Source organism: Quercus lobata, chromosome 4 (assembly GCF_001633185.2).
Source record: "Quercus lobata isolate SW786 chromosome 4, ValleyOak3.0 Primary Assembly, whole genome shotgun sequence".
NCBI classification, from domain to species: domain Eukaryota; kingdom Viridiplantae; phylum Streptophyta; class Magnoliopsida; order Fagales; family Fagaceae; genus Quercus; species Quercus lobata.
In genome coordinates, this window is record NC_044907.1 from 34,957,354 (window position 1) to 35,101,532 (window position 144,179).

Here is a 144,179-nt window from a genome sequence, read left to right on the forward strand (position 1 = left end):
TCCCCAAGATGGGTTCTTGGCAACACCCATAACTTTCCTCAATACTAGGTCCCCTGGTGCTAGTGGTCTCAGCTTCACATTGGCATCATATCCCTACTTGAGTTTCTGGTGGTAATAGGCCGACTTGATCAGTGCCTTTTCTCTTCGTTCATCGATCAGATCTAGGCTCTTCCCTAGTAGTTCGTCATTACTGCTTGGAGTGAAGGAGTTTGTCCTCAGCGTTGGGAAGTTTGCTTCTAGAGGGATAACAGCCTCGGCCACATAGGTCATGGCAAAAGGTGTCTCTCCCGTTAACCATCGTGGTGTAGTCCGGTAAATCCATAAGACGTGCGGCAACTCTTCTACCCATCTTCCCTTAGCGTTATCCAGTCTCTTCTTAAACCCATTGACTATGACCTTGTTAACAGCCTCGGCCTGCCTATTTCCTTGAGGATAAGCTGAAGTTGAGTACCTGTTAGTGATCCCCAGCTCGCAGCAGTATCTTCTGAAGGTCTTGCCGTCAAATTGGAGTCCATTATCTGAAATGAGGGTACGAGGGACCCCGAATCTTGTAACAATGTTTCTCCAGATGAATTTCTTAGCATCCACATTTCTAATGTTTGCCGATGGCTCAGTTTCTACCCATTTGGTGAAGTAATCTGTGCCGACCAACAGATATCTTTTATTTCCTGCTGCCTTGGAGAAATGGCCTACAATATCTAAACCCCACTAGGCGAATGGCCATGGACTGGACAAAGGGTTGAGGACCCCTCCCGCTGATGAATATTTGGGGCAAACCTTTGGCACTGGTCACATTTCTTAGCATATTCTAGGGCTTCCTTCTGCATCCCCGGCCACCAATATCCCTGGGTAATGGCTTGGTGCGACAGAGATCTTCCTCCTGTGTGACTCCCACAAATCCCTTCGTGCAGCTCTTCAAGTAGTGATTTTGATGTTTCAGGGTGAACACACAGTAAATATGGCCCAGAATATGAGCGCTTATACAATTTGTGGTCCTCAGACAACTAGAAATGAGAGGCGTTTCTTCGTATTTTTTCAGCCTCTGACTTCTCCTCAGGCAGGACATCATCTTTGAGGAACCTTACTATAGGGTCCATCCAGCTAGGACCCACTCTAACCTCATGGATATGGACCATGCCTTTTGCAACCTCATTTGCTCTATCTAGATGCTCGACAAGAATAATTCGAGGCAGACCCCCTGCCGAGGAGGTAGCAAGCGTGGCCAATGAATCTGCATGAGTGTTTCCACTTCTAAAGACATGTGACAGGCTGAAAAGATCGAAGTCTAATTGCAAGCGTTTGACCTGGCTTAAGTATTCTTGCATCCTCGCGTCTTTGGCTTCTAACTCTCCCTTTACCTGGCCCACTACTAGTCTCGAGTCCAAGAACATCTCCACTGCTTTTCCTCCCATTTTCTGCACCATGGCCATTCCTTGTAACAAGGCCTCATACTCGGCTTCGTTATTCATGGCCGAGAACCCAAGTCTCAGGGATTTCTCTATGATAGTCTTCTTAGGAAATATTAGGACTAGTCCCACTCCGAACCCCCTTTGATTTGCTGCGCCATCAACGTACACCTTCCAACATGGGGGTCCTGGCGTAGAGATTACCCCAACCGATTTTCCATCCATGTTGCGCTTCTTTGCTACTATTTCTACTAGTGGTTCAGCAAATTCGGCTACCAAGTCAACTAGGACCTAGCCCTTTATGGAGGTCCGAGGCATGTACTTGATGTCAAAAGCTCCCGGGATTATGCTCCATATGGCAATCCTTCCAGTGTAATTAGCGGTCCAAAGTACAGACTTCAAGGGTAGTTGGATTAGAACAACCACTGTGTGGGCTTGGAAATAATGGGGAAGCTTTTGCGTAGCATGGACCACAGCCAGTATGGCTTTCTCCAAGGGTAAGTATCTGACCTCAGCTTCATGCAACGACTTGCTCACGTAATAGACTGGCTTTTGAAGGCCATTGTCATCCCGTATTAGCACTAAGCTCACATCATGAAGGGCCACAGCAATATATGCATACAGGACTTCATCGGCCTCAGAACTGGACATGATAAGTGGCCGTGATAGGTATTCCTTGAGTTGCTGGAAGGCCACAATACAGTTCTCGGACCACTCAAATCCTTTCCACTTGTTGATCAAGAGATAGAACGATATGCATTTATCTGCCGACCTGGAAATGAATCGATTCAGGGCTGCGATCATTCCAGTAAGCTTTTGGACCTCCTTGGCATTTTACGGTGGTTTTAAATCATTAATAGCCTTGATCTGGTCAGGGTTAACCTCAATTCCCCTATGAGCAACCATGTAGCTTAAAAACTTGCCTTATCCCACGCCAAATGAGCATTTGGAAGTGTTTAGGCGCAGCTTGTGCTTCCTTAAGACATCAAAGGTGCTGCCGAGGTCTCCTAAATGCTCGGACACCACTTTATTCTTCACCACCATATCATCAACATAGATTTCAATGCTTTTGCCCAACTGCAGCTCAAACATTCTTGTCATCATCCTTTGATAAGTGGACCCTACGTTCTTCAGACCAAACGACAGTACCTTGTAGTGGTAGTTCCCAGTAGGTGTCACGAAGGCCGTCTTCTCCTGATCCTCCAAGGCTAGTGGTATTTGATGATAGCCTTGAAAGGCATCTAAGAAGCTTATCTGAGGATGGCCTCCTACTGCATCCACCAACTGGTCTATCCGAGGCATGATGAACGGGTTTTTTGGGCATGCTTTATTTAGGTCCGTGAAGTCTACACAAACCCACCATTTTCCACTTTTCTTCTTAACCACCACGGTGTTGGCCAACCATTCGGGATAGAAAACCTCTTTGATAGCCCCTGCACGCTTTAGCTTTGCCACTTCGTCCTTAATCGCATCGGCATGCTCTCTTGATGGGCGACAGGGCAGCTGCTTCTTGGGAGTGATGGACGGGTTGACATTGAGGTGGTGACAGATGAAGGCTGGATCAATCTCAGGAGCATCGCAGGCATCCCATGCAAATACATCAATATTTCTTTTGAGAAACTCAATCAACTCCTCCTTCTCCTTAAGGGGCAGCTGAGCCCCTACCCGAAAGAACTTCTCCGGGTCACCACCAAAAACCACCTCCTCTAGATCTTCGCATTTCGCCTCCCGACAGCTGTATCAAAATGAGTCACTAGGGCCAAGGACTCCGCATCGATCCGATGTGAGATGGCAGCCACCACACACTGCCTTGCTGTGGATTGGCAACCACGGATTTCGAGAACCTGGTCCCCTGACGGGAATTTCACCTTCTGATGCAATGAGGAAGTAACAACCCCTAAGGTATGGAGCCAGGGTCTACCGACGATGGCTGTATAGGGAGAGTAGGTGTCCACCACTATAAAGTTCACCTCCACTATCTCTGGGCCGATCTGGATAGGTAGCCTGATCATGCCCTTTGGAATAACAGGCTTCCCGTCGAAGCTCATCAAAGGAGAGCTATAGGGCATCAAATCTTCCGGTTTTAACCTCAACCCCTTGTAGAGGTCGAGGTACATAACCCGGCCGCACTGCCACCATCCACCATCACTCTTTTCACGTCATAGTCCCCAATTCTGAAAGTGATCAACAGTGCATCGTCATGGGGCTGGGTGGTTCCAATCTTGTCTTCTTCTGAAAAACTCAAGATTGGGTGAAAATTCATTTTGGCCCTCTTCAGCTTTGGCTAGGACTTCTTGGCAGGCAGCTGAGCCACAGACAACACTCGTGAAGGGTGCATGCCTGTTCTCCCTGGCACAGTCAAGATTACATTGATCGTCCCTACGGGTAGCCTTAGGGTAGTATCTCTCTGGGGTTCCTGATGAGTCTGGCCTTGATGACCCCCGGAATGATGCAGAAGGTGCTTCAGCTTTCCTTCTCGGACTAGTTGGTCCAGATAGTTCCAGAGGTTCCTGTAGTTCTCCGTGGTGTGTCCGTGGTCCTAATGGTATTGGCAATAAAAGTTCTAATTGAGCCTCGTGGACTCTCTGGCCATCTTATTTGGCCACTTAAAGTATGCCTCGTTCTTGATTTTCTCCAACACTCGATGTACCGATTTTCAGAATACAGCATTGACAGTCTGCGTGTTGGTTGCTCTGGATTGCCCTATGAAATCTCTCCTCAGGCGGCTGCTATTATATCGATCCGACTTGAAATCCCTCCTCTCCTGAGGGATAACCTTCTCTTTTCCCTTACCTTGCAACTGGTCTTCCTCTACTCATTTATACTTATCGATCTGATCCATCAGTTGGTGCACACTAGTAGCAGGCTTGCTAGTCAGAAACTTCTTCAAGCCATGCTCGACTGGGAGACTATTTTTAAAGGTGCTGATGGTGACATCGTCAAAATTGTCGTCCATTTCATTATACATCTCTCAATATCTGTCCGAGTAGACCTTTACGGTCTCTTCATCATGCATGGATAACGACAATAATGCACTCAAGGGCCGAGGAGCTCTGCTGTTTGTAACGAAACGGGAGCCAAAGGCTTGGGTTAACTGCCTATACGAATCTATGGAATTCATCTTTAAGCCATTAAACCACCTCATCGCCACTAGTCCCAAGCTAGATGGGAAAACCTTGCACATCAGCGCCTCATTTTTAGAATTGACAACCATCCTTTAGTTAAACTGGCTTACATGCTCCACGAGGTCTGTTTTGCTGTTATAAAAGGTGAAGGTTGGCTGCTGGAATCGTTGAGGAAGTATAGCCCCTTCTATGTGGCATGTGAAAGATGATTTGGAGAGTTGATCCAGTGCCCTGCTCATGGCATCGTTTCCCATGCTCCTAGGAGGTGGGCTCTTACGTTTACGCCTCCGGTAGTGCTCTTCTTCGTAAGAGACGGTCTTGCTTGGAGGGGTTCTCGATCTCTACCTGTAGTCATCATCGCTTTCATCATCAGAGGGCATGTTAGGGCTAAAATGAGATCACCTTCGCTGTGCATTGCGCAGCTTTCTCTTCAAGTCGTCTATCTTTTGCTGTATAGTCTGCTTATCATTCTGTCTCTAGGATACGTGACTCTTAACTTCTTCTGGTTGTATGGCCCGGTTGTTATTTTGTCTCTAGAGCACATGACTACCCACACGAGAGTGGCTTCCACTGGTTTGAGTGGTATGCATACTTCCCTCTCGAAACCTTCCATTCTCTTCATTTCGATCACGCTCAGGGTTGGGAAAGTTACCTTATTGTTGGGATCTAGGCAGTTCAGATTGATGGGAGCCTGCTTGATGAGGGCCTAATCCTACCATGCTTGATTGTTGCCCTTACTAACACACAAGTTCTTCCCCACAGACGGCGCCAATTGTAGGGACTGGGTTTGAGCACTGCTACCGTTAGATGAGTGGACTCAAGCCCAACTAGCCCAATACAATAAATTTATAGAGAATAAGTTTAAAAACTAGGCCTTAGTGAGGGTTACAACAACTAGACATGGTTATGAATGGGTTGAATAACAAGGACGTAGGCTAAAGTATGAAATTCTGTCCTCGGGTATTTCTTCTGAGGGACTTGTTGTTCTTCTTATTCTTTCAGTGCTTAGTTACAAAGGTTTCCAAGGTCGTGCAAATTGCTGCCATATTCTCCTTCTCATTTTTTATCCCCCATTCTTGGAGGATTTCTCACATTATATATCCCCTTACAATCGATCTTGGCCCTCCATCTGTTGATCACGCAGGTCACTACTCGAGTGCTTGTCCCATCAGCCACCTTCCCAAACCTTCTATGAGTTCCAACAACCAAGACCGCACTGTTCAGGGGTCATTTCCTCATTGATGCAGCTAAGACATTAGTTGTGGGTATTTAATGCGAAGGTGACAGTTTCTCCTTGAACTGTTCCTACACCATGCTCCCATGGCTATCCTATGGTACTTGTCCTTTTTCTTAGGACACTCTGGGAGGCTTTCGTCGATGGCGTGCTGTTCTTTCCTTCTAGGATCTGGGTTGGCCGAGAACAGGATCATCCTCGGCGATGTTTCTGGGCCATTTGGGCTTTCTTAATTCGTCCTCGGCCATTTCTTCCTCCTCGGCATAGGCCTTAGGCTTAGTACAAAGTGGGTCGGGGTTGTCAAAATTCTTTGACCCCACAATTAGTTATAGTTTTACTATATATAGAAAAATAATAAGTTAATCAAGTAGTTCATGAACAATCTTGAATTTACAGCAAGTAAATGAACTAAACTTGGACGTGTAATTTTGTTTGATGATGAGTAGCTCAACTTGTGTTCGAAATAAAATTAAATGAACAAGTCTGAACTTTTAATATTTGGCTTGGCTCATTTATAGCCCTATATCTTATAGTAGTTTTGTAAATAACATGATTTTGTTCAAATGTTTTTTCTGGTTAAAGACATTTGGTATAAAAGAGGTATATGTGGGATGACAATTTAAACCAACACATGTGACTATCTGCCTCACCCATCTTTAATGGACGGGTTTTACCTACCCCACATAACAAATAAGACAGGAATGAAGGTTAAAATTTTCCCTCGCACCTGCCCCATTTATATTTAAATAATTAAAAAAATATAGGTTTTTTATAAGACATATATAAGTATTTTTAGCATTCTAACTTTAAATTTATGATTTTTTTATATTGTATTATTAAATTTATAATTTTATGTTTTAATATTTACTTTAATGTTGTTCATATTTTTTTTTAATTGTTGTATTAATTTCTACATTTGAATTGTTTTTGTATTTATTATTACTTAATTTGTTATATTGTCATGCTTTTTTTTTTATATACAATATAGAATTTTTATTCTAATTTAATCTAAATGTATATGTATGTGAAACTCCCTCTTAGAGACTTAAATTCCAGCCCTTGCCCTCCACATTTCACAAGCTCTTATACTTGTGAAGTGACCACCACACCAAAGGTGTGCGATAGTATATTGTTATGCTTTGAGAATGTTTTATTATTTTAGAATTATTTTTTAATGTTTTATGAGTTTTAATTTAATATACTCAAAGTAAGCTTTTAATAAATTATATATATATATATATATATATATATATATATATTGAGTGTGGCAAGATGGGTGCCCACATATGCCTGTTAGAATGGGGCAGGAAAAAAAAAAAAAAAAAAAAAAAAGTCCCAAAGCAGGAGTGGGGCGGGGGCGAGGAATAGGATACCCGTTCGTTGCCATTCCGTACCACACTATCACTATCTCGGAAGAAAAATGGTGGAAATTATGTGAGGTGCAAGTGGCGGGTGAAAGTGACGAAATTGCCATAAATTTGGCTTTTCTAATAAAAAGAATCGGACATCTCAAGTGGGTTTCATGCCACATAAAAGGAAAAAGACAGAAGAAATTCAATTGTTATTTCGTTTCCAACGAGTCCCTGCTTTTCTACACGATCACTGCCTCTCCTGGCGATTTCTGCTTTTCTACACAATCAAAGTCACTACTTTCCTATATTAAAATTTTCTCAAAAAAAAAAAAAAAAAAAGTCACTACTTAAGAACTTTCTAGTTCACAAGTAAATTTCTAAGATTGAGAGCTACTTGACTCTTTTACTGGGCAAGGCAGAGGTAGGGTTCAAAGAAGAAGCGAAAAAGAGAGAAATATAGAATTTTTATTTTCAATTTGAAGTTTTTGGTTAAGACTTAAGAGAGGGGGGAAAAAAGTAAAAGGAAAAAAAAATTCGTGTGTGGTGTTAAATTCTTAATACATCATTGTCTAAATTAATTTGCTCTTAATAAATTGGAGGAAGGACCGGTTATTAGAAAAAGAAAAGATGTTGGAGTGAAAATGTCAAAATTACTTATTTATACTATTTTCTCTCTATTTTTTCATACCAATTAAGTTCCATTAATGAGAGAATGAAAGTTGATGGGCTCTCTTAAATCTAGGTTCATCCTTCTTTTCTTCACAACAAAAATTGGAAAACAATAACCAGCTCATGTGTGATTGATATTAGACTTATTATTCGTCAACTAGCTAAAATGATATAAATTATGGTTTACCATCTGTAACCTACCAAAATCTGAGTTAACTGCAAACTCAAGTCAAGTCACCAAAAATGTATTAAAAAAAAAAAAAGTATGGTCTTTTAATCCTCACCTTTCAATAAAAAAATTATAAAAAAAAAAAAGGTGTGGTATTTTTTTAAAAGTCGAAAGAAATAGAGGGTAATGGGCCAGAGCAAGTTGGAGAATGACGAGGAATATATAAATAAATATTCGATAGGTGGAATGTAGACATTGACTTGTAGTCTTGTGATGCTTTTTAGTCCTTTCCTACTAAGTTTCTGTCCTTAGACATGGATTAACATTGGCTTTGAGTCTCATCATTGTTATAACTAGCAGAGTGTTGCACAACTAGTCCTGTGGCTGATCTTTTCCTAAAGCAGATCTAACAAAGCAATAGATCGAGAGGATGGGCAAAACTCAATTGTAACGCAAATCATTTCTTCTTTCCTTATTTGTTTGTCTTTGTTTTCCTTCGCCCTTTCCCTCTTCCTTTCAACTTTGTTTCTTGACCAAGAAATTCGATGCATCATCATTTGTTAGCTAATTGTTCCTATGATTCATGTCATGATGGCAGGTATAGCAGTGGTTTAGAGTTGGCAAATTTCGTGGTGACCCTTGATATCTTTCATGATGCATGGACTGCAATTTGGAGTCTATACACAGAAATCAGTCAGAATGAAGGACCATCTTCCTTCGTGAGATTCAAAGTTTATGAGCTACCAAACTATACCATTATAGCGTTTTTCACCTGGCCCTCTAGTAGCAAAGACTCTGTTCAGGGTGGGGGAGGAGGAAATTTAGTTTCGTCTTCAACTTTTAAGGGGTCTTTTCCTTTCTTTGATTTCCTGTGCCCCAGACCCAAAGTCCCAGATAATCAAAAAAACAAACCCAAAGATGACCCAAGTTTCTCCATTAACGAAACTGCATTTCAGCTTTTTAAATCCATTATTGGTGTGCTCCCGAAATTTGAGGTACCTCTCTATACTCTGAAAAAAAATATATAAATATGTTGTTGTGCTATTGGCTTGCAGGAAGAATATATATATATATATATTAGTCTATGTTGTTGCGGTTATAAAATCTCTAATAGGTGCCTAGTGCAGTGCTGTGGCTGCTACATAACTGGTGCAGTGCTGTGGCTGCTGCATAACTGGTGCAGTGTTATAGCTGCTTCAGTTTGCTAGTTGGGAACTTTTCTCAAGCACTTGGCATGCATTTTTTTTAACCCAAAATAAAAACCATCCATTCGAAGAGCACGCCTCCTCATTACAAACAATTAAGGTAGTAATCATGAAAAACTACAAAATTACAAGACTGTCCATTCAAAATTACTGTAAATAATCCCTTTTATCTTAATAGGTGAAAAGTTCAGAAATTTATGTAAATAATCCTTCAAATCAAAGTTTCTACTCTCACTCAATTGAGTTGTAGTCATTCCTGCAGAAAATGACATCTTCACATATACTTTAGCCCAGTTAATCTGATTTGGAAGGCTAGAAAAAGAAAAATAAACAAAAAAAGAGGGAGAACTTGGGCAGGCACTGTTAACGTGAGAAGGAAAAAAAAAACGTTAGTGAAAACGTTAACAAATCAGTTCTAAAATCTGATTTGGAAGGCAAGAAAAAAGAAAAATAAACAAAAAAAAGAGGGAGAAATTGGGCGGCCACTGTTAACATGAGAAGGAAAAAAAAAAAAAAAAAAAACTTTAGTGAAAACGTTAACGTTGTTAACGTGAGACGAAGCAGCCACGTTAGTCTTGGGTGGGCTCTTTTAATTTTGGCTTAAAATTTAATGAGGTGGCATTGAGATTTTAATCTCTACCGTTAATTTATTAGTAAGTGACGTGGTAGCTTCTGTTTAAAAGAGAAGGAGATATCCAATTAAATTTTCACTGGATGTAAGCCAAACCTATAAATTGATACAAGCTACTTTTTTTTCATTCATTTATTTTAGAAACAGAGTTGTTGGTAGTTGGTAGTACTCATTTGTCAAGTACTATTATTGTTATTATTATTTATTTTTTATCTGCAAATATTATTGTTATTAATTAATAATTATTATCAACATTTAAATTTTAAAAAATATCCTTGATATGATGTTGGATAAGTGATAATCGGTATGACAATTGTGAATGTTTGAGATATCAACCACTATTTGGGTAAATTATACTAAGCTATCCCGAGGTTTAGGATAATGTCAAAAATATCCAAAACTTCTTAAAAATAACCAATTTGGTCCTTGAAGACAAACGGCATGTAACACCATTTGTTCCAGACCCAAAGGTTTTTTTTTTTTTTTTAATATCTTTTCTCCATTCTTTCTTCTTATCCTCACAGTCAACACCACACCTCCACACAATTGACCTTCTCACTACCTCTTGTTTCTTTTCTTTTTCCTTTATTTCTCACTTGATTCTCTCTCTCTCTCTCTCTCTTTCTATTTTCTTTTCCTTTTCCGGGCCAAATCTTACCCTCTTCTTTCTCCCATCTCTTCTTCTCTCCTGTCTCTATTTCGTTGATGGAAATCCTTCGGCGGTGGTTGGTGGGTCAGCAAATTTCAATGGGATAACTGGATTTGGGTTTTTTTTTTTTTTTTTTTTTTTTGGGGGTGGGGGGGGAGAGAAACTAGATTTGGGTTTAATAGCAATATTGTGATGGAATTTTGAACCTTGGCTAGTGTGATTGGGTTAAGGTCATTCAGGTTTTCATGGGTTTCTTTGTAAAAGAGATGAAGATTTCTTGACAACCAAACACTGAGTAAAGGAGTCTAAAGAGTAGATGAGACTATATGGGTTGTCCTTTTGATATTTTGGCTACTAATTAGGAATGAAGAAGATTTATGAGTTGTTCTTTTGATTTTCTTGGCTGCTAAACACAGAAGGGGGAAGATCCATGTGACTCTTTCTTTGGATTTTCTTGGTTACTAAACACAAAATTATTAATTATTAATAATTTTATTTTAAGAAAAATTTTAAGAAAATTGTTGGTGTGGTGTTGATGAAACATGAAATGGTGTGGTGTTAATGTCCCACTTGCTTGTTGTCATTGTAGTCTTCCTTTAGAAATTCCAGGTAGCTTTGCATTGGGAGAGAATGCACAAACGGCTTTACACGCTATTAGGGCTGTCCAACCCACCTGCCTGTGCTCAACCTGCTGCAACTCGATTCGACTGTTTTGGCAGTCAGAAGTGGTTCCTGAGCTCCAAAACTCGATGCTGGAGGGTCAATTTTGAGTCCCATCCTTCAAAACTAGTGAAACTCGACTTGCCTGAAGACATTAGATACCTGCGATTCTTAAGCTTTCCGACCATTTTTCATCTTGATTTGGTAGATTTCGGCGACCAAAACAATCAGATCCGGCATAGATACACCAGATTCGGCGATTCTTGGCATGATTTGGGGGGAAAATCATCTGATTTGACGAAATCTCTACCAGATTCGGCTAGATCTCTTCGAATCTTAGACGAATTGGGCGAGATCTAGCCGATTTTTGCCTTTTTTCAATGGTTTTTGGTGGGTTTCAGCTTCACCCGAAACCGATGCCCACCTGACGGGATATCGACTCGTGAAACCTGACCCTCATACAGTCGGTTGTGGGTTGGGCACTTGCCTACCCAATCTCTTATGGGTCGGTTGCTGGTTGGGTACAAACCTGACTTGCCTGACCTGTGGACAACCCTACATGCCGTTAATGTTTAAAGGATCAAATTGGATATTTTAAAGAAGTTTTGGATGTTTTTGGCATTTTCTCAAACCTCCAGTAGGTTATTTTATTTTATCCCTTTTTTCTTTTCTTTTTTTTCTTTTTTTTTTTTGGTGAGGATTGATGTTTCATTATTAATTATTTATTTAATACTCCAATTTTTTTCATAGATTTTTGTATTTTTCCAATATATTGATCCGTAACCCAATATATTAAGTAGGGGGGTGGGGACCCAATTTTGTATTTTGATATGTTAAGTTAAGTGGCCATGTGGACACTATAAAACCATTTTTTATTAATTATAGTTAACAAAAATCAAAGAGAAGGGTTAATTTGGACAATTTTTATACTTTCGGTTAAAAATCAAAACAATACAAAATTGACAGCTCAACTTGCTAACGAAAACCAACCAATAAGGTCTTTTTGCAACTGAATTTGTAAGGTTGAATTTATTTAACCATGTGTTGCTTTATTTCGTGCCAAATTTACTTGTATTTCAGCAATTAGATACTCTGTATTTAAGTGGGAATCATGTAAGGGTTGTGTGTGAGAAAGTGTGAAGAATTCAAGTGTGTGTGCACTCAAGAGCATTCTTGCGACTGGAACTCACGAGTGACTTGTGACTAATGACTCACCAAAATGCCACACGTGTGAAGCATGAAGGAAACTAAAGGGTCATGACAGCTGGAGCATTACAGGACAAAAATGGTCAATCTGGCCAGTTAGTTATTACGCGACTAGAACTCGCGACTTGTCCTAGTCGCGAGTGAGTCACCAGAACCCCCTGTTTTGCAGAAAAATGACTTTTCGCATTCCTCACTGAAAGCTCGAAATGTGTAAAAACACAAGAGCTTGTTTAGACCCCCAATTTAAATTACGGCTTGATTAATTTTACACTAACTTAATACTAAGTGCGAAATAGTGTAAATGCAAGCAAACAAACAAGAGAGCTACTCTACTTCATAATTAAAGCAACACAGCAGTAAAATGAAATAAATAAGAGTAGGGAAGAGAGATGCAAACACAGATAATACCAAGACGTGTTATCGAAGAGGAAATCGAAGAACTCGGCGAAAAACCTCTCCGCCGCCTTCCAAGCGGAAATCAATCCACTAGACAATCAGTTGGGATACATGGGTAAGCAAGAGACCCTCCAAGTCCAAGCCTAATCTACCTTCTGTACCTAAGCCCTCCAAGCTCCTACTCCAGCAAGACTTCTCAGAACCGTGTCTTGTCTAGCTCTCCAAATCCCGCAACAATCTCCATGTTGCATCTGCCATCCTTGGCTTCTTCCAATGTTTCACAACAACACCAAAACCTCACTGGACACTCTCAAAAGGTGTGGTAAGTGTTTGAACTTTTGACCTCTCAATGGTATAGAAATGGAGAGGTAGGAGATGAGGAAATTCCATAAACAAATGTGTAGAGAATTATTGGTATAACAATTTCTAACTCTCAAGTGTTTTGGCTAGGGTTTTCTCTTAGAAGCTCTCTTTCACATTTGTGGGTAATATGGGTATATATAGTGAGGGTACAAAAAGTGTGTATCAGGCAGTACAAACTGACAGAACAGAATGTCTCACGGGTGTCTCGCTGGAAGGCCTTACCCGCGAGATACTAGCGAGACACAGCTGTCTCCATTTGTACAGACTCTTCGCATTCCAATCATGTGCAAGGCATATGCTTCACTTCACAGGAAGCTTAGTCGTGAGACACCTGCGAGAAGTCTTCTGGCTTCACTTGCTTGAGTCTTCACACTCTCTCTCTCTCTAACACACAACCCTTACAATCACATCCCACAATAAATACAGGGTACACAAGATTGAAAATAATTACAATCAAATTTGGCACGGAATAAAAGTCAACAAAATACAAATTTGTAAATTACAACTTTACAATCTCTCCCTTTGGCTATTCCGTGACAAAACCCCTAACAACAGACTCTAGACTTAAACGTGAGTTTGGGAATAATGACAAAACTTACTCACACCTAATCTAGAAACTATGAAGCACTTGCAGTTTATACCTGTAACCTGAAACACTCGCACATAAACAAAACTTTCATTAAGCTTATGACAAGTTGAACACAATGTATGAACAAGAGCAAGCAAAATGCAATCAAGTATGTAAACAATAGATATCATGCAAACAAACACTTGATCAAACAAGGGTAGTCATTAAAGAATGACTCCAATGAACATATAACAAGTAAATGTTCATCCGGACATGTAAAAGGAAGCAATCACTTATGATTACTTGCATGTCCACTCATACAACCAATGCAAAATACACGAAGTATATGCATCTAGGAACAATCCTACTAGGGCACAAGTGTGAAGTACTTAAAACATTTTAGTAACATCTAAAAGTACAAAGAGAATGCTACACAAGCATGAGATAGACACAAACATACTGAATATAAACTAAAAAACATTTAAGAGCAAATTGTACTGAAGTCTTAAACAAAAACAGTAAAAACAGCAGTTATAGATGCAAAAAAAAAAAAAAAAAAAAAAAAAAAAAAAACCCAAATAAACCGATAACCAATAAACCAATGTTTCTAAGTCTAAACCTATGCTCCCCCTAACACTGTGCAAGCTCCCCCTCAAAATTTTTCTCCCCCCTTTTTGACCGGAATGGCCAAAGGGCTAGAACTAGTCGGACTCGGAGTCTGAACCATGGTTGACGGATAAGTCATCGATCTGAGATGATAAGGCTGTGATTTGACCCTGGACATAAGCAAACTGGTCCGCTATGTGCCGCATATGGGAATCTAACATAGTGTACATCTGCTCTACTCTGTTAAGAAGACGGTCGAGTCTGTTTGGTCCTCGTGCTGGTGCGGAGGATGATAGCTGAGCTGATGGCTCTGTGGCAAAAGTGAATCTATCAATCTCCTCCTCCGTATCTTCACCCTCGTTCGCAACACGAACCTGTGGTATCGTATGCACACCTGTCTTGGAACCTTTGATGTGGGTTGTGCTCCTGGTGACTTTGTGTGCACCAATGGGATAGTCCCTCGGAACCACAGTAAGGCCACTTGGGAATTTGAGCTTTGTCTTCGCAATTAATCCCATAATCAGTGAGGGAAATGGCATTACAGTTCTTGAATTCTACTTCTCAATACTCTTCTTCAACACATGGAAGATATGTCCATAAATATCTATCTCTTTGTGGGTAAAGAGATCATACAAAAATCTTGTCCTTGGAGCAGATAATGGCCTTACTATTCGCATTAGCTAATGCAACAGCTGCCTTGTCCCATTCGGACTTGGCAGTAGTGGGTTTAACATACCCATTCTCTACGGAATCCCACACAGACTCATCTATAGCACACAACCCTTACAATCACATCCCACAATAAATACAGGGTACATAAAATTGAAAATAATTACAATCAAATTTAGCACGGAATAAAAGCCAACAGAATACAAATTTGTAAATCACAACTTTACACTCACATACCCTATTATAAATACCGTTATACCCACGAAATGTAAAGAGCTTCTAGAGAGAATTTTGAGAGAGAAACCCTAGACAAAAACAAGATTGACTCATTCACAATCTTATTCCTTTGATTCTCAAACTCCACTACTCTTACCCTCTCCATTGACATACCCTTGAGAGGTTCGTTAGCCAAATCATTATCTCATCATACTCATATCAGTGAGGAGGTTATTTGGTGCTCAGGAAGTAATTTAGAGAGAAATAATTCATTTAATTGATGCAATGGGCTTATTGCGAGATCCGGAAAGTTAGAGAAAACACAGTTAGGCTTAACCTTGTTAGAACCAGAAGCTTGGAGGACTTAGGTGCATTGGATAAGTTAGGCTTGGAGGGTCAATTGCTATTCATGTATCCCAACTTTATTCTCTAGTGGATCATTTTACTGTTTGGAGGATGACAGAGAGGTTTTTCATCAAGTTTTTTGGTTTCCTCTCTGTCGTCCTTACTTTTGCCTTTTAATTGTTGCTATGTTGTGATTAATTTTAGTTTTGATTAGTTTGTTTATTTGGGTATTGCTTGTACTTATCATTCCGCACATTTATTGTTTGAGTATAAGTTTGTATTGATAATTTTGAAATTGAGGGTCTAAACATTCACTAGTATTTTATACCCCACGTGAACTTTCAGAATTGATTTTATTGGTATTTCTTGATGCAATTTTAAGATATATATTGATATCATTTTTCATTATCCATTCCAAGATATTATGAAATATCATGATATAATATTTAAAACTATTTCCCTCATTGTCAAGGATCTTATAGTTGAATTGACACATTCTCATGCACAAAGTGCTTGGGAGTTTAGGGAGAGTAGGATTCGAGCTATGAGAGTATAGGGGGGAAAGAATTCAAACTACGAGATTAGTAATATATTGTAATTATCTCTTAAAAAAAAAAACTATTTTCCTACTTAAATTTTATCTGTTCACTATCTTATAATTTATGGTATGTTCCAACATACTGATTTTTATTTTTTATTTATTTTTATAGGACAGCATACTGATTTTTGTCCTTTTGTTTTGTACTATATGTCTTTAAATTAAAAAAGGATAATTTTAGGAACTTATGCCTTTTATCAATCCTCCTAAATTAATGATTTCTTTTTTAAAAGTTTGATTTTTAAAAGTCAACAAGATAGAGTATAATCATTTACATATCTATTCTAGAGAGAATTCCAATGTCATAAGCTTTCTACTTTTAGGATTCTCAATTTCAAGATTGTTTTATTTTTATAATTGTGTTTTTTTTGTTATTAAATTATGATATTTGTGCTTAATTAGGTTAGTTGAAATTGTAAGTTTTGTTCATTTTGATTGATTTGGTCTGTAGTCTTACTTTGATTTGTTCATTGTCTAATGGTTTTCTTCTCTCTCTCTCTCTCTCTCTCTCTCTCTCTCTCTCTCTCTCTCTTCCATCACTATAAAAAACATGGGCTATAGTTGCATTTTTTTTTAGCCACATTTACAAAAACACGGCTATAGCTAACCTATAGCCACGTTTTTAAGAAACACGGCAATAGACTTAACCTATAGCTGTGTTTTTAAAACACGGTTATAGGTTAAGTCTATAGCCACGTTTATAAGTAGTTTTAGGTTAAGTCTATAGGTGTGTTTTTAAAAACACAGTTATAGGTTAAAAACGCGGCTATAGATTAAGTTTGTAGCTGCATTCATAAATGTGGCTATAGGTCTAGCCATTTTTTTTTTTAAAGGAGGACCTATAGTTGCATTCATAAACGTGGATATAGGTCCAGCCAAATAATTTTAATATTTTTTTTTTTAATTTAACGGAGGACCTATAGCTGCGTTTAAAGAACACGGTTATAGCTAACCTATAGTTGCATGTCAATGGTGTCATCTTAACTCAGTATATTCATGGCTTTTGACATTGTAAATCAATTCACCTCTCCATTCTTGCTGACGGTGTCAACCGTTAAGAATGATTAATTATTATTGAATAGTATATTCTTTGACTTTACATACTCATGACTTTTGACATTATAATTTAATTTGTATTTACATTTATTCTATTTGCAAGATGCTTGTTATCTCTTTTTATATTGCATTATGCTGTCTTTAATCTAATAGATTCTATAGTAAATCAAGTTGACATTGTAAACCAAATTAGGGGTTTTTGTTTTTGTGAGAATCATATCCAAATTATAGTTTAGTTGGAGCATTTGTTAGATTAGGTCAAATGGAACAAATCAAATGAGGTAAAAGACATATGTCTCCAAGCTTATTTTCACATGTTAGTCAGATTTTAAGTTTTTGTGCAATATGGTTCAAAGAAGTAAAATCTTTACTACAATTTTCTACCATTCCAAGCAGCTCCCTACTTGCTATTGTAAGATTAATTTCAAAAGTTGCATTTCTTATTAGTATGAAGATTTTAATATTAATTTATGCAAACTTAATTTGGTAGTAATATTAGGTTTACATAATGTATCATTGAGCTGAAGTTTTATATTTCAAATACATTAGGAAGTTATGTTTATTAGTTTTGACATAATTGTATGTCTATATTTCCTTTGAATCACACGGAGTTGGTGACTAACATTCATAGTTATCATGGCATGCATAATAACATTTAACAACGTGTACAATATGTTATGTAATTTTTATTGAACTTTGAGAATGTGACAAGGCTAGTTATTAACACTGTAAGATTTATATCATAATGCAGATTGACAATTCCAAACAATTAATTATCACTGGAAACTCTTTGGGAGGATCTGTTGCCACTCTGTTCACCTTATCACTGTTAGAAAAATTCAATTTTTCAAAAAACAAAGGCCCACTTTGCATCACTTTTGGTTCACCCCTTATTGGTGATGAGAATCTGCAAGAAGCTATATCTAAATATGCAGCATGGAACTCTCGCGTTTTGCATGTAGTTTCCGACCAGGATGTAGTTCCCAGAGTCTTAATTAACGGTTACCAGCCTTTTGGCACATTTCTCTTCTGTTCAAAGCTGGGTTGTTCTTGTTTTGAGGACCCTCAAACCATTTTGGAGTTGTTAACAACAACCAATTTAGGAACTCCTGAAAATGAAGATCCTAATAAAGTTTTTGAGTCCTATGGAACATTTGTGAAGGATCTCAACTGTAAGGTAATTTGCAAGGATACTACAGATCATGAATCCTTAATTGATTGGAATACAACACCATTACGGGCAGGCATTATTACACAACTAGCAGCAATCGGACTGGTGCAATCACAGGTAACTCAACTACAACTCTTTTTGGATCGTATATAATTAAAATGCTTATTTGAGCTATGTCATCGTATGGTATAGATAATGTTACACCTAGGCAATACACTAAATAGAATAATGTAATGAATGAAATACTTATGGGTTAAGTATTAATAACTAACAAAAGCCTTTATTGTTTCTTACGTGGATAAACATTACTACAATTTGAAGTCTTTGTCTTTGTCCTTGTGATATTTCAAAACTCCCCTTCTAACCCAACTCATTTTTACAAGTTATTGCAGCAACAAGAGAACATTGTCATTACAAAGATAGAAAAAGGGGCAAAAAAGATGGCATTTTTAAACCAGCAAGCTTTTGATCCCACCAGGGGGTTGAATGACATTAAAGTGTATATGGCCTATCTAGAACAGTATAAGAAGGTGTCTAAAGATGAAAGAGTTGGATACTATGATAGATACAAGAATAAACTTGATACAAGTGATATTAAGGTGGAAGAGCATATGAGACGCCTCACATGTTACTGGGAAGAAATTGTTGATCAAGCAGAGAAAAGGCCTCAGACAGTAGGTGCCTCCCTTCGTACCCGTTCACTCTTCGGGGGAACAAATTACCGAAGGATGATTGAACCACTAGACATAGCTGATTACTATAAGGCAGGCAAACAAGACTACATAAATCAAGGAAGGTCAAAACATTACATAATATTGGAGCAATTGCTGAAAGAAACGGAGAAACCTTCAAGTGGTCCAAATGAATTGAAGAAACAGAATGTGGCGTCAAGTCTAACAGAGGATTCTTGCTTTTGGGCACATGTGGAGGAGGCTCACATTTCATGCCAATTGTTGAGTAGTGGAGAATCAAATGATATGGAGAAAGAAACAGACAAGTTGATTGAGTTTGAAAACTATGTATACGGTTTGATGAAAAATTATGCAGTTTCTTCTGAGATTTTCTTACCTAGGAGCAGCTTCATGACATGGTGGAGAGAGTATAGAAAGATTAAGGGAACTTTTTATCGTTCACATCTCACTGGCTTAATGAATAATGAAGAGAATTACGACAAATATGCTAAGGGCCGCTTGGTGATTCCCTGAAGGTTTATCTGATTTTGATCACATATTTCAATATTTATTTGTGCACTTCCCTTCAAACATTTATGATATTTTGAAGCCATTCCCCAATAGATTGTAAATTAAAGAAAATCATCTTTTCAACTTTTTTATTATTTTTATAAAATTTTCATGTCTTGCTTTTTCCATTTTTGGGTTGGATACTTGGATGCATGTAAGCACATTTTGGATGGGCATAATTCTCCTCAACAGGACCATTCATGTTTTGCAAAACCCTAGAGTCTTAATTTCACCACCACAATCCTTCTGCAACTGAAATGGATTCACAAATTTTGGTAAATTTGGGGTCTAAACCAGTTTAATTAGGTAATATCTGTGGAATATATTGTATAATTTATTTTTTGAAAAGCTCAATATTATATATTAGGATTAGCCATATTAGCAAACAATTTTGCTCAATAAGAATATTTTATTTTAATGTATTAAACTGTTAATTAAAAAAAAAAAAAAAAAAAAAAAAAAAAAAAAAAAAAAACTCTTTCATCTTGCTCCTTACAAAACCAGCAAGGAGGGTTTTTTTTTTTTTTTTTTTTTTTTTTTTTTAACTAAAAAAAAAAAAGGTGTCACATTGTTTTGCATATGTGGAATTATACTTGTAAGGACATGATTTGGAACGACCCAAAACGATACTGGGTTCGCACGTAAATAGGCCCAAATAATATAATTTGTAGAGCGTGGGTATTAAGAACTAGGTTAACTTTTGTGGAATGAAAAGATTCACCCTCACGTATATCGAAGGCTCAGAGCTGGCCTAACGATCGGCTCTCTTCTGGTAATTGATATAGTTCTTGTACTTTTCACGTTCTTCCCCTTAGTCTATGCTTCTTTCTTTCTCTTCTGTTCCGATCCCCCTTTTTGCATGTTCTTCTTTCAGTTTATATACCATCTTCTGTGTTCCATCCTCACCACACACGTGTAGGTTGGGTTCTGGGGATTTCTTTCTGTCCCATCTAGCACCTCCTAGAACTTCTTACAGCTGCCTCCTTACTGTTCAGGTATCACCTCCACATTAATGCGGCCAGAGAGTTGGTTGAGAGGTAATTAATGCGGAGGCAGCTGTAGTTATAGATATTTGTTTGCCTTCTCTTTCTTAGCCTTGGTGTGTTATCCCATCTTCAGTGGTGACATAATTCCGAGGTCCGGTTGTAACAAGACCGCATCTTGATCGTCTTCGGACGCATACTGCCGAGGAGTATAGTGTCCTCGGACGAATACGGAACTCTACTTTCGTGATATTGACTACCACCCCCCCTGGTAATTGCCTTATGACCTGACTTGGCCTCCTCGGACGATATGCATCCTCGGATGGGCCATAGGCCCAACAATCCTGACCTTAATGGACCTGCTGATCGACTGGCCCCCCACAATACTGAATTTAATGAAATTCCTAGGTTCACTCTAAAGATTAAGCTAAATATGTTAATATAGTTAATAATATTTATACTTTTTAAGTTAGTTGTTTCCAATTTCTATAAATTAAAAACTATTTAATATAATGTGTTATTTTATGTAGTTGTATACATGCACATATTTATGTTTATGTTTATGTTTATTATGTGTATATAAACGCACCTGTCTATGTACTTGTTTATGTTTGTATCATAAAATCCAAATTTTAGAGCCAAACCCGCACTCCATTGTTGATTGGAAGTGGATATCATTGTAAATATACAGTACAAAGTGCAAAATGGTCGTTTTTATAGTTAATTTGTTGTGAATACATTTGTGAAAAAAAATATTCATATTATTTTGAACTCAAATCCAGTACTAGAAAACTTATGTGAATCCAATTCAAAGAAAGTGGAAAGAAAAAGATATATCTCATCTATTATTTGGCTATCATTTCATTCATTGTCAACCAAATATAATAAAACCCAAAAAAGTTTTTGCAGTCCTTACGAAGTGGGGTTTCCATGTAAGAATTGTTAAGACTATTATTCATATGAAGAAGATTTAGGTAAACATTTACCTTTCTTATCAATACATCTCTAACAGTTGTACATGTAAACTTAGTGGGAAAAAAATAGTAAATAAAACAATAGTATTAAATAATATAACAATACGTATCGTTTAAAAGAAAAGGAAAAAGAAGAATAAGAAACCAGTTATTTAATTGCATGAAAATAGTACAAAGCTGCTGTAATTCGATTGCAATTTAACTATTGTTGTTGATATAATAGTAAATGAGGAGTTTTCCCACATTTACAGTAAACTCTAGCATACTACAAATCAAATATAATAATATTTGAAAATTTTTATTGTAGCCTTTTTAAAAAGTAACCACGTGGAAGTGATGAATGCATATTATATATAAACTAGTCACAAACCCGTGCTATGTACGGGAACCTACCTATTTGTGTAGCAGACTAAAATAATTTTTATAAAATCCTAACTTGATTATGAAACCATACCATCACATAAATTACCTCAGTCTTTTATGTTCAAATTTGATAAAGAATCCATTGCTTGAACGTGCAATGGTTATAAAATCCTAACTTGATTATGAAACCATACCATCACATAAATTACTCCAGTCTTTTATGTTTAAATTTGATAAAGAAGCTGGCTTGCAAAAAATTCAAATATTGCAAAAAAAAAATAAAAAATTCAAATATAAAAACTTTCAAAATGTCAAAAAATATTAAAGAATCAAAAGATTCACTGTCTAAAAATTATTGAAACAAAACAAGATATATATGTGACTACACAATAAAGAAATATAAGAGAAAGATATGTTATCTTCAAAAGAATGATCCATGGTTATAACTGTTGAAATCTGCCAAATTGTTTCAGATATTACAAAAATAGTCAAAACCTACAAATTATAGAAACAACATTAAAAAAAAAAAAAAAAGTGACTATAGTGTTACCTTTAAAAGAAATAATTCATCACTATAGTCGTGGAAATCTATCAAATAGTTTCAATATTGCAAAATAATATCTCAAAAATTCATATGTTAAAACTTCTGAAATGCCAAAAATAAAAAAATAATACATGGCTATAATTGTTGAAATTTTCCCAACAATTTCAAATATTACAAAAAAAAAAAAAAATGAACCCAAAAATGCTTATGTTAAAACTTCCCAAAAGCAAAAAGAGTTAAGAATTAAAAGATTTAGAACTTACAAATTATAGAAACAAAACAAAAAAATATGTGACTATATTGCTATAAATTCAACCAAAAATTGAAGTTTGATAGATCTAAAAGCACCCACAATTAACATTGGATAGCACATGATCAAAAAACTTAATTTTGTAAACAATCTTAAAACCAATGCAATAAAAATTGGAATTGCATATAGTCTTATTAGCCATAAAAACTTATGAACTACAAAGATTCGTCATATGATAGATCTAAAAACACACACACAACTAATATTGGATAGCACATGATCAAAATCTTAAATTTGTAAGCAAATCCTAAACCCAAAGCAATAAAAATCGGAACTGCATATGGTCTTATTAACACCTACAAACTAAAAAGATTTGTTTTTTTTCTTAATTTGTTTCCTGATCTTACATGAAGTTAGCTCCAAAGAAGTTCATTGTGTTGGGATCGTGAGCCATGATTGGTTCATCAATTGTTGCTTTTGGATCTCATTACTTGTGGGATGGCGCATCTGCTTTTTTTTGGGAGAGAAATAAAACTGCTTCATTAGTAGTTTAAATCCAATTCTGCCATTGGATTTACAACAAAGAAAACAATTAAATAAATGTTCTAAGGCATCCTATAAAGGAAGAGACAATCTTATATTGATGTAGACTGTAATAAGATTCACAAGTAACAGAGATAACAATGATTTATAAAATGATCTCACAAAGAGCTTTTGAACCTTCAACAAAGCAATATCTGATAGAGGGCTTTATAATATCAGGTAGATGAGAAATACTTGTTTAGATTGAAGGGCAGGGAATAAAATTCTTCACTCCTTGTGTCACCCTTGAAGGATCGGAACTTGTCCCACCAATATGCCACGCAACCAGCAACAAAAGGTTCAAATGAAAAAAGGACATTTACGATTTTTTTGAACCATCTTGCTCCTGTATGCCACGCATCTGCTTTTGATCAAACATCATCTTTCTCCACAAATAGTTTTTGGTTTATACGTTTGTATTTTGGGTTTTAGGTCTTTTGTACATGCAATTCTTAAATAGGAGGGAGTAGAGGCGGTGGGAAAGTTATTGTATTTGGCTAGAAGTCTAACTTGGGTTAGAGTCTTTTTTTCATTAATTAATTATAATATTTATTTAAATAATGTTGATGTGAAAAATAATATTTATTTAAATAATGTTGACGTGGAAAATTGTGAGAGTTTCAAAAATTTTGGTTTTATATATATATATAGATAAATAAATCAAAGGTTTTTCAATTAAGATCAAAGGTTTCTCAATCAAAGTAACCACAATTGACTGTTTTTACTAATAAAGTTAGTATTAAAAAAATGGGTAAATAAGTAGCAATATTTTTAACCAAAGATTAGAAAAAATACCAAAAAATAATACTTTTGGAATGACCTTTCTAATCTTATTTAATTTGTTTTTCAAGAATTTCTTAATATAAACAACTTAATAAATTCTTAACGTATATATTTATTGCTTTAGTTATTTTCAATTTCTATAAATTATTGGTTTTTAAATTTAATGTGATATTTTGTGTATTTGTGTGTATGCTTGTGTGTGCGTTTATGTTTATATAATTATCTACTTGCTTGTTTATTATTGTATCACAAAATTTACCATTTAGAGTCAAATCCTTGGACAAAATGGGCTTCTGCCCTTTTTGGGAAAATTAATTAGCCTTTTGCCATTCTTCCCAAACTAAATAGGAAAATACCCCTCTTTTGAAAATCGAGTTTTTCAAAATCAATTTAAGCCCTATAGTGACGTTTTCAATGACTTATAGTGACGTTTATTAGGAACTATAGTGGCATTTTGTAACTTGATATCCATGAAATCGAGTTATAGGCAATAAAAATTGCCTATAACTCGATTTCATGGATATCAAGTTACAAAACGTCACTACAGGTTCTTAAAACGTCACTATAAGTCCTTAAAAACGTCACTATAGGGCTCCAGAATTTTTTTTTTTTTTTTTTTAACTCGATTTTGAGAAACTCGATTTTCAAAAGAGGGGCATTCCCCTATTTAGTTTGGGAAGAAAGGCAAAAGGCTAATTAATTTGCCCAAAAAGGGCAGAAACCCATTTTGTCCTCAAATCCTTACTTTGTCACTAATTAGAAATTGATATCACTGTTAATAGAAGCAACGGAGTGCAAAATGTTGGTTTCGATGATTGATCTCCTGCGAATGCATATGAGGGGAAAAAGATTTTCATATTATTTTGGATCCATAACTCCAGTACTGGATAACCTTAGGAATTTGATCCAAGTAAAATGAAAGGACAGATTTTCGACATTCATAATTTGGCCATCCTTCGATTCAATACGAACCAATTATTATATCCAAAAAAAAGTTTGTTTTAGCCCTTGAGGAGAAGTAACCATGTGAGAGTCTTCAATACTAATATCATATGAAGAAGTCAAATTTTTTTGGGTGAAATATTTTCCTTCTACCTTTATACACCACTTTATACTTGTAAAAAAAGAATAGATAAGAAGCAGTGCTCCACAAAAAAATACAAGCAATACCTATTTGTATTTTTTATTAAAAATAAATAAATAAAATTGATCCAGGAGGGCAAGTAATGATGGAAATGTTATCGATATCAATAAAAAATAAATAAAACATAGATAAATAAACATCCCAGTATAAGCAATTTGCAAAAGCTCCACATTATAGATAAATAAACAAAAGAAAAAAATCTTAATAGAATGGTTGGAAGGTATATGATGAATTTTATAATAAATTTAAAATCTTCTCCATATTTGCAAAGTTAGATTCGGATTATCAATTATACACTTTTTTTTTTTCATCTTCTTTCAAAAGACACTTGGCAAGAGAACGACACAGCAACCATAGCTCCAATATAGGCAAACTTTTTGGAAATTTGCTCCAAGGAAAATGGAGAGGTTGATTTTTCATCCTTCCATTCACTACCAATCAAATATAATAATATTTGTAAAAGTTCATTGCAATCCCTATGAGAAGTAACGTTGTGGGAATGATCAATTCTTTATATATAAATATATATATATTTATATATATATTCTTTTTCTTCTTCTTCTTCTTCTAAAACATTGACCTTTCACATTGATACACTACTAAATATTAACATTTTATAGAGTAATGTGCAATAAATGTGTAAAGCAAATAACACAGGATATTGGTGATGAACTAGTGGAAAACCAATGGACGCATCCAGAGAAAAACCAATAAAACGGTTCCCAAACTTCAAGAAGGAATTCATTATACAAAATTGAAGTTTACTGTTGTGGAGAAAAACACCTTAAAGAGGTTCCTTGAGTGGTTAATATAACATAAAGAAACACCGCTTAACCTAAAAGGCTTAAACCTCACGAGTGTGAGCTCAATTAAGTTATATTAACCGGTCACTTTTCTCATTAATATCTAATGTGAGACTTCATTACTTAACCAATCACACTACTCACATGTAAATATTTTAATGTTTACAATCTAAATCTTACTCATCTTCCTAAACTTTACCTAGTAGAGAAAACTTAATAATGTGAACTCACGTTTAGCTTCAAGCTACTTGGACTCTTCTATCTTCAAAATCTTCCACGAACCACATATGTGACTCTAAAGACCACCTTGAAGACTTGTTCTCTATAGCAAGAAAGAATAGGTTTTGTGGCTTTAGCCTTGATCACAAAACAGTAATATTGTCTTGAGATTGATCTTTGTACTTAAGGGGGATGGTCAAATTAGGGGTTTATCTTCTTCTTCTTCTTAGATGCAAGACAATATTCTATAAACCCTATTTTTTTTAGTCGACTATTATGTGTCCTTATATACTTTTGCATTGTTGCAATTAAAATAATGCAAACTCAAGTGTAGATTTTTCACAAGTAATAATATCTCAGCAAGTCTGAGGTCGATCCACAGGGAATGATTGGCACTATAAAAACCTCTATTATTAAGTAGTAAATAAAAATAATTGTTTTTTCACCCAAAAATGGAGCAATATAATATTGAAACTACAATTGAAAATAGCAAAATAAATCTAAGAGAAATTAATGGAGAGAAAAGCACTAGGGATTCAAGGATCCATCTAATATTTTATCATACGAACTTGGATTATTTTTAACTCAATTAGGGTAGAGAGCCAACTTGCCTCATTGGAAGATAAAACAATAAAGTACCCAAACAATGTTTAAAGTTGATTGAATATGAATGATTGAGCAAAGAATTCAATTAAAATGTTACAGGGGAGATTAAGCATTTAATATATTCCCAAATCATAATGAATCAAGGAGTTCAAGTATTCAATATATATAAAAATAATATTAAACCTTAAGAACTTGTTAACATGCAATGATTCAAAAAACTAAATAAAATTCAAAATTCAATTATCAATCCATAGAAAACACATAGATAATCCCAAGATCACATGTTAAAAATACTAGGTTTCACCTCTAACCCTAACTAGAAATTTAGCCACACATAGTTATGCAAAAGAAATCCATGAAAACAATGTTTAACATCTAAATAAAAAAATAAAATAAAAAAAAGATGAAAAATGTTCTATGGTTTTTCCTTCCTCTATAACCTCAGCCTCCTCCAAAAGAAAAGGAGAAATCTCTCAAAGTTAGGATAGGAATCCCTTGATTTTCATAATTTTATCCACTATCAACTTCTAGCCCACTTTTTACCTCCAAAACGATATTTTTGAATTTGTTTTAAACTACAAAGTTGTAGATCTTTGAGCCTTCCTTCTATGGCTACAAAAATCAGGTCCATTAGAAATCTGTGCAAGAAGTTATGGCAGAAATACTAAAACTGAGCAAGATGTTTCCATATCAGGATTTTTCCAATTTTGGCTTGAACAAAATTATTTATTCCAATTTTTATTCCCACACATTTTTTACTTATTTAATGCTCCAAAAACCATACTCCAATTGATTATGACCCTTGTATTCTCTTGGCTGCATGTCTATATGATTAGCTGAATGGTTTTAATCTTTCATAAGAGAAACGAGTATTTTTGAAAAATACACGCAATGAGTATTTTTGAAAAATATTTCAAACTCACATATTTACATGTAATTACACATGAAATTGATGTGATATTACCTACTGAAATTGAAATAATAGAGTAATTTTAAGCAATTAACATGCATATAGAGCACAAGTTCCAAAAGAATAGATAACTTCATTAAACAAGTTAGAATTTAGGTTTCTCATATCTTAATTGAGTGAGTCACTAACAAGAGGTGTCGAAAGGCTTGCTTTGATTGACCGAGACTCAATCGAAGATTAATGATAACACCTTATCCAGGGGTAGAGCTAGGATTTTTTGTTTGGGGGGGCCAAATTTTGATACTAATAGTAGTCACGAGTCAAGATAAATCATCACATACATGCACATATATACATATATAAACAATTATATTTTGATACTAAAGTTCGTCATACTTTATAAAATATATTGATGAGGTTGAAATCATTAGTCAGAATGATCGTCCAAGTGGAAAGTCGTCCTCAGCCAACAAGACCCTACAACAGTAATTGAAGAATGGAAGGAATGTAGGTCACCGGTGTGGTGCCGGCCACAGAACCTCCAATGGTAAAGTTAGAACGACTATAAGAGAGAAAGATTTAGTAATATGAGATATTATTGGCTAGAGTTTGTGTGTACCTTTTCAGGGGTTTTGGGATGCTGGTATATATATGATTGCGTCTCACTTCTAGCCGTTGGAGGTGTCTTTAATGGTGGTTTCAAGGGGGCATTTGTAACACCCTTGTGAGGTGTTAATGACAAGATTCTTTTCTCCAACGGTACGGAAACTCATAATTGCCATGTAACACTTCTCTACTAATTGTGAGAGGATGATCTTATCTCTATCTAGGCACTAAGATGACGGAGATTGGCGTTACCCTCGTCCAATCTCTCCTTTTGTGGACGAGGGTATTACTGGGCCTATCAGCTACCCCCTCCCCCCCCTCCCCAAAAAATTTCGAGGTCGTCCATTATAGGGACAGTCGTGGGAATGTGAGGAGCCCTCTTTACCCTCTATTTTTTATTTTTGCTATGGTGCTTGGGGTTCCACCCCTCCGTATTAATTGCTTGGTGGCGGTGTGGCATGCGTCGTTGCCATATGTCACGTTCTAGACTAGCTAGGGGTTCTCAGTTCCGATGAGACCCTTCAATTTCTCGTGTTTTTCGAGGCAACCCTCTTTAACCCTTTGTTTTCCCCTAATCATTTTCTTCACTTTCATTTTTGTGCTGCGTTTTTTGATTTCCTCAGTGCTTTCCTTTGACCTCTTAGTGCTTTCCTTCTACATTGAGTCCTCCGATTTCCCAGTTTTCCTCCTTCTTAGGTACGCCCCTTTCTACTCCTTTTTTCCATATATATTTTTCTTTCTTTGTTTTGTGCTTCTTTTTCCTTTTCGAGTTTCACCACTTGCTTTCCCTCCCCCTAATGGTTGATTATTCTGATATTAGGCATACCTCCCCTTTTGTTGCCTTCTTTTTCACTCACTTAGGTGTGTTTTTAGGCTGTTCTAGTGACCATTACCTGCGGGTTGGGGATTTTGTTTTAAGTGATAGTGGTCTAGGTCGAGTGTTGGGTAGCTTGTGCCCTTTGTTGCGCCAGTCCTTAGATTGGTTTGGGTGTGTACAAGAATCTTTAAGGAAAGGGAATATGGATTCTGGGGTTAGGTCAGGTGCTAGCCAGTCATCTAGTGCTGGTACAGTTGGGGTCAAGACGGACACTGCTACTTCTATACCTTCATCTTCTTACCCTTCTATCTTTGATATGTCTCGACCTTTCTACACTCTCAAGGAAGAGTGCTCTCTGAAAAGAGATAATTTTAGGAGGTTAAGGGATAGGTTTTAGTTTCCAAACGAGACCAGGGTCCGTCTTCGTAGGAAAGGCGAGAAGTCTTGTTCTTTCGCCCACAACGAAGTTTGTTTCTATGAGGCCGCGTTCCTATGTGGCCTCAGGTTTCCTGTTCATCCATTTATAATGGATCTCCTTCATTATCTGAACATAGCTTCGGGACAGCTTATGCCAAATTCATGGAGAATAGTCATAAGCTGTATGGTGATTTGGACAATCATAGCTGATTGGGATATAATCACCTTGAATGAGTTTGTCTACTTGTATCGTTTGAAAGAATCTAAAGAGTTTGGGTATTATGAGCTTGTGCCTTGGGATAGGAGGTCTCGACTCATCGTCAATCTACCTTCGTCCTTCCGCTATTAGAAATCTAGATATTTTTTTCGTGTCGAGTGATGGTTTGGAGACCATTTCAGATGACTTTTGGGCGAAAGTCCCTAAGCTGTTGCGTCGGAGGGAGACTTCTCGGCTTGGTGCATTCATCTTGCATTTTTTCTTTCTTCCTCCTTTTTTTTTTATGATCGTCCATTCTGACCTTGTGTGTTTTCCTATGTTGCAGTTAAAGAGCGTTTAGAGTTTAAAGGTTAGTTTGTGGAGCGCGTTTAGAAGGCTATAGAGTACACGGGCTCAATAGACGATTTTGATGAGCTGGTTGACCCATGGACATTAGCTCATCATTGTTTAGAACCGAAGCCCTCTCCTTTTGTCCTTTGTGCGATTCGTGGGGAAGAGAAAAGTAAGTCATTCTGGGATGAAAGTGGATCGTCTTTTTTTTCATGTCTTCTTCTTCTTCTTAACATGTCTGTTGTTTTCTTTTCTTGCAAAGATGATGACAAAATTCAACTAAGAATTGTATGCCTGGATGAAGGCAAAAAAGAACGAGCCCCTCTCCAGTATTGACCAAAGGAGGCTAATGGTCATTGAAAAGGACAAGGAGAAAGAGTTAGTGGAAAAAGGTTTGTCCACCTCTACCATAGATGAACGTCGCCCTGCTTCTCCTAGTGTTTCCATAGAGGAGGTTGTCCCTTCTACGAAGAAATGAAAGACAGGGGATAAAGGGAAGGAGAAAATAGGATCCAGCATCTGGGCTGATGCTTGGGAGGCCATGGCTCGGGCTAATGAGGTCCTTACGCCTAAGGAAATGAAGGAAATTCCAAGCGTGCCTTCTCATGAGATGGTGAGCCACCACGTTCACAAGCTAATGCAAGTAATCTCTTTCGTTTTGTTCTTTTTGTTTCGTCCTTCGGTGTTTAGCTATCTCCACTAATCTTGGTCATAACGTAATTTTTTGTTTTCAGGTGTTAGGAGAGACAATGCACATTACCTCCTAATAATTGGCCAATAAGGAGACGGCCGTCGTGGCCACGTCTAAGGTGGAGGCGTTGGAGGCCGAGGCTTCTGGTCTAAAGAGGGACTTAATTGCTACCATGGTCGCCCACAATACTTCTAAAGAGCAGATCCAGGCTTTGTCTGAGCAGCTGAACTCTAAGAAGCTACTGGTAAAGCAAAGGGACAATCAGCTTGTGGCAACCAACCAGAAGATGAAGGCTACCGTTGCCAAGGCCGTCCATGCTTTTCAACTCACTGACAAGTATAATGCCATTTTATTTGGTTGGTACTTCAAAGGTTTTGAACTATTGAGAAGGTATTTGATAAAACATGGCCCAGGGACGGACTTGGAGGATCTGGACTTTGAGGCCATTGATAAAGAGATTGAGGTAAACGAGGTGGCCCAAGCGGCTCAAGCTACTGCAGCTACTGGCGAGGATCCTCCAGAGTCTGAGAAGGACAGAAACAATGCTCCCCCATCCTAATCTTATTATCTTCTTTCTCTTTCTTTCTTTCTTTTTTTTGGGAAATGCCCCGTATGTTTTAGGGCTATTGGATACCTTTTTCATATGTGGATGCCCTGCTTGTGTTAGGGCTTTTGAACAATTTGCAACTTTATATATATATATATATATATATGTGTGTGTGTGTGTGTGTGTGTGTGTTTACCTTTCTTTGCGTTTATCTGGTTTGTTAGTACTTCTTGCTTTTCCTGTTTGTTGTAGTTTGCCTTTACTTGGGTGTACTCTTCACCCCTCTAGGGACTTAGAAAATTTTTGTAGAGACATGCTTCTTCGTCCATTTGGGAACTTAGAGAAACACTTATGAAAAATAATTTTGCATCCATTAACCTTGCCCAGTTACTCAATGAACAACCTTCCTTCGTCCATAGGATCCATTCGCTTTAGTTTTTGGCGAGAAGACTTGAATTTTGTCATTGGGAGACTTAGAGAATTTTGTCCAATCACGAATTTGGTCGTTCCCTCTTAATAGATGACCTTCTTCCATCTTTGGGATCTCCTTGCCTTAGTTTTTTGGTGAGAAGACTGAAATTACATTGCCTTTTATTTGGGGCGATTTACATCTCCCTTGGGAGTCCTATTTGGACGATGTACATTCCTTTAAGGAATCTTATTACCTTTTACTTGGACGATTCACATTCGTTTAGGGAATCTTATCATCTTTTACTTGGATGATGTACATCTATTTAAGTAATCTTATCATCTTTTATTTCGGTCCGAATGGTGATTGTAGTTTTTGAGAGAAAAAGATAGCTAGAACATATCAATTGCTGAATAATACATTTATTTGATTTGCATTAAAAAGTAAAAGGTCATGCTAATAGCTTAAATTGGACTACGGTTCCTATTCGTAATACCTCTTTAGGTGCTCAACATTCTAGGGACTAGGTAGCTTATTCCCATCCAAATCTTCCAGTTGATAGCTTCCTTGGCATGAATAGTGGATGACCTTGTAGGGTCCTTCCCAGGTTGGCCTCAATTTGCCTTATGTTAGGTCCTTCGTTGCAGGAGTCACTTTTCGTAGGACGAGGTCTCCAATGTTGAACCTTTTGAGCTTTACCCTTTGTTGTAGTATTCGGTTATCTTCTGCTGGTACTTGGTCATTCTCTGAGAGGCTTGGTCTTTGGCTTCATCCAAACCATCCAGACTCAGTTTTAATTGATCATCGTTGCTTTGTTCATCAAAGAACTCCTTCCTAAGGCTGGTGAGCCCCACTTTGACAGGGATGACTACTTTTGTGCCATAAATTAGGTTGAAGGGTGTCTCTCTATTGGGGTTCTTACTATGGTCCTGTAAGCCCATAAAACGCTTGGCAACTCCTCGGGCCATGCTCCCTTTGCCCCTATTAACCGGGCCTTGATGATCTTCAGCAAGGTTCAGTTCGTTACTTCTGTCTGTCCATTGGCTTGAGGATGTCTGGGGGATGAATATTTTTTTTTAATGCCCAGGCTTGAGCAAAATGATCTAAATCTGTGACTGTCGAACTGGCGGCCATTATCTAAAATGATCGTCCTTGGGATCCCGAACTTGCATACAATATTTTTCCATACAAAACTTCGTACCTTTGCTTCTGTGAATGTAGCTAGTGCTTCCGCCTCCACCCACTTCGTGAAGTAGTCGATAGCGACGAGTAAGAACCTTACTTGCTTCTTTCCTTGTGGTAGGGGGCTCATAATGTCAATTCCCCATTGTGCAAATGGCCAAGGTGAAGAAACGGTCGTCATCTTCTCTCCTGGGATTCGCTGGACGTTTCCATACCTTTGGCAACTATCACATCTTTTGAGGAAATCTATTGCATCTTGTTGCATTGTGGGCCAAAAATAGCCTGCCTTCATGATCTTTCTTACGAGGGACTTTGCCCCCATGTGATCACCACAAATGCCCCTGTGAACCTCTTCCAGAACATACTTGGCTTCTTCTTCTTGAACACACCTCAAGTAAGGCTGTGAGAAACCTCTTTTGTAAAGCTCGTCATTCAGCACCATGAATCAGGTAGCCCGTTTTTGGATCTTTTTGGCTTTGTCAGGATTTGGTGGTAACCATCCATCCTTAAGATAGGATAGAATTGGGCTCGTCCATCCTGTGTGGGAGTGCATCGAGAAGGTTTGAAATTCTTCAATGTTGGGAGAGTTCTGTTCTTCCAGTTTCCAATCAGTCACCTTTGCCTGATTATCTACTGACGCGCTTCAGGCCACTTCGTCAACTTTTACATTTTGATCTCATGGGACCTGAACAAACTCTACACGATTAAAGTTGCTTACCAATTGATTTGTCAACTTGAGATATTTTTGCATTCTTGTCTCCTTTTCTTCGAAATCTCCCTTGACTTGCCTTACAACGAGCTATGAATCACTCCTTAGCAAAACGTTATTAGCTTTAAGAGCCTGAGCTATCCTCAGCCCCGTCAGTATAGCCTCGTACTCTACTTCGTTGTTGGTTATAGGGAATTTGAGTTGGACTCCATACTTCAAAATATCCCCCTCAGGGGAAATGATGACAACGCCTGCTCTGCCTCTCTTCTGTGTGGATGATCTATCGGTATAGATCATCCAAAGTTCTTTCTGGTTGTCTTCATGTTCAAAGGAGGTGAATTCTGCTATGAAATCCAAAGGCACCTAGGCTTTTATGGCCGTTCGGGGTCGATATTCTATATCGAACTAACTAAGCTCGATGGCCCATTATATCATTCATCCAGCTTCTTAATGGGTTGATCTGTCATTATTACGATTAGGTTAGCCTAAAAGTATGGACGAAGCTTTCTAGAGGCCACTATTAAGGCGAAGGTGATCTTTTCGATCCGCGGGTATCGAACTTCAGCTCCTTGGAAGGCTTGGCTAATATAATACACTGGACGTTGTATCTTATTTTCTTCCCTAATCAAGGCTGCGCTCATCGCAGTCGTGGACATGGCTGAGTATAGGAACAGTTCTTCTCCTTCCTTTGAAGGACTTAGGAATGGAAGGCTGCTCAAGTAGCGCTTCAGCTCTTGGAATGCTGCTTCACATTCGTCCGTCCAGACGAAAACCTGCTTCAAGATCTTGAAGAAAGGGAGGCATTTGTCCGTCGCTTTGGAGATGAACCTGTTAAGGGCTGCCACCCTTCCTGTTAGGGATTGCATTTCTTTTACCGTCTTTGGGGAGGACATCCCAAGGATGGCTCTTACCTTTTCTGGATTTGCTTCTATTCCTCTTTGTGACACCATGAAGCTAAGAAATTTTCTAGAGGAGACTCCAAAGGCATATTTGGACGGGTTTAGCTTCATACTGTATTGCCTGAGTGTGTTGAACGTCTCTTCAAGATCATCTAGATGATTTTCCTCTTCTTTGCTTTTGACGAGCATGTCGTCCACATACACCTCTATGTTCCTCCCAATTTGCTCGCTGAACATCTAGTTTACCAATCTTTGGTACGTGGCCCCCACATTCTTCAGACCAAAATTCATAACCCTGTAGCAATAAAGTCCCTGAATAGTGATAAAGGCAGTCTTCTCTTGATCCCTCTCTGCCATCTATATTTGGTTGTATCCGGAGAAAGCATCCATAAAGGTCAGAAGCTTGTGCCCAGCTATTGAATCCACAAGCTAGTCAATTCTGGGCAAAGGGAAGCTGTCCTTTAGGCAGGCGTCATTCAAATCCGTGAAGTCAACGCACATTCTCCATTTTTCGTTTGCTCTTTTTACCATAACGACATTGGCCAACCACTTGGGATAGTATACTTCTCTAATGAAGTTAGTGGCGAGTAGTTTATTTACCTCGTCCATGACTGCTTTGTTCTGTTCTGGAGCGAAAACTCTCATTCTCTACTAGACGGGCTTCTTCTTAGGATCTACGTTCAAGTGGTGTTGAATGATGTCAGCTAGTATGCCTGGCATATCTTCATAACTCCAAGCAAATACGTCTAGGCTACTCCTCAAAAATTTGATGATCTCTTTCTTCGTCTAGGGGCTTAATCTCGTCCCTACTTAGGTCATCTTTGTTGGATCTCTTTCGACCAACTCTATGGTCTTTAGTTTTTCAGCAATCTCTGGCATTTTTTCTTCAATTATCCATGTGTGGTTCTATTTTTACACTAGGATGGCCTGATAACATTCTTGCACTAGCACCTGATCTCCTTTTATTTCAACAGTTCCCGATTCTGTTGGGAACTTCACCTTCAAGCAATACGTGGAAGTGGCTGCTTTCCAACGATTGAGGGTAGGCCTTCCTATAATCACATTGTAGGATGAAGGTGAGGATACTACCAAAAATTTATGTTTATTGGTTACCTGGAGGGGGTACAAGCTAGTTGTGACCATCAACGTTACTATTCCCGGAGGTACACCTTGTCTCCACTAAAACTGACGAGGGGGGATTCGAATGGACGAAGTCTCTTCGGGCCCACTTTTAACTGCTGGAAGGCAAACAAGTAAATGATATATGTTGAGCTCCCGTTGTCTACCAAAACCTTTCTGGTATTGAATCTTTCAATCATGAGCATTATGACTAACGGGTCATCATGAGACTGTTTCACCCCTCTGGCATCTTCTTCTGAGAATGACATATCTTGGTCTATCTGTCTTTGCTTTAGAGGAGGTATGCTATGAATACCGTTCACTTGCCTCTAGTATGACTTCCTAAGGGACTTGAACGACCCTCCTATAGACAAACCTCTTGTGATGGTCTTTATTTCCCCTATAGCACTTTGTGGACGAAGAGGCATGTGGTCCTCGTCCCTCTAAGAGCCTTCGTGTTGACCCTTGTCGGTTTCACCCCACTGGCATCTTCTTCTGAGAATGACATGTCTTGGTCTATCTTTGCTTTAGAGAAGGCATGCTATGAATACTATTCACTTGCCTCTAGTATGACTTCCTAAGGGACTTGAATGACCCTCCTATAGACGAACCTCTTGTGATGGTCTTTATTTCCCCTATAGCACTTTGTGGACAAAGAGGCATGTGGTCCTTGTCCCTCTGAGAGCCTTCGTGTTGATCCTTATTACCATCCCTGAATCTACTGGAATTTCCCTTCTTCACAAATTGTTATAGCTTCCCTTTTTGTATAAGCTATTTTATCTGCTCCTTTAAGTCTCTGTAGTCCTCTGTATAATGCCCGTGATCTTTGTGAAAACAGCAACATTTCCTCTTGTCGCACACATTGGGTGACGAGTGCAATGGCCTAGGCCATTTGAGATAGTGTTCATCTTTGATCTGCGCTAAAATCTAGTCAATAGGCATCACTAAAGGTGTGAACTTCACTACACGAGGGTTTTTGTCATCTCTTTGTCTGCTCCCTTCAACACTCTGTCGATCTGCCCAATCCCTTTTTCTCCCTCTTCAATCGTCTTCTTTTTCTTTTTTTCTTCTCATTGGGTTTCTCTACCCCTTCTATTGTTGCCAGGGCGTCCTCAGTATTCATGTACTTTTGTGCCTTCAAGAGCATTTCTGCCATCATCTTAGGGGGATTCTTTGCCAGGGAGACCACAAATTCTCTGAACTTCAATCCAGCCTTGAAGGATTTTAGCTATACTTTATCATTTGCCTTGTCTACCTCCAAAGTTCCTCGGGTGAAACGCGTTACATATGATCTCAAGGTTTCCTTCTTTCCCTGCCTAATGGTGAGAAAATGGTTAGCTAGCCTTTTTGGATGCTGCCTGCCGATGAAGTGACAAAGGAAGGAACTGCCTAGCTGCTCGAATTTATCAATGGACAATGTTGGTAGTTTAGTGAACCACTCCCTGGTTGCCCCTTTGAGGGTAGGGAGGAAAGAGCGACATAGTATCTTGTCAGGGGGCTGCTGGAGACCCAAATTCATCTTGAAAGTGTTAAGGTGATCCAAAGGATCCCTCAATCCATCAAATGGCTCGAGCTAGGGTAGACGAAACTTTGAGGGTACCGGGCATTCCTGGACTGCTAGGGTGAAGGGTGAGTTTGTCTTCCTAACCATTCTGTCCAGACTCCGGTCTATTTTTTCTTTGAAAGCATTTCTTAGCTTGTCCATCTCTTTCCTCATTTCCCTAAGAAGATTTGAGTTTGCTCCTTTTGGAGTGCCTAGTCGTTTTCTATGGCTATCTTCATCATCGTCCCAGTTGGTCTCCGAGCGATTGTCTTCTTGTTGCAGTCACTGCCTCATCTCTTGGTTTTTCCTATTAAGTTCTTCCACAATAGCTGTGAGTGACTGAATTTGTACAGCTAATGCTACAGGATCTTGGTTAGCGTTGGATTCCATCCGGACTTATGATTTGAGTGGAACTGTGCTTTCGAACCTAGGTACGTAGAAAGTCCTCCCCACAGATAGCACCAAACTGATGAGGTTGAAATCATTAGTCAGAATGATCATCCAAGTGGAAAGCTATCCTCAGCCAACAAGACCCTGCAACAGTAATTGAAGAATGGAAGGAATGTAAGTCACCGATGTGGTGCCGGCCACAGAACCTCTGATAGTAAAGTTATAACAACTATAAGAGAGAAAGATTTAGTAGTATGAGAGATTATTGGCTAGAGTTTGTGTGTACCTTTTCAGGGGTTTTGGGATGCTGGTATATATATGATTGCGTCTCACTTCTAGCCATTGGAGGTGTCTTGAATGGTGGTTTCAAGGGGGCATCTGTAACGCCCTTGTGAGGTGTTAATGACACGATTCTTTTCTCCAACGATACAGAGACTCATAATTGCCATGTAACGCTTCTCTACTAATTGTGAGAGGATGATCTTATCTCTGTCTGGCTAGGCGCTAAGATGATGAAGATTGGCGTTACCCTCGTCCAATCTCTCCTTTTGTGGACAAGGGTATTATTGGGCCTATCATATATTGTGTATATAAAATTAACAATTTTCGCATATGTATCTTTGCAAGATAATTTAAGGGAACTTATCATCTTTTGAGCTCCAATGAGAATACAAAAGCTACCTAGTTTGATATTAAAAATGTAAAAAAAGGAATTTGTGAAAACAAAAACTACATTGTTTCTATAATTACTAGATTGATTGACAAATTCTATTGATTTTTATGAGTATCATTGGACTAACTCAAACATTTGGGGGGGCTAAATTCTATTCCTGTAGCTAAATATTTAAAGTTTTTAGTACATACACATAATATAAAAGCATTTTTTTAAATTTTGGGGGGGCCAACATTGCTATAGCTCTGTCTCTAACCTTATCATCACCTCAATCGAAGGGTGGTCAAAATAACAAATTATTCTTTATTTTGAGCTACTTCTTAGACAATTGATCTTGAATTAATGTTGACTCAATACAAACTCAATCCAGATTACAAATCATTGAATTTGCCAACCAAAAAACCTAACAAAGTGGATTTTAATGTGTTAACTATGTATTCAACATGGGGAAGAACAAAAGTTCTTCTTTTTCACTTCAATCTTGTGTGAACATATTTGGGGGTGTAGAAATGAGAATTTTTTATAGAAGGAAGTCCAACACCTTCTATCAAATGGGCTCTCAAAGATCAGCTTAATTGCTTGTAGATTGAAATTATGAGGGGAAAATTCCCTATGAACAAACAAATGCTGCCCTCCTTGTGATCAATTCATGTACTGCCTTAAATCCTTAGTTTGTAATTTTTGAAGGTGATGCTCTCCTATTGATTGAGGTGGTAAATAACCATGCTCTCCTATTGAATAACTTTGGGAAATAAGAGCCTATGTGTCTGCTGCTTCATCTTTATTATTATTTGTTTTGTATTCTCATTCTTTTTTGTTTTTTGTATTTTTGTTTATATCCTGAGGGATTCTAACTCCCTTGTACATTACCTTTCCTTTTGGGCCAAACTTTGCAATGAGAGGAAGCCTATGAAAATCTCCTCCCTCCCTCTTTCCCTCATTGGTGATTTTGTCTACAGGGGGAGATGTTGAGGTCCCTCTCCCACATTTTGTATTCAATTTTTGAAGTAATAAACTTATTCATCTAACCACAAAAAAAAAAAAAAAAAAAAGGCTATATTCTTGGTAAATGATAGAAATATCTTTATCTCTCATTATCCCAATACAACTAACAAGCATGTTATGAGTGCCACGATAAATGATCAAAAGTAACTTGGTGTAGGCCCATCCTATACATGGATCTGGGAGTACGCCATTGGCCAAGTTGGTCTGGCCATAAAATTGAGAGTTGTCACTTGATTTAGCTATGAGAACAAATTTGGTCCTTTGGAGTTTGAACCCCCTATTTAGAGGTCTAAAAAAACCATACTATGAGTTCAGAGATAGTGAATGAACTAAGGAAGATGTTAGGCACCAAAGCCCGCCCAATTGAGCTAGGTGGCATCCATTAATGTTGTTAGACCATTTTTAAGAGTAATGATACAAACAAATTATTTTATAAAATTTTTTACAAACAACTAATGTGGTGAATAGTTATTGCTAAGTAAAAATGTGATGTTAGTGGTGGGCTTAATTGAGAATTAGCAAAAAATTTCCACATTAACATCTTGTAAAATAGTTTGTACATGTAGTATTACTCCATTTTTAAATAAGAAAATTATTACGGGACTTCTATCTTAATCTTGCATTCGTTTGCATTAAATAAAATACACACAACAACATTGAATGTTCAATTAGTGTATAAAACACCTTGAATGTTCAGACCCCCAATTCACAAATTACCAATTCAAGCTTATTATCAAACAATATATGTGAGGAACATGAACATAAGCTAAAACAGAATTGATAAAACAATCTAAACCAAATAAAATCAAAACCACAGTAGAAATTAAATGGCAAAGATTAAGGGAAGAGAGATGCAAATACAAGAACAACACAGCGATGTGTTATTAAAGAGAAAACCAAAGTCCTCGGCGTAAAACCTCTCCGCCGCCCTTCAAGCGGTCAATAATCCATTAAAGAATGAAGTTGGGATACATGAACAACAGAAGACCCTTCAAGCCTAATTTACCCAGTATACCTAAGCCTTCCAAGCTTCTTACTCCAATGAGGTTACGCCGAACCTTTGTTTTCTTTAGCTTACTGGATTCTGCTATAACCAATAGCATCAACCAATATCAATTGGTCCCTTCCTAACTACTTCTCAAGCAGCAAATAGCCTCCTCACAGATATAGGTATGGTGAGAAAAGGTTTTGGCTAATGTACCTCTCAAGGATTTAATAATGAAGAGGGTGAGAATTGAGGAATTTGAAGAGTCACTATGTAAATATTGTAGATGTGTCAACCTTGTTTTTCTTTAGGGTTTCTCTCTCAAAATTCTCTCTGGAAGCTCTCTACATTTCATGGGTGTAAGGGGTGTTTACACTTGTGTGAGAATGGAATGCAAAGAGTCAGTTTTTCAAAACAGAGCTGGCTGGCAACTTAGCCTCACGACTTGACTGAGTCACGAGTTCAAGTTGCAAGCTAACTGAATGGCCAGTTTGGACTTTTTGTCCTGTAGTGCTACAACTGGCATGATGGTTCAACTTCTCTGCATGCTTCACTCGTATGCATCCTCTGGTGGCTTGCCAGTCGCGAGCCACCCGCAAGATCCAATCACGAGTCCCTACTTCAATACACAGTCTTGAGCATTTCTTCACACTCTCTCACACACTACCCTTACATGATTCCCACCTGATTACAGGGTTTCTAAGTGTTGAATTACAAGCAAATTGACATGGAATAAAGCCAACAAAATAGTTGATTAAATTCAACCTTACAAACATATTGGTAAAGCACAAAGAAAACACAATTAAATTCAAATTAACTTAGCTTCTATTAAATAGGAAAATTAACAACCAAATTAAATCAAATCAAGCATTGAATGTCATAGTCAACCAAATAAGTTATAAAAAATTAATCTACTATTACTAATTACCTAACCTTGGAGATTCGTATTCAAATCAAAAGGCAACACGTGTCTAGATGAATATCATGTAGCACAGGTGGTTCCCACAGAGCCATCTCAGAAGGTTGAAGGCAAATGGTCACCTCCTTCAACTCTTGCAATAAAATTAGGATAAAATTTAGTTACAAAATTAGTTGTAGTCTTAACCTACCAACTTACTTAATATCTTTTCATTATAGGTGAATTTTGACAAATCCATCATTGGATAACATCTTCTTCTTATATCCTCTATACTTGCAAAATTTCAAGAAAATTAAAGATCAATAGCTATGTCATCAATAAAATTTTTAAATTGCAAGTTTTTGTAATATAAAATTATGCACAAAATATAAGCTTATAGATCATATAGTAAATAGTATCTGATTGGCACAAAATTTAACATGTGTATTAAGAGCGTAAAAGACATACAATTCAATGGTTAAATTTTAAAAGTATGTTGTAAGAATTATTTTATTGAGTGAGTTTATAGCCTTAAGCTACAACCAATTTTGTAGCTAAACTTTATCCATAAAACTAATGTGGATGGAGCTACTTTTTCAAGCCATAAGGAAGCTGGGGTGGGTGTTATTATCTGAGATGAGGAAAGTAAGAGTGATAGCTGCTCTTAGCAAAAATAATAAGGCTCCGCTTGGGCCTCTTGATGTGGAAGCAAAAGCTTTTGAAGCCGGCTTTCAATTTGCTAAGGATATAGGTATTCACGATTTTATCTTGGAATATGACTCGTTCATTAATCTTGTGTGAACAACTTCATCTCCTTCTTCAGTTGCACCAATTGTTTATGGTATGTTATCCTCTATGCATGAATTCCGGTGGGTGGAGATCTCCAATATATGTAAACAAGGGCAATCGCCCTACTTATTTGTTAGCTAAACATACCCTCAACATTGTTGATTTCTCTGTTTAGATTGAAGAGGGACCTTGTTTTAAAACCAAGGTCTCTCTTCAATCTATTCTTGTTGCCAGGGATGGCAATGGGGCGGGGCGGGGCGGGGCCGAAGGATGGGATCTTTGTCCCCGCCCTACATGGTTTTGTCTTGCCCCATCCTCGGCCTGCCCCGCCCCTCCCCGCATGACAGGGAAAACTTTCTCACCTCATCCACGCCCCTTAGGGCCCCACGAAGGCCCGCCCCATCCTGTAAAACTCTATTTTTTGTTAATTTATCCTACAATTAGTATAATTTTTTTTAATGAAACCTATTTCATTAATAAAAATATACTTGAAATTACAACTAAATTTATCCCATCAAATCAATTTTTAGAAAAAATTGAATAATATATCCAAGCGTTTAACAAGACAATAAAAAAAAAATTAAAAAAAAAAAAAGTAGAAGAAGAAGAAGCAACATGTGAAAAATCAAGCAAATAAGATAATTAACAACACATAAGCCTTTGACCTACAAATGTTAACTTTTTTGTCATCAATAAAATAACATTGCCTTTTGTATATATACTAGTGTTGGTGGCATGAGCTTGTTTTATAGGAGGACTTCATTCTATTATCACTAATCACTAAGTACAAGCAAATCAGTAAAACCCATCACAATTCCCCAAAATCCATCCAACATACATCAAAATGCAAAACATTCTATGCTTGTAACACTTACATAAATTAGTTTGAGCAATTAATCATGGTAGTAATAGCATATATAATGAAATTTTCTAATTTTCAATTAGCATATATCTTATTAAATATCCCATCACATATGGAGGTTGATGGTGATCAACGTGTGTTCTTCGTCCATAGTGATTGTCTAATGTCAACATCATCCAAAACACCCTTAAGAGAGGTAAAAGGAGAAGTACACATCACGAACATACAACCAAGACTTACAAGCAGAACACTGGTCATCTAGATAAAGTATAGTCATCCATACCATATTCAAGTATGGACGGCCAACAAACACTTAGTAAAATTCTAAGTGTTTTCTACAATTTTAAATGATTAGACCACTAACCCACATCTCAGAGCGTGGGGTGAATTCCCTAGAATCCGCTCCACTCTCCCCACTAAGTTCACACGTCTCCCACGATGTCAGTGGTTTCTAACAAGTAGACTTACTCCTAACTCTCTATAAAAGGACCAAGCTTCATTCAACCAAAATATGTTCTACTATTCACCCACTCACTATCCTTCTGTTCTAGAGAGAAAACTGACATAACCATCGGAGGGTCCTTGGCCGGTTCACCCAGGTCACCCTTGACAGTCTCTTTCTTTTTCTTCAATTCATCCAACCGTCACTGTAGCTCGGAGCATTTAGCCTACTAATTTTCATACATCATCATAGGTTTTTATTCAATTAGATGCTGATGGGAACTACCAAATATGTTGTGTGGAGCCTTTGATCAATCAATGGAAAAGGTCAATAGATTTTCCTGTGATTCACCCAGTATTCTCAGGAAACAAAAACAAATACATTTATGCAGCAACTTCTTCAGGGTCTTGCCAAACATTGCCACAATTTCCATTTGATACCGTTATGAAGCTCAATTTTTAAATCAATCTATCCATACATGGTCTATTGGTCATCGAAGATTTATCAGTGAGCCTATTTTTATTCCTAAAGGCCAAGGGGATGAAGAAGATGATGGATATCTTCTTGTGGTTGAGGTGAGCAATGTCTTGATCATTTATCTCATTAACAAAACTGCATAATTTTAGTGTAAGTTAATTTGCAAGCTTAACTAATGAATATTCACTTGATATAGTATACACACAAATATATATAATATTGGTTAAAGCAAATGGGGCTAAGAAATTGTTAGGACATATGTGATTTGATGTTAGGAACATATGTCAATAGTTTATGTAATTGGCTAATCTTTTGACAAAACGCACTTTACTTGTAATTGGGTAAATCTAAGATGTGTTTAATGCTTCAAAAAGTAAGGTTTCAAGTTCAAGTATTAAAACCATGAAAGTCTGTCCAAGAATCAAGTGAAAAAGCGCAGGATTTTAAAGCTCAACAGCTGGCATCTATCGTGGTTTAAAAATCTGTGAAGCCTGAAACTCAATAGCTAGCTCGATAGATACCCTATCTGTCAAGGTTTATGAAACTCAGTTTTTCAAAACTATTTTTCATCCAATCCGTGAGTATGTGTTTAGGCCTTATTTTCTCACAACCCTAAACATACATAGGGATTGTTTTAAGGGTCGTCACAGCTGATGCAACTTAATGCAAAGTTTTTCACAAGCATATTATGAACCAGAGACATATGCCCTAGTTCATTTTTCTCTTGAAGAAGCTACTGTGTTTGTACACCTTAGGGTTTTATGACCAAGGAGCTTCTTGATCTTCATCGTATGATGAATTGAAGAACTTTACAGCCAACATCTTTCTCAAGTTGGTGATTAAGTCATGTATTGGGATCCGTGCAATTGATTAGTCACGTACTAGGAGCCGTGCATTGAAAAGGAGAGATTGTCACTACAAAATAAGTCCAACTGAGTATTGGGGTAAGGGTTTAACTATAGATTGGTATAAGATACTGAGATTTCTTTACTTGTAACCACTTGTTTTGATAATAGTGGATTCTCGGGAGTAGTGACCTTAAAATCACTCGGTGAGGTTTTTGCCGTGTAGGTTTTCCCCATTCAAAAACAAATCACTGTGTCAATTTATTTTCCATTGCATTTAGTTATTTGGTGATTTATTTGTACTACCATGCATCTTGCATATTAATTTGATTAATTAATAGACTTGGCTAATTAATCAATTAACTTATCACAAGGGGTCAATACATTCTTGGCCTATTAGAAATATGAAATCTATCTTCTTTGATAAGGCATATTATTGTCTCACACTCCTGATGCCCACATTTCATACACATTGAAAAATAATATGAAAAATGTGGATACTTAATGTCCACACTTTATAAATGTTTGTCCAGTGCGTATGAAGTGTGTAAGACAATCATTACTTACTAAGTATTTTACGAACCACAAAACCAAGTCAGCCAATATATAACTAGTTTTAGTTGTTTTTAGTTTGACAAAACCAAGTCATACCTAATGTCCAGTTGTTTTTAGTTTTTAGTCCGCCAATAATGGGATTAGATATATTTCTATATAAAAAGTCAAGTGGTAATTTGGTTCTATTAAGTACATTTCCCCCTCTACCAAAAAAAGAAAAAGAAAAAAAAGAGTACATTCCCTCAAAATAAGTACATCCCCATCTTTCTCATCTCTATTTCTCAGATGGGCGGGGTTAATTTAGTTTATGTTTATTTATTATTTTTTTATTAATGTTTTTGTGAAATTAATAAATAAAAAAATAAAATATTAATATTAACTAAAGACCAAAACGGCGTCATTTTGGCAAGTTGATGACAGCAACTAACAGAACACTAACAGAGGACTCAATTAGAAATGGATGAAACTTAGAAGATGTGTTTTTCTGTGTTTGGTTCGCGTAAAAGCATTTCCGGAAAATATTCCATTTTCCGGAAATGCTATTTTTCGGAAAAGAAAACGTTTTCATGTGTTTGGTTGTCACAAAATTCGTTTTACGGAAAATTAATTTCGGTGTTTGGTTCATTCAAACATTTTTACAGAAAATGCATCAAATCCGGCAAAAGAAACAAAACGTAGCAAAAGAAAATGAATCAATTCCGGTCAAATTGAGATCGCACGGCGGAGGAGAAGATGAGATCGCACGATGAAGGCGACATCGAGCGGAGGCGAGGTCTGTACGATCGTCCGACGAGCGGCGCGATCGACGATCGCGATCGCACCGCTCGTCAGACGATCGCGCCGCTCGATCGATGATCGCACCGCGCGATCTCATCGATTGCGATCGTCGATTGCGCCGCTCGTCGGCGCAGTGCGATCGTCGGACGAGCGGCGCGATCTGGGCTCTCTCTTCTCTCTCTCTCTCTCTGATTTGGGCTCTCTCTCTCTCTCTCTGATCTGGGCTCTCTCTCTCTCTCTCTCTCTCTCTCTCTCTCTCCGAAAATGATTTGAAGTGAAAATGAGGGTGGAAAATCATTTCCGGGTCAAAAGGTGAAAATATTGGTCAACTGGAAGTCATTTTCCGGAAAATATCATTTTCCGTGACAGCCAAACATGCGGGTTTGGGGGAAAATGATTTCAGGAAATCATTTTCCACCAAAACAAACGCACCCTAAAATGACAAAACTCAAACTTAAATTACTGAAATGAAAAATGGTGAAACTTAGAAGATGTGTTTTTCATTTTGGCCTTAAATTTTAGAGTTTTCACGTTTATATATTTCCACCAAAAACTAGTTTTAAATTTAACTAGTTTTAGTTGTTTTTAGTCAGATTTTTTATTCAAAAAAGTTGGTTCAAAATGGAATTGAATATATTTATATGAAAAATCTAGTTCAATTTGGTTCAATTAAATACATTCCCCCTAAAATTTCATTTTTGAAATTTTAATGTTTTCACATTTGTATATTCCCACCCAAAACTAGTTGTAAATTTGATCATTTTTAGCTGCTTTTAGTTTGATTTCTTTTTTTTTTTTAATATAGAAAAGATTGATTCAAAATGGGAATATATATTTATAAATAAAAAAGCAAGTGTTAGTTTGGTTTTGTTAATATAATAAAAACCGGTTCTATCATGATTTTAGACAAACTAAATAAAATCAAACCAATTCGAAATTAAATTGTTTTTAGATTTTGGTTAACTTTTTTTTTTTTTTTTTTGTTTGGAGGGGAAAGACTAATTTTTGTTTAACTTGTATCGTAATTAAATCAATTTAATTTGTGGCGTGCCAGACATTCCTCTTTATTGTCTAAAGCCTATCATAGAAGACTGATAGGTCTTGGTGAATTTATTATGGATTTATATTGACTGCGCTTAAATGTGTGTTTTTTCCTTCCTTATACTGGGAAATTGTTGTATAGTGACCTTGTACTCCTAGCCAATAGGAGCATGCCGGCACATTAAAACTTGCTTACCTTAGCAGAACTGCCGGCTCTTATTATTTGTTAACGTCTGTTACTGTTTGGAAATTTTTAATAGGGGCACTCCTTCAAAATATTCACGCATGCCCTCATGAACTCTCAGTTAATAGGTTTGGGCTCACATCAATAAAAAAATAATATGGGGTTCTCAATAGAAGACAAAGGCTTAAAAGCCATAGACAATATTGACAGCAACACAAAGCCCTCAGTAGAAGACAATGGCGGACACAAAGGAACAAAGCTCTTAGATTTGGGATTAATTAATGTGCTGCAAATTTTAGAATCCATATCTCTCCATTTTCTCCCTTTTCTCTTCTCTTCAGCTCACTTTCTTTGTTCATTTTCTCGATTTTTTCTTCAGCTTCACCAAACTTTAAAAAATCTCTATTTCTACCATACTTTTCTGTGGGACACCCATGGCCAAATCTCCTGGTCGCATCAGCCACCGAGTCCCACACCACCACCACCTGTGCTTGCCCATGTGACCTCCTATCTTAAGGCTTTCTCATCTCTCTCTAGCCCAAATGTGGCTGATTTATATTTGATTTGATTTTAATGTTGTTTTTGAAATGCACAAATGATGTTTGTGAGAATGCTTGTTAAAAACTTTGGTTCCAATGCATTGTGCTTTACGGCTTTGCTGAGGTAAGCAATTTTTAATGTGCTAGCATGCTCCTATTGGCTGGGTGCTAACCTTGTACTCCGAGATTACACAATAATTTCTCCATTGTATTTCACTGTATTGTACCATGCCATTTCAATGCAAAGTTGCCATCTTGTAATTCTGGATCCTAAGAGGATGGGAGAAGATGATGCACTTATTACAAGACTTGAAGTCCCGAAGCACCTGAATTTTACTCTTAGCTTTCATGGGTTTTGGGACATAGACAAGTAATATTTTTATGATAAATGAACTAAAATTCTAAACAAGCCAAAAATACATTTCTTCACCTTCTCAAACCCATTTAGGCGAGTGGAAATTATTGTGACAAAGTGATACTTGTAGTGTTGTTGAATAAACATACTTTCATTTACATGTACATTATGAATATTTGTGTTAATACAAAATATAAAATTGCTTATTCCTTTGTTGTTGGCTTCATGAATTTAAATTGCTTTATGCGAACACATGCATGAAAGAGTTTATTAGGAAAATTTTAGGCCCCAATTGATTTTATAATGAAATTAATCACCTTGTTAAATAAATCGATTTAGAATTTAGGTTGATTTTTAGGATAATAACCACAGTTTACTAAGAAACATATATTACACTATATGAAAACAATAAACAACAAACAAATAACACAACATATGATGATGCATGAAACTATTCCAAAGGAAAAACTACTGCATGGGCTTAGACACCAATCCTAAGAAAAATATTTCCACTATATAGAACTGAAGTTTTACAAAATATAGTAATCATATTCTAGTTTGTTATCACTTGTAAAACTTATTGACATTTTTTTTTTTTTTTTGAGAGAAAGGTAGAAAATATTTATTGCATGGAAAGGTTTACATGTGTGCTCAAAACAATAGAACCCACGTAAACAGTGCCGAGTATGTTCTATTGTTGAGCATATACAATGCCACACGTACATTTGTGTCTAGTTTTTTTTTTTTTTTGCTTATGTATAACTTTTTAAAACCTTGCGATTTTTTCTTCATTTTTTCAAATTACAATGTGTCAAAATAAAATATTGATTGATCCAGGATGTGTTGAGCATGTGTCAAGATTCCATACAACAATTTATTTTTGTCAGACATTTTATATATGCAGATGTATATGGTTATGTTTATGGTTAGCTGTATGTATATGTACACATGCATATATGTTCTTGTTTATGTTTGTATCACATAATTTACCATCTAGAGTCAAATCTTCAATCCTTGTCATTGATTAAATCTTGATACCACTGTTAATAGTAGCAAAGTTAGGAAGTATAGAATATGTATCACATGATTTTGAATATGTATCACATGATTTTGGAAGGGTACAAGAATCCTAACCTTAACATTAGGCTTTTTGTGCAAGAAATTTTTATCTTCATAGCTGGAAAAAATTAGCAAATGCCCTTTTTGAGCAAAAATTGTAGTGTTTTGCCCCCTTTCCCAAACTAATTAGAGAAATGTTCCTCTTTTGTAACTCGATTTGAGATAAATCGAGTTTAAAAAAAAAAAAAAATTTTGGAGCCCTATAGTGACGTTTTAAGGACCTATAGTGGCGTTTTGTAACTCGACCTCTATGAATTCGAGTTATAGGCAATTTTTTTTTTTTTTAAATTTTTTTTACCTATAACTTGAGTTCATGGAGTTACAAAATGCCACTATAGGTCTTTAAAACGTCACTATAGGCTCCTTAAAAACGCCACTATAAGACCTAACTCGATTTATCTCAAATCGAGTTTCAAAAGAGGGGCATTTTCCTAATTAGTTTGGAAAATGGACAAAATCCTACATAATTTTGCACAAAAAGGACATTTGCCCATTTTCACCTTCATAGCTTGAATACTTCCTAATTGGATCTAGTAGGGACACGGAGAGACAATTTTGCAACATTCGTGGTTGCTTATCTTTCTATTCACACCAACAACTAGATATTATATAATCATTAAAGTTTGGTGTAAGTGTGTAACACCTGTTAGGATAATTAACCATGTGGGAGTGTTTAATTAATGATGGTTATATAAAGAAAAAAAAAACGTTTTTCAACTAAAACATTGACCTTTGACACTACTACACTATTAACATTCATATTTGTAAAGTTAGTGAGAAAAATGACAAATAAGGAAGAAAATTATAAATCAAGTATATAAAATATATTCTCAAAAAAAAGTATATAAAATATAAATAAAAGTATACTTTAGAAATACTTTTCAAATACATAATTGGATGTGTACTCTCTAATCCTACTACAACAGTATCTATTGTAAGCAAATAATATACACACACAAAAGTTTTTGGAGAGCAAGTATTAATGAAAATGTCCACGATATTAATAAAAACATGTCACTCCTAGGAATAATCAACTTTTGAAAAAGATACTCAGTGTTGTTGAGTCATTCCATATCGGTAAGGTGTGATATTGAGAAGGGGTTTATCACTTGCTCCGCGACACTAACTATTGCATGCAGTTTTGGTGTTGGCGTGTGAGTGTATTTCCTTACCTCATCTCCCTTCCCCTATATATGTGTGTGTGTGTGTTTCTCAAATAAAAAAAAGATACTCAATGTTGTCAAGTCATCCCACATCGGTAAGGTATGATATTGAGAAGGGGTTTATCACTTACTCCGCGACACTAACTGTTGCATGTAGTTTTGGTGTTGGTGTGTGAGTGTATTTCCTTATCTCATCTCTCTTTCCCTATATATGTGTGTGTGTTTCTCAAAAAAAAAAAAAAAACTTTTGAAATTTTCATGTATTGGTCCCAATGTAGTGAAACATTCTGCACAAAATCATTTTGACTCACTTTTTTTTTTTTGAGGGGAATCATTTTGACTCACTTGGTTTTTGTTTTTTCGAATAACAAATAATACTCTTGATGGTGTTATATGGAAAATATTCAAAACAACGACTAACGACTAACGCTAATGATAAGATTTTTCGAGATCTCTCTCCAAGTACAGTAAAGAGACAAATTTTGTCACATCCATGATTTGATATATTTTTTTATAATACCATAAATATTTTTTTTTAAGAAGAGGTACCGTAAATGTTTGTTGCAATCCTTATTTGAAGAAGTAATAATGTGAAAATTATAAATGCTGGTATTATGTAAAGAAAGTCCAAAGTTTATTGGCAAAAATATTGACCTTTTACACTGATTCACTATTAAACCTTTATAGTATTAAAGTTAGAGGGGAAAATGATAGTAAAGTTAGTGGAAAAAAAGGGTAAATATGAAGCTTTGTTTCAAATTAATGATTAAAAAAAAATTTCAATTACCACTTTTTTTTTTCTTTTGAAACACACGCACTACAAGGGAGAACGAATTGAGTTATAATACAAAAACACACCATAAACTCTTCTAAAAAGTCAAGATAACTTTTCAAACGTATTAATTTTATTTATTTTTTCAAATTTTTTTACACAATCAATTAACTTGTTAATTTATTTGTTTTAAAGTTAATAAATTATTAGTTGTTGAATTTAGCTTTTTACTGCATTTATATATGCATATTCATGTGTATATATTTATATTTGAACGTGTGGATATACATAAACACACGTGTGTCTACATAGTTGGTTATGCTTGTATTACATAATTTATCATCTAATATGTAAGGTTGAATTTTATTAACCATCTTGTTGGCTTTATTCCGTGCCAAATTTGCTTGTATTTTAGCAATTATAACCCTGTATTTAGGTGAGAATCATGTAAGGGTAGTAAGTGAGAGAGTGTGAAGAAATGCTCAAGATTGTGCAAGGATGCAAAGACTCGCGGCTGGACTCGCGGATGACTTGCGACTAGCAAGCCGCCAAAGTTGGCACATGTGTGAAGCATGCAGGGAAGCTGAAGAGTCATGCCAGCTGTTGCACTATAGGACAAAAGTCCTAGATTGACCAGGTTGTTAGCTCGCTGTTTGAACTCACGACTTAGCCCAGTCGCAAGACCAAGTCGCCAGACCACCCTGTTTGGAAAAAACTGACTCTTTACATTCCTTTCTCACCGTACTATATATAGAACCTTATACCCACGAAATGTAGAGAGCTTCCAGAGAGAATTTTGAGAGAGAAATCCTAAAGAAAAACAAGATTGATTCATTCACAATCTTCACATAGAGACTCTTCAAATTCCTCTACTCTCTTCCTTTCCATTGTTAAATCCTTGAGAGGTACATTACCAAAATCTTTTCTCACCATACCCATATTTGTGAGAAGGCTGTTTGGTGCTTTGAGAAGCAATTAAGAAGGGACCAATTTTATATTGGTAGATGCTATGGTCAAGTAGCGGAATCCGGTAAACTAAAGAAGAAATAAGTTCGGCAGAACCTCATTGGAGTAGGAGCTTGGAGGGTTTAGGTACATTGGGTAGATTAGGCTTGGAGGGTTTTTTGCTGTTCATATATCCCAACTACATTCTTTAGTGGATTATTTACCGCTTGGAAAGCGGCGGAGAGATTTTATGCCGAGAGTTTCGGTTTCCTCTTCGATAACACATCATGTGTTGTCCTTATATTTGCATCTCTCTTTCCTTAATCTTTGCCATTTAATTTCTGCTGTGGATGTGATTTTATTTGGTTTAGATTGTTTATCAATTCTGTATTAATCTTATGTTTATATTCCGCACATTAATTGTTTGATATTAAGTTTGAATTGGTAATTTGTTAATTGGGGGTCTAAACATTTATAGTGTTTTATACACTAATTGAACTTTCATAATATAATCCTTACTTTATTGTTATTACTAATTTGAAATTGATACTATTGTTAATAAAAGCAACAAAGCACAAAATGTTGATTTCCTTCCAAAGCATTTGGGGAAAAAAAATTCACTTCCATATTATTTTGGATCCATATAAAAGAGGTATAAATGCATTTTTGGTCCCTACATTTTGGCCTCATTTCTACTTTGGTCCCTACTTTTCTATTTTATTGCTTTTAGTCCTCAAAATGAAAAATATGGATTATTTTGGTCCTTATCATTAGCCCACTAACGAAAATTGCTTATGTGGCAAACTGAGTGCACCGCTGGCACATTAAACGTTGACGTGACCATTAAAAAAATATTTTAAAAAATAATTTTACATTTTTTAAATATCATGTCGCATTTTATTTTATTTTTTTTGAAACAAGCATTTTAGTTTTCTAAAAAAAAAAATCTAAAAAAATTTTGAAAAAAAATTAATTAAACACAAACATTAAAATCTAATTAAATTAAAAAAATAATTCATTAGTTTTTCCGAAGAACATGACTGGTCATGTTCATCATGTTCATCTTATAAATTTTTTTAGCTTTTCATTTTTTTTGGAGAGAACCTAAGAACCCAAATCCCGAACATCAACAATGTACCTCTCTCTCTCATGTTCAAACACATCAAAACTCATATAAACTGATAACATTTTACTAAACATTTTCTTGGCAACCAAACATAACACCACCACTTGCGAACCTAGAAAACCCAACCACCTACAAACCCAGAAAACCCAACCAACACCATCGATCTGACCTAGCCACCATGATCTCCACCTCCATCGATTTGGCATAGCCATCAAACCCAACCATCCCAACCCTCTCTCTCCACCTTCGCCGCCAATCTCCACTAATATGAGCCCTTCTCTCCACTTCCATCACCACCTCCACCACTGATTTGAGCCCCTTCATCCAACTCCACCACCAAAAACACCAAAACCCAAAGCTGATTCTAATCAATAAAATATACCAAAACACAGCCCAATCCTAATCAATTTCAGATCTAGTCAGATCAAATCATGGTGACCCACCTAGCCACTACCGCTCTTGGTTTAGAGAGAGAGAGAGAGAGAGAGAGAGAGAGAGAGAGAGAGGATAAGATCAGTTAGCTAGGGGTTTCGACCATGGGTCTTGGGTCTTCAGCTATGGAAACACAAAATCAAATTTGCCACAAACCCATAAACCTAGAGCAACAAAAATCACAACCCACCATTGGAATCTTCCACCAGAGATCACCATTGATCTAAGAAAGAGACACCGATATGAGAGAGAAAAAGAAAAAGAAACAAAGATAGAGACTTGTATTTGAAGATGAGTCAATGATGATATGGGTTTTGTGTTTTGTGCATTGAAGGGATTTGAAAAAGAAAAAATTGAGGGGTTTGATAGGTTATGGGTTTCAAAAAGAAAAAAGAAACAAAGAAACAAAGAAAAAAGAAACACTAAAAAGTGTTTCTTTTTTCTTTGTTTCTTTTTCTTTTTACAAAGAAAAATGAAACACAAAAAGTTTTTCTTTTTTCTTTGTTTCTTTTTTATTTTTGAAACCCATAACCTATCAAACCCTCAATTTTTTCTTTTTCAAATCCCTTCAACGCACAAAACACAAAACCCAAATCATCATTGACTCATCTGCAAATACAAGTCTCTATCTTTGTTTCTTTTTCTTTTTCTCTCTCATATCGGTGCCTCTCTCTTAGATCAGTGGCGATCTCTAGTGGAAGGGAATTGATGATTTGGGTTCGCTCTGTTGAAGGGACTTTTTTCATCTTTTACTGTTGAAGAACTCTAATGAAGAACATGACCAAAAACATAATGAAAAGAAAAAGAATATTTGATTTAATTATATTATTTTTTTAAATCATAAGTTTAGAAATTTGTTTTATTTTTTTTTTCTGATGTGGCTTTTTTTAATATTTAAAATGTTGATGTGGCATTATTTTTAATACTAAATAATTTTTTTAATATTATTTTAATGACCACGTCAGCATTTACTATGCTAACAGTGCTATATCAACAATTTCTGTTAGTGAGAGGACGGTAGGGACCAAAATGGAACATGTTTTTCATTTTAGGGACTAAAAACGATAAAATAGAAAAATATGGACCAAAATAGAAATTGACAAAAAATATAAGGACCAAAAGTGTATTGAAATTGACAAAAAATGTAAGGACTAAAAGTGTATTTACGCCTATAAAAGATCAAATGAATTTATAAATGTGACTCCTTGTTGATTGAATGTACAAACAAAATTATGAGTTATTAAATGTTTGTCACTTGATCTTTGGAAGGGTACAAGAATCCTTTCACAAGGATAAATCACTAATATTTATCTCATAAATTTACCATCGTTAATAGAAGCAACAATATATGTTTGTATCATTAACTTAAGTACAACATCACTAAAAAAAAAAGAAAAAAAAAGGCCAAGGTATGTTAGTATTTGTCTAGTGTTGATTATATGGATGAAGGAAATAAAAAAAAATCTAGCGGTTTGTTATGAATAATGGAAGGAAGGGGAAAAGAAAAAGAAAATGTATTTGGATTTAAATATTAAAAAAAAAGATTTTTTTTTTTTTACATAGTGGACCTCACAAAAACTTTTTCCCTCCTTGTGAGGGATGGCAAATTACCATTTTAGCCTCCCAAAACCAAAACTAAAAACTGCAAAAACCCTCATTTCTATTTTTTCAAAACCCCAAAACCAAAATCACTCGCCCAAAACCAGAGCAAGAGAGAGTGAGTGAGTGAGAGAGTAACCATGTCGGGTTTCCCATTCGGATCCTCCGTTTCCACCACCTCCTCACAATCCACACCTTCACCCTTCTCCTTCTCCTCCGCCGCCACCGCCTCCGCCTTCTCGTTCGGATCCTCCGCCTCCCCATTCGGATCCTCCACCTCCCCATTCGGATCCTCCCCTTCCCCCTTCTCCTTCGCCTCCTCCTCCTCCACCACCACAACCACCGCCGCAAACCCTATCTCCTCCGCCCCACCCGCCTCTCTCGGATTCGGATCCTCCACCCCTTCCTTCTCTTTCCCCTTCAATTCCGCCTCCACTCCCCCCGCCGCCACCACCACCTCATCCTCATTCCTAACCGCCTCAACTGCCACAACCACCACTTCACCTCTCTTCGGAACGACGCCGTCCGCAACCACAACTCCTTCCGCCGCTTCACCTCTCTTCGGATCTTCAACCACCGCCGCCACCACCACTTCCCCCCTGTTTTTATCAACTCCATCTCTATCCCCGTTCGCCACATCGCTATCCACAACGAGTTCAACCTCATCCCCATTCCTCTCCGCCTCTTCAAATCTCTTCGCCGGTTCTGGTTCTTCTTCTTCAGCTTCAACAACCGCTCCTTCGTTCTCGTTCGCTCCAAACTCAACCGCATCTTCCTCCGGACTCTCATTCTCAAACGCTTCAGCTTTTTCAAAACCAACTCCATCTCCATCAACAGCAACAACAACAACGCCTTTCTCATTCCTAACACCTTCCTCCGCCGCCTCGGTTTCCACCACATCCGCAGCAAAACCTAGCTCCTCCGCAGCGCCATTGTTTTCAACGATCACGACCACGACCACGACCGCTTCGACTCCGGCTGCTTCTACTACTACTACTACAACTACAACATCACAGCCTTCGTTTTCTGTGCCTTCGTTTGGTTTTACTCCATCTTCGGCTTCAACAGCTCCTTCAATATCTGTACCGGCCAGCTCGGCGGCTGCTTCTTCTTCGAGCTCTACTGCGAGTTCTTTTACAGGTTTTGGTGTTACCAGTGCCGCGAGCACGACTCCTTCGTTGGGGACTACTGGTTTTAACTTCAGCAAGCTGTCGACGCCTGCTTCGCCCTCGCAAGCTCAATCCACCACTACTGCACCTGTTTTCAGTGAGTTTGCTGAATTTTTCTTATTGCGTTTGAGATGTTTGGTTATAGTGTTTATGTCAATGGCTATGTGTTTGTTTATGCTTGATTAGGTTTTAGTGAATTTGGAAATAGATTATGTTTAGGGATTTCAACTTTGAAGTTCACATGGTACATTTAGAGTTTCTGGTATTTGGTGCTTGAATCCGTATTCGTTGTGATGAATGAGTGTTGATAAAAGCGTCAAGCATATTTAAGCACGCATGCCTATGAACTAAAATAGTTTTTTAAAAAAAGTAAAGAAACCAAAATAATAATATATATGGTGCCTATGAACTAAAATAAATAGTGTAATTGCACTAAATTTCTTTGAAATTTTGTTTAGTAAATTTGAAAACAACTATCAATGGAAAATATGATAATAATCTATTCATAGAAAGTTTAAACAAAACTTTTGATATGATCTTTGTGTGCTTATAAAAATACATGACTGTGATAGCTATAATAATAAAATAAAATGGATGGTTCAAAAGAAGCTGAAAAAGCACAAGAATAGTAAATTATACTTGTTTGTTGACATGTAGACATTTTTCATTTGTGTAATGCAACACCTTAAGAATTGTGCTTTTATAATAAATCACTGTTCCTTGTTATTTTCTTCAAGAGAGAGCAATTAATTTTAATGATTCATATTTTGTTTAGAAAAAAAAGGGTGCCTGGATGGACTTTGTGCTTCTTAATAAAGCACTGAAAAAGTGTGCCCTAGTTGCACTTCATTAAATGAGCTTTGCTTTGACCAAGTGAAGTTCTTAGACCTTGAGGCTTTGAGATTGCACCGCTCGCTTTTAACAACATTTATGGGAGCTACTTTGTTTGTTGCTATTAGATTAGATTCTAGAATATAGAACCTCCTCAATTTGTTGGTCAAATTGAGATAAAGGTTACTCTTTGATGCATTTCAGGATGCCCTTTTTTTTCGGGTGAAAGTTGTGTTGCATGTTCTGCTAAGCTATTCAAGAATTGTGTGGGTGATAGAGGGGATGGGGTTGAGGGTAAGCAGCTGGGAGATGGGATGGTGAAGAAGCCAATGCTTCCAAATGCTGTTACTGTAGAGGAAGCCAAGGAAGAGGTGGCCTCAAGAGTGGAGAAGGATCATGATGAGATAATGGAGGTTGTGGAGATGAAAATGGCAGCATTAGCTATGGATTCTGTTCCAGGCAATGTGGTTTCCTTTCCAACAATTGCATCTTCTGCCATTTCATCAATGTCACAGATTGCGAAGGCTACTGTGGTCACCCCAGAAATTTTAAAAGCAGAATTGTCTGTTATAGGCAGTGAAGGGGTGATGTTGCTGGGTAAGGAGGTTAAAGGAGGCCATAAGGATTGTCCTGTGAAGATGGAGGCTAAGAATGATTTGGATACTTCAGCTTCTAAGGCTTTCAAGGTAGATGAAGCAAGTGATAGTGGACTTGGGATGCAGACTTCTCCTTTATCATCTCTATGTGTAGAAATGGATAGCCATGTCTGCTCTTCTCATAAAAGCCCAATCATCAAAAGTATTTTGTACAAATATGGTGACAAACCTTCCCCTTTATCATCTCTATGTGTAGAAGTGGATAAGCATGTCCTCTCTCCTCATAACGGCCCAATCATCAAAAGTATTTTGTACAAATATGGTGACATAACCATGGGGAGCACATTCAGGAGTATGGATGCCAAGTTGGCTTTTCTTGAATTGATGGCTGATGCTGTGTATCGACTTTCCAACCTTACCTTGGACACAGTTAATTCACATGAAATTCAACTCATAGAGGCAAAGGTAGCTGATGTGCTTGCTGCTGGGTTCAACGTGAAATGGTTAAAGCAAAGGGTGGATGAAGTTATTGCCTCTGCTAAATACCAGGAATATTGTATGGAGTTGGATGAGTTGGACAAACAAATAGAGGCTACAAAGAAATCTTTGGTGGATATGGAGCAGCAACGTGTGGTTTTGGCAAGGGAGGTTATTGCCATCAAAGCTCAAAATGAACGAAATGGCATTTTGGGGCATACCCTTGCTGAAGGGCTACTGTGATATTTGTATGGATAATAGAATTGTAAATTGTACTTGGTTGTTTCTAGTCAGGGGGGAGTGATGGTTTTGTGGAATATAAAAATGGATATTCTACACATTTTCCTCTTGGTCTCTATTATTTTTTTTCTTTATTTTCATTGTGGTGTTTATTTGTTAATATTATAATGAATAGTTTACATAAAAAATGCCTATGAGCTCTCACTCAACTGGCACCTCCTCCCTTATAAGTACTAGGTAGAGGGTGAGGTCGTGAGTTCAAGACGCATTGGGTGCATTTGCAATTTCCTAATAAATAAAAAAAGTTCCTGTAAGGAATTGAGGGAGAAGGTAATTCATTATAGAGAGTAGAAATCTTTAATAAAATTATGAGATTTAAGGTCCTGACAATGAAAAGAGGCATGTCATGAATTAATTTAGTTAGCCTTCAATTCTTTGTGATATGCACAATCTAATTTAGATATGGTCACTGCCAAAGAGCTTTCCCCATGGTTGAAGATCCTTCCACTTGAGTGTAGACATGGGGTGAACATTAAAATCTGATGTGTAGGTTTGCTTTGAGCACCTATTCTTTTGGTTTGATGACCCTTTTTGTTGCTTCCTCATTGGATGATCTGTAAACCAGTATGATGTTGGGGTTGACATTTCCAGCCTATTTAGTCCTAGAGCCAGCTGCTTTGACCTTGTGAAACCGTTAGGGCTCTGATTGAATTCACTGCCCTGGCAATTAGAGGTGAGGGACCTGAACTTTTATCTCCAAAAGGACCAAAACTTCCTTTGTGGATTTCTTTTTTGAGGTTTTTTAAGCCAAGGGGAAAAGGGATATGAGTAAGTGATGCCATACACCCGTGCTCATGTTAATCTTATAAATTCTGTTGTCATTTTATCCCCATGTATCTGACATCATTGTTTCCTGCACCCTAGGCCTTGCCTTAGGCAGTAAAGGGGTAGATGGAGTTGGGTTAGGTCTTAGGCTTTATCTTGCCTAGCAAAGCATAAATGGTGGCTCCTCTATGATGATTGTTCTTCACTTCATCAGTGACAGTCTTACCAAAACTTCTGTATGGTTTGTCACCTTTCTATGCAGCTGCATATTCCTTTATGTGTTCTAGGTTCTTAAGCTACTAGTGATGTCCTCTTTCAGTAATCACTTATTTTGATGTGTAAATGCTGAGGTGCCTTGATCAAATTGCAGTTACTTGTGTCTGATGTTTCCATATCATTTGATTGAGCAAATTGATTCTGCAGGTGTCCCTTCAACTTCTGCAGCTGCAACAACTTCCAGTTCCAGTACTACTGCAACTCAGCCATCATCATCTCTTATTGTGGCTTCCAGTAGTGGGTCTGTATGCTTAATCTTGGTAGCTAACATTGTGTGTTCACTCTTTTGCTAGTATCCAAGTTTACCAGTTTGTATTTTAGTTAGGTTCAATTTATTGAGAAGAAAAAGGAAAGGAAAAGGAAGATAAAACAATTTCCTTTACTTTCTGTGCATTTGGTTGGCAGGAAAATGTGTTGGTCACACCACTAGCTACTTTCCTACAGGAAATATTTTCGCTCAAGTCTCATATGGCAGTTTTAACATGATTATGCATCATGGGAAAATTTAAACTATTTTCCTACAAATCTTGCAAACTAAACAATTAATTAAGGGAAAACTTGTAAAATCAAATTTTCTAAATTTACAGTTTACCTGTCTTTTCTTGTGAAAATTTTTGTAGTAGAACTTTCTCAGTATATGTCATTTTGAAAACTTTTGGTAGATTACCTTCTTAATTTTTAGATCAGGTATATATAATCAGTGGCTAAACTGCTAAAATTTACTATTCATGTCATTTCACATCATGCTCTTTTAGTAGTTTATTTGCTCTCTACATTCCATATAATGTTACTTTTAAAGAAGTGAAGACAAATAAAGCTAGAAAATCATAATGCTTTACCATTCTATATTTTTTGTAGGTTCCTAAACTCTGTACTATTGAGAACATAGATGACAGTATTTGAATGTGTATTAAGGTTTTTCACATTAGATATATGATTTGCTGACTTATCCTCTTCTCTTGTTCCATAGTACAACTTCGAGTGTCAGCACTGCAGTAGTGACTGCACCAAAATTACCGTCTGAGATCACAGGGAAGACTGTTGAAGAGGTATGTCAATTCACAAAGTTGTTTTCAAATCTTGTCTTTTATGCAATACAATTTTACAAGTGCATGATGCAGCCAAGGGAAAAAGAGATTAGTCAATGTTTGCAACTATATCTCAATATTGGTAATATATAGTATTTGTTGTGTGGGACCCTTGTGTGATGACCAATTTATGTGAGACTTGTGTGGTTTAATGGGTTGAGTCATAAGTGCTTTAGGATGGGAACGATTTTTAATTTTGATTTTGATTTTATGTGTTTGGCAAAAATTATTTTGCCAACTTATTTTACTATTCAGTTTATTTTTATTACTATTCATGAGTCCCACTGCACTTTTTTTCTCTTCTTTGTTGGCTGGGCACTGGTAGAATGGTATTGTTCATGGTACTGTGAACAGTCACCAATTCTCCCCTTTTCTTATCTTGTTTCAACCCCAAAGCCACCAATTCTTTTACCCTGTTAATTGCCTAAACCCCACGTTTTTTTCCCTTAAGAATGACCCTTCAATTACCACTTCAAATCATACTCTAAACTCCAAACAGAGCTGTTGCCAGAATTTTCCTGCAATCTGCTTGTTCTCTATTAAGCCCCCGCTCCCTCTTTAAATCCTATCTTTCCCAAACCTAATTCATTCGACAAACCCTAAACCACAAATTTTCCCATCATAAAGCAACCAAAAGAACATGTAGAAAGGTTCTCCAAATCTGTCCTATATATTAATTTGACTTCATATGAAAAGTAGTCTTGGACAATTGTACCTCTAAAAAATAGTTTTGGCAGGTGGTACGCCTGCAAGAGGACAGTGGAGATGTTTCACTATATAGTGCTTTTATTCTTTCTTTATTTTTTGGAACTCACAGAATTAGGAAACTAGCTCCTTGAATAGATATTGCAGAAGTGGTAAAAAGAAGAAACAAGGGAAGATTAATCTTGAATACATTCAGCCTAATTTAAAACTTGTTTAATAGTTGCTCCCTTCTTTCCATAAAACTTAGCTACACATTAGATGTTTTCATAAATTCATAATCAACCTTTATTTTTGTAAGAAGAAAGGTGGGGGCTCTCTTTCATCATCAAACCATATTCGCCAATATTCTCGATAACCATATTCTTCTGACTTGATTCAAATTTCTGCATGTTCCCCCCCTCTCTCTCTCTCTCTCTCTCTCTAATTGTTTATTTTATTTAAAGATCATTAAGGAGTGGAATGCTGAACTACAAGAGCGTACTGGAAAGTTCCGAAAGCAGGCTAATGCGATAGCTGAGTGGGATCGAAGAATTTTGCAGAATCGCGATGTTCTTCTTAGGCTTGAGGTGATCTATTTTCCAATATAGCCATCTATTCTATATTATGTATAATAACCCTTTATGAGCCATCCTGAGATAGTTATTTTGTTTATTTACTTATCAAAAAAAAAAAAAAAATTCAAAGAGTTGACATTTTCTCTGAGATAATGTGTCCATGCCTTTACATAACTGACAGCTACTCGTGTCTTGTTGCTGTTTTGCCTAATGAATAAATTTTTAATTTAGATTGAAGTGGCAAAAGTTGTTGAGACCCAATCTAACTTAGAGCGGCAACTGGAGTTGGTCGAGACTCATCAACAAGAGGTATTGTAGTGAGTTTTTTATTGTATATCTTCTTGTCAAAACATTGTTCAGTGGTCTGATTACATTACAATGTGTTTTAATTGAAGGAGCCTAGGTTTGCATATGAAAATTTTGCATATTTTCTTTGGTCATCATCAATCAAAATTCTTCTTGTTTATATTTTGTTGTGTACAGTTTCAAAAAACCCTGAAGAATACTTTTTTTTTTTGCTGAATAATTGATTTCATTAGAAGAAAAAACCAAGCAAAAAGAACATATCATATTCAAGGACAAGAGCCGAAAGGGACCAGTAAATCTCTCTTTGAAAAAAACCCAAGAGGGTATGGAGGAGATGGGAATAGACTGCCCCCAGGCATTATAAGATGCTGCCCAATATGCTAGATTATGAGTGAGAGAATCAAACTATCTTACGGAGAAGGAAAAAGATCAAGCAACAAAATATTTATGCATAATTCTAATATCATGTACTATAATAACAATCTCCCAATCCGGATTAAAAAAATAGAGCTTTGTCCTTTTGCTTTATTCATATGGTGATTTTTATTGCATGCACCCAAACATTATAGGAAAAAATTGCATGATATTCTTTAGTAAGTATATTTTTCTTTGTTTGTATTCTTCTTTTTATATATATATATATATATTTTATTTTTACTTTTAAGGTTGACAAGGCTTTGCAAAGTATGGAAGAAGAAGCTGAGCGTATTTACAAGGATGAGCGTGGAATGCTTCTTGACGATGAAGCTGCATCCACAAGAGATGCAATGTAAGTACTAAGTTTGTTGATTTGGTTGGAGTAAAATTAATAGATTCATGTGGCTTACCATACTTTATCTTAATCTTTTTAGTTTGATTGTATCCATTCTTTATCACAACCCATACGCATCCCCATATGCCTGCTTGATAGTTTATAATTAGGTTGGATTTAGGTTGATGGTTTATGGTTATATGTCTGCAGAAGCCTATTTTTCTGTAAAATATTTCCAGATTCTGGTTGTATACATGTATATGTAAGTACTATGTTTGTTGATTTGGTTGATATAAAACTGATAGATTTATGTGGCTTACCATACTTTATCTTAATCTTTTAGTTTGATTGCATCCATTCTTTGTCACAACCCATATACATACCTTATTGGGCTTTCAGTCTGTTGACTTGGCTGTCCCACATAAAGCACAGCCATTGCCTGCTTGACAGTTCATAATTAAGTTGGATTCAGGTTGATGGTTTAAGGTTATATGTCTGCAGAAGCCTATTTTCCTAGTAAAAAATTTCTGGATTCTGGTTGTGTGTATATTGCTATCTCTCTGTCCATCCCCATTCTAATATATCAATGTCATTGTATGTATTTTTTTTGGGTGTGGAATACAGGTATGAACAGTCTGAATTTATAGAGAGGGAATTAGAGCAGATGACAGAACAGATCAAATCAATTATTCAGACCCTAAATGCCAACCAGGTAAATACTTTAAGTTCAAGTTTCCACTTCTTGACAAAGTTTTTTTCTTAAAGATGCAAACGATTGATACCTACCTTACCATTTCTTTTAGGGAGGAGAACTTGAGGCAGCTGATGGGATGACACCTTTAGATGTAGTTGTCCGGATTTTAAACAATCAACTAAGTTCTTTAATGTGGATTGATGAGAAGGTTAGTATCCTATGTTGTATTATCTCCTGGCAGTAGCTGCACTTGGTAGTTTTGATTGGTAATTATTATGTGTAGAAATGAAAAAAGATTGCACTTATAAAAAAGATTGCTAAAGGTTTGCTTATCCTTGTTTCTAATTATTGCTTCAAGTGTTTATGGTTTCCATTACCTTGTTCCACGAGCTTGTAATGTTGGAAGATTTGTCTATCGTTTACAAAACCTTGGGCTTAGCACAAGTTGTTGCAAGTGTCATGGGGGTTGGTAGGTCTTAAGATCAGATCTTGCTAAGAAACAAGGAGATCAGTTGTTCACAAATCTCAATACTTGTTAAGGCTTTCATGAAATGTAGATTAGCTCTTTTATATATAAGATTCAGTTATTTACATGTTACTATTTTGGAATTTTTTTGAAAAGGTTAAGATATACGTGCTAATTTTTTCACATATGACCTCCCTTCTTCCAAAAAGACCCTGCAAGCTGCAACATTTTTTTTTTCGTTGTTGTGTATCTATAGCTCATGTTGTAGGAAACATAATTTTCCCTAGTGCATTTATAGTAGTACTCATGCAATTCTTTGTGCTAGGAGTGACTGTTCTGCTTTAAATATTACTTTCCACTTGAACATTTTATAAACCCCAGCATAAAGTGATTGGAATGTATGAAAAATCTGGATTTGCTGTATACATCCATTTTTCACATGCATTTATAATTATTCTCTATGGAATATGGAATATATTGCTAGTGCACTGACCAGATTCAATGCCTTCAGGCCGAAGAATTTTCTTCACGTATTCAGAAAATTGCTAGCCAAGGTTCTGCTGCAGATCGTGAACTGATGGGTCCAAAGTTCTGGAAGTCCTGATATCTGGAATTGTAAACTACCTCAATTTTTTTTTTTTTTTTAAAAATCGGCCTGTACTGAGTCAGGATTAGTAAATGAATGCAGAGGAAAAGGTTTTGTTATACCTGTGTTTTTCAGGCATTAGATGCATTTGTAGGGTCTATTGATGTTTTTCCTTTGTAGGAATAGATATTCTCTTTAATAACATTTTGAGAATCTCTAGCTGTGAAATTAGTTTGTACATGGTGATTGTAGCCATCTGATAAATATGCTCTTGATCGAATCCACAGGTGAAAGATGTGATTACTCTAGCATCCATCCTTAAGTGGCTGGGTACCATGGGCTCATTAGGGTGGTTTTTTTCTTTAACTTAACGTTATATTAATATGCTTGAAAACCTTCAAGCTCAATAGATTTTAGGTCTATTGTGCTACACAATGGGACTTACCGTAATGGTTAGATGTGTACATAGAGGGCTCTTAATTTAGAGGTTTGATGGGCATGACAAGGCCATGGTTCTCTAAAAGTGAATGAACAGTAGGATTGGGAAATGGTTCATAAGCAGCCTTAGAGATTATGAATGTATTTGTGTAAATATTGATAAATAAAATGCATTGAGAAGAGATTAGGTCATTCACAACTTGCTTGGGTGATCTCTCACGACAATTAGAATCCACACATGCACGTTTCTCACAAGTTTAATAATAATTGCCCCATCAGATAATTTATTCAAAAAATGGGTCATGGTCAACACGACAATGAAAAAGAGCACCGAATGTGCACAGAATTTACCTCGCTCCAAGAGATAATTTTCCCTGGAACTGGAAGTGGGCCAAAGTAGAACACTACAGTAAAGGAGTAAACTTCGTGGAACTTCCCTAAACTCTCTAAAGTTAGTCACAATTACCGTCCACTTTTCTATAACATTTTCTATTTTCTCAAAACTGAGAACTGTACAAAAAGTTTTATCTGCGACTAATCGTTTGAGGCTCTTCATCTCCTTGACCTTGACATTGTGATCCGCGACCTCAAGGTGTTCTCATTTCCTCTTATGCAATGCTTATACAAATTATTAGTGGATGTATTAGTCATAAAGTTTTTAGATTCCATTAAGTATTTAAGTGTGTCACGTCAAGATAAAGTTTTTAGATTCCACTAAGCATTTATGTGTGTCACATCATGATGACATTTTGATTCTGAATAGTTTTCCAAAAATCAATATAAACAAGATTTCAATGTAGGTCACCACTGTACATTCTTAGTGCGATGGTCACACATATACACAATGTACGGGATTTTTGGCATTTAGGCTGATTTTGGAAACAATTTTGTTAGTCAACAGGTTTTGCAAACATGTTTGTTAAGTACATGTTTGTTAAGTAGTATTTTTGAGTCTATGAGACTCGAGATCAATGAAGGAACTTGAGTCTCTTCCTTAAAAGAAAACCAAGAGAAAAACTCAAGCTTATCACCGATCCTTCCTTCTTCTCTTTAGATCAAGCCCAAATTGGGCATTGGAGGCCGAAGCAGATTCTCTCCAGATATGCAAATCTAATCCTTTGGTGCTTCTTTGGGGGTTCTCTCTTTCTTCTTCTCACAGATTTGAGATGTTATTTAACAAATATGTTTGGTTTTTTTGTCAACTAATGAAATTGTTAGTAAAATCAGGCTAAATGCCAAAAATAAATAAAACTCCAGAATGTGTGAGAGTAATTGTTATCAAATTTCCACTACAATCCTAATCCCCAAAAATAAAAATTTCCCTATAATTTAATAAAGTGTAAACAAGACTTTACTAGTTATCTGGAATTTAATCTTTCTTCCCTTTTCTTAATGGGGGAGTTAACTAATTTCATATAGCTCTAATTAAGTTCATCCCACGTGCCGCCTTTAAAGAAACCAAAAAAAGCAAAGACAAGAGAAAGGCATTAAAGAATAGCCAGTCGTGGTCGTTAGGATAAAAGAAAACGCTGGAATTGTGTTTTTGAGATCATTGCCCAAGCACAAAAACAAATAGTACAAACTAAGAAGTGTTCTATTATTAAGAGGTTTTAGAGCTTTACAACAACCAATTGCTGCAATTACTTTGCTTGCACACATCCATGTCTTTTATTTCCCTCCATGAACTAAAATATCCACAACAAATTGTTTTTCCTCTTCCCCAATTTATTTTACTTCTTATTTTTTCTACTTCAGTTTTAAATTTTAATGGAATGTACTTTTTGTATATATATTATGGTTCTATTTCTAAGATTTATTTAGATATACTATGGTTTATTCCTTTGAAACAGATGATGGGTTTTTGTGACTTGGACATGATGGGGGGTTTGAGGATTGGTATATGTGTTAGGAATCAAAGTCTTGTGCTTATTTCGCTTACCTAAAATAAATGAAAAAGGAAAAACCCAATGCAGGCATATTCATCCCATCATCGCCAGAAGATTTTGATTCATTAGAAAATTTAGAATCCACACCACACATGCATGTGTCTCTCACATTTTAGAAAATGGTTGCCTCATCAGATAATAATAATCTTTGGCGAAACTAAAATATTTACAAAACCGTGGGAAACACGGATCAACAGCTAGTATAAGTTTAAAAGTCAGATGATATATGTATTATTAATTTTTTTTTTTAGTAATTTTTAGAGATTTTTTCATGACGAAATCATTAATAGCCTTAAAAAAAAAAAAAAATCATAATTTTGATATTTTTCTTTAATGAATGTAGGTGCGAGGAAATCAAAGAAAGCTCAATTAGACGATCCCAACGGAAACCAATTCTGGATTTTACGTGAGAACAGAACCCCAGATTTCGTTTAAAGTTGTCACCGTTAGTGTCCACAAGTTCTCTCTTTTCCTCAATGCCAACATAGTTTTCCTGTTCAACATACAATATGTCTCTTTTATTTTCCCTTTTCATAAACTGAGCACACGGAAAGACCAATTGTTTGAACCTCTTCATCTCCTCAACCACGACAAAGCGATCCGCCTCCTCAAGGTCCTCTCTTCTCTTATGCAATAATGCTTTGTGTGAATTCTCTGTTTTTTTTTTTTTTTTTTTTTTTTTTTTTTTTTTTATTAAATTTGTATTTATTTTGAGTTCAATTTCCATTCCAATGATGAGAAAGTTGACGGAAAATGGGAGGAATGAAAATTTGTTTCTGGGTTTTTATCTGAATTTTTTCTCCTCTGTATGCTAGCAAATATGATTGTCAAATAAAAAAGTTTTTCTTTTAATACTGTTATAATGTGACAAGCTAAGTTTGTTGGCATATTAGGGAATAGTTTATAAGAAAAAAAAATAGGGAATAGTTTTAAATATTACATAATTTGTATTGTTTTAGGTTTAGAAAAACTAATTGGATGCATCACTGAAATGAAAAATCCAAACCAAATTGTTCTGTTTTTCTCTTAATTTTTTTTCTATTTTAATTGATTTTTTAAAAAAATCTTTATTGTGGCTCAAGATCTGCCAGTATATTTCCAATGGCTTCCATGAGCACTAAAAATGCCTCATCTTCATTATCATTTTCTTCTTCAACACCACAATAGAAATATGTTGTCTTTCTTAATTTTAGAGACGAGGACACCTTCAATAGTTCTACAAACCCTCTGTATGATGCTTTGAAAAGAAGGGGCATTGTTACCTTTAGAGACGAGGAAAAACTTGAGATTGGAAAATTTATTTCATCAAATCTCTTAAAAGTAATAGAAGAATCAAGATTTGCAATTGTCATTCTCTCAAAAGACTATGCATCTTCTATACAGTGCTTCTCTCAAAAGACTATGCATCTTCTACACAGTGCTTGGATGAACTTACAAAAATCATTGGATGCATGAAAGATATAGGAACAACAGTTCTACCAATGTTTCAAGGACTGCATAGAGATGGTGCAAACATGGAGAATTTCCATGAGAGAGGTTGCTAGTCTCAAAGGGTGGCATTTACAGGATAGGTAATCCAATTTGACATAATTCTTTCTTTTAAATATTCAAATAACACTCCTCTCAGATCAAAATAATAATAATAATAATAATAATAATAATAATAATAATAACACTCCTCTCATATATAGCCTTGTTTTGAAACTAAACATGCATAAGTGTTTGTAGTTCGTTTAATTGTCTTGAGCCAATTAATTTTCAATCAACATAGTAGGACACTAGGTTTTTGCTTTTTTTTTTTTTGGTCCTATTTAATGCCTACCATGACCTCTACCAGACCTTGCAAAAGTGGGAGTTTTGTGCACTAGATATGACCTGAATTTAATGCTGGTGTAAACTCACCACATATTATGCTCTCTTAATTGCAGCCTTGAGCCAAAACTTATCCAAGACATTGTGAGAGAATTATGGTATAAATTGAGTCATGCATTCTCAGGTGAAGACGTGGGAAGAATAACTTCAGAGGCTTTATTGTCAAATGATGTTTTTCTCAATTTTAGAGGTGAGGACACCCATAACAGTTTCATTGGCCAACTACATGCGGCCTTGGAAAAGAAGGGCGTCATAACCTTTAGAGATGATGAAAATCTTGAGAGAGGAAAATATATATTAGTAGAGCTCTTTAAAGCAATAGAAAAATCAAGGTTTGCAATTGTCATCCTCTCAAAAAACTTTGCAACTTTTACTTGGTGTTTGGAGGAACTTGCAAAGATCGTTGAATGTATGAAAGAGAAAGGAATGACTGTTTTGCCAACTTTTTACAATGTGCATCCATCTAATGTACAAAAACAGACTGGAACCTTTGCTCAAGCCTTTACTAAACATGAAGAACAATTTAATGAGAACATAGAGAAGGTGCAAATGTGGAGAGATGCATTAAGAGAAGTGACTAATCTATTTGGGTGGTATGTACAAGATAGGTAATCGGTAATCCAATCTGACATATTTCTTTGATTTAAACATTCAAAAAAATATATTTCTTATCTTTGATCTTGTTTTGAACCTTAATCAAAACTACATAAACGTACATAGTTCTTTCAATTTTGTCTTGAGACAATTAATTTACAATTTTTTGTTTCATTCAATAGAATAGAACATTGAATTTCTACTTTTTTTTTGGACCTATTTATTGTCAATTTAAACCAATAGCATGTTATTATCTCTTCATTGTAGGCTTAAGTCATACATTGTCCAAAACATTGTGGAAGAGTTATGGCATAAATTGAGAAATTCATTCTTAGAAGATACCAAAGACTTCGTAGGAATAATTTCTCGATGGGAGAAACTCGTGTCATCTTTGGCTATAGGGTCAAACAATGTTCACATCATAGGGGTTTGGGGGACGGGAGGGATGGGTAAAACAACTCTAGCAAGAATTGTTTTTCGTATGGTGTCTAATAAATTTGAAGCTTGTTGTTTTCCTGATAATGTTGGTGAAGTTTCTAAAAAAGATGGTCTAGTTCCACTACAACAACTTATTACTCAAATTTTGGATAAAAGTATGAGTATGCAAGATGTTGATATAGGAGTTCTCATGCTCAAGAATAAGTTATGACATACAAAAATTCTTCTTGTTCTTGATGATGTAAGTGAATTACACCAACTAAAAAAATTAGTTGGGGAGCATGATTGGTTTGGTCCAGGGAGTAGAGTTATCATAGCAACAAGAGATATGCATTTGCTAGAGATGCATGAAGTAGATGCAATATATGAGGTTGAACGATTGAATTATGATGAAGCTTTACATCTTTTTAATTTGAAAGCTTTTGGAAAAGAGAATCCTATCGAAGATTATCTACAACTATCCCAAGCCTTTGTACATTATACTAAGGGCCTTCCTTTAGCCATTGAAGTTTTGGGTACCTTTTTGTTTAATAAAAGTAGATATGAATGGATAAATGAATTATATAGGCTCAAAAAATTTCCTAAAAGAAACATCCTTAATATACTTCAAATAAGCTTTGATGGACTACAAGCAATAGAGAAGGAAATTTTCCTAAATATTGGGTGTTTCTTAAATCACAAGAATCAAGAAAGCATCATGAACATACTAAATTATCTTCCTCTTTACCCTAAAATTGGATTAAGGGTTCTTATTGATAAATCTCTCATAAAATTGCATTACCAACAATTATGGATGTGTAATTCAGTACAAGAAATGGCTAGGGACAAAGTTTGTCAGGAGTCCTTTATAGCTAGGAAGCGTACTAGATTATGGTTGTATATAGACATTAACGATATGCTGACATGTAGGGACGTAGCTATGCTTGGACCAAGGGGGGCAATGGTCCCCCCTAGCCCAATGAAAAAAATCAAAATATAAAATATATAAAATGTGGTTTTGAATTTTCATGCTCTATTTTTGTTCAATACTTCCCTGCTTTCACAAAAAATACACTTTCTTCATTCAAATTTTCATTAAATCTTATTCTTTTTGTGAGTTTCTATTTGGGTTCTAAATGATTTATGAAATTTATCTTAAAACATTTGCATAGGATAGTTGCAGCTTAAGTGTTTGACGAAGTTCCCCAAAGAAGCTTGGAATAAGCACACACACAATATATATATATATTCTTCTATAAGTAGCTTGGATAAAAAAAAAATATATATATATATATATATATATATTTATATGGTAGTCTTTGGGTTAATCTATAGCTACGATATGAAGATTTAGACTATAACAAATTTTTTAAGCATCTGGGTTTGAGTTTATCTCGCCCCCCCTCACTCGAAATCCTAACTCTGTCCCTACTGACATGAGATACAGTATGATGTTATACTTAAATAACATGAGAAAATACTTTATTATATTTGTTGCTTTAAGAAAAGCATTTTAAATTATAATAGTTCTATGCTTTTCTACTTACACTAATCCCTTTTTCCTAATTGTTTAGGGAACAGAGGCAGTTCGAAGCATAATATTAGAATTGTTTGATTCCAAATTGGCATATTGGAATCCTAAGTCCTTTTCAAGGCTGAATTATCTACAAGTGCTCCAAATTCATGGTGTTAAACTAATGCATGATCCCAAACATCTTCCTAATAGCATAAGATTTTTTTATTGGAGTTGGTACTGGGCACCCTTCAAAATCTTTGCCATCAGATTTCCAATCAAATGAGCTTCTTGAATTGTAGCTACATCGAATGACTTTGGGAAGGAACAAAGGTAATCTAGGAACCCTTATACAATTTTATTTTATTTTATATTTTATTTTGGGATAATTACACTTTACCTATTTGTGGTTTGTCTCTAATTTGACTTACCTACCCGTGGTTTCATTTTTAACACTTTACCCACCTGTGATTCCCTCCGTTACTTCTCTGTTACCCACCTCTAGTGCAGACGTTACTCTAACCTATAAACTCATCAAAAATAGAACCTAAAGCAGATTAAACACTCCTCACTAAGGAAGAACGAAGAACAGAGTACTCAAATCAATAATAAAACATCTAAATCATCCAAAATAACCAACAAAGCTATAAACTTCACAATCAAAGCCACCTTGTGCGTCGAATCACAACTAAAAATGCAAAATGTTACTAACCGATCAGACCAACAAAACCCAACCTTTGTGCTTCTATAAATTCTAGCCAAATCATCAAACTATAGATCCTCAACAAACCCCGAAGAAAACCCAATCCAAGTGACCATCTGTGCTTCTCTCTCTTTTAGATTTGGACCGATCAGGCCACTCGATCACTATCGATTTGGGTTTTCAACCATGGGTTTAAAGAGAGAGATAAAGATGATGAGTTGGAGAGAGAGAGGAGAGAAGACCAGATATCAAGAGCTTGAATCGAGAGAGCCTTAAAGATCTGGGTTTTCGGCTAGTGGTGGCGGTAGTAGTGGTGTAATTAGTGTTCAACTTGTGATTTGGGTTTTCAGCCGTCGGATGTGGTGGCAATGGCTTGAACCAAGAGATAAAGCTTGATTGAGAGAGAGGGACATCCAACGGTTTGAGAGAGAGAGAGAGAGAGAGAGAGAGAGAGAGAGAGAGAGAGAGAGAGAAATCCAGGGGCTGAGAGAAAACTTGTTTGAAAAGATTAGATGTTTTATTATTGATTTGGTTTGATTGTTATTGTGTGATTGGGTTATAGGACTTACACACGGGACCGTCACATGAAATTAATTAAAGCAAACTTTAAGTTCACCAATCACATGGTGATACTTAATCACGTTGTAGATTTGGGTATCTCTAGACTTTCTCTTACTATAAACAATGAAGAAAAATAAAGATATTTCCGAGTTGGCATTGCGTTGAGCCCAATTTTTTCTTTACAAAGTGCTTACTGTTCTGTTTTGATGTCCTACCTTTCTCCTTGAAAGTTCTATTTGGTGCTTTTATAACATGCATATTTTCTTTTGGTGCACTTAAGATTTAAGAATACTAGATGCAAGTGAAATGAGTAGATCATGAAAGTTGGTAGGGCCACATGATTTGATGTTTATATGAAAAACGATACCTCATGTGCAGAAATACCTCTTTTTGAAGCCTCTCATAGAGACTTGGTAATGTCAAGATAATTAGCTTTTAATATAGAGAGGTAATGACAATATATATTGCTTGGACCTGAGAATAGGAAAGCAACTCATTCATGTGAGTGGAAAAACATAGATGAATCTAGAAAAAGCAAACCCAGCACTTGACCCGCTGCGTCTTTCAGATGCAGGGTTCACAAGCTGAGATGCATGTAGCATTGTTCAATTGGTCTTGGATACTGCAGGCTGAAGCTGATTTGCTAACAGATAATGGTATGGATGAAGTTAACTTGGCAAACATGGTTGATAATATCCTTTATAGGAGACTGGAAGTATGTGAGTTTTCCTTCAAGACCTTCAGGATTTTATTTATGAAACAAATGTAGGAATTCAAATATTTGGAAACATAACCGTATTGCAACATATACAAAACAGGGGGAAAAATGCTGAAATTTAATAGGTACTCATCAACTAATGGTGCCCCACTGTTGATCAAATAATGTGGTTTATTCTTGCATTCTTCTGCTTATGCTATGGTGATTCAAGCCCCTAGGACTTGAGCCACAACCATAATCAGGAGGATCGCAACAGAGAGAGGCAATGATGATCTAATTTTTTCCTCCATCTGCTCCTTGTTTCCTTCTGTGGGATTGTTACTCTTGGGAGGTTGAAATAGCTCGTTCACTAGAGACAGAAATTTCACAAATTTTGCTTCTGTTCCTTCCCGAATCCATATCAATATACGTGTAGCCAAGCCTGGTTCTTCATTAGAAATTAGAGGCCTTACATAATTAACTACATGGATAAAATGAGAATAAGTTAGTTATAGAAATGAGAAAGAAATTATAGGAATATTCATGTTATTGGTTAAGTGATCAAATCTCACATAGGATAATACTGACTAGAGTAACAAGTGGTAATAAAATTTTGTTGGATTAAACCCTCTGGGGTAAGCTTTTGAGTTAAGTTGTTGTTCCAACATGTTATCAAGCCCTCAAAAAAAGACCCTAAGATGTTACTCTCAACTTCCACAAATCCAAAATCATAATCCAAACCCGCATTAAAAAAGAAAAAAGAAAAAACCACTGATTGCTCTAAAAAGCACTTCTAAAAACCACTGCCAAAGTCTTGAACAAGACACACACACACACACACACACACAAGTAAAATCCTAAGATCCAATGCTCCGAGTTTTGTTGATGCCTTTCATAAGGGCTTCTTCTTAAATTCATTCATTGACCAAGCCTTGAACAATAATTTTCAAACTCTTAAATTTTATAGCAGCAAGGGCACAACTGTTTTGTCTCTTTTGTGATGTCAAATAACCACAACCATGTTTCTTCCCATAGTTCTATTCCATTCACCTGTTGGATGTTTTCATGCTACAAGTCCACTCCAAAGTTGTATTTTTATTAACATATATGATAACACTACCACCAACACATAATATCCAAAGGCCATTTAATGGTTGAGATGGTTCTAGAGAAATGAAACTCCCATGAGAGTGAAAATCACATGCAGAGTTTCTCTAGAAATGAGAGGAGATAGGGATCAAATGGCCTGAATACTCAGGGCCTTTTTATACACCCTTATACCCAATCGGAGAGTTGTAACTTTAGGAACAAACACAACCCTCTGTAGAGTCATATCCATTCACTAGAGAAACTAATTGCATTGGAAGTTATCACCACTCTTCTTCTCTAGGAGACAGAGTAGGAAATTTTATATGAGGGAATGCCACAACTGTTGTGGTGTGATTATCCCCTCCAATACCAACATAGATGCATCTAGCCATAAGACAGACAGTATTTTCCAATTGAAAAAGTCACTTGGCCAAACAAATAAAAGAAAAGAATTCATTTCTTGTGCATCTATTAACACAAACCAAATATGTGATGAGAATAGTGAAAACCTGCGTAGGGTGTCCATTGAAACTCCCGAACTAACGTGTTCCTCAAAATCACATCCCAAACAGCTTTATCAGATGCTAGAGAAACCACTAGTCTCTGCATTCAAGTTAGATTCCTTAAAGAGACATACATTAGCAGGAAAAAGATTCCTACTGTCTGTCTAGAGAAAAGAAAAACAAAACATACCAATTTTAAGTATTTGAAACCCATTATTTGATTTATATATGGTTTTTTGAATTGGAAAAGAAGTTTGCATAGACGAAATGACATTGTCCTTACAGTTGAAACAAGTAAGAGTCTAAAGATAAAAATAAACATAGATCCAAACATAACATCGGCAAAGAAGAGGAGGGGGATGAATAGGAACAAGGCGTTGGGAAATTTGGTAAGGTACAATCACTTCTGAAGGACTCATCTTTGAGCCAATCATGTCAGAAATGCTTTTGGTAAAACAATTTTCAAATTCTAAGATTATCAAAAGGGAGAATTGGACCTTGACCAAGTTTGAAGAATGCTCACATTAAAGTCAAAACCAAGAATTCACCTTAACAGTGGGATGTGTTAGCAGCAATCGAAATGTATCACAAAGCCATCTGATTCCCTGAGATTGCAATAGTTTTGGATCAAAACAATCCAATTTCTGCTCAAGCCATTTCAACTCTGACCCAGAGAAGAATTTCCAAACACTGTTTATGAATGCAATCTGATCAGAAAAATTGTAGTCCAAGCTAAGGGTAGTCTATTTTTTATGGAATGTATATTGAGACAGTGTAAAGGATTTATACAAGTAATAAAAGCCAATTATCCTTACAATCACCTTGGTATTGTTTTAAAACTTATCCAAGACAAGTTAAACTTGAGAAATAGAAGTTGGTGCTAGAACATAAATGACTTATCAACTACTGGAATCATTCAAAGTGACATCATGGACACAAATTTTTCCAGCAGAAAATTCAATTTTTTAGAATGCTTCTTTCTGAAGTTCTATCTTGAACAATAAACCATGGTTTTAACTTCTAATAGGAAAGTTGCCCAGACCAATCTTAATAAAGTTACATGATACTGCTTAAGAATGGAGATATCCTAATTTGGTATATGGGATCTTGAGCACAGATAACCTAATTTCACAATGTAGCAGACCTGGATAGCAGCTAAAAGCTGCAGAAAGATCCGAACTGAGAGTGTGTTATTATGTAAAAATTATATATTATATGCTTCATAGCACTTCAAAATTTTTTCCAATTTGTATTACATACTAATTAAAAAATTAAGCTGCGTCATCAGTCCTGCCCATAAATGAGCTCTCTTATTTTGTCAACTATTTCCAAATTAGCAACCTAAAAATTTAATTTCAATAAGAACTTAAAGTAGTCTTCCAAATTGAATCATTAGGACTAAAAACTTTTAACAAAAGGATCACCAAAATAGAGATAAGGCAGGGATATAGTTGATTTTTTTAAAATTTTTATTTAGAGAAATGCTACATCTATAACATTTTTACAACAAATTACTGGTGGTTAGTTGTTATTGGTTCAAATTTGGAACTAACACTAAGATTACTTTTTTGCACTAACAATAACAACCAATAACAACCTGCCACTTAAGATTTGCTGTAAAAATGTTGTAGACATATTATTTATTTTTGAGAAATGATACGTCTACAACATTTCTACAACATTTTTACAACAAATCCTAAGTGGCAAGTTGTTACTAGTTGTTATTGTTGGGGCAAAAAAGTAATCTTAGCGTTAGTTTGAAATTTGAACCAATAACAACTAACCACTTGTGATTTGTTGTAAAAATGTTGTAGAAATATTGTAGACGTAGTATCTCTCTTTATTTTTTATTAAACTGGCATTAGAATTTAGATACAGATTTTTCAATATTACAAAAATAGAAAACATGCATAATCACAAAAAAGAAGCATAATTGTACTACTACTACTACTTCTACTCACTTTTGGAGGTCTCTAATTATACTGAGTCGCTTAACAGCCTCCATATTTTCCACTGTTGAATGATATGAGTGTCCGTTGCCCGAATTAAAATTCTGCTGGGGCTCCGTTTCTGCACCATCAATGCCGTAACCGTTGGGGTTTCCATCTCGGTGAGATTGTTCCAATAGAGAGTCGCTGGTCTGTGACCGGACATCCTCCGTTGCTCGCAGCCATTCGCCATAAGGACTCTCCCCCCCCACCTTCAGTTTCGTGGTCTTGCATGCTTTTGCCTCATGACCAAGGAGGCCACAATGGAAGCACAGACCACATAGCCGTTCGTACTTGAAAGCCACCCAAACCTTATCACTGAGTACTGGGGCTTCCCGGCGTATCGGCTTGTCTAAGGCCACGTCAACTCTGACCCGGAGAAACCTTGCCTGGTCTGAGGCAATGGCTTTCCAATCTACCTCAATGACTCTACCAATTCCTTGTCCAATATCTATCCCTGCTTCCTTGTTTATCAGATGGAAGGGTAGTCCCCACACTTGCACCCACATCGGAACAGTTTGGAAGTTAACCGAAAAGGCCGTCATTCCTTTCTCCCACCTTCGCAGTAATAGGATATGATTTTCGAAACTCCAAGGACCATTGTTAATAACCCACTTCAATTGGCTTTCCATCGAGAATTTAAACCGAAACAGTCCGTCCCCAACATCTGTAATTTTTACACCGTTCCATGCAGAGCGTAGATGGTTTTCCGCAGCTCTAAAGTTGATGAGTTTGGTCGTGTGAAACCTTCCTAGCAAACTGAGGGACCAGTCTTCTAGAGTTTTCTTGCGGTGCTTTGGATGAACCATGATCACCTCATCTTCCTCCGCTGTCAAACTAACCCTCAGTAAACGTTCTATAAAATCCGAGTCCATGCTGACAAAACAATAATCTGAAAAGGATAGACAGTAGAGTAGGAGGAAAGAAAAAAAAGAAAGGACTCACCCTGTGTGAGAAAGAACTGACTCCTAGCAAACTTTATAATCGTGACAATAATTGTGACAACTTTCCAGTTTGTCACAATAATAGTAAAATTTAATAAAGTTTCCCAATTTATAAAACATGTTCATAAAAATAAAATTGCTTTAAAGGAGTTTTCTTTCCCTCAATTAAAAACACATATCTCCTCAAACATGAAAATAAATAAATTTATGTACAAAGGCGATGTGGTTGGAATCAAAGGGCCTTTCCTTGAAACAAGAGATTGTAAATGAGCTTAAACATTTTTTTTTTTTTTTGAGGAAATACAATTAGCTTAAATTGAAAGTCTCTTATTCTAATCAAATTCCACATTCAATAAAAAAATAATTGGTGTATGCTAATTAAAAAAAACAATCATCATATAATATGTTCATATCTAACGAATCTTATAGATACAAAAGACAGTTAGATTTGGAATTGATTTTTTTCTTTTTTGGCTAAATTCGTTTAAAGTATAATATATATATATATATATTTATATTGTATGGACCAGGTTTGTCCCTAGCCCAAAAGGTAAATGGGCTTAGGCCCAAAAACAATAAATTTATAGAGAATGTTGAAAATCTGGGTTAAAATGAGTTGGATAACAAGTAAAGCAGACTCAAATGACTAGAACAGAAAGATAGATTGGATTAAACTAAGGAAAATCGTCCTCGTCTTAGTCCGAGGAGATTAGTTCTTATATAGTTTTCACTAGTTTGATTACAAGTTTGATTCCTGATTACTACAGTGTTTCTCCATTGATTTCTCGATTCTCCGTTTGTTAGGGGTCCCTTACATTATATATCTCCCCTCCAATAATCTTGACCCTTCATTTGTTGATCATCCAGGCCACTACTCGAGTGCTTGTAGTATCGGACATCCTCTCTAGCCCTCTGTGAGTTGGGACAGCCGATACAACACTGTTCAGAGGTCTTTTCCACATAAATGTGACTAGAAAGTTAGTTGCAGAACATTCAATGTGGTGGCAGCAGTTTTCTCTTAAATATTTCCTAGCTCTCATTCTTCCAGTACGTTCGTAATGCACACCCCTATCAGTAGAGCTTCCTGGAAGGTTACTTTGAGTGATAGGATATGCATTCGATCTGTGCTTCATTTATCCAAGGAGACACTCCTCCTCGGACCACATTTCCCAACCTTTTTGTCTGCATGCTATTTATGGGACTCTGAGCTTAACACTCTCATTACTATTTATTAGTTCTCGGACCAATAAATGTTCTCGACCAAGGCCCAAGGCCCAAGGCCCAATATATAATTTTGAACTCTTATCCTTACATATATATTTTTTAAATGAGCTTTTTAAAAATTGAGTATATAAAAAAATTATTATTAAGTATAATATCTATTAGTATTACTAACATTTTTTTTTCCAAAAAAAAAAAAAATAGTAATACTAGTGAGAATGACAAAAGTGTCCCACCTTACTTGGACCGACATGTATTACAAGTTTTCTCCTTCGGAAGAAATGATAAAGGTGGAAATAGGTTTTAATAACCCACACCAGACTGTATTATATTGTTTAAAATATGTTATATACGATTTAGTCATTTCTATACACATGGTTTTATAATCTAACTTTTATACATATTCCTAAGACACTCATGACTCATCCTCTCTCTTTTAGCACTTTCATCATCATCCCTCTATTTTTTCTTGTTTTTGCGTCGTCAGTGTTGAAGTCATCTTTAATAAGGGTGACAAGATATTTCTACTATGCCTCTGCCCACCCGCTTCCGTCTCAAAGAAGGAACGTGATGGAGATAAGACACCCATGATCTGATCATGTCCATTTTTTTACTATTAATAATTAATGGTACTTGTATTAATAATCATATCTTGGGGAGTGGAAGTGCTCGTGATACAATGAAATTAACTTAATATTAAAAAAATGCATAATTTTGGTTAGATTATTTAAAACATATAAAATTACAATATACTCTCTCCTTTGCTTTCTCCCTTTTCAATATTAAATAAATCTTTTTCCCCTCTTTATCAATGCACTTTATCAGCAAACTTGCGAATTAAGTTCTTATATTCTTTTTCAAAAAAAAAAAAAAGGTTCTTATATTGGTCCCCCTCAAAAAAAAAGTTCTTTATATTGGTCCCATAAGAATATGTCAAACACTAAATTTCAACATCACTGCTAACATTTATACAAGTACACAAATCCATCAAATCAACATTTTTCTTGTGTTAATGCTTTGCCTTAATCAATTCCATTCAATTAAGTCTAAAAAGAAAACAAAAATCCATTCAATTGAGTTTGGGATTGGGATTGGGATTGGGATTGGGATTGGCTCAAAGTTGTTAATAAATACACCATGAATCTATTTTTGGTACCAGTCGAACTTCCTTCTCATCATATTGGCAAGCCACAGTCGTCTCTGGTGTATAGGAAAGTTCTTAAAACCAACAAGTAATTTATAAATTTCTATCCAAAAGGAAAGTTATAAAATCTTTTGGTCTTAAATTAAAAAAGAAATAGGACCATACCTTTCCTTTGTCCAAACTCCAACACAGGATTTATCCATACTCCAACACAGGATTTAATCATTTACTTAAAATAGTAATCTTTATAGTGAGTGAACATTATTATTACAAATAACTAGTCGCTAAACCATATGATGCATGAGATAGTTAAATAAAATTGAGTTAAAAATGAAGGAAAATAAATAATTTAGTTCAAAATAAAGGTTCAACTAAAAAATTGGTAAAAAATACAATTAGTTTTTACTTTCTTTGAAATTGAACAAAGTAATGCAAATTTAGAACCAATAATCCAAAACCAAAGGAAAAAAGAAAAGAAAAGAATCTTCACTTTTGCATAGTAAGAGCATGCAATTACAAAAGGCAAAACCCACCCACACTCCAAAAGGAGAAAAAAATGGCACTTAGATTTGGGCAAAAGTGACTTTTATTTACTCGAAATCATTGGCTGAAACTATTTCACTTAAAATTGTTCATATGCAGGTTTAAAGAAAAGAGATGAGACTCTATAAGGAGGATGCTTGGGTGAAGATTGTTAGGTGAATGATCTCAAAAATCATATAAGTGTATAATATATTTACGTAATGAGGTTTATTTATATGTAATAATTTATAATAGAAAATAACGTTAATTTATATGTAATATGAAGTCGAATAGATTTGTTGGTGCAAAAATGAATGTAGGTTTTGCATAAAATTCTCTCATTGCCTTGATTTTTTTTTTTTTTTTTATATAAAAAAAAATTACCATCTTTATTTTTATGTTTTATTCTCTTTTTTATTTTATTTTATTTTTGCTGGGCTAATTAGGCTCTTGTTGATATTTGATTTCCTTTAAGCTCATATTCCCTATTAATTAGAATTTAGAGGTGCATGTTTAAGAAGAATAAAAAGAATAGATGGGATTCTAGAATGATATTTATGTTAAAATTTGAAAATCCTTTATTTTTTATGATGGCATAATAGTGTTTTAGGTTTGACTATAGTAGATAGCATACTTGAACCTAAGAAGTCACAATTATTATTTTTTAGACCTTAACAGTATCAAATTGATCTCTTCAATTTTTGGGAAATTATTCTAAAAGCCTTTCTAAGCATTTAGATTCATTTATATTAATTTATCTTTAATGCAGTCACACATTTGTTTTATCTTTTTTATTATAAATATAAGTAATTTTAAATTTAACTATCTCGTGCATCGCATGGGTTAGCGACTAGTAATAATAATAACAATAATACTCCTCTCATATATAGCCTTGTTTTGAAACTTAACCCGCATAAGTTTTTGTAGTTCGTTTAATTGTCTTGAGCCAATTAATTTTCAATCAACATAGTGGGACACTAGGTTTCTACTCTTTTTTTTTTTTTTTTTTTTTTTTTGGGGTCCTATATAATGCCTACCATGACCTCTCCCAAACCTTGCAAAAGTGGAAGTTTTGTGCACTAGATATGACCTGAATTTAATGTTGGTGTAAATTCACCACATATTGTGCTCTCTTAATTGCAGCCCTGAGCCAAAAATTATCCAAGACATTGTGAGATAATTATGGTATAAATTGGGTCATGCATTCTTAGGTGAAGACGTGGGAAGAATAACTTTAAAGGCTTTATGGTCAAATGATGTTTTTCTCAATTTTAGAGGTGAGGACACCCATAACAGTTTCATTGGCCAACTACATGTGGCCTTGAAAAAGAAGGGCGTCATAACCTTTAGAGATGATGAAAATCTTGAAAGAGGAAAACATATATTAGTAGAGCTCTTTAAAGCAATAGAAAAATCGAGGTTTGCAATTGTCATCCTCTCAAAAAACTTTGCAACTTCTACTTGGTGTTTGGAGGAACTTGCAAAGATCATTGAATGTATGAAAGAGAAAGGAATGATTGTTTTGCCAACTTTTTACAATGTGGATCCATCTAATGTATGGAAACATACTAGAACCTTTGCTCAAGCCTTTACTGAACATGAAGAATGATTTAAGGAGAACATAGAGAAGGTGCAAACGTGGAGAGATGCATTAAGAGAAGTGACTAATCTATTTGGGTGGTATGTACAAGATAGGTAATCGATAATCCAATCTGACATATTTCTTTGATTTAAAGATTCAAAAAATATATTTCTTATATTTGATCTCGTTTTGAACCTTAATCAAAACTACATAAACGTACATAGTTCTTTCAATTTTGTCTTGAGCCAATTAATTTACAATTTTCTGTTTCATTCAATAGAATAGAACACTGAATTTCTACTTTTTTTGGGACCTATTTATTGGCAGTTTAAATTAATAGCATGTTATTGTCTCTTTATTGTAGGCTTGAGTCATACATTGTCCAAAACATTGTGGAAGACTTGTGGCATAAATTGAGAAATTCATTCTTAGAAGATACCAAAGACTTCGTAGGAATAATTTCTCAATGGGAGACACTCATGTCATCTTTGGCTATGGGGTCAAACAATGTTCACATCATAGGGGTTTGGGGGACGGGAGGGATGGGTAAAACAACTCTAGCAAGAATTATTTTTCGTATGGTGTCTAATAAATTTGAAGCTTGTAGTTTTCTTGATAATGTTGGGAAAGTTTCTAAAAAAGATGGTCTAGTTCCACTACAACAACTTATTACTCAAATTTTGGATAAAAGTATGAGTATGCAAGATGTTGATATAGGAGTTCTCATGTGCAAGAATAAGTTATGGCATAAAAAAATTCTTCTTGTTCTTGATGATGTAAGTGTATTACTCCAACTAAAAAAAATTAGTTGGGAAGCATGATTGGTTTGGTCCAGGGAGTAGAGTTATCATAGCAACAAGAGATATGCATTTGCTAAAAACACATGAAGTAGATGCAATATATGAGGTTGAAAGATTGAATTATGATGAAGCTTTACATCTTTTAATTTGAAAGCTTTTGGAAAAGAGAATCCTATTGAAGATTATCTACAACTTTCCCAAGTCTTTGTACATTATACTAATGACCTTCCTTTAGCCATTGAAGTTTTGGGTTCATTTTTGTTTAACAAAAGTAGATATGAATTGATAATTGAATTACATAGGCTCAAAAAATTTTCTAAAATTTTTTTACTCTTAGTCTACTTAATTCAATTCATCCAAATTATTTTTCACAATGCTTCAGTTCCAATGGCTCCACTCACCAAACTTTTGTCTAAGTGAGCGTAGATAATGGATGAATTTTTCCTCCTTGTCTCTCTGTTGTTAAGCAAAGGGGGATTTTCCTCCTTATCTTCAGTAGTAGAAGTTGTCTATCCCTTCTACATAAATGAGTGTTTTGTTTTGGGATTGTTCTTTTGTCTCTCTAGGGATATCAAGAATATCTGTGGAGCTTGTGGGGTTTTTTTGTTGTGGGGTTGGGGAAACACTTTTCTTTTTGTGATGAGTCTACTACTCATTCTATGTCGACAAATATGGAGGAAATCACTGATACTTGGTGAAAAGTGCCAGAGCAACAATTTGGACCTACTCTCAGCTAGGAAAGGTGAAATGTATGTGCCTGGGCATTATGAGTGAAATCAGTCTTGCCCAACTAGGAGGAGTACGGCAAAGACTGGGAAAAGAGGGAGGAACACAGCAAGCTCGGAGGAGGAGGGCAGTGCTGACGTGGTGCACAGGAAAGTTTCTTCAATTACAACTCATGAAGTAACGTCCTTTTTACTGCTGCCCACAGCCATGCAGCTGGTTATGGTTTCAATGCCTACAATTATTGAGGAATTAGTGCTGCATAAGTCCACGTTTGTGGCAAAAATAAATAATAATGATGAGTTATTATTGGCTCGGACTATTGTACCTGATATGAAGTCTAACAACTAGCTAGCACAGAATCTGAAGTGTAATGCAATCAATAGTCTAGTTAAGGTAAAGATTTTTTTGCCACCTAATCCATGCAATCCGGAGCCAATTAATGCAGCAGTTGATGACACAATTATGCCTAAGAATCTTGGAGCTTGCTCCTTAAATGGATACAGGCGAGTTGATTCCAATTAATACCTCGGATCAGTCAGTAAGGTCCAATCAATTCCTAGTAGTGGCTACACTGAAACCTATCCTACGGGTTCTGCAAGATGCTCGGTCTGCATAAGCATCTTATGTATGTTCAATTCCTCCAAAACCTCCAGACCATGGCAGCCTTGCTCATCAACACACAGGGTGGACTCCTCCAGTCAATCACATGTTCAAAGTAAACTTCAACAGAGCAATTTTTAGAGAGGAGCAGAAGGCAGGTGTTGGGGTAATTATAGGGGATGAGCATCGTAGGATTATTGCATCCATGGCAAATAGTATTTCTCTGCCCTTTTCTGTTGATGCAGTGGAGGCTTTTGCAGCCAAGGAAGCACTTAAGTTCGCTCAAGAACGTGGTCTATCAGCCATTGTTCTTGAAGGTAACTCAAAGCGCACTATTGATTCTCTGTTATGCGAGGACGTATCCCTAGAAGACATTGGACACCTCAGAAATGAAGCAAAGATGTCCAGTATTGGAGTGGGAATACTGGAGAGTAATGGAGCTATTTTGGCTTCTTTCTCACAAAAAATCCCTCCAGCATACAAGGCTTAAGAAATTGAGGCGTTGGCAGCCCTCAATGCATTGTCATTTGCGTTTAAGTTGGGATTTTGTAGTACTATCCTAAAGGTGATTCTCTTGGACTGACTCAAACTATGAAGTCAGAAGAGCATAGTTTATCACCAACGGGTTTGCTGACTGAAGATGTGAAAATGTTTGCTAACAGTTTTGTAAGATTGTTGTATTCTCATATTAAGAGAAACGACAATGGGGTTGCTCATAGTCTAGCTAAAAATGCTTTATGCATACTAGATTTTCAAGTATGGATGGAAGATGTCCCATCACATATTGTTTTGATTTTATAATTGGATGTAGTTGAATTTCATTAATAAAATCCATTAGTTTCTTTCTCAAAAAATAATAATAATAATAATAATAATAATTCCTAAAAGAAACATCCTTAATATACTTCAAATAAGCTTTGATGGACTACAAGCAATAGAGAAGGAAATTTTCCTAAATATTGGGCGTTTCTTAAATCACAAGAATCAAGAAAGCATCATGAACATACTAAATTATCTTCTTCTTTACCCTCAAATTGTATCAAGGACTCTTATTGATAAATCTCTCATAAAAATTTTATTACCAACAATTATGGATGTGTAATTCAGTATAAGAAATGGCTAGGGTTAGAGTTTGTCAGGAGTCCCTTATAGCTGGGAAGTGTACTAGAGTATGATGTTATACTTAAATAACATGAGAAAATACTTTTATTATATTTGTTGTTTTAAGAAAAGCAATTTAAATTATAATAGTTCTATGCTTTTCTACTTACACTAATCCCTTTTTCCTAATTGTTTAGGGAATAGAGGCGGTTCGAAGCATAGTATTAGAATTGTTTGACCCCAAATTTGCATATTGGAATCCTAAGTCCTTTTCAAGGATGAATTATCTATAAGTGCTCCAAATTCATGGTGTTAAACTAATGCATGATCCCAAACATCTTCCTAATAGAATAAGATTTTTTTATTGGAGTTGGTACTGGGTACCCTTCAAAATCTTTGCCATTATATTTCCAATCAAATGAGCTTGTTAAACTTTGCCTAAATTGCAGCTACATTGAATGACTTTGGGAAGGAACAAAGGTAATCTAGGAACCCTTATACAATTTTTATTTATTTTTTTATTTTTTTATTTTTTTTAAGTTTCATTAAACTATAAGACTTTGTAGAAGCAAACTTTTTTAAGGGTTTTTTTTTTTTTCCTCACTTTTGTAGTCTTTTGGAAGCTTGAAATTCATTTTATTAAAAAATTTTCTAGAACTTATTGAAACCCCAGATTTTAGTGAAGTCCCAGTTCTTGAGAAATTGGATCTTGAAGATTGTAAGGTTGAAATTAATTAACCATTTTGTTGGCTTTATTCCGTGCCAAATTTGCTTGTATTTCAGCATTTAGTAACCCTGTATTTAGGTGGGTTTGTTGTAAGGGTAGTGAGTGAGATAGAGTGTTGAATGCTCAAGAGTGTTTAAGAAAACAGAGTCTCGCGGCTTGATCTCGCGGGTGACTTGCGGCTGCAAGCCGCTAGAAGCAACACACGTGCCAAGCATGCCAGAAGTTGAACCGTCATGCTAGCTGGAGCACTACAGGACAAAATAGGACAATTGGCCATTCTGTTATCGCGTGGTTGGATCTCGCGACTTAGTCAAGCCGCGAGGCTAAGCCGCGAGCCACCCCTGTTTTGATAAACCTGAAGTTTCACATTCCTTTCTCACCCCAATATAAATACCCCTTATACCCACAAAAGAAAGAGAGCTTCCTGAGAGAATTTTGAGAGAGAAACCCTAGTAAAACAAGATTGATTCATCTACAATCTTTACATAAGAGTCTCTTCAAATTCCTCAACTCTCTTCCTCTCCATTGTCAAATCCTTGAGAGGCATTTTACCAAAACCTTTTTCTCACCATATCCATTACTGTGAGAGGGCTGTTTGGTGTTCTAGAAAGTAGTTAGGAAGGAACCAATTTACATTGGTTGATGCTATAATCGAGTAGCGAAATCCGGGAAGCTAGAAAAGAAATAGGTTCGGCGCAATCTCGTTGGAGCAAGAAGCTTGGAGGGCTTAGGTGCACTGGGTAGATTAGGCTTGGAGGGTCTATTATTGTCCATGTATCCCAACTACATTTTCTAGTGGATTTTTTACCGCTTGGAGGCGGCGGAGAGGTTTTATGCTGAGGGTTTCGGTTTCCTCTTCGATAACACATCGCGTGTTGTCTTTGTGTTTGCATCTTCCTTCCCTTTTATCTTTGCCTTTTATTATTTGCTGTGGGTTGTGATTTTAAATTGGCTTAGATTGTTTACCAATTCTGTTTTATAGCTTTTGTTCATTTTCCGCACACTTGTTGTTTGACATAAAGCTTGAATTGGTTAATTTGTAAATTGGGGGTCTAACCGTTTAAGGGTGTTTTTACACTATTTGAACTTTCAAAGATTGTATAAACTTATGTAAGATTCTAACATCAATCAGTTTTCTTAAAATGCTTACTCGTCTTAATCTAAAAGGTCGAAAAAATCTCAAAAATCTTCCAAAAAAGTTTGCAATGGAGTCTCTTGAGATTCTTATTTTTTCTGGTTGCTCAAAGGTAAAAAAAAAAATTCCTGAGTTTGGGGAAAACATGAAACATCTATCAAAGCTTTACTTGGATAGCACTGGTATTACAAACTTACCTACATCAATTGGGAATTTAACAAGTCGTGCTTCATTGAGTGTAAGAGATTGCAAAAATCTTATGTCTCTTCCTAGCACTTTTTTTTTTTGAGAAGAAATACTTTGTGTTTTATTAAGAAAGGCCCTTCAAATCAGCCTGGAATACATCAAAAATGTCTGGTGAAACATCTTCCATCCAAACTAATATATAAGGATAGGAAAGCGCTCTTCTTGCTAAAGCATGAGCCACTTTATTACAATGCCTTAAAACATGTGAAAACATATAGTTTTGAAGACATGAGGCAATGTATTTAACATCTTCAGCTATGTGACCAAATTGAGCCAAGGAGTGATTATTGCTTTGGAGTGCTTTGATGAGAATTGTAGAATCCCCTTCAAGAATAACTCGGTTTACCCTATCACTGTTGCAAACTCAAGAGCTCTTCTTGCAGCAAGTGTCTCCACCTCTAATACTGTTGCAGGTAATGGTATTTGCTATGAAAGTGAAGCCAAAACCAGCCCTGCTTCATTGCGTATGACAACTCCAATTCCAGCCTGGTTTTCCTTGCTAAAGAGTGCACCATCAAAATTTATTTTGACATAATCTTGGTCTGGAGGTCTCCAACATGAAGCCGGGGTAGTTGTAGGAGGTGATGTGTGATTGCCCTCTCCTTTGCTCGCTCCAGAATTTGAGAGGGCAACAACACTTTGTATTCCAAGCCAACAATTATTCCGCTGGTGCCATATGGTCCATACCACCATCGAAAATAAAGCAGGGTTTTTCTGTTCAGCCAAGATGACACTCATAATATCAATAAAGCTTGAGCATTACAGCAGCTTTGCTTGTTTCCACTGTGGGCATTTACTCCATAAGTCTGGGAGTTTCGGGCAGGAGTATAAGGCATGAATCACGTCCTCACTATGACTTTTGCAGCAATCACAGGTGTTGTCATCAGTTATTCTTCTTCGAACCAGGTTTGATTTCGTTGGCAAAGAATCTTTACATGCTCTGCACACCAAATTCTTTACCTTCGAGGGAACATTTAATTTCCAAATTTCCTGCCACAAAGGTTTCATTGCTTCTGGATTTGAGGGACTGAGTTGCTGATTTTGGAATTCTTTCTGCAGAAACTTGTACCCCGATTTCATTGTATACTCACCCATGGGGTTGTGTGGCCATGTCAAAGTGTCTTGCTGCTGCGTTCTGGGCAAGGGGATGGCTTTCACTTTGGCTACCTCAAAGTCCATCAAATAGTAGTCCAGCAAGTCTTCTCTCCACCTACAATTCACTTGATCAATGAAAAAGCTGACTGTGAAGTTTCCTGCACCATGCGAACATGGAGATAATACCCTATTCGTGTCAGTCCCTGGTAGCCAATTATCTCCCCACACCCGAACAGTTTCCCCTCTTCCAATCCTCCACACTGCCCCTCTCCTTATGACTTCTCTACCTTTGATGATGCTTTTTTTAATATGAAGTCACTTGAAAATCTCGAACTTTCCGGATGCACAAAGCTTAGCAAACTATTAGAGAACTTGGTGACAACTAAAAGTGTAGAGAAGTTTGATGTGATTGGAACGTCTACAAGACTTATATGTTCTTCAATTCCCTCTAGCTTGGTACTGACTTCTCTATCGGGATTGTGTTCTTTGACCCATTTGGATATAAGTTATTGAAATCTCAATGCAATCCCTGATGGTATTAGTTGCTTATTCTCTTTAAAACATTTAGATCTAAGTGGAAACCATTTTGGTTGCCTTCCGGAAAGCATTGCTCAACTATCCTTTTTGATATATTTACGAGTGGAGAATTGCACGACTCTTCGATTGTTGCCAATGCTTCCATTAAATATTGGTTACATTAATGGATATGGTTGTACCTCTTTGGAAACTATTCCAGATATATTGCAACCAAATTCTTCAATTGAGCAAAGACTATCTTTCTGATTGCAGTAAACTGGTTGACAATCAAGACTTCATTGACATGTTTTTTGCAATTATAAAAAAGCACCTTATGTTCATTCCGAATAGAACTTCCTCAGCATTAGGGTCCCTAATGTGGATAGCAGTCCCGTCAGGGACCTACACCTTCAGGTCTCTTTCTCTCACTCTCTCTTTGTCTTCTTTGGCTTGTCAAGGTCTAACAGTCATGCCTTAAGGTCTTCTCAATATCTTGTCTTATATGCTTAGTGCATATAACATTGTTATTCCCGGAACTGAAATTCTAGAATGGTTTAGCCATCAAAGTATAGGAGCTGAAGTGAATATAAAAGAATCTTATTCTCAATTGTATAATGAGTGGATGGGGATTGCTATTTGTGCTGTATTTTGTTCTTATCACAATTGCGATTGACTTTTTTGTTGGTTGACAGCCAATGGAAAGCGCATATCTTCTGCTCTAGCCATTGGCAATATTGTTGTTTTATCGGATCATATTTGACTACTTTATTTGCTTCCTCAATTCTACCCCAAGGGAGAGAGAAAATCATTGTGGGGATGTGATTCGAATGGATTCAATTGGATTAGCATTTATTTTGGAACTGGCCCAGACTTGGAGGTGAAGAAATATGGGTTGCATATGGTATACAAGAAAGACATTGAAGATCTCAATCGAGCTATAGCTCATAGTAGAAACAACAGCATCATTCCTCATAAGAGCTTGGATGTTCTCCCTCAAAATTTTGACAATTAAGTGGTGGAAGCAAAAGGTAACAAAGCCAACGAAACCAGTCATGATTATGATGGAGTTGGACCTAGTGGAGAAGGAAGCTCTAATGACCTACGATAGCCACAAAGGATTGAAACACTCAAAATTTATGGCCATGGTGACTCTGATTGTGAGGAGTACTTGGAATGTGGTGAGGACCTCAATGATTGGCAGGAATCTAGTGAAAGTGACCTGGAAGGTTGAAGGAATGTGAAGGGTTCAAAAATTCTCTAAGTCAATGAATCCAAACTAATTCCTAAATTTTTTATTGATTACCTGTATGTCATTGTCTTTTTTCCTAATCCTAGTTTTGTCCATTGCTGCATTATCTTTTTTGCTTTCCTTTGGCATATACTTTTCTAAATTGTATATATTGCTAGCTACAGATTAGATTTGTTATTGGCACTTATTCCAAGAACCGCATCATTGAAAATTGTTGAACTTCTCTTTATTTTTTTTCTTCTTTTTAATCAACTTTTTTTTTTTTTTTTTTTTTTTTTTCTCATGATTACCCTGCACTAGCTTTGTTTTCCTTCATAATTAAAGTTTTGTTGGTAGCAGCATTTTATTTTTTCCTTTATTTTAGACACATTTACTTAATTAGTTATAACTTCAAAATATAATTTTGCTAGCTGTGCTTATTGGCACTTATTCCAACTCATTCATGTGAGTGGAAGAACAAAGATGAATTTAGAAAAAGCAAACCCAGCACTTGACCCGCTGTCTTTCAGATGCAGGGTTCTCAAGCTGAGATGTACGTAGCATTGTTCAATTGGAGTTGGGTACTGCAGTCTGAAGCTGAATTGCTAACAGATAATGTAATGGATGAAGTTAACTTGGCAAACGTGTTCAATAATATCCATGAAAGACGACTGGAAGTATGTGAATTTTCCTTCAAGACCTTCAGGATTTTATTTACGAAAAAAAAGTAGGAGTTCAAGACCTTATTTGGAAACATTACTGTTTTGCAACATATACAATATAGAGGGGGAAAAAAGGCTGAAACTTAATAGGTACTCACTAACCAATGGTACCTCCCTGTTGATCAAATAATGTGGTTTGTTCTTGCGTTCTTTTGCTGAAGTTATGGTGATTCTAGCATTTTGGACTTGAGCCACAACCGCAATTAGGAGGATCACAACAGAGAGAAGCAATGATGATCTAAATTTTTCCTCCATCTGCTCCTTGTTTCCTTCTGTGGGATTGTTACTCTTGGGAGGTTGAATTAGCCCCTTCACTAGAAACAGAAATATCTCAATGAAAACAAATTTTGCTTTTGCTCCATCCAAATCCACATCAATTTACGTGTAGCCAAGCCTGGTTCTTCATTAGAAATTAGAGACCTTACATAATTAACTACATGGATAAAATGAGAATAAGTTAGATATAGAAATGAGAAAGAAATTATTGGAATATTCATGTTATTGGTTAAGTGATCAAGTCTCACATAGGATAATACTGACTAGAGTAACAAGTGGTAATAAAATTTTGTTGGCTTAAACCCTCTGGGGTAAGCTTTTGAGTTAAGGTGGTGTTCCAACATGTTATCAAGCCCTCAAAAAAAGACCCTAAGATGTTACTCTCAGCTTCCACAAATCCAAAATCATAATAGCAAGAAAGATTTCTATTTTATCCAAACCCGCATTAAAAAAGAAAAAAGAAAAAACTACTGATTGCTCTAAAAAGCACATCTAAAAACCACTGCCAAAGTCTTGAACAACACACACACAAGTAAAATCCTAAGGTCCAATGCTTCGAGTTTTGTTGATGCCTTTCATAAGGGCTTCTTAAATTCATACATTGACCAAGCCTTGAACAATAATTTTCAAACTCTTAAATTTTATAGCAGCAAAGGCACAACTGTTTTGTCTCTTTTGTGGTGTCAAATAACCACAACCATGTTTCTTCCCATAGTTCTATTCCATTCAGCTGTTGGATGTTTTCATGCTACAAGTCTACTCCAAAGTTGTATTTTTATTAACATATATGATAACACCACCACCAACGCATAATATCCAAAGGCCATTAAATGGTTGAGATAGTGGGTTCTAGAGAAATAAAACTCCCATGAGAGTGAAAATCACATGCAGAGTTTCTCTAGAAATGAGAGGAGATAGGGATCAAATGGCCTGAATACTCGGGGCCTTTTTATACACCCTTATACCCAATCGGAGAGTTGTAACTTTAGGAACAAACACAATCCTCTGTAGAGTCATATCCATTCACTAGAGAAAGTAATTGCATTGGAAGTTATCACCACTCTACTTCTCTAGGAGACAAAGTAGGAAATTTTATATGAGGGAATGCCACCACTGTTGTGGTGTGATTAACCCCTCCAATACCAACGAGATGCATCTAGCCATAAGACAGACAGTATTTTCCAATTGAAAGAGTCACTTGGCCAAACAAATAAAAGAAAAGACTTTATTTCTTGTGCATCTATTAACACAATATGTGATGAGAACAGTGAAAACCTGCGTAGGTAAAAGCTGGACAGCAGCTAAAAGCTGCAGAAAGATCCGAACAGAAAGTGTATTATTAGGTAAAAATTATATATTATATGCTTCATAGCACTTCAAAAAATTTTCCAATTTGTATTACATACTAATTAAAGAATTAAGTTGAGTCATTAGTCCTGCCCATATATAAGCTCTCTTATTTTGTAAACTATTTCCAAATAAGCCAAATTAGCAACCTAAAAATTTAATTTCAATAAGAACTTAAAGTAGTCTTCCAAATTGAATCATTAGGACTAAGAACTTTTAACAAAAGGATCACCAAAATAAATGGAAAATTATTGTGTACTCCCAGAATACTATAAATGTATACTTCCTCCTCTCACATGAATGGTGAGTCCCACTAATTAAATTTATGGTGGGACTCACCATTTATGTAAGAGGGGGAAGTACGCATTTATGGTACTCCGGGAGTACCTAATAATTTTCCAAAATAAAGAAGCATAATTGTACTACTACTACTACTTCTACTCACTTTTCGGGATTTTTCCCATCATCCTCCATAATTTCAGTGCGTTCAACAACCTCCATAATTTCCGAATTTCCTTTCTCAATTACTGTCGTTGAATGATAGGAGTGTCCGTTACCCGAATTAAAATTTTGCAGGGGTTCTGTTTCTGCACCATCGATGCTGTGACCGTTGGGGTTTCCATCTCGGTGAGAGTCGCTAGTCTGTGGTGGGACATCCTCAGTCGCTCGTAGCCATTCGCCATAAGGACTCTCCTCCCTCACCTTCAGTTTCGTGGTCTTGCATGCTTTTGCCTCATGACCAAGGAGGCCATAATGGAAGCACAGACCACATAGCTGTTTGTACTGGAAAGCCACCCGAACCTTATCACCTTCCGGACTGAGTACTGGTGCTCCCAGGCATATTGGCTTATCTAAGGGCACGTCAACTCTGACCCGGAGAAACCTTGCCTGGTCTGAGGCAATGGCCTTGCAATCTACCTCAATGACTCTACCAATTCCTTGTCCAATATCTATCCTTGCTTCCTTGTTTATCAGATCGAAGGGTAGTCCCCACACTTGCACCCACAGTTTCGTGGTCTTGCATGCTTTTGCCTCATGACCAAGGAGGCCATAATGGAAGCACAGACCACATAGCTGTTTGTACTGGAAAGCCACCCGAACCTTATCACCTTCCGGACTGAGTACTGGTGCTCCCAGGCATATTGGCTTATCTAAGGGCACGTCAACTCTGACCCGGAGAAACCTTGCCTGGTCTGAGGCAATGGCCTTGCAATCTACCTCAATGACTCTACCAATTCCTTGTCCAATATCTATCCTTGCTTCCTTGTTTATCAGATCGAAGGGTAGTCCCCACACTTGCACCCACATCGGAATAGTTTGGAAGTTAACCTGGGATGCACGGACACGGCTCCGAACCCAGTGCACCCGCGTCCGACGCGGCGGGACGCCGCGACGCGGGAGGGATGCCGCAGACCACATGTCCGTGCCACGTCGTGTCGCGTGGATTTCCCGACTCGCGCTGACGCGGCTCAAATCGGTGCCGATGCAGCTCAAATCGGGCCCTATCTGCTGAAACCGCCGAAATGGCCGGTTCAAGCCGAAACAGTCGAGTCAGGCCGAAATTCAAAAAAAAAAAAAAAAAAAAAAGGTGCAAAACGCACTGTTTGAACTTAACCTAAATACCTAGGACTCTTTCAGACACTTTCACTTCGTTCAAACACCCTCTCTCACTTCGTCCCTCATCTCTCCTCTGTGCGACTGTGCTCCATCCCTCATCTCTGTTCTCTATGCTCTGAGCTCTCTACGAGTGCGGTGTGCTCTGCTTCAGCCTTCAGGTGTGCTCTCTCTTCTCCTTTCTTGAATTTCTACTCCTTTTTTTTTTACGATTTCTCTCTTTCAAATTGCTTAGAAATGAATTTGTGAATCTGAAAATTTGTGTGCTTGACTGCTTGCTGCGTTTTTTTGCTTGTTTTTTCGGTTCTTGTGTGAGTTAAAAGGTTTTGTTAACCTATGATTTGTGGGAGTTAAAGGTTTTTTTAGGTTATGTGGTTCTGTGTTTTTTTGCTGTGAACTTGGTTTGATTTATCATTAATTTATTTAGTTAATTGTTATTATTTGTAGGTTAAATTGAATCTATTGAATTTGCAATGGACGAAGTTAATAGCACAGAAAGTTCACCTTCTTCTAATCAAGAAGTGCGAAATGATGATTCTCCTCTTTGGCAGTATGTGACTAAAGTAGAAAAACCACCTGGTGCTTCTGTTAAATCAGGTGGAAACACATACTTTAAGTGCAACTATTGTGATAAAGTTTTTATGGGATCCTATTCTAGGGTTAAGACTCATTTATTACATATTTCTAGCAAAGGTATTTGAGCATGTGTTAAGGTGTCAAATAGCCATAGGTTGGAAATGCAGCGAATGCATGATCAAGTTAAGAATAATAAGTTAGAGAAAGAACAGAGAAGTCAAATTCCCTTACCCCTACCTCCCCCAGGCCGTGGGATACCTATTTCCCCATTTCGGAGACAGGAAGGGAGTGATAGTACTCATAGTACAAATCCGGTTGATGCTAAGAGGAGGAAGGTGACTATGAATACTACTTTGAAGAAAGCATTCCAGAATAATGCTAGACATTATTTGGATAGCAGAATTGTTAGGATGTTTTACACCGGTGGGCTTCCGTTTAACTTTGCAAGGAACCCACATTATCGTAGTTCCTATGCATTTGCTGCTACCCATAGCATTCTGGGTTATCTTCCTCCTGGATACAATGCTTTGAGAACAACACTTTTGCAAAAAGAAAGAGCTCATGTTGAAAGACTTTTGAAACCAATTAAGGACTCTTGGCTTGAAAATGGTGTAAGTATAGTTTCTGATGGATGGTCAGATCCACAAAGGAGGCCTCTTATTAATATTATGGCTGTATGAGATGGGGGTCCAGTGTTTATAAAGGCAATTGATGGGTCAGGTGAGTTCAAAGACAAACATTATATTGCTGGGGTGTTGAAGAATGCTATAAAAGAGATTGGACATGAAAAAGTTGTCCAAGTCATCACTGATAATGCTAATGTGATGAAGTTTGCTGGAGCTCTTATTGAAGGTGAGTATCCTAAAATATTTTGGATATCTTGTTTTGTCCACACTCTCAATCTAGCTTTGAAGAATATATGTGCAGCAAAAAACACTGAAAAGAATGAAGTTACATATGAGGAATGTGGTTGGATTACACGTGTTGCTAATGATGCATCCTTTATACGTGTTTTTATCATGAACCATTCAATGAGGTTGGCAATGTTTAATGAATTTTGTCCATTAAAACTACTCCAAGTTGCTGATACTAGATTTGCTTCGGTGGTTGTAATGTTGAAAATGTTGAAGTTGATAAAAAGATGCCTTCAAGCCATGGCTATTAGTGACCAATGGGTTTCTTATAGGGAGGATGATGTTGGAAAAGCTCAAAAGGTGAAAGATATGATTCTAAGTGATCTTTGGTGGGATAATATTGATTATATCCTTGAATTCACAGCACCCATTTATAATATGCTACGAATAGCCGACACAAATAAGCCTTGTCTTCATCTTGTGTATGACATGTGGGATTCAATGATAGAGAAGGTGAAGGTAGTAATGTATCGGCATGAAGGCTTGGAAGATGATCAGTATAGCTCATTTTGGGATGTGGTGTATGATATACTCACTGATCGATGGACTAAAAATTGTACACCACTACATTGCTTGGCTCATTCCTTAAATCCTAAGTAAGTACATTTATTCTCTATTTTCCTTAGTTCACCCTTTTAGTAAAACACACATTTCATCTATATTTGTTTTTTAATCCTTAACTAGGTATTACTTCATTGAATGGCTTTCAGAGAATCCAAAACACATCCCTCCACATCAGGATCATGAAATTTCTATGGAAAAAAGCAAGTGTTTGGAGCGATACTTTGAAGATGAGAATGACTCAACGGTGGTGAAGTTTGAGTTTGCTAAATTTTCAGGAGGGAGGTTTCCTTCACCAGGTGCCTTGACAGATAGGTGGGCTTTACAACCTTTGGTTTGGTGGCAATACCATGGCTCCGCATTTCCAACTCTTCAAACCCTTGCCCTTAAACTTCTTGGACAACCTTGCTCATCCTCATGTGCTGAGAGAAATTGGAGCACATACAAATTCATTCATTCCTTAAAAAGAAACAAAATGGCTCCTGCACGCGCTGAGGATTTGGTATATGTGCATTCTAATCTTCGACTCTTGTCAAGGTGCAATGAAGAGTACATACATACAACAACAAAGATGCGGGATATTGCAAGAGACTCTTGGAATGAGAGCGACATACATGGAGGAGCTCAAATTCTTGAGAATGCAGCTCTTACACTTGATGAGCCAGAGTTGGAGGCCATGGTTATTGGGAATGTTAACACTAGTGCTACTACTAGTGAAAGTGAAGTTTGAAGTGAAGCTATTGATTTTGAGGATGATGATCTTTGTGTTTGATTGTCTTGTTGATTATCTTTTATTTTGTTTTAGTTTCAAACTTATGAGTTGTATTTCAATTTCCGAACATCATGGAATGTTTTAGTTTCAATCTTGTGGATTGTATTTAATTTATGAACATCATGTTTTAGTTATTATCTACTATTGCTCTTAAATTTGCTATTTGTTTATATAATGTGAAAAAGTATGCTTAGCAATATATTAAAAATATATTGTAAAAATATTTTTAATAATTTTTTAATCGCCGAGTCCAGCCGCACCCGCATCCACCCTTTCAAAAATTGCCGAGTCTCGCACCTGCACACGCACCCGAGTCCCGAAATGCACCCGTGCTTCATAGAAGTTAACCGAAAAGGCCGTCATTCCTTTCTCCCACCTTTGCAGTAATAGGATATGATTATCAAAACTCCAAGGACCATTGTTAATAACCCACTTCAATTGGCTTTCCATTGAGAATTTAAACCGAAACAGTCCGTCCCCAACATCTGTAATTTTTACACCGTTCCCCCCCATCTTCCATGCAGAGAGTAGATGGTTTTTCACAGCTCTAAAGTTAATGAGTTTGGTTGTGTGAAACATTCCTAGCAAATAGAGGGACCAGTCTTCTAAAGTTTTCTTGCGATGCTTCGACCGAACCATGATCACCTCATCTTCCTCCGCTGTCAAGCTAACCCTCTGTAAACGTTCTATAGAATCCGAGTCTATGCTAACAAAACAATAATCTGAAAAGGATTGGGTACCTACACTTAAGGTTGACCCAGATTTCTCCTAGAATTCAACAGTAGAGTAGGAGGAAAGAAAAAGAAAAAGAAAGGACTCACCCTGTGTGAGAAAGAACGACTCCCAGCAAACTTTATAATCGTGACAATAATTGTGACAACTTTCTAGTTTGTCACAATAATAGTAAAATTTAATAAAGTTTTCCAATTTATAAAACATATTCATAAAAATAAAATGAGAAATGATATGTCTAAAAATATTTTCACAACATTTTCATAAAAATTATAAGTGACAAGTTGTTACTGGTTGTTATTGTTAGGGCAAAAAAGTAATCTCAGTTGTAAGTTCAAATTTGAACAAATAACAACTAACTACTCATGATTTGTTGTGAAAATATTGTGGACATAGCACTTCTCAAATAAAATTACTTCAAAGGAGTTTTCTTTCTCTTATGGCATCCGTTCCTGATAGTAACTCTTTATTATCAGACTAAGATACCAATCGGATTTTGGTGTGAGTGGAGATTGAACCCTAGATTTCTTATACGATTATCATAGACTTTACCAGTTGAGCTAACTGGAACCCACATTTCTAGTTAAAATTCCAACAAAGAAGCAAAAGAAAGAACATAAATTTTGTCTGGATATTCAATTTCTCAAAAAGAGAATCCTTGGTTCAATTTCCATAAAACATGGGTTCTTGACTTATCCTTGAGATTAAAATAAATTATCTCACCCAAAAACAAAATTAAGTAAGTGCATAGTTAAATACCAAGTATTTGACTAAAATATCCATTGTTTGAAGTGGACAAAATCATATTTGAGGATTTTAAATCTAAAACCTCAATTTAAGAACTACTAATTGGTTTGATCCTTGCCAAGGATACATAGGCAACCTAAATAAATTATTAGGTACAACCACAAATAAATAAAAACACATATCCCTTCAAATATGAAAATAAATAAACTTTTGTACAAAGGCGATGTGAATGGAATCAAAGGGTCTTTCCTTGAAACAAGAGATTGTAAATTAGCTTAAACTTTTTTTTTTTTTTTTTTTTTTTTGAGGGAATACGATTAGCTAAAATTGAAAGTCTCTTATTCTAATCGAATTCCACATTCACTAAAAAAATAATTGGTGTATGCTAAAAAAAGCAATCATCATATAATATGTTCATATCATTTGGATCTTATAGATACAAAAGATCGTTAGATTTGGAATTGATTTTTTTTTTTTTTGGGTTAAATTCGTTTAAAGTATAGTATACACACACACACACACACACATATATATATATATATGTATGTATATATATATTAAATGAGCTTTTTAAAAATTGAGTTTATAAAAAAAATTATTATTAAGTATAATATCTGTGGGAGGGTTTCATAGTCTCAGCCCCCAATTAGCAGGTATTGTCCACTTTAGGTTCGATTTATTCGTGGCATTCACGGTTTTGCTCAATCCCACATTAGGGAGAGATGCCTTCCACATGTGTCTTATAAGCTTGAGCCCAAGACACATGTGTACCACTACTACACTATGAAACCCTCCCACAATATCTATTAGTATTACTAATAAGAATGACAAAAGTGTCCCACCTTACTTGGACCGACATGTATTACGCAAGTTTTCTCCTTCGGAAGAAATGATAAGTGGAAATAGTTTTTAATAACCCACACCTAACTGTATTATATTGTTTAAAATATATTATATACGGTTTAGTCGTTTCTTTAAAATATATTATATTGTTAAAGTCATCTTTAATAAGGATGACAAAATATTTCTACTATGCCTCTGCCAACCTGCTTTCGTCTCAAAGATGGAATGTGATGGAGATAAGACACCCATGATCTGATCATGTCCATTTTTTACTATTAATAATTAATGGTACTTGTATTAATAATCATATCTTGGGGAGTGGAAGTGCTAGTGATACAATGAAATTAACTTAATATTAAAAAATGCACAATTTTGGTTAGATTATTTAAAACATATAAAATTACAATATACTCTCTCCTTATGCTTTTTCCCTTTTCAATATTAAATAAATCTTTTTCCATGCACTTTATCAGCAAACTTGCGAACTAAGTTCTTATATTCTTTCTCAAAAAAAAAAAAAAAAAAAAAGTTCTTATATTGGTCCCCCTCAAAAAAAAAAAAAGAAGTTCTTATATTGGCCCCATAATAATATGTCAAACATTAAAATTCAACATCACGAACATTTATACAAGTACACAACCACATCAAATCAACGTTTTCTTGTGTTAATGCTTTGCCTTAATCAATTCCATTCAATTAATTCTAAAAAGAAAACAAAAATCCATTCAATTGAATTTGGGATTGGGATTGGAATTGGCTCAAAGCTGTTAATAAATATACACCATGAATCTATTTTTGGTACCAGTCGAACTTCCTTCTCATCATATTGGCAAGCCACAGTCGTCTCTGGTAGGGATGGCAATGGGGCGGGGCAGGGTCGAAGGATGGGGTCTTCGTCCCCGCCCCGCATGGTTTTGTCTTGCCCCATCTCTGCCCTGCCTCACATGACGGAGAATACTTTCTCACCCCATCCCCGCCCTTTGGGGCCCCGCAAAGCCCCGTCCTGTCCCGTAAAACTCTATTTTTTGTTAATTTGCCCTACAACTAGTACAATTTTTTTTATGAAACTTATTTCATTAATAAAAATATACTTGAAATTAAAAATTTATCCCATCAAATCAAATCAATTTTTAGAAAAAATTGAATAATATATCCAAGTGTTTAACAAGACAATCATAAAAATAAAATAAAAATCTTATATTATTACACATAACAAAGTAAAGACAGAGAATCACATTGAGTAGAATAAAATATGCTAATATTAATATGTTTGTTTAAATAGTAGGGTTTTAGGGTATGAAGAATTTACAATTATAACCCTTAGTAATGCGGGTCGGGGCGGGGACGGGGAGGGGTGGGGTGGGGCGGAGCGGGTCTAAAAAGTCTAAACCCATCCTCGCCCCGCCCCATGGTGTGGGGCTAAGATCTTGCCCCATCCCTGCCCCATTGCCTTTGCGGGGCAGGGAAAACCCGCACGAGGCGAAGCGGGGAGGGGCGGGTTAAGCGGGGCGGGGAAAAATTGCCATCCCTAATCTCTGGTGTATAGGAAAGTTCTTAAAACCAACAAGTAATTTATAAATTTCTATCCAAAAGAAAAGTTATAAAATCTTTTGGTCTCAAATTTAAAAAAAATTAGGACCATACCTTTCCTTTGTCCAAACTCCAACACAGGATTTAATCATTTACTTAAAATGGTAATCTTTATAGTGAGTGAACATTATTATTACAAATAACTAATCGCTAACCCATACGATGCACATGATAGTTAAATAAAATTAAGTTAAAAATGAAGGAAAAATAAATAATTTAGTTCAAAATAATGTTACCAGTGTTTTTAAAAAGTTCTATTACGTAGAACTAATTGCCAATTTCAATTGATAACAACATTCTATGAAATTTTTATCTATCTAGATTAGTACATCAATCTTGGGCATCCACATCCAATTTGAGGGCTTCCCTAGCAGGTGTGTAATTGATTCTGCTAAGTATAGAAAAGATCTTATATTCCACTTATAAGCAAATTAAAGTTCCTTTGAGCTATCGGTGATGCTTTCTCTTATTAACCAGTAACTCAATCAGTGTCATATACATTCCTTTAGACCATTTTAAACCTAGCAGATTTAAGGTGGTGTTAGTCTCATTAAGGTCTGTAATATGCCATTACTAAAATTTAATTGTATTGTATAAACTACATGTCTATAATATAACTTACAAATACCTAATTGATCTATCAACAAATATGCCTAGAATATAAATTGAATTGCACAAACAACAAATATAACTGACATATTTCTTGCAAAATTTTTTTTTTATAGCTAGCTACTAGAAGCTCTCTCAATTTCAACTGGATTGGATGTCAACATATTTCAATGGGATCTATAACAATGTTGATGGTTAGCCTATCATTTGAATTAAGCTTTTAATACAAAGTTAAATTTATTATTTACATTTTCTCTTTTTTTCTTTATTGTTTCTTTAATGTTTTATAGATTGTGTTGAGAAACTTAATTTAGCCATATTCATGATTGGAGAAATTGGAGGGAATGAAATAGATGCTGTTACAGTAAGTATTATTAGCAAAAAAAAAAATCCTTTTTATTTTCCTTGGAAAATGAATTGTTATGATTATTGATTCCTAATTCTCCATTATTGTTCCATAGGGTCATTGGTTATGGTGATACCCAAGTAGTTGTCACAGAAATCTTCCCAATAGGCTGTTTACCAATCTATCTTACAACAGTATACACTAACAATTCTTCTGCTTATGACAAAATTTGGCGAGTCTCTCTTTACGTCTAATAGAATGCATAAAAATTAGAACATGATATGAAGGAGATTTAGTAATGGATTTTGTAATTTTTCAAGGTACAAGAGTTGATGATGCAACTGTGCAAAAACTTGCTGTGTGTTGGAGGTGAATATTTAAATGACTCCAATAGATTCCAATACTCCCATAGATTCCACCAAATTATCAATAGTATTATTTACTTTGCTTTTTAGGAGTTTTATGCTAAAGTCATTGATTTTATTATGTTCAGGTTTTATTTCAAAAGTCTTGGTAGCCATAGTTCCCCCTTTTTCCAATCCTCAACTAAAAGAATTCCTAACTCATTTTATTGGTTAAACACATGATTTCTAAAGTTCTTAGTAGCTACTTGCTGGACTTTTTGGCTTTCAAATTCTGTGGTGAATGTGAGAGCATGTTTGTTTCAGGTAGGGATTTCATCTGATGTAGTAGCAGTTGCTGCAATGAAGATGGGATAGTGTCTTAGTGATAGAAAAGTCATTGTTTTGCTATTAGTCTTATTGCCTTCTTCATATTAATATAGAATCTCTATATCATGTTATTGTATTATGATAATTAGTTTAGGATATTTGCTTCAAGTTTCACTTCAAAATCCCTTTGAATATGCTTAAGATGACTCCCTTTGTGCTCCTACTGACGGTAACATAGATTTTCGGACGATATATGGGGTTCCAACAAGAAGGGCATAAGATATAGCTAGAGATTGAGTTTTGCATTTGCTAGAGACTCTGCTTTGAGTTTGCTAGCAAGAAAAAGGGAAGGGGTAGCCATGGTTCATGGGGTTTTGGATGGTTCACTAACTACATTGTTCAGTTCCAAAGCCGAAGGGGTTGATAGATTTAGCAATTTTTGGAGAAGATTAATTTGAACTAAATGTATTTGATTGATGACAGTATAGTCTTCAAGAATGTATGGAATTATTATGTTGTACATTGAGGATATTTTTATTGAATTATGAAGTAACTATTCAATTTATTTGTTTTTATTTTCTGCAAAAACAATTGTCTCACAGTATGTGGAGTTATGGTATTTTTTGTGGTGTTAAAGTGATAGAATGACTTTGCCAGTTGGTGCATTCCTTGCAATATTCTTTTTTTTTTTTAAATTAATTTTTTAAAGTTTTTGTGAGACTACTTACTACTGTAGTTTGACGTAATTCATAGATTACTACTATAAGATTTTAATTTCATGATATTTTAATTATTAATTATTGTTAGATGAAGACACTGATACTTGCTTCTAGCAAAAACAAATATACCTATTATCTCTCTTGGACCACCCTGAATTTATTTTGTATGTCTTTTCAGAAATTTGGAACATGCTTGAAATAATTAACTCTTGGAGTGAAAAGAAAGAGAAAAAAAAGAAAGAGAAAAAAATAAAAAAAACATCATTTTCTTTGATGTGCTTGAGTGCATGTGTGATGAAAAAAGACGATTTTTTTTAGGTCTATTTCAAATTTTGTTGAATGAACAAGAAATTTCAAGATACAAGATTAGATTTCATAGTTCTATTTCTTTGCAAGTTTTTTTAAAAAAAAAAAAAAATATATATATATATATATATATATATTGTATTATCTAACTATAAAATGTTTAAATTTTCACCTACAATTTGTCTTTTGTAAGAAATGAAAGTGTCCCGCACATTGTGCGGGTTATAAGCTAGTATATATAAAACCAAAGCCTCTGCTAGCACCATAATTTTCCACGTTAGCATTATTTAAAAAAAAATACAAAAATTCTAATTTTTTTTCTCTAAAACCCGATAATCATTTAAAAGAAAAAAAGAAAAAACAAAAATTCTGATTTTTGCTTTCTCTAAAACCCAATAATACATAAAACCCAATATACACAAAAAATTGCTTCTCTCTCAAACCCGATTCTTTGCCTATCTTCACTCTCAATTTTCTCTTCATAACCTAGAACCACTATCAATCCTTCTCTCCCACAACTCAACAGCTCCACCTTCTCTAGCACAACTCAACAACTGGAATCCTTCCCCCAAAATCAAAACCTAAAACTCATATTCTCCCACTGCCGCCATCGCCGCCACGGATTGCTGCCGCCACGGATTGCTGCCACCACGGGTCGCCGCCTCTGCATCTTTTGGTTTTCCTCTCTTTATTATGCAACTCATTCTCTACCTGTTATTATTTTTAATTGAAAATCAAAATCCATACCCAATGCCTAGGTACGCTTGCTTTCCTCTTTCTCTTTTCTCTGATTTTAAGTCTTTCAATTGAAATCAAACAGGGGAAAGGCAGCCTACTTAATGATGAAATGGAGGAAATATTTCTCTCTTTTTCTTTTTCTTAATTTGGAAATATGATTTAGGATTTGTGAAAGTTCAAATATGTGTATAAACACCCTTGAATGTTTAGACCCCCAATTTACAAATTAACCAATTCAAGCTTTATGTCAAACAATTAGTGTGCGGAAAATGAACATAAGCTATAATATAGAATTGGATAAACTATCTAAGACAAATTAGAATCACAACCCACAGCAGATAATAAAAGGCAAAGATAAAAGGGAAGGAAGATGCAAACACAAAGATAACACGCGATGTGTTATCGAAGAGGAAACCGAAGCCCTCAGCGTAAAACCTCTCTGCCGCCCTCCAAGCGGTAAACAATCCACTAGAAAATGTAGTTGGGATACAAGGACAGCAATAGACCCTCCAAGCCTAATCTACCCAGTGCACCTAAGCCTTCCAAGCTTCTTGCTCCAACAAGGTTGCGCCGAACTTTTTTCTTTTCTACCTTCCCGGATTCCACTACTAGACCGTAGCATCAACCAATGTAGATTGGTTCCTTCCTAACTGCTTCCCAAAAAACCAAACAGCCCTCTCACAGTGATGAATATGGTGAGAACAAGGTTTTGGTAAAATGCCTCTTAAGGATTTAACAATGGAGAGGAAGAGAGTTGAGGAATTTGAAGAGACTCTAATGTATAGATTGTAGGTGAATCAATCTTGTTTTTCTTTAGGGTTTCTCTCTCAAAATTCTCTCTGAAAGCTCTCTTTCATTTGTGGGTATAAGGGGTATTTATACTGGAGTGAGAGAGGAATGTGAAATGTCAGGATTTACAAAACAGGGGTGGCTCGCAGCTTGACCTCGCGACTTGACTGAGTCACGAGATCCAGTCGTGAGATAACCGTATGGCCAGTTGTCCTGTTTTGTCCTGTAGTGCTCCAGCTAACATGACTGTTCACCTTCTGGCACGCTTGGCACGTGTGTTGCGTCTGGCGACTTAAAGCCGCGAGCCACCCGCGAGAACAAGCCGCGAGTCTCTGTTTTTTTGAACACTCTTGAGCAATCAACACTCTATCTCACTCACTACCCTTACAACAAACCCACCTAAATACAGGGTTACTAAATGCTGAAATACAAGCAAATTTGGTACGGAATAAAGCTAATAAAATGGTTGATTAAATTCAACCTTACATTTTGGTATTGTGGTCTGATTGATTTTGATTTAGGAAGAACAGATGCTTGACATTGTTATGGTTTTTTTTCTTTGATTTTTTAAATTCCTCAGTTTAAATTATTTAACTAATTTTTTCCATCTTTGGCTCATATATTTGTTTCACGTTGACCTTTAGTTCTTTGCAGTTCAATTTTTAGTTGCTTATTTTGGATTCTCATATATTATGTTTGTTCCTTCCCCTAAGCCTAGGTACGCTTGCTTTCCTAGATACTCCTTCCAGGTACAACATTAATTGGTTTCATAGTATTGTTCGTTACATATTTACATGTCCAAAGCTGAATACAAGAAAATCTTGTGGGTTTGTATTTAAAATACAATACGATTTCAATAATTCAAAACCTAACCCAAGCTAATTCTTGCATTGTTGCAACAGAGACTAGCTTTGGAATTGATAAACCTTGTATTGGAATTTCAAAAAGTGGAGGTGTGTTTATGAAAAAATTGTTGAACTCGCAGTTGCTCACAAATTAATATAAACTGTTATTTTGTTTGGTTGAAGGGAATTAATAAATCTCATAATGAGTATTGGCCGATCTCAATCTCATGATTTAAGTCTAGGTGAGATCTTCATTTCCTTGATTAACGTTTACTTCTCACACAAGTCCAAAGTATACCAGTTGTCATGGATAAACTTTCTAAGTGCTTTTCGTCCGTCATGGGTCAATCTAACTTCAGTAAAGATTATCATAATAGTGTTATGGTGAGACTATATGGGAAGGGTTGAGTTGTTTGTGATATTAATTTGTAATATAATGTTGTAGCACTATTGCAAGATGGATTGAGTCACATCACAAATGGTTTCAGAAATTTATCCAAAAAATTGAATGATGCTGTCCAATGGTGTGCACAATGCTATACAATATGTACAATGTTGTACACAGTCTATCCCAAGTGTGACTAGATCACTCGGTTCTTTCATTAAGATATACTTATGGTTTTTCCAGGGGTGCATGACCCTCAAGATGCTGTTAATGGAAGTTACTATGTAACAGCAGATAAAGTTGATTGTGATGGCACAAGGCCACAAGCTGAAGATGTCTACTTGGCGAAGAATAAAAGGTTGAAGGAAAGGGACAGACGTAAACATTAGGATGTCATTGTGATAAATTGATAACGTTTTGAAAAATTAGAATTTCCTAAGCTGATTTCATACCATGGTCATTTTTTAACTTTTGCCATACTATACCATATTTGGAATTGATGTTGCTATTGTGGGAATTTCTGTCATATGCAGTGAAGAAACGTATATTTAAAGAAAAATAAATAAAAAGAATTTGTGAGTTTGTTTAACAGGTTGTGAAATTAAGGACGATTATAAAAAACCTCTTCAAGTCATTTGTCAATTTGAAATGTACTTGATAATGAAAGATTGGCATAACATTGTGGCTTAGAAAATATGCTTTCTGAAACTATTTTTGCTATGTCGACATTTGACATTAACAAATCTATGGTTGGCTCTTTCAGGGGGCAAATCTCTCCATGGCCTGAGTTCTAAGAGAAAGCAGATGTTGGAAGATGTAAGCCTACTCAAGAAGTTAAAGATAAATGAAACTGAGTTAGGTACATTGACTTGACATGTGACTTAAAATTCATCTGTATATATTAGCTTTATATCGTTTGTTACTCTTGCTTAAAGTCATCAACTATATGTAATATTTCTCCTTTCCTCCAAAGACATGGAAGCCAGGTGGTCCCTATTGGATTTGGGTTGGATATTTCTGCTTAGATGAAAGAATTATCTCTCCCTTGAATCTCAATGGCTACCTGCATGATGTCACCTTTGCTTAATTTGGCTCATGTTGGAATTTCTTTCTATCTTATTCTTTTGTTATGTTTAGAATTGATTTTCTTTTGAGCATTTGGGTTAATCTCCATATTTATATTGATATTGTTTTCGTGGGTTTGGTTTTGATTTAGGAAGAACATATGCTTGACATTGATTTGTAAAAAAAGCAAAAGTTTGTGGTTAGCCCATGATTGGAGACTTGATGGGATCTGGAATATGAATGATTAATTTTTGGGTTTGTGGTTTAGTTGTTGCTTTAGTTAAATTTATATCCCACAAAATTTTCCTGCCAAAATTAAATGCAAATTGGATTTTGGGTTTTGGGTTTTTATGTGGTCTTTTAATATTGTGAGTGATTCCAGGCATATACAACCTACACAAAAGATCAACCTCAGGCAGCTTGTTGAGGTAAAAACAAAAACCTATGTTGTTGGGGGCATAACCACATAAATAAATTGTTGTATTTGTTATGCTTGTTTTCATATTTAGTGTCACAATTCTGTTTTTCTTTTTTTCTTTTTCTTTTTTTTTTTCCTTTTTTTGAGAAAGAAGCTGAATAATATTATTAAAAAGATCGGCTAAATTAGCCTGAAATATAGAAAAAAGTTGTGGTGGAACATTTTCCATCCACACTAAAAGTTTGGAATATTAAAAGCGTGTCTAGCCAAACTATGAGCAACCAAGTTCTATTTTGCTATATTGGTAGTTCTAGCAATAATAAGTTGTGCAATGTGATATTGGCATCACTATTTTTTACCTTCTTTTTTTTGGTTCCCTTGCAACTTCTTGAAACATACAAATATATATATGCATTATTTGATCACACATCCCTACATTGTGCAATGCTTGAATGAATTTTTTAGAAGTTTTCTACTTTTATTTGTTATTGTCCAGAATTTGTGACTTTTTAAAAATAAATGGCAAATATAGTAGGCAAGATCACCATTGAGCAATTGTAGGTAATGAGAGTTTTAGTAGGGATGGCATTAATAGAACAAGATCCTTGGTCCCTTTGTAAGTGTTTGTTTCCTATTAATTTGTTTCTTCTCTTTGATTTGTATATTTTTGGGATATGCTTTTGGTGTTATTGAAATTGTTTTGGATATTAGGAATTGAAATTGTCTTGGATCTTGATAAAAGCTTAGGAGTTGGGATTGTTAAATTAGCTTCACCATCCCATTTCAGTTTTCAATTTACTCCTCTACCATATTTTTAGAAATCTATGCATTTAGGACATAAATAAGAAAACTATAAAGTTAGTACTATTATTCAAATTATTATTCAAAATGAAAATGGCATTGACCTTTTTCAAAAGCCAAGAATTTTGTAGGTTTAATCAATATTGTTAGAGATAATCGTGGTTCTCCTATATAGCCCATAGTGAATTAATTCCTTGCCAAGACTCATTGTGGATGGCTACTATGGCTCTGTTGAGAGCATCACATTTGCTAGCATTAATTCACTTGCAGGAACCATGCTTTAAGGAGATTTTAGATGTAGAGAAAAGAGAAGAGCCTAAGAAAGGGAAGAAATACATTTTTGAAAAGCATTGGATAAAGCTTGAAGATGTAAGCACAATTGTATATTTATTCTATTTACTGGTTCTTTTGTAATACTTATTAAACCAAATGTATGAGCACATTATGATTATTGTAATTTATTACTTCATAATATTTGTATTTATCTCTTTTTTAATATTACTTCATAATATTACATGTTTCATCTTATATTAGAGCCAATTTAGCTTTCAATAATTGAAATTTGAGAAATGTTTAAACCTTAACATGTTAACATTTGATTTAAAACAATCCTGTGCATCGCACGGGTAAGCAACTAGTACTGTTGTAATGTGACAAGCCAAGTTTGTTGGCATATTAGGGAATAATTTATAAGAAAAAAAAAATTAGGGAATAGTTTTAAATATTACATAATTTGTATTGTTTTAGGTTTAGAAAAACTAATTGGATGCATCACTGAAATGAAATATCCAAACCAAATTGTTCTGTTTTTCTCTTAATTTTGTTTTTCTATTTTAATTGATTTTTTTTTTAATCTCTATTGTGGCTCAAGATCTGCCAGTATATTTCCAATGGCTTCCATGAGCACTAAAAATGCCTTATCTTCATCATCATTTTCTTTTTCAACACCATAATGGAAATATGATGTCCTTCTTAGTTTTAGAGACGAGGACATCTTCAATAGTTCTACAAACCCTCTGTATGATGCTTTGAAAAGAAGGGGCATTGTCACCTTTAGAGACAAGGAAAAACTTGAGATTGGAAAATCTATTTCATCAAATCTCATAAAAGTAATAGAAGAATCAAGATTTGCAATTGTCATTCTCTCAAAATACTATGCATCTTCTACACGGTGCTTTGATGAACTTACAAAAATCATTGGATACATGAAAGATATAGGAACAACAGTTCTGCAAATTTTTCATGATGTTGATCCATCTAATGTATGGAAACAATTGAGACCTTTTGCTCTAGCTTTTTGCAAAACACGAAGAATGTTTCAAGGACTGCATAGAGAAGGTGCAAACATGGAGAATTTCCATGAGAGAGGTTGCCAGTCTCAAAGGGTGGCATTTACAGGATAGGTAATCCAATTTTACATAATTCTTTCTTTTAAATATTCAAATAACACTCCTCTCAGATCAAAATAATAATAATAATAACACTCCTCTCATATATAGCCTTGTTTTGAAACTTAATCCGCATAAGTGTTTGAAGTTCGTTTAATTGTCTTGAGCCATTTTATTTTCAATCAACATAGTAGGACACTAGGTTTCTACTTTTTTTTTTTTTTGGTCCTATTTAATGCCTACCATGACCTCTCCCAGACCTTGCAAAAGTGAGAGTTTTGTACACTAGATAGGACCTGAATTTAATGTTAGTGTAAACTCACCACATCTTATGCTCTCTTAATTGCAGCCCTAAGCCAAAAATTATCCAAGACACTGTGAGAGAATTATGGTATAAATTGAGTCATGCATTCTCAGGTGAAGACGTGGGAAGAATAACTTCAGAGGCTTTATGTTCAAATGATGTTTTTCTCAATTTTATAGGTGAGGACACCCATAATAGCTTCATTGGCCAACTACATGCGGCCTTGAAAAAGAAGGGCGTCATAACCTTTAGAGATGATGAAAATCTTGAGAGAGGAAAATATATATTAGTAGAGCTCTTTAAAGCAATAGAAAAATCGAGGTTTGCAATGGTCATCCTCTCAAAAAACTTTGCAACTTCTACTTGGTGTTTGGAAGATCTTGCAAAGATCATTGAATGTATGAAAGAGAAAGGAATAACTATTTTGCCAACTTTTTATGATGTGGATCCATCTAATGTACGGAAACAGGCTGGAACCTTTGCTCAAACCTTTACTAAACATGAAGAACAATTTAAGGAGAACATAGAGAAGGTGCAAACGTGGAGAGATGCATGAAGAGAATTGACTAATCTATTTGGGTGGTATGTACAAGATAGGTAATCGGTAATCCAATCTGCAATATTTCTTTGATTTAAACATTCAAAAAATATATTTCTTATCTTTGATCTTGTTTTGAACCTTAATCAAAACTACATAAACGTACATAGTTCTTTCAATTTTGTCTTGAGCCAATTAATTTACAATTCTCTATTTTATTCAATAGAATAGAACACTGAATTTCTACTTTTTTTTTGGACCTATTTATTGGCAGTTTAAACTAATAGCATGTTATTGTCTCTTCATTGTAGGCTTGAGTCATACATTGTCCAAAACATTGTGGAAGAGTTAGAAATTCATTCTTAGAAGATACCAAAGACTTCGTAGGAATAATTTCTCAATGGGAGAGACTCATGTCATCTTTGGCTATAGGGTCAAACAATGTTCGCATCATAGGGGTTTGGGGGACGGGAGGGATGGATAAAACAACTCTAGCCATAATTGTTTTCCATATGGTGTCTAATAAATTTGAAGCTTGTTGTTTTCTTGATAATGTTGGGGAAGTTTCTAAAAAAGATGGTCTAGTTCCACTAAAACAACAACTTATTACTCAAATTTTGGATAGAAGTATGAGTATGCGAGATGTTGATATAGGAGTTCTCATGCTCAAGAATAAGTTATGGCATAAAAAAATTATTCTTCTTCTTGATGATGTAAGTGAATTACACCAACTAAAAAAATTGGTTGGGGAGCATGATTGGTTTGGTCGAAGGAGTAGAGTTATCATAGCAACAAGAGATATGCATTTGCTAAAGACACATGAAGTAGATGCAATATATGAGGTTGAACGATTGAATTATGATGAAGCTTTACATCTTTTTAATTTGAAAGCTTTTGGAAAAGAGAATCCTATCGAAGATTATCTACAACTATCCCAAGCTTTTGTACATTATACTAATGGCCTTCCTTTAGCCATTGAAGTTTTGGGTTCCTTTTTGTTTAATAAAAATAGATATGAATGGATAAGTGAATTACATAGGCTCAAAAAATTTCCTAAAAGAAACATCCTTAATATACTTCAAAAAGCTTTGATGGACTACAAGCAATAGAGAAGGAAATTTTCCTAAATATTGGGTGTTTCTTAAATCACAAGAATCAAGAAAGCATCATGAACATACTAAATTATCTTCCTCTTTACCCTAAAATTGGATTAAGGGTTCTTATTGATAAATCTCTCATAAAATTGCATTACCAACAATTATGGATGTGTAATTCAATACAAGAAATGGCTAGGGACAGAGTTTGTCAGGAGTCCCTTATAGCTGGGAAGCGAACTAGATTATGGTTGTATAAAGGCATTAACGATATGCTGACACGAGATACAGTATGATGTTATACTTAAATAACATGAGAAAATACTTTATTATATTTGTTTCTTTAAGAAAAGAATTTTAAATTATAATAGTTCTATGCTTTTCTACTTACACTAATCCCTTTTTCCTAATTGTTTAGGGAATAGAGGCGGTTTGAAGCATAGTATTAGAATTGTTTGACCCCAAATTGGCATATTGGAATCCTAGGTCCTTTTCAAGGATGAATTATCTACACGTGCTCCAAATTCATGGTGTTAATCTAATGCATGATCCCAAACATATTCCTAATAGCATAAGATTTTTTGATTGGAGTTGGTACTAGGCACCCTTCAAAATCTTTGCCATCAAATTTCCAATCAAATGAGCTTCTTGAATTGCAGCTACATTGAATGACTTTGGGAAGGAACGAAGGTAAGCTAGGAACCCTTACACAATTTATTTATTTATTTATTTTTTTTAAGTTTCATTAAACTAAGACTTTGTAAAAGCTAATTGTTTTAAGTTTTTTTTTTTTTTTCCTCTCACTTTTGCAGTCTTTTGGAAGGTTGAAATTCATTGAATTAAAAAATTCTCTAGAACTTATTGAAACCCCAGATTTTAGTGAAGTCCCAGTTCTTGAGAAATTGGATCTTGAAGGTTGTATAAACTTATGTAAGATTATCAGTTTTCTTAAAAGGCTTACTCGTGTTAATCTAAAAGGTTGCAAAAATCTCAGAAATCTTCCAAAAAAGTTTGCAATAGAGTCTCTTGAGATTATTATTTTTTCTAGTTGCTCAAAGGTTAAAAAAAAAAAATTCCTGAGTTTGGGGAAAACATGAAATGTGTATCAAAGCTTTACTTGGATAGTACTGGTATTACAAACTTACCTACATCAATTTGGAATTTAACAAGTCGTGCTTCATTGAGTGTAAGAGATTGCAAAAATCTAATGTCTCTTCCTAGCACTTATTTTAATATGAACTCACTTGAAAATCTCGAACTTTCTGGATGCACAAAGCTTAGCAAACTATTAGAGAACTTGGTGACAACTAAAGGTGTAGAGAAGTTTGATGTGATTGGAACATCTACAAGACTTATATGTTCTTCAATTCCCTCTAGCTTGGTATTGACTTCTCTATCGGGATTGTGTTCTTTGACCTATTTGGATATAAGTTATTGCAATCTCAATGCAATCCCTAATGGTATTAGTTGCTTATTCTCTTTAAAACATTTAGATCTAAGTGGAAATAATTTTGGTTGCCTTCCGGAAAGCATTGCTCAACTATCCTTTTTGATATATTTACGAGTGGAGAATTGCACAACTCTTCATTCGTTGCCAATGCTTCCATTAAATATTGGTTACATTAATGGATATGGTTGTACCTCTTTGGAAACTATTCGAGATATATTGCAACCAAATTCTTCAATTGAGGGAAGACTATCTTTCTGATTGCAGTAAACTGGTTGACAAGCAAGACTTCATTGACATGTTTTTGCAGTGATAAGAAAGCACCTTGTGTTCGTTCCTAACGGAACTTCCTCAAAATTAAGGTCCCTAATGTGGATGGCAGTCCCGTCAAGGACCTACACCTTCAGGTCTCTTTCTCTCACTCTCTCTTTGTCTTCTTTGGCTTGTTAAGGTCTAACAGTCATGCCTTAAGGTCTTCTCAATATCTTGTCTTATATGCTTAGTGTATATGACATTGTTATTCCCAGAATTGAAATTCCAGAGTGGTTTAGCCATCAAAGTATAGGAGCTGAAGTGAATATAAAAGAATCTTATTCTCAATTGTGTAATGAGTGGATGGGGATTGCCGTTTGTGCTGTATTTTGTTCTCATCACAATCACGATTCACTTTTCTGTTGGTTGACAGCCAATGGAAAGCGCATGTCTTCTGCTCCAGCCATTGGCAATATTGTTGTTTTATCGGATCATATTTGGCTACTTTATTTGCTTCCTCAATTCTACCCTGAGAGAGAGAGAGAGAAAATCATTGTGGGAATGATATGAATGGATCCAATCGGATCAGCATTTATTTTGGAATTGGCCCAAACTTGGAGGTGAAGAAATGCGGGTTACGTATGGTATACAAGAAAGACATTGAAGATCTCAACCAAGCTATGGCTCAGAGTAGAAACAACAACATCATTCCTCATAAGGGCTTGGATGTTCTCCCTCAAAATTTCGACAATTAAGTGGTGGAAGCAGAAGGTAACAAAGCCAAGGAAACTCGTCATGATTATGATGGAGTTGGACCCACTAGAGAAGGAAGCTCTAATGACCTACAACACCCACAAAGGATTGAAACACTCAAAGTTTATGGCCCATGGTGACTTTGATTGTGAGGAGTACTTGGAATGCAGTGAGGAGCTCAATGATTGGTAGGAATCTAGTGAAAGTGACTTGGAAGAGTGAAGGAATGTGAAGGGTTCAAAAATTCTCTAAATCAATTATCCAAACTAATTCCTAAATTTCTTTTGATTACCTGTATGTCATTGTCTTTTTTCCTAATCCTAGTTTTGTCCATTGCTGCATTATTATTTTTGCTTTCTTTTGGCATATACTTTTCTGAATTGTATGTATTTCTAGCTACAAATTAGCTTCGTTATTGGCACTTATTCCAAGAACCGCATCATTGAAGATTGTTGAACTTCTCTCTTTTTTCTTTTCTTCTTTTTAATCAACTTTTTTTTTTCCTCATGATTAACCTTAACTCACTTTTTTTCCTTCATAATTAAAGTTTTGTTGGTAGCAGCATTTTTTTATATATTTTTTTAGACACATTTACTTAATTAGTTATAACTTCAAAATATAATTTTGCTAGCTGTGCTTTAGCTTCATTATTGGCACTTATTCCAACTCATTCATGTGAGTGGAAGAACAAAGATGAATTTAGAAAAAGAAAACCCAGCACTTGACCCCGTGTCTTTTTGATGCAGGCTTCTCAAGCTGAGATGTATGTAGCATTGTTCAATTGGAGTTGGGTACTGCAGTTTGAAGCTGAATTGCTAACAGATAATGTAATGGATGAAGTTAATTTGGCAAACGTGGTCAATAATATCCATCAAAGAAGACTGAAGTATGTGAATTTTCCTTCAAGACCTTGAGGATTTTATTTGATGAAACAAATGTAGGAGTTCAAGACCTTATTAGGAAACATTACTATTTTGAACCATATACAATATAGAGTGGAAAAAAAGGCTGAAACTTAATAGGTACTCATTAAATGGTACCTCCCCGTTGATCAAATAATGTGGTTTATTCTTGCGTTCTTCTGCTGAAGTTATGGTGATTCTAGCATTTTGGGCTTGAGCCACAACCGCAATCAGGAGGATCACAACAGAGAGAAGCAATGATGATCTAAATTTTTCCTTCATCTGCTCCTTGTTTCCTTCTATGGGATTGTTTCTCTTAGGAGGTTGAAATAGCTCGTTCACTATAGACAGAAATTTCTCAATGAGCTCTATATCCTTTGCTCTTGTTGTCATGCCCCAAACCCCAAAGGGTCTAAAGCATGAGAAAGACGTCTCAAGTACCTGTAATTTTTTTTTTTTTTTGACAATTCACTCAACATAAATCCTAACAAGTGCCAACATCAAGAATCATTATGATAATCTCATAGTATATATTCTCAAAGTAAGTCAGAGCTCTAAGCATTAATTACAGAGACCATCGGCCACAAAAGAATAGAGGTCTGAATAAAACAATTACATAACAACAGCTTGTCCCATCAATGGAAATACAGTCATAACCACTATAATATACAAAAGAATGAGTCAAGCCTAGTCTAAGATATACACCATCTAATATATCCATTACAAAAATTCAGCCTCCATCAGTAGTTAGTCTAACTACTATTAGCCACCAAAAAGTTATCTCAAAAGATTGTTGCCTACTCTGAAAAGTTTATAAAAATAATGGAATGAGACAGAGCCCAGTAAATAGCACATTAATGGGGGTGAGGGAAATGCAAGTTTCATCTTCAATAATATTAATATGACAAGAATGATTACATAATGAAGCACAAAGTTTCTCAAAGCAAATACCTTGAAACTATATGCTATAATCTATGAGTATCAACAATATAATTCCTAAAACCATAATATCTAACATAAGATAAATTATCACAAATCTACCACACTACCACATAAACTGGTCAGGGGATCCACCCATTCACAGCTGGCATGATATTGTCCTCTCTGGTATGTAGACTCTTGACCCCATAAACAGCAGCCTTACCCATACCCTCAAGGTTTTTCTCTCCCCCCCATAAGCAGCAGAGAGAGCGTGTCAAATAGGACCTCTCTTGCATGTGGTCTCTTGGCCCCATGGACAGTAGCCTCACCCACACACAATCAAGGAACCTCTTCCCCCCATGGACAGCAGGGAAGAACGCGTCATTCAAAGTGAAAGGGCACTGACCTAAATTTGATTCCATTGTCACAAAGACTACGGAAACCAAATCAGGTGATCACCGGGAAATCACACATGGCATAGGGCTAAAATCACATAAACTCACAGGTTACCTTACTTTGAAACACATAGTTCATATACAGTGGCGGAGCCAGGATTTTAGTTTAGGGGGGACAAGATCAAAAGATAATAATAAAAAAAATAACTTAAAATTATTAATTGATGGTAGAGATTCAAATTTTGAAACTATGAAAATGGAAGAGGCGAAGGATAAAAAAGTAATGGACATTTTAATGCTTTAGTACCATACAAGACATTATTATTAGATAAGTGAAAAAAGAAAAAGATAAAAAGAGTTATAATTGGTCAAAATTGTAAACAGCTTTAACAAGTTTTTTTTGGTGTCATTTATTTTGTGTCAGATTGTTTAAAGTGTGAGGAATTGTTTTAGTAACATTACAAATTAATCTCACAATATTTTTACAATAAATTAAGATGTTAGTACATCATTGGTCAAAATAAAATAAAATAAATTATTTTGAAATTCATTTCAACTAAAAATAAGAGTATTGTGAAAATATTGTGAGATTTTATTGTGTCTCTAGATTTTCTCAATTGGAAGATTTGTTATTTTATTATTTATTTCATATCATGTACTATTGGTTTAGGGAAACTGTTTCTTTGTTTTTCTATTCTGTCAGGAGCTAAATCAACTTTACATAAGCATGTATAATGGACATTTTAGGTGGAGTCAGGGGGGGCAGGTGCCCCCTCTCGCCCCTCTTTGGCTCCGCCCCTGTTCATATATATCCAAGTAGTTTCAGAAAAACCTTAACTAATCTAACTTCTACAAAGTTTGTAAGGTTTTCAAACTTCATTCTTATCAAAAGATTTTCTAACAATTTCTCAAATAATACAAGACAAGATAAGCATCTTTAAATTTTTCAATACACCACAAAATCAATGATTTTCTTATCAAAAATTAAATAAAAGATGCTCATTTTCCCATATCAACAAATCATGTATTTCCCCAAATGCAATACCAAATATGATGCATTTTTCATATATAGTAAGGGTCACAACACAATACTTTTAAGAAAGCATATATCCATATATATCATTTTCCAAAATGTGTTTGACTCAAAAACAACATTTATAAGATATGGTTACTTTTCAAAAATACCCATTAAAAAGCTACTTACCTCGCAACCGCAAAATCCTAATTCTCCAAGCTCCAAGGGGAGATTAGCTAGAACCTAAACAATGTCAAGCAAATCTATCACAATGAGCACAAAGCTTGAAATTGTATCTAACTACAAATTAGGAATTGCCAAGTAAGAACTCAATTAGGCAAGCCTAGTATTCAACCTCACATGTAATGTATTCTACATCCAAAATTTCTCATAACACTTTAATTGCAAGGCATAGACTCCCATTTATACTCATAAATCTTTCAAGATGTCATATCTAATATCAAAACCTCCACACTTTACAACAGCTTCCCACAAGATTTTTATAACATCATCAAGTGACCCATGACACCAAAATCATAATTTTCTCCAAGACAAACAATTTAAATCTTTAACTAGCTCTAAATAATCAATAAAAATTATATTCATCATCTATCACATATTGTAACTCAAAACCTCTAAAATTTTCACCACAACAAGCCTTAGATAGCCATCATTGTAAAAATCATGAACTCACTCATCAAATACATCCACCAAGACCAAAACCCATACATATAAACACATGAATATCATTTCCAAAGCTCTTAAATCACATGAATAACATTATTAAAGCTTGGGTAAAATAACCTCAAACAAGAACATAATACTCATCAAAAAAAATTTGAACTTTTACCTCAAATAAAATGATGAAGATGCATTGGAGTTCCTAAGTATTTTTTTCCGGTGATCTTGCCAGAAAAATGATGGTGAGATGGTGTGTTTTGGAGTGGAGGCTGGCGGGTGAGTGTGTGTGTGTTTCAGTAAAATGAAAAGAGAAAACAATGAAAGAAAGAAAGGAGAGAGCCGGCCAAAAGAGAGAAGAGATGTGGGTGAAATTGAGTGGATGAGAATGATGGGTAGTGGGGTTAGGCGGGGGCACACCTGGTCCACCAAATTCTGACTTAAATTTTTTTTTAAAAAAAAAAAAAAAAAAAACTCACGAGATGTTACACTTGTGGCATCCAAAATCCACATCAATATGCATGAATTAATAGATTCATTAAATTAATAGATGCAATGTAAGTACTAAGTTTGTTGATTTGGTTGAAGTAAAATTAATGGATTCATGCGGCTTACCATACTTTATCTTAATCTTTTTAGTTTGATTGTATCCATTTTTGTCACAACTCTTATGGATCCCCGTATTCCTGCTTGATTTTTTATAATTAGGTCGGATTTACTAATCAAAAAAAAAAAAGGTTGGATTTAGGTTGACGGTTTGTGGTTATATGTCTGCAGAAGCTTATTTTTCAGTAAAAAATTCTGGATTCTGGTTGTGTGTGTGTGTGTGTATAGGTGTATATGTAAGTACTATTTTTGTTGATTTGGTTGGGGTAAAAACTAATAGATTCATGTGGCTTACTATTCTTTATCCTAATCTTTTAGTTTGATTGCATCCATTCTTTGTCACAACCCTATGAATACGTTATTAGGCTTTTAGTCTATTGAGTAGGCTGTTCCACATAAAGCACAGCCGTTGCCTGCTTCATAGTTCATAATTAGGTTGGATTCAGCTTGATGGTTTAAGATTATATCTACAGAAGCCTATTGTTCAATAAAAAATTTCTGGTTTCTGGTTGTGTATATATTGCTATCTCTCTGTCCGTCCCCATTCTATATATCAATGTCATTGTATTTTTTTTTTTTTTGGGGGGGGGGGGGGTGTGGAATACAGGTATGAACAGTCTGAATTTATAGAGAGGGAATTAGAGTAGATGACAGAACAGATCAAATAAATAATTGAGACCCTAAATGCCAACCACGTAAATACTTTTGAGTTCAATGTTTTCACTCCTTAACAAGTATTTTTTTCTTACAGATGCAAATGATTGATACCTACCTTACCATTTCATTTAGGGAGGAGAACTCGAGGAAGTTGATGGGATGACACCTTTAGATGTAGTTGTCCGGATTTTAAATAATCAACTAAGTTCTTTAATGTGGATTGATGAGAATGTTAGTGTTAAAGATATATTAGCCCTTTAGCATAAGCCCAAGCTTAATTCTACTTTGTATGCAAGTCAAGTCTCCTACTTGTACTAGAAGTCTATTAGTCTAGGGTTTAGTCTACTATATATACACATGTTATGATTCATTGTAATACAGGATTTGTACTATACTCTAATATATTATTGATGTAGCCCTTTAGGGTTTCCTCCGTGGATGTAGGCCGTTAGGCTGAACCACGTAACGTCTCGTGTGTTATTGTGTTCTACGTTATTGTGTTCTACACTTTATGCTTTCGCTTCCGCATCCATACTAGCATATTCAACATGGTGTATCAATGCTAATATTTAACATGGTATCAGAGCCACTTTCTTGTGGTCATGGTTTTCTGTCCTTGCGGTATTTTTAAGAGTAATCTTTGTCTTCGTCGGTGTTTTTTTTTTCGCTGCGTTCATCTTCTTTGGCTTCCTACTGCTGCCGTCAAAACTCTCCGGTATAGTCAAGCCACCGTCAGAAGTCGTATCAACACTGCAAGATTATTACCTTCCTCAAATTACTGTCACAGAGCCAAACTTTATTCAAGGGACCTTTTCAACCTTATCAAATCTCAAGATTTCATCAAATTTCCATCTTGAGTTTGAGAGGGGGTGTTAAAGATATATTAGCTCATTAGCATAAGCCCAAGCCTAATTCTACTTTGTGTGCAAGTCAAGTCTCCTACTTGTACTAGAAGTCTATTAGTCTAGGGTTTAGTCTACTATATATACACATGTTATGATTCATTGTAATACAGGATTTGTACTACACTCTAATATATTATTGATGTAGCCCTTTAGGGTTTCCTTCGTGGATGTAGGCCGTTAGGCTGAACCACGTAACGTCTCGTGTGTTATTGTGTTCTACGTTATTGTGTTCTACACTTTATGTTTTCGCTTCCGCATCCATACTAGCATATTCAACATGGTGTATCAATGCTAATATTTAACATGGTATCAGAGCCACTTTCTTGTGGCCATGGTTTTCTGTCCTTGCGGTATTTTTAAGAGCAATCTTTGTCTTCGTCGATGTTTTCTTTTTCGCTGCGTTCATCTTCTTTGGCTTCCTACTGCTGTCGTCAAAACTCTCCGGTATAGTCAAGCCACCGTCAGAAGTCGTATCAACACTGCAAGATTATTACCTTCCTGAAATTACCGTCACAGAGCCAAACTTCATTCAAGGGACCTTTTCAATCTTATCAAATCTCAAGATTTCATCAAACTTCCATCTTGAGTTTGAGAGGGGGTGTTAAAGATATATTAGCCCATTAGCATAAGCCCAAGCCTAATTCTACTTTGTGTGCAAGTCAAGTCTCCTACTTGTACTAGAAGTCTATTAGTCTAGGGTTTAGTCTACTATATATACACATGTTATGATTCATTGTAATACAGGATTTGTACTACACTTTAATATATTATTGATGTAGCCCTTTAGGGTTTCCTCCGTGGATGTAGGCCGTTAGGCTGAACCACGTAAAGTCTCGTGTGTTATTGTGTTCTACGTTATTGTGTTCTACACTTTATGCTTTCGCTTCCGCATCCATACTAGCATATTCAATATGGTGTATCAATGCTAATATTTAACAGTTAGAATCCTATGTTGTATTAATCTATGGCAATAGCTGCACTTGTTAGTCTTGATTAGTAATTATTATGTGTAGAAATGAAAAAAGATTTCACTTATAAAAAAGATTGCTGCAAGTGTTTATGGTTTCCATTATCTTGTTCCACGAGCTAGTTATGTTGGAAGATTTGTCTATCGTTTACAATGCCTTGGGCTTTAGCTCAAGTTGTAAGTGGGATGGGGGCTGGTAGGTCTTAAGATCAAATCTTGCTAAGAAACAAGGAGATCAATTCTTGACAAATCTCAATACTTGTTAAGGCTTTCATGCAGTGTAGATTAGCTCTTTTATATATAAAATTCAGTTATTTACATGTATTATTTTGGAATATTTTTTGAAATGGTTAAGATATACGTACTAATTTTTTCACATATAACCCCTTCAAAAAAGACCCTGCAAGCTGCAACATTGTTTTTTCTTTGTTGTGTATCTAGCTCATGTTGTAGGAAACATAATATTCCCCAGTGCATTTATAGTAGTATTCATGCAATTCTTTGTGCTAAGAGTGACTGCTCTGCTTTAAATATTACTTTTCTCATGAACATTTTAGAAACCCCAGCATAAAGTGATGGGAAAGTAAGAAAAATCAGGAATTGCTGGATACATCCATTTTCACATGCATTTATAATTATTCTCTGTGGAATATATTGCAAGTGCACTGACCATCTTCAATGCCTTCAGGTTGAAGAATTTTCTTCACGTATTCAGAAAATTGCCAGCCAAGGTTCTGCTGCAGATCACGAACTGATGGATCCAAAGTTCTGGAAGTCCTGATATCTGGAATTGTAAACTACCTCAAAAAAAAAAAAATATATATATATATATATCTTTTCGAAATCGGCTTGTACTGAGTCAAGATTAGTAAATGAATGCAGAGGAAAGGATTTCGTTACACCTGTGTTTTTCAGGCATTAAATGCATTTGTAATGTCTATTGATGTTTTTCCTTTGTAGGAATAGATACTCTCTTTGATAACATTTTGTGAAATCAGGTTGTAAATGGTGATTGTATCCATCTGATATATATACTCTTGATCGAATCCACAGGTGAAAGATGTGATTACGCTTGCATCCGTCCTTAAGTAGCTGGGTGCCATGGGCTCATTAGGGTTGTTTTTCTCTTTAACTTACACTAGCTGCGAACCCGCGCGTTGCATGTAATAATTATTTTTATGGTGGTTTTATTAAAAAAAATTACAATTTAAACTAATCTAATAATGAGTAATGTATTTTGTAATTATATTTTTATTTATTATAGGACAATCATAAATGTAATATAGGAACAATCCAAAACACCAAAAAAACGTAAACTAAAAAAAAATTAATAAAACTTAACAATGATTAATTGAACCAATATTAGGATAAAATTTTCTTTTTGATAATCTATTAAGGTTATTTTCTTTGTAGAAATTATAATTTCGGTCACCCAAAACATATTATCAAATAAACAATTATTAGCAAAATCTAAGAATTAAATTTCTATACATGCATTGTTATAAAATAATAATAATAATAATAATAAAATTGCAAAAGTTAAAATTTGTCACCTATCCAATTATTTTCATTTGGCTAACCTTTGCTTTTCTTTAAAGAAATGGCATTATAGAGTACTTCTAATACAATTATTATGAGTACTTTGTCCATCACAAAGGATTAGAAAATAAACAAAAATTAGTAAAGTCTCATAGTTTAACATCTAAATTAAGCACTATAAAAAATCATGCTATGTAACAGAATAAATATCAAATTATCCAAATCATGCTATGTAATAGAATAATATTATATTTTTATATGCTATATTTAATTCTTTAGAACGCAATAGGATAACATTTAACAATCAAAGAGAATAAAAAAAAATAAAAACAACAAAAATTTAAAAAACAAAACTAAATCAAAATTTTAAAAACAAAACTAAATCGCATTAACTCAAAATAGAGTTTTAAAGAATATAAAAAATTATCAACCTAAAGTAGAGATGCAAGAAAAATAAAAAAAATCCACCAAAAAATTTAGAGAGAGAGAGGGGTCCTTTTTGTTTGTGAGGGAAAACTATGCATAGAATAGAAAAGATAGTGACAAATTTATAGTAAGAGAGTGTGAATTAGAAGAGACAAAAATAAAAGAAGATGAAGAGAAAGAGAAATAACGATATTAATGTAGAGGGTAGTGGGGAGATGAAAATGTAAGGGAGGGAAAAAGATTGAAGTAGTGGGGAGATGAAATGGTAAAGGAGAGAGAAAAGTTGGAGAAGTGTAAATATTAAAAAAATAAATGTTAAAAACAATTATAAGAAAATTGAAAAAAAAAAAAAAACCCTAAAGCTTCAAAGGCTTCAACGTTTTGCTTTTATTTTTGTTTTTTGTTTTTGTTTTTTGTTTTTTATTTTATTTTTTTGTTTGTTTTTTTTTTAAGATGAAAAGGCTCATACAAAACCCTAAAACTAAACTGAAAAGATTTTGGATTGAACTTGATTGTGGAACTAAATAAATAAGAGGTGGACTGGATTAATTATACAGATTTATTATAGGGTGATAGTAGAAGTAAATAAATAAGTAGTGGGCTGGATTTATTATAGGGTGATAGTGGAAGTAAATAAATAAGTAGTGGACTATATTTATAGGGTTAAAAATTTTAAAAACCATTTTAAAATTGTAAGACAAATTATATAAAAAAAAAATGATATGGCAGCTGATGTGGTGCAACGTGAAAGCAGCAGCATTAAACGCTACAGTTCAACTTTTAGTAATATATAGATTATATTAATATGCTTGAAACGCTCAAGCTCAATAAATTTAGGTCTATTGAGCTACACAATTGGACTTGCTTTAATGGTTAAATGTGTACATAGAGGGCTCCTAGTTTTCTAAAAGTGAATGAACAGTAGGATTAGGAAAGGCTTAGAGAATATAAATGTATTTGTGTAAATATTGATAAATAGATAGGAAAACAAGTTTGTGAGCTAAACATCCTTGAAAATAAACATGTTTTAAAACAACTTGCATTGCCTATTTTGGGTACACGTTCAATTTGAATATACTTTAATGTTTTTTGGTTGGTATTTTTCAACAGCTGAGTTTGGAGAGGGAGGGCCTATGAAGAAAATCCGAAGCAGAAGGCATTGAGAAGTGATAAGGTCATTCACAACTTGCTTGGGTGTTATTGTGTGATTGGGTTTTACGACTTACACACGGGACCATCACATGAATTTAATTAAAGAAAACATTAAGTTCACCAATCACATGTTGATGCTTAATCACGTTGTAGATTTGGGTATCTCTAGACTTTCTCTTACTATAAACAATGAAGAAAAATAAAGATATTTCCGAGTTGGCATTGCGTTGAGCACAACTTTTTCTTTACAAAGTGTTTACTGTTCTGTTTTGTCGTCCTACCTTTCTCCTTGAACGTTCTATTTGGTGCTTTTACAACATGCATATTTTCTTTTGGTGCACTTAAGATTTAAGAATACTAGATGCATGTGAAATGAGTTGATCGTGAAAGTTGGTAGGGCCATATGATTTGGTGTTTATATGAAAAACGATACCTCATCATGTGCAGAAAGACCTCTTTTTGAAGCCTTTCTCATGGAGACTTGGTAATGTCAAGATAATTAGCTTTTTATATAGAGAGGTAATGACAATATATTATTGCTTGAACCTGAGAATAGGAAAGCAACTCATTCATGTGAGTGGAAAAACATAGATGAATCTAGAAAAAGCAAACCCAGTACTTGACCCGCTGCGTCTTTCAGATGCAGGGTTCACAAGTAGAGATGCATGTAGCATTGTTCAATTGGTGTTGGATACTGTAGGCTGAAGCCGATTTGCTAACAGATAATGTTATGGATGAAGTTAACTTGGCAAACGTGGTTGATAATATCCATTATAGGAAACTAGAAGTATGTGAGTTTTCCTTCAAGACCTTCAGGATTTTATTTATGAAACAAATGTAGGAGTTCAAATATTTGGAAACATAGCCGTTTTGCAACATATACAATACTGGGGGAAAAATGCTGAAATTTAATAGGTACTCATCAACGAATGGTGCCCCACTGTTGATCAAATAATGTGGTTTATTCTTGCATTCTTCTGCTTATGCTATGGTGATTCAAGCAGTTAGGGCTCGAGCCACAACCACAATCAGGAAGATCACAACAGAGAGAGCCAAACTATATTTTTCCTCCATCTTCTCCTTGTTTCCTTCTGTGGGATTGTTACTCTTGGGAGGTTGAAATAGCTCGTTCACCAAAGACAGAAATTTCCCAAATTTTGATTTTATTCTATCCCAAATCCACATCAATATACGTGTAAAAAAGCCTGGTTCTTCACTGCCTGGTTCTTCATTAGAAATTAGAGGCCTGACATAATTGACTACATGGATAAAATGAGAATAAGTTAGTTATAGAAATGAGAAATAAATTATTGGAGTATTCATGTTATTGGTTAAGTGATCAAGCCTCACATAGGATAATACCGACTAGAGTGACAAGTGGTAATAAAATTTTGTTGGATTAAACCCTCTACGGTAAGCTTTTGAGTTAAGGTGTTGCTCCAACATGTTATCAAGCCCTCAAAAGAAAGACCCTAAGATGTTACTCTCAACTTCCACAAATCCAAAATCATAATAGCAAGAAAGATTTCTATTTTATCCAAACCCGCACTAAAAAAGAAAAAGAAAAATCCACTGATTGCTCTAGCACTTCTAAAAACCACTGCCAAAGTCTTGAACAACACACACACACAAGTAAAATCCTAAGATCCAATACTCCGAGTTTTGTTGAGGCCTTTCATAAGGGCTTCTTCTTAAATTCATACACTGACCAAGCCTCAAACAATAATTTTCAAACTCTTAAATTTTATAGCAGCAAGGGCACAACTGTTTTGTCTCTTTTGTGGTGTCAAATAACCACAACCATGTTTCTTCCCATAGTTCTATTCCATTCACCTGCTGGATGTTTTCATGCTACAAGTCTACTCCAAAGTTGTATTTTTATTGAAATATATGATAACACCACCACCAACACATAATATCCAAAGGCCATTTAACGGTTGAGATAGTTGGTTCTAGAGAAATGAAACTCCCATGAGAGTGAAAATCACATGCAGAGTTTCTCTAGAAATGAGAGGAGATAGGGATCAAATGGCCTGAATACTCAGGGCCTTTTTATACACCCTTATACCCAATCGGAGAGTTGTAACTTTAGGAACAAACACAACCCTCTGTAGAGTCATATCCATTCACTAGAGAAACTAATTGCATTGGAAGTTATCACCACTCTACTTCTCTAGGAGACAAAGTAGGAAATTTTATACGAGGGAATGCCACCACTGTTGTGGTGTGATTACCCCATCCAATACCAACAGAGATGCATCTAGCCATAAGACAGACAGTATTTTCCAATTGAATGAATCACTTGGCCAAACAAATAAAAGAAAAGAAATTATTTCTTGTGCATCTATTAACACAAACCAAATATGTGATGAGAATAGTGAAAACCTGCGTAGGGTGTCCATTGAAACTCTCGAAGTGACGTGTTCCTCAAAATCACATCCCGAACAGCTTTATCAGATGCTAGAGAAACCACTAGTCTCTGCATTCAAGTTAGATTCCTTAAAGAGACATACATTAGCAGGAAAAGATTCCTACTGTCTGTCCAGAGAAAAGAAAAACAAAACGTACCAATTTTAAGTATTTGAAACCCATTATTTTATTTATATATGGTTTTTTGAATTGGAAAAGAAATTTGCATAGACGAAATGACATTGTCTTTACAGTTGAAAAAAGTAAGAGTCTAAAGATAAAAATAAACATAGATCCAAACAAAACATCGGCAAAGAAGAGGAGGGGATGAATAGAAACAAGGTGTTTGGAACTTTGGTCAGGTACAATCACTTCTGAATGACTCATCTTTGAGCCAATCATGTCAGAAATGCTTTTGGTAAAACAATTTTCAAATTCTAAGATTATCAAAAGGGAGAATTGGACCTTGACCAAGTTTCAAGAATGCTCACATTAAAGTCTAAACCAAGAATTTACCTTAACATCGGGATCTGTTAGCAGCAATCGAAATGCATCACAAAGTCTTCTTAATCCTTGAGATAGCAATAGTTTTGGATCAAAACAATCCAATTTCTGCTCAAGGCATTTCAACTCTGACCCAGAGGAGGATTTCCCAAGCATATAACTGTTTATGAATGCAATCTGATCAGATAAGTATTTTTTACGGAATGTATATTGAGACAGTGTAAAGGATTTATACAAGTAATAAAAGCCAATTATACTTACAATCACCTTGGTATTGTTTTAAAAATTATCCAAGACAAGTTAAACTTGAGAAATAGAAGTTGGTGCTAGAACATAAATGACCTTATCAACTACTGGAATCATTCAAAGTGACATCATGGACACAAATTTTTCCAGCAGAAAATTCAATTTTTAAGAATGCTTCTTTCTGAAGTTCTATCTTGAACAATAAACCATGGTTTTAACTTCTAATAGGAAAGTTGCCCAGATCAGTCTTAATAAAGTTACATGATACTGCTTAAGAATGGAGATACCCTAATTTTGTATTACATACTAATTAAAGAATTAAGCTGAGTCATCAGTCCTGCCCATGTATGAGCTCTCTTATTTTGTAAACTATTTCCAAATTAGCAACCTAAAAATTTAATTTCAATAAGAACTTAAAATAGTCTTCCAAATTGAATCATTTGGACTAAAAACTTTTAACAAAAGGATCACCAAAATAGAGATAAGGCAGTGATATAGTTGATTTTTTTATTAAACTGGCATTAGAATTTAGATGCAGATTTTTCAATGTTAAAATAGAAAACATGCATAATCACAAAAAAAGAAGCATAATTGTACTACTACTTCTACTCACTTTTGGAGGGCAGGAATTGCATTGAGTTCGGGATTTTTCCCGTCATTACTTTCCCAATATTGCTCCTCATTAATATCGGGTCCCTTAAGTTCCGTGCATTCAACAACCTCCACAATCTCCGGAACTGTTGTCCTTGAATGATACGAGTGTCCGTGATCCCAATTAAAATTCTGCAGGGGTTCCATTTCTACACCGTCGATGCCGTGACCGTTTCCATCTCGGTGAGATTGTGCCACTAGAGAGTCGAGAAAAGTGGAGACGGCGGAGTCGAGGTGGAAGTTGTGGCTCTCTAAGAAGAAGAGCGCTTCTTCTCTGGTGGAAGAGGTGATTTCGCAGAATGAGGTGATCAGGTCTTCGTTGTTGTTGTTGGGGTTTCCATCTCGGTGAGATTGTGCCAGTACTAGAGAGTCGCTGGTCTGTGGAGGGACATCCTCCGTCGCTCGCAGCCATTCGCCATAAGGACTCTCCTCCCACACCTTCAGTTTCGTGAACTTGCATGCTTTTGCCTCATGACTAAGGAGGCCACAATGGAAGCACAGACCAGAGAGCCGTTCGTACTTGAAAGCCACCCAAACCTTATCACCTTCCGGACTAAGTACTGGGGCTCCCCCGCGTATCGGCTTGTCTAAGGGCACGTCAACTCTGACCCGGAGAAACCTTGCCTCGCCAGAGGCAATGGCTTTACAATCTACCTCAATGACTCTTCCAATTCTTTGTCCAATATCTATCCCTGCTTCCTTGTTTATCAGATCGAAGGGTAGTCCCCACACTTGCACCCACATCGGAACAGTTTGGAAGTTAACCGAAAAGACCGTCATTCCTTTCTCCCACCTTCGCAGTAATAGGATATGATTATCGAAACTCCAAGGGCCATTGTTAATAACCCACTTCAATTGGCATTCCATCGAGAATTTAAACCGAAACAGTCCGTCCCCAACATCTGTAATTGTTAGATCGTTCCCCTCCATCTTCCATGCAGAGCGTAGATGGTTTTCCGCAGCTCTAAAGTTGATGAGTTCGGTCGTGTGAAACCTTCCTAGCAAACTGAGGGACCACTCTTCTAGAGTTTTCTCGCGATGCTCCGACCGAACCATGATCACCTCATCTTCCTCCGCTGTCAAATCCTCTGTCAAACGTTCTATAAAATCCATGATCACCTCATCTTCCTCCGCTGTCAAATCCCCTGTCAAACGTTCTATAAAATCCGAGTCCATGCTGACAACACAATAATCTGAAAAGGGTAGACAGTAGAGTAGGAGGAAAGAAAAGAAAAAAAAAAAAAAAGGACTCACCCTGTGTGAGAAAGAACAACTACTAGCAAACTTTATAATCGTGACAATAATTGTGACAACTTTCCAGTTTGTCACAATAATAGTAAAATTTAATAAAGTTTCCCACTTTATAAAATATGTTCATAAAAATAAAATTGCTTCAAAGGAGTTTTCTTTTCCTTAATTAAAATTGGGAACTTCAATCAAAATATCATTACTTGTTAAAATTCTTACAAAGAAGGAAAAAAAAGAAAGGGAATTTTGTTTGGATATTCGAATTTCTCAAAAAGAGAATCCTTGGTTCAATTTCCATAAAAACATGAGTTCTTGACTTATCCTTGAGATTAAAATAAATTATCTCACCCAAAAACAAAATTAAGTTAGTGCTTAATTAAATACCAAATATTTGACTTAAATGTTCATCATTTGAAGTGGACAAAATTGTATTTGAGGATTTTACATCTAAAACCTCAATTTAAGAACTACTAATTGGTTTGATCCCCGCCAAGGATACGTAAGCAACCTAAATAAATTCTTAAATGCAACCACAAATAAATAAAAACACATATTCCCTCAAACATGAAAATAAATAAATTTATGTACAAAGGCGATGTGATTGGAATCAAAAGGTCTTTCCTTAAAACAAGAGATTGTAAATGAACTCAAACTTTTTTTTTTTTTTTTTTTGAGGAAATACAGTTAGCTTAAATTGAAAGTCTCTTATTCTAATCGAATTCCACAGTCACTAAAAAAATAACTGCCGTATGCTAAAAAAAACCAATCATCATATAATATGTTTATATCTATCGGATCTTATAGATACAAAAGACAGTTAGATTTAGAATTGATTTTTTTTTTTTTTTTGGCTAAATTCGTTTAAAGCATAATATATATATATATATATATTTAAATGAGCTTTTTAAAAATTGAGTATATAAAAAAATTATTATTAAGTATAATATCTATTAGTATTACTAACATTTTTTTTCTCCAAAAAAAAAAAAAAAAATAGTAATACCAATAAGAATGACTAAAGTGTTCCCACCTTACTTGGACCGACATGTATTACGCAAGTTTTCTCCTTCGGAAGGAATGATAAAGGTGGAAATAGGTTTTAATAACCCACACCTGACTGTATTATATTGTTTAAAATATATTATATACGATTTAGTCATTTCTATACACATGATTTTATAATCTAATTTTTATTCATATTCCTAAAACACTCATCCTCTCTCTTTTAGCACTTTCATCGTCATCCCTCTATTTTTTTCTTGTCTTTGCCTCTTTAGTGTTAAAGTCATCTTTAATAAGGATGACAAATCTTTCTCAAAAAAAAAATAAGGATGTCAAATTATTTCTATTATGCCTCTACCCACCCGCTTCCTTCTCAAAGAAGGAACGTGATGGAGATAAGACACCCATGATCTGATCATGTCTTTTTACTATTAATAATTAATGGTATTTGTATTAATAATCATATCTTGGGGAGTGGAAGTGCTAGTGATACAATGAAATTAATTTCTTTTTTTCTTTTTTTGAGAAAAAAAAATAGGGGTGTTTATGGTTATATTAAACCCCCGGGTAGAGCACACATGCTTAGAGATATGATGCCCACTAACGGACTCCTGTTGGTAGTGGGAATCGAATTTGAGTATGTCAGGCAAAGCGAACAAACCATATCCAGCTGAGCCAAGCCCCCGTTTGCACAATGAAATTAACTTAATATTAAAAAAATGCATAATTTTGGTTAGATTATTTAAAACATATAAAATTACAATATACTCTCTCCTTATGCTTTTTCCCTTTTCAATATTAAATAAATCTTTTTCCCCTCTTTATCAATGCACTTTATCAGCAAACTTGCGAATTAAGTTCTTATATTCTTTCTCAAAAAAGAAAAGACAAAAGTTCTTGTATTGGTCCCCCTCAAAAAAGAAGATGTTCTTATATTGGTCCCATAAGAATATGTCAAACATTAAAATTCAACATCACTAACATTTATACAAGTACACAACCACAGCAAATCAACGTTGTTCTTGTGTTAATGCTTTGCCTTAATCAATTCCATTCAATTAATTCTAAAAAGAAAACAAAAATCCATTCAATTGAATTTGGGATTGGGATTGGGATTGGGATTGGCATTGGCTGAAAGTTGTTAATAAATATACACCATGAATCTATTTTTAGTACCAGTCGAATTTCCTTCTCATCATATTGGCAAGCCACAGTCGTCTCTAGTGTATAGGGAAGTTCTTAAAACCAACAAGTAATTTATAAATTTCTATCCAAAAGAAAAGTTATAAAATCTTTTGGTCTCAAATTAAAAAAGAATTAGGACCATACCTTTCCTTTGTCCAAACTCCAACTCAGGATTTAATCATTTACTTAAAATAGTAATATTTACCGTGAGTGAACATTATTATTACAAATAACTAGTTGCTAATCCGTACGATGCACGGGATAGTTAAATAAAATTGAGTTAAAAATGAAAGAAAAATAAATAATTTAGTTCAAAATAAGGTTCAACTAAAAAATTGGTAAAAAATACTATTAGTTTTTACTTTCTTTGAAACTGAACAAAGTAATGCAAATTCAGAACCAATAACCCAAAACCAAAGAAAAAAATAGAAGAATCTTCATCCTTTAGAGGAAGATGCCCAAGTTTGAAAAACCCCACTAAAGTATTCGATTTGTACCACAATAAGACATAGAAACAATAAATATATCAGTAAGTATATGAAAAATTGACAATTACAATCAAATTCAAAAGTCAAATGGAAGCACATGTCAATCTCACTATCTATAGGACTGTTTCTATAAAGAAAAATGCATATTTTAGTTTACTGTGTAGTATTAGAGAAACAAAAAAGAAAAACTATTCTTGACAATATCTGAGGACCTTTAAACATTCATAAATTATGAACATTCTCTATTAACATAAATAATTTTTATTTCAAAAAATCGCATGCCCAAACCTAAGCCTAAATTAAAACAATATTAGATAAAAGACAATATTAAAAACCCCAGCAACCTGAAACTGAAACAAACCATAATTGAAGAGAATATTAGAAAAAGAAATTAATACCTTTGCTTTGATGAAATTAGAGTCTCTACATTGTGAAAAATTCCACTTCATCTCTGCAAAGAAACTGAATTATTTAAATAAAAAAGAGACAAATTAAAAAAAAAAAATATTAACGAAAATATTTAATAAAAATTGTCACATATCAGTATCCTATTTTCTAAGCCCTAATTTCTGAATTTAAATCTAGAACCAAAGCCAACTGTAATTGTAAAATGAACACAAGCACTCATGTGCAAATACACATACACTAAAAAAGATCCAATGTTTTATGTTTTGGGGTGTATTGTTTTTCTTACTACCTCTGTTTTTGCTTTTAATACACATACACTCACTTTGTGTTAGAAGCTTCCTCTGCCCATTTTAGCACTGCCCCAAATTCTCACCTACATGCTCTATATGCCTTTTTTTTTTTCTTTTTTGCTTTTGCTTTTGCTTCTTTATATTTTAAAGTTTTTGTAACAAATATTCAAGTCATTGGGTTCACACATTATTTCAGCTTATGCATAACTTTAATTTCTCACAAACCAAAAACACAATAAGTAAATAAAGTAAGTAAGATCTGTATTTTCTTCTTTACACGACATTCAAAGCAACCATTAAAATGGTTTGCAAATAACTATCTGAAGAAAAAAAAAATAACCTAACACTCCTTTCACATATTCTTAGAGATTAAAATTACACAGCTTAGGATCTCATCAACTATTATGTTATTTCCAAGTAAAGCAGAATAGATTCACAACAATGGAATTTCCTACCAAAGCAATTCATTTTTATTTCTACTTGAAGAGACAAAAACACAAACCATAATAAGAAATGAATGTGCTAAAATAAGCAACTGGTGACAAATTTTAAATCTATCAGAATTGAACCAAAAGATAGAGCTCCAATTTAAAACCACAGGAATCAAAACAATCATCCACACCACACCATAGCAAAGCAATTCATTGTTATTTCTAATTGAACAAACAATTACAATGTCTGCACCTCTTCTAAGCCTGTCCTACCTGGATTCCAAAAGATAAGTTGCAAAACAATAGGGCTTTGAACATTTACATTCCAAGTTGATTCCAATCGATTAGTGGGCATGGTTGCCTAAGCCAAAAGTACAATTTCACCACAACTAATTGGGTATTAATCCCACCTATAGCTTATTTCATAAATTAAAACCTCCCTTAAGCATAAAAATAAGACATAGAAAAGAAAAACGATAAGAAGGAAAGTATAAAAATAAAAGAACCTAGGAAAAGTACTATGGCTTTGTAAAATACTGACTTTTACATTTTATTTTGGAAGTAAAATGGAATAGTTTGTGGCAAGATACAATGTTTTGGATGAAAGTTGACCCATAATTCTCTAATTTGCCAAAGCACACTCCATTAAACCTGTGAATTACAAGAACAGTGCAGAGATATAGATAAGACTTGAAGAGTCCATATCCGTATCAATTTTCCTGGGCTTTTCTCTCACTTTCTCTCCCTCTCTCTCTGTTTCTCAATTAATCAATTACATCTCTATCAAAGACCTAAACTCTCAAACCAATAATAAAGATTCAATTTTGAATGTGTGTTTATCTTCCTTATAATCTCAAAAACTGAGTTATGTGTTCAAAACGGAGCAGCAAACCATTACTACCAATCCATATAACAAAATGTAATAAGGGAAACAAAAACCATCAAGCAAAAGAAATAAGAATGGAGCACAAAAATAATTGAGATTTAGAGATACCTAAACCGAAGTAGCCACGTTCTATCAATATTTATACACTGTGAGGAGAGGAAGACAGAAAGGAAGGAACTCAAATAGGCTGCCGTTACTGTGAAACCGTAGAGCAGGAAGGTGGTGAGATTTCAACGGTTTCAAATGGTATCAAATTTTCTTGGCCTTCATGATATCAGAATCTTTGTTTTGAGCAGCATGCTAGTATGACATTATATTTTTCAAACTCTTTGTTTTCTCACACAAATCCCTTCAGGGTTCCACGTTATATTTTTCAAACTCTCTATTTTCTTACACAAAACCCTTCAGGGTTCCACCTTCCACGATTTCTATTTTTTTTTTTTTTTTCCTTTAAGCTGAAATGGCCTTGTGTTGGGCTTGATAGTAGAAGTAAATAGATAAGAAGTGGGCTGGGATTTATTATATAGATTTATTATAGGGCTGAGATTTATTATGTGGAGTTACTATTATTTTGAAATTTGTAAAAACTATTTTCAAATTGTAGGACAAATTTAAAAATAAAATAAAAAAAATAAAAAAGAAGAAGAAGATTGGATTGACATGGCCACTGACGTGGTGCAACATGAGCGCAACAACATTAAATACTACACTTCAGCTTCTAGTAATATATAGATATAGATAAGACAAAATAAAAGGAGGGATGGGAAAAAGAAATAAGAAGAAGATCAATTATATTTTAAACCAAATAGTTTATAAATTAGGGGTAATATAAACCTTTTTTTTAAAGAGAATTTCAACCTATAATGTCTGCTTTTGATGATAACTCTTCATTGTTAGACCAATACACTAAGCAGTTTTTTGTGTAGGCTAAGTTTGAACTCCAAATATCTTATTCAATTATTAAAGACTTTACCAATTAAGTTAACTAAAACCCACAAGAGTCATATAAACTTAAATCTCAAACTTCCAAAAATTTCAAATCAAAGCCTATATTTTTAAAAACATGTAAGACTGTAATTTAAAACCTTTGAAGTTATGGGTCCAAATTGGAAATAATAATAATAATAATGTGTAAAATGTAATTTATTTATTATTTACTAAGTCAACCAAACCAAGTTTTAATTGAGTCTTAATTTGTATGGGCTCCAATGCATGCATCAATGTTATTCTGAAGATGGACAACTAAAATTCAATATTTATAATTAAGGATGGAATTGAATTGCCTAGCTTGGCAAAAGAGAGAGTGTGCCCCCATAGACTGTGATTCTGAAAATTGACAACTAAAATTCAATATTGATAATTAGGGATGGAATTGAATTGCCTAGCTTGGCAAAAGAGAGAGTGTGCCACTAGAGATTGTGAGTGATCGTGTGAAGAATCGGTTCATGTATAAGCATTTTCTCTCAAAATCATAATTTTTTGCTTCTAAGTTTTGTTTGATGTGAGAGACTATGTCCCCCACCTATTTGTTTCTATTGGGGCCAACCAGTGTGAACGAGTGGGGTCATGTTGGTGCCTCTCAAAATAATGGTTTGATTAATTATATTTTTCCAATAAATTAAGGGTTTTATATGGAGTTGTCACTTATTTTATTAAAAAGGAAACAAAATAAAGAGAACCATGTGATGCAATGTTATTTATTACATGGATTTCTTTCTTCCCTTATCCTCTTCCATTTTATTTACCTTTCATACTCTCAAACTTTTGGTTTAAGGTTGGTTACTCTCATTGATGCTAACCCTTATTGATTTTCTTGATCCTTCTCAATCTTCCAATATTTTCAATTTCACGCCATCATCAAAGTTGCAATTGTTGAAATCAATGAGACCAACTAAACCTAGTTCTTATACTTGGGTCGACATTCCCGTTGATCTTTGTGGGAATGAGTTCCTACTTCCTTTGATACCCATACATATTTACGCTAAGTGATGGGTTTATGTGCAACTTGAGTTTGACCAATTTGTGATCACCTATACCATAATCATCCTTTTAGAATATATATATTAAAAAAATGAAAGGGCAATATTGTACAATTAAAATAATAATAATAATAATAAAGTTTTAACTAACTAACTAACAACAGCAATGTGTTGAAGTTAAAGACATGAAAATAATAATATGGAAAGTCCAAAATATAAAACCGAAAACCGCTCTACTATAAGATTTTGGTAAAATCTAAAACTATAAATGATTTAGTATGTGACAAAGAAAAAACTTGTCCAGTTGAGATATATATATATATATATATATATATTTTTTATAATATATAGGATAGAATTTCTACTCTAACATAATCTAAGTGCATATGTGTGTAAAGCTCCCTCTTAGAGATTTCAACCCTGGACCTTGCCTCCCACACCCAACAAGCACTTATACTTGTGGAATGACCACTGCACCAAGAGTGCACGGTAGTTGTCCAATTGAAATTTGAAAATTAATTGATTTGTAAATTTGTGAAAGCCCATTAAGGCATTAACACAAATAACAACAGGCTCCCCTTCTCTCCCCATCATCTCATTTCCATTTTTCTCTTTCGTTCTTTCTCATTCATTCACATTCTCCATTTCCTTAAGTCTTGGATAGATCACTTGATTTTAGTGGAATTTCTTAAGTCTTGGAACAACTGGACTTACGTTAATGGTTAAATGTGTACATAGAGGGCTCCTAGACTTCTAATTTTCTAAAAGTGAATGAACAGTAGGATTAGGAAATGGTTCATAAGCAGGCTTAAAGAATATACATGTATTTGTGTAAATATTGAAAAATAGATAGGAAAACAAGTTTGTGAGCTAAACATCCTTGAAAATAAACATGTTTTAAAACACCTTGCCATGCCTATTTTGGGTACACGTTCAATTTGAATATACTTTAATGTTTTTCAGTGGGTGTTTTTCAACGGCTGAGTTTTGGGAGGGAGGGCCTATGAAGAAAATCCAAAGTGGAAGGCATTGAGAAGTGATTAGGTCATTCACAACTTGCTTGGGTTTCATTGTGTGATTGGATTTTAGTACTTACACATGGGACCATCACATGAATTTAATTAAAGCAAACATTAAGTTCACCAATCACAAAGGGATACTTAATCATGTTGTAGATTTGGGTATCTCTAAACTTTCTCTTACTAGAAACAATGAAGAAAAATATAGATTATTCCGAGTTGGCTTTGTGTTGAGCCCAACTTTTTCTTTACAAAGTGTTTACTGTTCTGCTTTGTCGTCCTACCTTTCTCCTTGGACGTTCTATTTGGTGCTTTTATAACATGCATATTTTCTTTTGGAGAACTTGATTTAAGAATACTATATGCATGTGAAATGAGTAGATCGTGAAAGTTGGTAGGGCCACATGATTTGGTGTTTATATGAAAAATGATACCTCTTCATTTGCAGAAAGACCTCTTTTTGAAGCCTTTCTCATAGAGACTTTGTAATGTCACTGGATCACATTGCTTCATAGCACTTCAAAAATTATATATTATATGCTCCATAGAACTTCAAAAAAATTTCAAATTTGTATTACATATTAATTAAAGAATTAAGCTGAGTCATCAGTCCGGCCCATATATGAGCTCTCTTATTTGTAAATTATTTCCAAATAAGCCAAATTAGCAACCTAAAAATTTAATTTCAATAAGAACTTAAAGTAGTCTTCCAAATTGAATCATTAGGACTAAAAACTTTTAACAAAAGATCACCAAAATAGAGATAAGGCAGTGATATAGTTAATTTTTCTTTATTAAACTGGCATTAGAATTTAGATGCAGATTTTTCAATATTACAAAAATAGAAAACGTGCATAATCACAAAAAAGAAGCATAATTGTACTACTACTACTACAGTACTACTTCTACAAAAAATTTCACTTATAAAAAAGATTGCTAAAGAGTTGCTTTATCCTTGTTTCCTATTATTGCTGCCAGTGTTTATGGTTTCCATTACCTTTTTCCACGAGCTAGTAATGTTGCAAGATTTGTCTATCGTTTACGATGCCTTGGGCTTTATCTCAAGTTGTAAGTGGGATGGGGGTTGGTAGGTCTTAAGATCAAATCTTGCTAAGAAACAAGGAGATCAATTGTTGACAAATCTCAATACTTGTTAAGGCTTTCATGAAATGCAGATTAGCTCTTTTATATATAAGATTCAGTTATTTACATGTTACTATTTTGGAATTTTTTTGAAAAGGTTAAGATGTACGTACTAATTTTTTCACATATAACCCCCCCTTCTTCCAAAAAGACCCTGCAGGCTGCAACATTTTTTTTTCGTTGTTGTGTATCTAGCTCATGTTGTAGGAAACATAATTTTCCCCAGTGCATTTATCGTAGTGCAATTCTTTGCTAGAAGTGACTGTTCTGCTTTAAATATTACTTTCCACTTGAACATTTTATAAACCCAGCATAAAGTGATGGGAGCGTAAGAAAAATCTGGATTTTCTGGATACATCCATTTTTCACATGCATTTATAATGATTCTCTATGGAATATGGAATATACAGCAAGTGCACTGACCAGCTTCAATGCCTCCAGGCCGAAGAATTTTCTTCACGTATTCAGAAAATTGCTAGCCAAGGTTCTGCGGCAGATCGCGAACTGATGGGTCCAAAGTTCTGGAAGTCCTGATATCTGGAATTGTAAACTATCTCGCTCCATGAGATAATTTTCCCTGGAAGTGGAAGTGGGCTAAAGTAGAACACTACAGTAAAGGAGGAAACTTCGTGGAACTTCACTGAACTCTCTAAAGTTAGTCACCATTACCGTCCGCTTCTCTATAACATTTTCTATTTTCTCAAAACTGTGAACTGTACAAAAAGTTTTATCTGCGACTAATCGTTTAAGGCTCTTCATCTACTCAACCTGGACATTGTGATCCGCAACCTCAAGGTCCTCTCTTTTCCTCTTATGCAATGCTCATACAAATTATTAGTGGATGTATTAGTCATAAAGTTTCTAGATTCCACTAAGCATTTATGCATGTCACATCATGATAAAATTTCTAGATTCCACTAACCATTTATGCTTGTCACATCATGATAACATCTTGATTCTGAATAGTTTGCCAAAAAGCAATATAAACAGGATTTCAATACTGGCTACCACCTTAGTGCAATGGTCACACATATACACAATGTGAGGTATTTTAGGCATTTAGCCTAATTTTGCAAACAATTTTGTTAGTCGATGGTTTTGCAAACATGTTTGTTAAGTAGTATTTTTGAGTATATGAGACTCGAGATCAATGAAGGAACTCAAGTCTCTTCTTCTTCTCTCTAGATCCGATCCTTTTTCTTTTCTTTAGATCAAGCCCAAATTGGGCATTGGAGGCCGCTTCTCTCTAGATCTGCAGATTTGATCTTTTGGTGCTTCTTTGCGGGGGTTCTCTTTCTTCTTCTCACAGACTTGAGAAGTTATTTAACAAATATGTTTGGTTTTCTTGTCAACTAACAAAATTGTTAGTAAAATCAGGCTAAATGCCAAAAAAACTCCAAAATGTGTAAGAGGAATTATCATCAAATTTCCACTACAATCCTAATCCCAAAAAATAAAAATTTTCTTGGAATTTAATAAAGTGTAAACAAGACTTTACTAATTACCTGTAATTTAATCTTTCTCCCCTTTTTCTTAATGGGGGAGTTAACTACTTTCAGATAGCTCTAATTAAGTTCATCCCATGTGCCGCCTTTAAAGAAACCAAAAAATGCAAAGACTAGAGTAAGGCATTCAAGAATAGCCAGTCGTGGTAGTTAGGATACAAGAAAACGTTGGAATTGTGCTTTTGAGAGCATTGCCCACGCACAAAAACAAATAGTACAAATAAGTTGTTCTATTAATAAGAGGTTTTAGAGCTTTACAACAACCAATTGATTTTAATTTTTTTAATTTTTTTATGAGTGTAGGTGCGAGGAAATCAAAGAAAGCTCAATTAGACAATCCCATTGGAAACCAATTCTGGACTTTACGTGAGAATAGAGCTCCAGACTTCGATTAAAGTTGTCACAGTTACTGTCCACAAGTTCCCTATAGTATAAAATGTAGACCTCTCCTCCCAATTAAAATATTGCATTGTACTCAATGTATCAAAGCCAAAATAAATTCAAATATAAAGGGAAGAAGTTACCTTAAGCCTTTAAATTATTTTGGATAAAGTTTAGCTACAAAATTGATTGTAACCTAAGGTTACAACCCTACTCAATATCTTTTTATTGGAGTTGAATTTTGACAATTGCATCATTGGATTACATCTTCTTCTTATAAACTCCATACTTGCAAAATTTCTAGAAAATTAAAAATTAATAGCTATGTTATCAATTAATTGTTTAAATTGCAAGTTTTTGTAGTTTAAAATTATGCATAAAATATAAGTTTATAGATCAAATAGTAAATAATATTCGATTGACATAAAATTTAACATGTGTATTAAGAGAGTAAAGAACATGTAATTTAACGGTTAGATTTTCAAAATATGTAGTAATTTTTATTTTATTTAGTAAAGTTATAGCTTAAGACTACAACCAATTTTGTAGCTGAACTTTATTCAATTGTTTTTCGAAATCTCTTTCACACTTGCAAATGTTAGCTCACAAAAAATAAAAAATAAAAAATAAAATAACAAAACAAAAACTAAAGGCAAAAAGAAAAAGGAAACAAAAAGAAAAGAAAATTAAAACAAATATGATATAACTTCAGAAGGCTCTATGACTATGAGAGTTTACTTTGCATCCCGATAGGCGGGGACCTCAAGTGACATAGTCTCCTCCTCTGGTATAACTCTTCTTAAGTATGGTTTTAACCTTTGTTTATTTACTTTCAAAATCCTATCATCCCTAGGATCCTCAACTACTACAACTCCATGTTTAAACATTTCACTTATAATCAAAGGGCCATCTCACCTAGGTTTTAGCTTACTTGAGCCCAAATATACATATTTAAGGCCACCAAGCAGTGGCTTAAGCTCCAGCTGTGGTGCCTCTTCACTTGAACGCACGAGCGTTTTTACATTCTTTGGTAGCTCCTCAAAGCAAGACTTCCATCATCATTAACTATCATCATCTGTTGTTCTTCCAAAACTTGTGAGGAATCTACCAAAGAAAAATTTTCAGATACATGAATATCACATTCTAAATCATAAAAACTAACAGAATTATTAAGAAGAGTTCAAGAGAATCAGAAAAACAATTCTTATTAAACTCTTCTTGAACCACCGCCCCAATGAGGTTCACATAAGCACAGTCATTGTCCTCATGTGGTTGTTTAGCCACATGAAATATGTTTAGCTCCAAAGTCATGGAACCAAAAGTGAGTTGCATCCTTCCATTCCTACAATTAATTAAATTATTAGCTATGGCAAGAAAAGGTCTACCCAAAATAATAGGGGTATGGACACTAGAATGTAAAACAAGTTGGTAATCTAGAACAATAAAATCAACTGGATAATAAAATTGTGCAATTTTCACCAACACATCCTCAACAATCCCCCTCGGCTCCCTTATGGAGCAATCAGCCAACTGTAAAGTTCCTGAAGTAGGTTTTAACTCACCAAGTCCAAGTTTTTGATATACACTAAAAGGGATCAATTTAACACTTACCCCAAGATCTAGCAATGCATGCTCCATGATGTAATCTCCAATATTACAAGAGATCGTAGAACAACTTGGATCTTTATACTTTGGTGGGGTCTTATGTTGGATAACTACACTTACCTGTTACGTTAGGAATGCAATCTTCTTCACATGATGCTTCCCTTGATGGTGCATAGGTCCTTAATTACCTTGGAATATTCAGACACTTGCTTGATAACATGCAATAATAAAAAATTTGTCTTGACTTGATGCAAATGCTCTAATATCTCAAATGTGGTGTCCAATTTCCTAGGTAATTTTAAGGCTTGTGGAAACGGTGGAGGTATTGGGTATTGTTCAATGTCATCAGGCCCTAGTGACTCAGTTTCATCCTTCTCTTTTTCAACTAGGGTCTCATTAGATTTCTTAGTTACTAAAGCAAAACTTTTGTCAACCTCTTTTCCACTCCTCAAAATGGTCATAGCTTTTACTTCCTCATGTTTATCCTTAGAGCCAATTTTTAGATTTTGATTGATGAGATTGGGTTGAGTTTGGGAAGGAAGTTTCCCTCTCTTTGTCCCACTCAATGAATTTGTAAGCCTAGTTATATGACTCTTTGTCTCTCTTACCTCTTCATTTAGCCTAGTGAGCATGGATTCAAACTTTTGATTTTTCTCACTTTGCCTTTGAATGAAAGTATTAAGGGCATCTTCCAAGGAAGGTCTAGAAGATGATGATGCATGTGGTGAATTAAAATTCTTTGGAGCAGGAGGATTCAACTAATTGTCATTCTTATAACTCAAATACAGATGGTTTCATATATTTGGATTATAATTGTTAGAATATGAAGAATTATTTGGCCAGTATGAATTAAATGCGTGTACTTGTTCTTCCAGCACATATAAGAATGATGAAAGTGATGCACATTCATTTGTGGCGTGGTTTATCTCATAACAGATTTTACACACCTCCATTGGGTCCTCTCTAAAGGTAGCACTAACACTCTTACTTCCTTTCATTTTGAGTGCCTCTATTTCTTTAGTTAACATGTTGATTTTGGCACTCATGTTATCATCTTCCCTCAACTTGAAAACACTTCCACTAGAAGTGGTAGTGTTAGTTCTGGTCCTATTAGTGGAGTCCATAGGGTTAGGTCCAGTCCATGTGTTAGAGTTTTCAACTATCTCATCAAGATAATCCATTGCATCTTCGAGTTCTTTTTGTAAAAGGTCCCCTCCGCATGAGAGTTGAACAAACTGCTGGTCCCTAGATGTAAGTCCTTCATAAAAATAGCTAACCAACCTCCAATCTTCATACTCATGAGTTGGGTAGAAATTGAAAAGATCTTTGTACCTCTCCCAAGCTTGGTATAAGGTCTCATTTTCTCTTTGGGCAAAACTAACTATCCTTCTTTTTTCTTGTTGGACTTTGTGTGGAGAGAAATGTTTTTTAAAAAACCCTTGAGCCATCTCCCCCTAATTACCTATAAACCTAGGTTTCAAGGTGTAACATTTCTTGCCTTATCCTTAAGAGAAAAGGGAAGAAATGTAACTTAGTAGTCTCAAAAACATTTTGTGCATAGAAACTACTAATTACCTCTTCAAAAGCTCTAACATGGACATAAGGATTTTCATTTTCTTGTCCCTTAAAGTTGGGAAGTATTGCTAATAAACCTTGTTTCACTTCAAAATGTGGTGCATTAGGTGGAAACATGATGCATGAAGGAATAGAATTTTGGGTGGGATGCACTAGTTAATATATAGTTCTTCTTTCTCATCATGATTATTACATGTTTCATCACCCATGATTGATGAAGAAGGTGAAGGTGAAGGTGTGCCAAAAAGATTACCAAAGTAAGTTTCAAAAAT

General features: G+C 35.4%; 6 protein-coding genes across 9 annotated transcripts; 4 read left to right on the forward strand and 2 right to left on the reverse strand.

Annotated features, from left to right (window-relative positions):
* The first annotated feature begins 8,251 nt into the window (after window positions 1–8,251).
* On the forward strand, window positions 8,252–19,630 carry LOC115987178 (senescence-associated carboxylesterase 101-like). 2 transcript variants are annotated; one of them, XM_031110675.1, is made up of 4 exons: window positions 8,252–8,402; window positions 8,554–8,950; window positions 17,875–18,411; window positions 18,678–19,630. In XM_031110675.1, the coding sequence occupies exons 1-4, from the start codon at window positions 8,386–8,388 to the stop codon at window positions 19,497–19,499; spliced, it is 1,773 nt and encodes a 590-aa protein (XP_030966535.1). In that variant the 5' UTR covers window positions 8,252–8,385; the 3' UTR covers window positions 19,500–19,630. The 2 variants fall into 2 exon arrangements, with proteins under 2 accessions (XP_030966535.1, XP_030966536.1); XM_031110676.1 differs by having other exon boundaries at window positions 8,254–8,402; window positions 18,687–19,630.
* A 35,576-nt stretch (window positions 19,631–55,206) lies between these two features.
* Window positions 55,207–65,063, forward strand: LOC115986701 (nuclear pore complex protein NUP62-like). 2 transcript variants are annotated; one of them, XM_031109953.1, is made up of 9 exons: window positions 55,212–56,421; window positions 59,717–59,810; window positions 60,540–60,618; window positions 61,806–61,928; window positions 62,148–62,225; window positions 62,888–62,991; window positions 63,598–63,685; window positions 63,777–63,875; window positions 64,645–65,063. In XM_031109953.1, exons 1-9 carry the CDS (start codon window positions 55,296–55,298, stop codon window positions 64,735–64,737), a joined length of 1,884 nt encoding a protein of 627 aa, XP_030965813.1. In that variant the 5' UTR covers window positions 55,212–55,295; the 3' UTR covers window positions 64,738–65,063. The 2 variants fall into 2 exon arrangements, with proteins under 2 accessions (XP_030965812.1, XP_030965813.1); XM_031109952.1 differs by lacking the exons at window positions 59,717–59,810; window positions 60,540–60,618; window positions 61,806–61,928; ... (3 more) ...; window positions 63,777–63,875; window positions 64,645–65,063 and adding an exon at window positions 57,360–59,663 and having other exon boundaries at window positions 55,207–56,421.
* An 8,447-nt stretch (window positions 65,064–73,510) lies between these two features.
* LOC115984281 lies at window positions 73,511–77,975 on the reverse strand. Its single transcript, XM_031107242.1, has 4 exons — window positions 77,014–77,975; window positions 75,601–75,742; window positions 75,059–75,152; window positions 73,511–73,941 (listed from the first exon to the last, which is right to left on the reverse strand). The coding sequence occupies exons 1-4, from the start codon at window positions 77,913–77,915 to the stop codon at window positions 73,688–73,690; spliced, it is 1,392 nt and encodes a 463-aa protein (XP_030963102.1). The 5' UTR covers window positions 77,916–77,975; the 3' UTR covers window positions 73,511–73,687.
* A 17,348-nt stretch (window positions 77,976–95,323) lies between these two features.
* Window positions 95,324–97,367, forward strand: LOC115985096. The gene is made up of 4 exons (XM_031108065.1): window positions 95,324–95,773; window positions 95,867–96,014; window positions 96,069–96,672; window positions 96,761–97,367. Exons 1-4 carry the CDS (start codon window positions 95,324–95,326, stop codon window positions 97,365–97,367), a joined length of 1,809 nt encoding a protein of 602 aa, XP_030963925.1.
* Window positions 97,368–106,959: 9,592 nt separating this feature from the next.
* Window positions 106,960–110,416, forward strand: LOC115985097 (disease resistance protein RLM3-like). Its single transcript, XM_031108066.1, has 4 exons — window positions 106,960–107,107; window positions 107,493–107,588; window positions 109,761–109,818; window positions 109,990–110,416. The coding sequence occupies exons 1-4, from the start codon at window positions 106,960–106,962 to the stop codon at window positions 110,414–110,416; spliced, it is 729 nt and encodes a 242-aa protein (XP_030963926.1).
* A 15,343-nt stretch (window positions 110,417–125,759) lies between these two features.
* On the reverse strand, window positions 125,760–129,977 carry LOC115984080. Of its 2 annotated transcripts, XM_031106974.1 has the most exons (5): window positions 129,075–129,977; window positions 128,725–129,041; window positions 127,878–128,025; window positions 127,338–127,431; window positions 125,760–126,211 (listed from the first exon to the last, which is right to left on the reverse strand). In XM_031106974.1, exons 1-5 carry the CDS (start codon window positions 129,936–129,938, stop codon window positions 125,949–125,951), a joined length of 1,686 nt encoding a protein of 561 aa, XP_030962834.1. In that variant the 5' UTR covers window positions 129,939–129,977; the 3' UTR covers window positions 125,760–125,948. The 2 variants fall into 2 exon arrangements, with proteins under 2 accessions (XP_030962834.1, XP_030962833.1); XM_031106973.1 differs by having other exon boundaries at window positions 128,725–129,977.
* Between the last annotated feature and the right edge of the window lie 14,202 nt (window positions 129,978–144,179).

Coding starts and splice junctions, on each gene's coding strand:
- LOC115985097 (XM_031108066.1), top strand. CDS start 106,960: ATGGTTTTTCCAGGGGTGCATGACCCTCAAGATGCTGTTAATGGAAGT. Junction 107,589..109,760: donor GATAAATGAAACTGAGTTAG/GTACATTGACTT, acceptor GTATTGTTTTAG/GTTTAGAAAAACTAATTGGA. Junction 109,819..109,989: donor TATCCAAACCAAATTGTTCT/GTTTTTCTCTTA, acceptor TGTCCTTCTTAG/TTTTAGAGACGAGGACATCT.
- LOC115986701 (XM_031109952.1), top strand. CDS start 55,296: ATGTCGGGTTTCCCATTCGGATCCTCCGTTTCCACCACCTCCTCACAA. Junction 56,422..57,359: donor CACTACTGCACCTGTTTTCA/GTGAGTTTGCTG, acceptor GATGCATTTCAG/GATGCCCTTTTTTTTCGGGT.
- LOC115984080 (XM_031106973.1), bottom strand. CDS start 129,938: ATGGACTCGGATTTTATAGAACGTTTGACAGGGGATTTGACAGCGGAG. Junction 128,026..128,724: donor GCAATTCCTGCCCTCCAAAA/GTGAGTAGAAGT, acceptor ATTCATAAACAG/TTATATGCTTGGGAAATCCT. Junction 126,212..127,337: donor TCAATGGACACCCTACGCAG/GTTTTCACTATT, acceptor TTATCCATGTAG/TCAATTATGTCAGGCCTCTA.
- LOC115985096 (XM_031108065.1), top strand. CDS start 95,324: ATGCAGCGAATGCATGATCAAGTTAAGAATAATAAGTTAGAGAAAGAA. Junction 95,774..95,866: donor ACTCTTGGCTTGAAAATGGT/GTAAGTATAGTT, acceptor GTGTTTATAAAG/GCAATTGATGGGTCAGGTGA. Junction 96,015..96,068: donor TGCTGGAGCTCTTATTGAAG/GTGAGTATCCTA, acceptor CTCTCAATCTAG/CTTTGAAGAATATATGTGCA.
- LOC115984281 (XM_031107242.1), bottom strand. CDS start 77,915: ATGGACTCGGATTTTATAGAACGTTTACTGAGGGTTAGTTTGACAGCG. Junction 75,743..77,013: donor ATAATTAGAGACCTCCAAAA/GTGAGTAGAAGT, acceptor ATTCATAAACAG/TGTTTGGAAATTCTTCTCTG. Junction 73,942..75,058: donor TCAATGGACACCCTACGCAG/GTTTTCACTATT, acceptor TTATCCATGTAG/TTAATTATGTAAGGCCTCTA.
- LOC115987178 (XM_031110675.1), top strand. Junction 8,951..17,874: donor GTGTGCTCCCGAAATTTGAG/GTACCTCTCTAT, acceptor ATCATAATGCAG/ATTGACAATTCCAAACAATT. Junction 18,412..18,677: donor TCGGACTGGTGCAATCACAG/GTAACTCAACTA, acceptor CATTTTTACAAG/TTATTGCAGCAACAAGAGAA.